The sequence below is a fragment of the Anarhichas minor genome, unplaced genomic scaffold, assembly GCF_050575085.1.
Source record: "Anarhichas minor isolate MPS153535 unplaced genomic scaffold, ASM5057508v1 ptg000030l, whole genome shotgun sequence".
Taxonomy (NCBI): domain Eukaryota; kingdom Metazoa; phylum Chordata; class Actinopteri; order Perciformes; family Anarhichadidae; genus Anarhichas; species Anarhichas minor.
Window position 1 is genome coordinate 1,413,735 of NW_027466476.1, and position 133,953 is coordinate 1,547,687.

Below are 133,953 nucleotides of genomic sequence, written 5' to 3' on the forward strand. Positions count from 1 at the left end.
CATTCCTCAGTGCATTGTATTTCTCAATGAGTCCTCTGCTGATGTTTTGCATCAACAACACCTCATGCCTTAATGTACAGTGCAGTGTATGGAATCGAATGTTTAGTAGTTTTGCTGTGGTCACTGGTCTGTTTGCTCTACGTTTAGTTACCATGGTGCTCTCTGGCTGTGTGTGTATCTGTAAATGTACATACTCTTTACATAATTGGGATGTGAAGCAATTGATGTGTGATCGATGTGATAAGTGTGCTTTAGTTTGAACGCTGCGGAGGGTTTATGCCCTTTTCAAGCTGTAAACACAAAACTAATTAAAGACTCAGACCACCAAGGCCACACAAGACTAACATAATGACAAACCATAGATTTCTGACATTTATCATGAAATGAATGCAGGGATTTCAAATTCTTTTGTTTTAAAGTCACTTTATGCTCATGATCTCCAATTTTGGAGTCTGTATATTACAAAATGCTGAGGCAGGGTGGCAATTGAAAGTTAGATTCTAACTCAAACATGTAAATATGAATTATGGGATGACTTGCAATTCAAACTTCGCATAGCTACAAGCTATTGCATAGTTTAACATATAAAATGTTTTTGTACTATGCATATTGAAATGTCTGACTTTGAAATTACAAACTTGCACTGCTTTGTAGCACCAGGTTCTATTCAAATGACATTAGATTATATAGAAACATCATTATTAGATATGTACACAACATCAGGTAAAAAAAAAAAGAATTTGATCACAAATTACAAAGAAGTTGTCACTGGAGCCCTTTTACATATGTTTGGGTGCTAATTTCATGCTGCAGAGAAGCACAAACCAAAGGGAGCTTTAGCAGCACCAGGAATATATTATATGCTGCACAATCACTACTGCATAGTTTAAGAGGCCTTGTTCAGAAATGGTTGAAAATTAAATAATTAAAAAACAAAACAATAATGAAAAGAAGAAAAGAAAATTGAATGTTTTCTCAGTGTTCAAAACCTGGATGGCGTTTTCCTTAGTCATCAGGTGTTTTTGTTCTGAAGAGCTGTTTTTATTGTTTAGGAGCTGTCAATCTGAAATTCTGTAGCATGTGTTCTTGAAAATGTGTAAATACTATTTACTAAATAAAAAAGGAGCAATGTGTGCAGTCTTTTTTTTTTAAAACCCTTTTTAGTTATGTCATATGAAACGTTTGCAACCTCACCAGGCTCGTGCACTGCGTAAAGGCGCGCAGCTGCAACAACTGCGCGTGAACCAGAAGTAGAAGCCTGCAGCTAAACACAAGTGGACTTCTGGAAGATGGTAATGTTTATCACACATTATTAATGTAGCTAACGTAACCCTACGAAGACTGCAGTGTGCATGCAGGGATATATTTAATGTCTGCTCTCTCTGTCTCGAGGGACACCTGATCATTTATAAACCACCTGTGTTGAAGTGTAACGTCTGCACTTCATAAATATAAACAAGCTAAAACACGAGCTAATATAAGTTTTGTGCAAGCGTTACTTCTGAACTTTTCTTTACAAGTCAAATGAGAGACTTGTAATATATGTAATATGACTCGCTCACGTGGCAGGATGTAACGTTAGCCAAATGTTGCTATTAAGTTCAACGTTAAATATAGAAACGCATCAGCAACACGTAACGTCTTTTGCAGTGTTCAGACAGCTGAGGTATGACTAAGCATACAAATTTAAATATGGTAATTTAACAGTGACTTTGTCACAATGTTAAGTATATTAGGATTCCCGTCATCACGTGCAGTGCTGCTGATGTGTCGTCTAGACAAACGGGTGTGGGCGGGGCCAAGTGTTTAAACAAGCTCTGACAGGCCAACACTACACAGCAGGTGAATAACCGTGTATATAATCCATGAAGACATGGAGATTATGCCTAATATGTTCTGGCTCCAGCATTTCAAATGTTGAGGTTCCCTGCTTTTCTTTGACTTGTATTATATTATATTCAATATCTTTAAATAACATAATTGTTATTAATTTGTTCGGAATTGTTGTACAGACTAAATAACATTTAAAATCTGGGAACTGGTATTTTAAACAATTTTGACATCTTGTAAACCAAACGATGACTCAATTAATCAACAAGGTAATTCAGCAGATAGTCAATAATGAAAATAATTGTTAGTTGCAGGCCTACGTTGAAGCAGTAAGAAGTACCTCGGTTTCAGTTACTCTCCACGACTTGCAAACACAATTTTTATATACTGTTCAAGAGATATACTGCTGGACACATGATAGACATCATTCATTAGACACGACAAGGTGAAATACGGTGACAGTCTTCCCAAGCTGTCGGTGTGGACAGGCCTCCTTTGAACTCGACTGTCAGGACGTAACGAGCTGTGTTTCAGTCAGACACTTTGAATCTAACACATTAAACATAAACAGGCAAAACTCATTTCCCTGTTGAAAATAATGACTCCTCGACTAACTGAACGCTGCTGTCCTGCAGGCTGTGCCGGCACCGTTTCTGGTGTTATGTGCCTGCGTTTTGGGTTTTTTCCATGTGGAGGCCACACCAGACACCATGAGCTCTCTGGATTCTTCTTTCTGTCAGTAAGTAGCCCATAATGCATCAGACGGCTGTGATCACAGTACAACTGCAATGGTGGGTAAACCATACATAAAATGAACACGACAAAGACAGAAGCATCTGAACTGAAGGCTCATTTTTACATAAGCTGGACATGTTTATCTCAGGGTGTGAGCCTGTTCACTTACAACACAGAACTGTTTAGGATGAGTTTAATCTTTCATCTCTTCAATACAGTGGCGGACTAGAGGTCATCTATCCACAGCTGGACGTTGACAAATGCCTCGTAATTCCAAAGGACCTGAAACTCAGAGAAATGGTCAGCACCGTTTGGAAAGCACCACAGATTTACTTCTCTGGAGCACACAAGGTAAGAGATGCTCGGGGGGGGCTGTCAGAGTAATCGACTAGTTCTAGTGGGCAGCTATTTACGTGTGCAGTGATTATAATTCCACTACTACGGTTTATTAAATAGTTGACTGAACTGGCACAGATCACAAATATTTTACATATTATAAACAGATCGCTATATCGGTGTGTCTGTGATACTAAAGCTACATGCTGCAGGTTTTATTTATTTATTTATTATAGTAGGATAATCCCAATCAAACAAAAGCAAATTCCTTAGACAAAGAGGTCTGAATTATTTTTGTTGCTGGTTGATTTCTTTTTCTTTGTGTCGGTCATGTTACGTGGCATACAGGCGAGTGCCTTCTTTTAACACTAGAGTGCAGTAATGGATAAAACCAGCTGCAACTTTACCTAAACAGATATATATATAAGAAACATCAAAGTTCACAGCATTTTGAAAAATGATAGGCATGAAATACAGTTTGAGTAATAATTCATATGAGGCTTCTCTCCTGTTTTGGGCTTCGATGCCACCTTGTATTATGTATGTATGTATAGTATGTACCTGTACTCATCACCGATACACTGCAGTAATCTTTGTCACCAGAGGGGGGTGCTAGCACTTCATACTTGTTCAATGAACAACGATAAACCAAGGTAATGTTCTATCGATAGTTTATACTATTCTCAATGTCAGATGATATCAATTGTGAAGTAGATACTTTTGTCATTGAGTAACTGATTTAGACTGATGGATCCTTTAATCTCTGTCTCATACTAGTGAAGCTGCAGACATTAAATCTCCATCTTTAACACGGTGTCATTGCAGTTATTAAATTGAATTGCTGCAGACAGCAGCACACACTGCTGTGCGTGCTTTCAAGTAGCAGTTCATGATTCAGTACTCTTTAGTAGAAACTCATGTTTACTAAAAAAAATACTTAAAACTCAAACCATGACCCTGAGACTAAAATAGATTGCTAATTGTAATTAATTTATTCAAAGGATTTGGTTGTAATTGAAATAAAACACAACAACTATAGTTTGAAGTTTGAGTGTTTTGTTACAATTTTAGATTTGGATTCAACATTCATACCATGCTTGTTTCTAAATATGAGGTAAAAAAAGATACACATTGCAATGTCAGAAATTAAAACAAAGGAATAGAATGGCGTTAACATTACGGGGCCTAAATTACTTTTATTCCCCATAAACTGAAAAGAAAAATGGGTCGACGGTACATGAAGTAGGCCTTTAATGACATGTGATATGTTTCTCTGAACAAACTATTAAATTACCACAGAGATTCATTCAGACGTCTAATATTCTTTTATTTCTTTTTCTTTTTTTTTTCAGTGGATCATGTTTTTTTTTTTTGTGGTTGAGCGACAAATTGAGAGAGACACAGTTCCCAGCACACAGAACCGCTGCTGAAGTTGACAATGAAATTGCATCAAGCGGACACAAAAATCCTATATCTGTAAATTGAAAACTTAAACTGAAAGCCACCTCGATTTAGGAGGTAGTTTATGAATTCCAGAGCTAAGCAGTCTAGCTTGAACATGATCTATTGCCCTTCTCTTGCCCAAACTCCATTTGATCTATGGTCGTATTATCTACAATGCTGTCTTACATGATTCTCTTTTATGGCCAGAATCAGTGTCAGACAGCAAAACAGATTACATGTTGGATTAAATCAATACAAACTTTATTTACTGGGCTTTTGAAATGTAATTCTCCATTTCTCCTGACACTTAAGTAAGCACGCACTATTGACGGATGATCAGATTGTCGCCTGTGGTTCTGCGGTTGGTCTGCTGGTCCACCACGCTTTCTGTCACCGCGCCACGCTGCCAGAGCTGCTGCTATTCTCTGCCACTCATCCCTTGTTACCCGGTAGCAGGAATACAGAATAGTGGCCGCTCAGTTTCAAATCCACCCACTGCAACACCCACTTCATTACTGGGATGGGATGCATGCCTGCTGAGTAATTGGAATGGAGCGCAGCGGGCAGTAGTCCCATAAACCCGCCTCTAAATAGGTGCTCATAACCAAAAACAAAAGCAAAGGGCCACAGAGACGGCAGATTTCTGTGTTCAAACTTCAGAGCAGCGACTTGACACTCAAACTTATGTGTTAGCAAAACCTGGCATGGGTTAGTGAAGCATTTTTGGAAATCCTAATTATACGCAAATGCCTCAAAAGAAAATGGGACATATACGGGCTAATGGGACTAAACTGTCACATGACTTGGTTCGGCTCGTAAATAACGTTAATGAGGATTGGAAATCAAACAGACCTGGCCGTATTATATCATGGGAACATGTTTAGCTTTAAAAGATGTGGACTTTCCTTCACTTCGTTTTATGAATGACATAACGTCTGACCTCTACAGTAGAAAATATATTTCCTGTTGTCTTCATTTCCTGTTGAAGCTTTTTAAGTACTGTACCATGATTGAACAATATAAGGCTGAGTGTCCATTTTGCGCTTTTCAGTGTTTTTTTTTTTTTTTTTGGTCAATTGTTATCAACGAAGAGAGAGCACCTGCCTCCAGAAGAACGGCTGCACCCAGCGTCTTCTTTCAGAGCGTGTGTGTGGCCGCTTCGAGCGCTTCTAGTTGAAAAGCTCTGAACTTTTCAGAAAGGCGCCATCGGCGCTTTTCTCCCTCAGAGAAATGCAAAATACACACCGAGTCTAAGAAAAGTTTTGCACTTAAGGATAAATTCAGTGTTTCAAGGGGAAAGCAACATATAAGTCTGATTAGAATTTAGTTAAAAACCAGCAAATTCTCTGATTCACCAATTTAAAGAGTTACACCCAACACATTGACCATCATATGTTAAATTGAGACCTAAAGCTTTTCTTGACTTTAGTCCTAGTTTTAATGTCCAAAATTTACAGCGACCACATGATTAGTGTCTTTGTCTCACAACCTGATGCATTTTCTCAGCAGCAACCAGAAGGATCTGTTAACGTCAGTCTGTGAAGACACTTGTAGAGATAAAGAGCCAAAAGCTGCAAATGGACCAACAAGATAAATATCGTCAGTGAGGAAGGGACAACTGTTAGAACCACTCTGCTGTTAGACTGTACATGAGGTCTCAGAGGTCAGTAAGTCAGCTCACCTTTGAATCACAGAAACAAAGCAATGCTTGGCACTGACCATCGTCAAATTTCACTTTTGGTCAAATCCTGATACCTGTGCAGACGGATCTTTTTGTGCGTTTAAACTTTTGTGAAAGTGGTTTCTAAATCTCAAAAGGATGTATTAATCCACTCTTTGTCCTGTTTAGGATCTTGACTCTTAGTGTCTCAGTTCAACGTTAATATCTACTGTAAGTGTCAAAATGCTTCTTTCACAGAAAGGAAAAGCTACATGAGTTTTTTAAATGTTGGTGGAAGCTCTTCGGAAAACCAAACAAACTTGGCTACAGGACAGAAAACCTGTCGGATGAAGCTTCGCCTGAAGAGAAGAATAAAAGAACAGTGGAAATTAAGACGATTCCAAAAATACCCAAAGAACTCTGAACTAGAAAGGATTAAAAAGCTGAGTTTATATTTGGCTGCATGGCAGCTGATCCAGGTGTGCTTTTGGCAAAACCAGAGAACGTTTGAGTGAGTTTCCACCTTCTTAAACCATTGTGATTAGTTAAGCTTTTAATGTCCTTTGTGAACAGCCTGATTACAGTTCTTTTAGTTTGAACATGTTTCACTTTCAATTCAATTTTCTCACTAATACGGTAAAAATCCACTTTATTGTCCCGGTGTGAAATTTGCTTTGGACATCACAGCGTCTGCGGTAAAAAAAATCACAGCGAAGCAACAGTTAAAAAAACAACCTTCATCCATCACAATCCAGTCCTTCATAAAGTCTGGCCTCCTCCTGGAAGTCAGTGCAGCATTTAGTTATTGTAGAGTCTCCTGTGCATCCATGAGAACATTCTTATGTCTGCTTCCTCAGCTCACTGACATTAACCTAGGCTACATATAGTCTTTATTTTGATAACGTCATGCTCATCATTCCTCCGCGTAGTCGGTGTAAACAACACAGAAGCTATCTTTACCTCCTATAGTTACCAAAAGTGGAGACGGTTTAGGAGTTTTTAGTGAGGACCATAGCCATGGGGCACCTTCTTAGACATGGGGGATTTCAAAGCCTTGTTTTTAGGTAGACATTTCTTGCATCTGGTGGATGGAATGAGGGTTTAAACCATTACTGCGATTAGAGCTGCCTCACTATGATCTCTTGAGCTTGCTTACTGCTGCTAATAGCTGTTTCCTCTCTATTTCCCTCTATCTTTTTCTTTCTGGCTTTCTCTCTCTCTGTGAATGATTTTTATGCTTTGCTAAAACATGTGGGGGCGTTGAGAGAGGATTTAAATGCAACGATCCCCCTCCTCTTTTTTCTTTTTTTTCTTTTTTTTTTCGGTGAATCTCAGCGTTCTTTTCTGCAAGCCTCTGATGACGACAGGGCAGCTTTAAGCCTGGCAGTGCCCACGGCAGGCTGCCGTCTCAGCGCTGCCCACTCTCCTCTGTGTTGGCATGCCGGAGAAAGCGAGGGTGGGGTTCCTCTGTAACAGACCCTGTCATTCCTAGGAAAGCCTACATGTCCACCCATGCAGGATTCCTGATAGGTCTTCATGTTGGGGATGCAGAGAGTGCAAAGATAGGGATTTTATTTTCAGCAGGCGACGGTCTTCACTCAGCGGAAGAGTCAAGGGTGTATATTTAGATCAACGGACGAGGCGCTTCCTTGAGCCTTTACGTGACAGCGAGGGTCAACAAGTGAAACATGTTTTGTAATATCCATCTAATTGCATATTCAGTGTCATCAGGTGGGTGTATTTTTGGCTCTGCTGGATTAAATAAGCGTGTTTGGCCAAGATTCAGGGAGTTTATTTCCTTAGCTAATGTTCCCCTTTGTCATTATAACACCCTGTTAAGCTGACCCGTGTCCCGCTCTATTCAGTCATTACCCATTACTACACAGCATATATGATTCACGCGAGCCTCCTGAAGAGGAAAGAATTACAACCTCCTGCTACCAGGAAAACTGGATTGATTATGCATATTCAGTGGAATCAAGAGAGGCGATAAACCTCCTAAGCCACCTTTCCACACAGTCAAATAATCATTTTCACCTGATGAAGCATGGCTGTGGCACGCTGACCACCACAGGTGCAAGAAGAAGTACTCGAATGGATAAATGTGCAGATGTCTCTCATGCTTAAGTGAGATTGCACACGACCAATATTTTTCTTATTTCTCTCACCTCCTTTTCCTGCTTTCTTGTTTCCTCCACTCACCTTTGCGTCCACCTGTAAACGACAGTCTGTTGTATTGTTTTTGAACCGTTGTTGCAGTAGCACAGTATTCCTTCACCTTCCATTTGGTTGAAGAGCGTAGGCTGCGATACTTTTTGTACTCTGTGGCTGTGAGTAAAATATGATTTCAATTACCATGAAAACGTATTGTGTTATCAATGGGAGGATAAGGACAGATTAAGGAGGCTCTGGGATGCTCTTACAGATGACAATGGTCAGGTTTCTATGCGAGCAGCGGTGTTGGACTTGACAAAAGCTCCGAGGAAAGGAGGAGGTTCAACACGTAAAGCCGATTCAACAGACCCTGATACGTGTAAGATGTTTTAAGTTATTTGCTTCCATACATGGGAACTTTTTTAGTGTCGATAGATGGGTCAACCTCACTCACAAAGCAAACTAACAAAGAAAATATGCAAAAGTTAATGTCCACATGTTGAAATGGGGTACAAATTTACCGTACATGACAATTATGAAAATTAATGAAATAGATAAAAAAAAACAACTTCAAAGAAGGTTCAGCACAGAGGCAATAACAAAGAAAGACTTTAATAAAAAATACCGCTTGAACCTGCAGCCTCCTGATTATTATTCAGTATTCACATTCTATCTCGTCAGTTCATATACATTGACGGCAAGATTGTTCAAACAGAGACTCATAATCTGCATCTGCTGCGGTGGATACTTAGACAAACATACAAGATTAAATTTTCTATTTATATGAGCCACAGAAACCTAACATTTGGGAATCGTTGTAAGATCTGGAGAAGACTCGGTCGCACTTTGGCTCAGTAAAAAACTACAATTTATGAATGTGATCTGTCCAGTGGGGAGATGTCTGCAGCCTCACGATCCCAAACATATAACCTTTAACAAATATTAAGCTGCTGCGTGCCCTTTTTTTTGTCTTCTTGCCTTGAACAATGTAAGAAGTTAAAGTTCTTTTTCTCTTTTCTTTTCTTTTTTTTTTTTTGCAAGCTTCTCCCTCTGTGAGGAAGCTTCAGGACAGAAATCAAAATGTAAATGTTCTTATAGATTCTATAATTTATCCTCAATAAAAAGAGCTTACTACAGAGCCTCTTCAGGACTTTACGGACAGGATTACTACGGTGATTATGTTTGAAACTAAGGTAATTTACTTTTCTCTTAGAGCGAAGTAATCTCAAAGTTAAAAGTGATGATTTGAAGTTTACTTAAGACCCAGATGCTTGGCTTAGTGGCATTTTGCCCAAAATGTTTTTGTGCTTTTACTCATTTGTGGTCCGGCGGAGGGTTTAGTTACAGTTGTGTCCCAATCCTCTGATTCACCTTCTTTAGGAACAGCTCCAGGGCTGCTCATAATGCTTAACTCTCCATAATGCCATCCCCTTCATCTCCCCAGTGGTCTTATTGTCTTAACTCTGGATGGAGAGAAAAACAGGTTAATACACGTTTGGCAGAGTGAAAGTAAAAGTATCTTTTCAAACACTATTCAAGTTTTCTCCCAAACTTGTTTAGTTACCTCGTGGGTCTGTTTTCACTGTTTTTTAAAAGATATATTACCGGTGATTCATTTTGCTTTTGACATTAAAAGCTCGTCGCTCGTTAATGGTTGCAGCAATCGGGTCCATTGACGCTTGATTGATCTGAGAACAGGGGATAATAAAACTGCCTTCCTTGTCATTTTCCTGATCCTGTAGTTTGGAAGCAGAGAGAATCAAGAGAAAATGTTATGCAAATGATTTGTTAATCCCTTTACATTATTTGTTCCATTTCTCCCGTTCGCTTTCACACTCAATTTCTAGCACAGCAAGCTGACAGGCGGACACCCTCAGATTGCTAATTCTCAAGATAGAAGAAAAAAAAAAAAAAAGTCAGCCATCCATTTTGTATTTAGAATATACTTATTCTATTAATTCATTTGAATTGTATGATTTTTACCTGCAAAATGCACAAAGAGATCCTGAAAACCCTTCAAGTACTTCACTTTAGAGACCTTCAACTCTAACCTCTCTCTCCTCTTCTTTGTGTTTGAGTCTTAACGAATAAGCCGAGAGAGCAGTGGCACATGAAACTGTGACCAGTGTTTTTTCTTCTTCTATAGTTTTGTTGTCCCAAAGGTTGGTGTTAAAAATAATAAGAAAGAGGTGGGATGGTCTTAGATTCAAGAAGCTTAAAAATGCAAAATCTCAAATAAGCCCAATTTCCACCAGCCAATCGCGTTGCATTTCGGTGGGCTTGTGTTGATCGTCTCAACTGACTCACACACCGCCCCTCCCCAAATAAAAACACTACAGATTTACGTGGCTTTTCAAAAAATAAAATGTATCTAGACATTTATCCAGCTTAATCTTCTTAACATATTAAAGTGATTTGCTTTGCCCTGAAGTGGCTGAAGCTGCGCGCTCACCGCCCTTCATGGCACTAAGACCCGAGAGGCATTGTGGACATCTTTCGCTCTTGAATAAGAGAGAGGTGGGCAGGAGTCAACCTGCTTCTCAGCTGTGGAGCCCTGGCTGTCCCCGCTGTGCGTCCATTTTATTTTTTTATTTATTTTTTGTTCTGTTATTAGTCCAACTGTTGCACTCAGTCAGTGTTCTTAGGCACGCGGCTCTGCCAGAACTGCCCACACTGTGGTGTGGAGGTTTGGAGCTCTCAGCTTCTGAGCTGAACTGAAAGAGCTCGCTCACAGAGTAGGTGTTGGCAGGATGCTTTGTTTCTTTCTGTGAATGTCATGAGAGGTATGGATGATGAGAGAACTGAAGCACATGTGATGGCATGATGTATCCGGGTGCCAACTTTCGTGCCTGACTGCAGATTTGGGCATTTTCAGATGGATGATGTGCTTAACCTTTTCTTCAGACGGGACACAAATCTGAGAATCAGTAGTGACGGTTACAATGTGTTCTTCGCAGGCTGGGCAGCTAAAAGGTCTTGTTCAAACTCAAGCCCTGCTAATGTCTTTATTTGGCATAATGCTCTATGGATGAGCTTCAGGGCGTTGGTTTTGCCAGATCGCATCAGTAGAGCTGAAAGTGTAGACTTGGAGACATTCATTGTAGCTGAAGCCTGAGTCCATTTATTGTCTTCGTGGTATTTAGCTTAATGTCCGTCAAACTTAAATCTCACATGATGGGGTCAAAGTGTTGATGTGCTACAAGTATAATTCATTTTATCTGGATTAGAGTTTAAAGAGTTGCTTTAAAGGATCTTAACACTTGCTCTGTAAATTAGTTTTCATTTGTTCTATTTGATGGATAAATCTGTCTGGTTTAATTTTAGATTGTTGGTGACCTGGTGAACAAATTAAGACCAATCATTCTGTCAAGCCAAATATTCACGTTTATCTACAATGTTCTTTGTGTTCAGAAGCTCACTCACCAACTACTGCAGCTGTTAGCAGATGTTCTCACTTCTTCACAATGTTTTCGATACTGAGATATTAGTCCACTATGGCTATACTTTAAAAAGCTGCAGGGTCATACCAGAAGAAGATCAAAAATAACATTATAGAGCAAAAGATTTCAATAATACAGCTGTGTATTCACATATTTAATACATTGTGTATGTTTGTTTCTTTTCATATTCAAGTTACCTGACAATTGATTTCTTGATTAATTGTTTTGTTTACAAAATACTTCTATCAATCCAGCAAATCCTCACAACTGAGACGCTTGAATGTTAAAATAACTTAAAAGTATACGTTGTGATTGCTGTCTTAATTTTGTCGTATCAGCTCTAATTTATTACGCTGACTCTTCACTTCATTAATAAATGAAACACAACACATACTTATAATAAAAACAATAGTTATTGAAATGTTTTTCCACTGGACACAGAAGGAAATGTATTTTCTGCAAACTAGATAATAACAACCTGCTTACTCGTAAACATCCATCCCTGTCCTCTATGTGTTGTATTATAATGATTTAAAGGTGCAAGATACGATGGGAGCATTTTGATGGCTCTCAACGGCTCTCAACATGGAGGACGGTGAGCCGGTGGCTAACAGCGCTAACAGTGCAAACTACGGCGAAAGTGCTAACAGAGCTAACGGTGTTTACCTGCTATGTTGGGACGGCGTTAACAGCTGTAACCGCTGTATGAGAGCAGTGCAGAGCTCACCGGCGGGTGTCAACAAAGCAATGAGAAGCTTTGACAAATCTCACACACAGAGGGAGAGCGCCTTCATTCTCTGTTCAGGTTGACATTACCCCACTTTATCTTTAGTCAATAGTTGTTTGCTGCTATATTATTGTTCAGAATGTTATTTCCTTTCCTCACTATGCTGTGTTTCTGTGTCCACTTATTAGAATACCTCATGCAATTAAATGTAGTGTTTTGTCTCTTTTGAAACTGGCAGGTGCTTGACCTCTTGTACTTGGACTGAATGTCTGACGGGTGTTAGAATCATACACTGCGGCCGTCCAAACAAAATATTGTTGAACGCAGCGCAGCTCCACACAGACGAGCACTTCAAACAAACTACGAGTGGTTGCTTCTTTTCATATCGCAGAGAATAGGAGAAATTGATTGGAACTGGGAGGCTTAGGACAGGATTTTCCTCAACCATAATATTTTTTCTTTAACAACTGCAGCTTAAATTTAGATTTTTTTTTTTTTTCTGGCTTTGTTTTTTATTTCTTTGTCCAAATCCTATCGAGTGGTGCTTCAGGTTTTTCCTTGAGTAAAAAGTTGATATTGTTGTGGGGAGGGAGAAAGGACTTTTTTTTTTTTTTTTTTCATGTGTGCAGGAATGTAGATTTCTTCCCCCCGTGAAATCCTAATTGTGCCTTGGAGGGCTGGTAGGGTATCTCTGCTCGGCTCAGCTCTACAGGATTTGTGTCTGTGTATGTTAGAGTATGTCTCTTAGCTTGAATGCGGATATAACCCTTTCATTGCACAAGCTGCTGATTTCTCAAATTTGCCGATAGGCTGATCCTGTGCATCCGTAGCTTTTTTTGTCGAAAACATTGAAAGTTTTTTGTTTAGAAAGCTTCCATATTTAATTTTCTTTCCCTGAAATATTTGATATTTGTTGAGCGTCAATGTAGATAACAAGTGGACCTCGTTCTGTGGATCAACCTTGTATGAAAAGTAAGCTCCTGAGAGCAGGTCTTGTCAATAGCGTGTGGTCAGATTGAGAATATATCTTGGGTCAAACCACGTCTGTCCCGTGTGCTTCTTGAGTTATTGCTGTGCATTTATCTATGCAAATCCAGGATAAGATCCTATCTGCCTGCAGCGACATATCCCCCTGGATTTGGTCTATGTGAGTTAGGCAGGTTATGGTTGACAGTCAAAGAAGGAATTGCAACAACATATATGCGAAGATTATTGCTTGTAGTCATTAATTGTTGCTTGAAAAGGGGATTAGGATTAGCGGTCCTATAGAGCACTCTAACACCTGTCCTTCCCCATAGCTAACAATGTGACTTCGTTTTTCCTTATTTCAGTATCAGTTCAAGTTGGCAAAAATAAAAAAAGGCTGATTTATTCAAATGAATCATCAACGCTGGAAATGATTCAATATGTGCCACATTCAGATGGGTGATATATTATTCCCTTGGGGAGAGGCAAAGATGGAGCCGTGGAGCTGTTTTATTTGTGCCGTCTTTATCAGTGTGTCAGGCAGAGAGGCTGAGCTTGTTCTCTATGAATGGACGAGCCCTTGAACCATAAACCTGTACCTCCTCTGATAACAGTTTTTGCATTGTGATATAAGTGCCATTCTCTGTGATGTCCTCTCTGACAGCGCTAAATATATCAACATACACAAAATGATCTGTCAGACGAATTATTTTGTTCCAACCAGTTCTCCAAAACTAAGGAGTGTGTGTGTGTGTGTGTGTGTGTGTGTGTGTGTGTGTGTGTGTGTGTGTGTGTGTGTGTGTGTGTGTGTGTGTGTGTGTGTGTGTGTGTGTGTGTGTGTGTGTGTGTGTGTGTGTGTGTGTGTGTGTGTGTGTGTGTGTGTGTGTGTGTTTTTGAGGACATATTGTGGATTTTTGTTAAGGATTCAAATCAAAGCTCAGCATTGTGGTTGCGTTTCTCCAAGCTTTGCTATTCATGCTCTTGATGTTTTGCCTGTAGGTGAACATCTTAACTGGTTGTTGTGTTTGTTTGTTTTTTGTCCTCCATACCTTGTGCTGTGTATCGTTTAATGCTATTTTCTGCTGCTGGGACCTCAGACTGCTCTGACGTCTGAGAATGCCACATCTTGTAAGGTGATAAAAGAGTGCTCCCTGAATTACTCAGTGCCCGTGTGATGACATGGCCCTGATTGTCAGACGGGTGGGCTGGTGACACTGGAACACAGACGGTGCTTGTCTGTTTGAAATATTCTGTTTCAAGCTTCCAAGCCCTGGGCAGTCCTCTCTCTCCCAGTCTTCCAACACCCAGCTTCGCCCACTGAAACAAGACTCTTCCATACTGGAAAATCTGGCCCCGTCAACTGGCAGTCTTGACTAGGTTCAGCCCACACGCCAAGCACCCCCCCCCCCCCCCCACCACCACCACCACCACCACAAAATCCACCCCTTAATAGGCACTAGAGTTTGCCACCCCATGTAGATGCCTTTTGGTCGCCATCCATGAATGGCGTCAATAGCATCTTCCTACACAACAGTGACTGAACGGAGGGCACCAGGAAAATGTGGGAATAATTTACACTTTCTCACTGTACTACCATCAGAAACCATAATTAATCATGATAGAAAAAATGTGGAAGCCATGTTGGCTGGTGAGACACACAGTGCCTGTGAACAGGCCTGACACCTTTAACAGCTCTGATGGCCAGATAGGAATGAGTGTCAGAGTGCTTACAACCAAGCTCCCGTCATGGCACCACGTATCCCGTCGTCTTCAGAACTGTGTTCGCTGCATGACGGTTCTTCATGGAGTGTTACTGTTGTGAGCCTTTCGGATCATATATTATATTATAGGCGGTCGTTAAAAATGTGGCACTGAGTGTGAAAATAGATCCAACAATAGCAATTATTCTCCTATTATATTAAATATGTCTTTCACTTTTATCACTCCAAGTTAAAACAAAAATGGAACAAGAATCAAAATTAGTACTTTTAGAATAAAAATAGTTGATTTAGATTCCCAAATGCTGGTGAAGTAATTATAATTAATTAGTAATTATGTGCTCACCATTCCCTTTTATAGGCTGCACTTGGTGGTAAAATAGCAGATCTATGACTCTGTCTCTGACATGCGTGACAGACTAATTATGGATATGAGTCCAGTGCTGCAATTTGCCCTGTTTGCCTCGTGTTGTGTTCTGAGCAGCCAAACTACACGACAAAAAAACATTTCCCTCTTGCCTCATTTAGCCTGGCTGCGTGCTACTTCAGAGCACCTGTTAGTGGTAGTTACTGTGTTTTGAGCATGTGCATTTTGCAGAAATGCTTTCATGGCAGTGAGTAGGTGTATGTGTGTAGAGCCACCACTAGAAAGTGTTGAAAGCCTCAGCTAGCAAGATCGCATCCAGGGTGACTAATAAGCTTAACATGAGCACGGCTGTGTTCGCGAGCACTGTGCGGTGAAAGAGGTCTTCAATGTTGAGAGAAATGCAGAAATGCTTCCCTAGGCTGCTGCTAATTCCTTCACCCCCCTCAAGCTTCAATCAGACTGTGAACCGTCTTACTGTTAGCTATGGCTCCAGAGCAGCTCCCGAACCGCACCGCCAAAGAACAAACAGTGTTCAGGACAGACTGCATTCAAACAAGTTCATCAGAGAGATGTTTATTTGTGCTTCTGCTGGCCGTCTGTTTCAAGAATGTGCAAGTGTCACACAGATTCATATTCAATGTGCAGAAAATAGGGTGTGAGAAAATATTGCCTTGCCTCATTTTAGCATTATGTGTTAATTTCATTAATATGCAGCATTGTATTCCACGTTTTCAAACCGAAAAAGTGTTTAAGTGATTATGTAATTATGTAAACTTGTGTTTCATATTCCGCTGTGGCTCCACTTCCACCGCTGCGTCCTCACGTCGTAAAGCTCACTCGTGTGTTTGTCGACCTAGCGGGGAGCTAGGAGCTGTGTTGTCTTTGGGCCGAGAACATGCGTCTGTATCCACATGTGACTTTCCTTTGACCAAGAGGCTCCTGGAAGTGTGGATTCATAAGCCACTTCACACTCCACTCCTGTGTGGGAGGCAGGCTGAGTTAAAAATAGGCAGGTTTGGAGGTAGCGAGCAGCCCGCACTGTGTGAGGCGCTTAAGAACACACTGAAGAGTATTGGCATTCTCTTTGCATATCATTTATACGTGTCAATAATCAATCGCAGTGTTAAACCAGTAACTGTGGTTGTTACTGGCTCTTGTGAAATATCCCAAATCATCTTGTGTAATGGTCTCAGAAGCTGAGATTATGTATTGTGGAGTTTTTATAAAACATGGTGCAGCGTTCTCTGCTGATATACACCGAAAATAAAAACACCATCTTTGGCTTGTTGACCTTATGTGCATGTGTTTGTGTGTCAATGTACAGTATGTGTCCATATATCCACATTTCTTTCATATACAATCTTAAAGGGGCCTTCCAGCCATTTAGTATTGGGCTTTTCATTAAGTTGAGGGAGAGTCTGCTTTTTTTTGTGCGTGTCAAAATCAAATCGGAGGAGGCTGAGATATCCTGACCTTTAGTCCCTAGTCAACCCTGCATACACTACTAACTTGTTTTGCCAAATATGTTTTCAGGAAAATGTAACTGCTGCCTGGATAATGTTCAGTGTTGTCATTTTTACCAGTAAAGGAAGTGCTGCGACTCTGGAGACTGCGGTTAGTATCCTGAGCACCTTGTGTGGCTAGGATTACGCAACAAAAACACTTTGACTAAAAGGTAGCTCAGTGAAAGCTTCAGGTAAATGTTGAGGAAGTAAACAAGCCACTGGATTCTGAAAATATTTAACCAAGACCTTGAAATTTCCCTGAACTTACCAAGTGCCCTAAACGTAAGCGTAAAGGTACCTGTTGGATTTCATAACCACTAGTAGCGGTGGGGAGCAATGTTTTTACGAGTGGATCCCTGTTTTTGTTTGTAGCGTGCACGCCCACACAGACGCTGCCTGTTATTGGTTTCACGCTCATCCGATGATTGACAGTTTCTGGTGATAGTGGTACAATAGCAAAGGCACTTTTCAAGAACTGCTACCACGGAACCTTGGATGTCAACGGTGCACAGTCTGAAATATAAAAACATCGGCTTTGCAAATGTTTTCAGAAGAAGGAATGCATTCAAAGTGTTGTTTAGACCTTAATGATGCACAAAGTGTGTTGGTGGGACAAAAAAAAATACACAGTGCAGTTTTATAAAACATGAACTATGCTTTAGTTGGTACGAGCAGATGTTGTATCGCAAGAGCAGACAATCTAGGGTACATAAATGAAACAAGTTTTCTGTATATAAAAACATTACCCATCATGCAACTCAACCTCTTTCCTTGAGCTGGGCAGTAAAAAGCCACGTCTTCAAACCCCCCAGTTTGTTAAAAACTATTGCTACGTGAGAACTGCAGGCATAAAAGGCCTTCCTGCTGTCTACATTTATAAACCTGCAGATCATTCAACAGCTGTAGGTATCTAAGCTGACATTTGTATTTATGTCTCTGTAGTCATAACGAGACCCTTTTATTTCAGTTTTTCCTCTGTGGCAGATTACCGACCAGCCCTTTTATGACTGCCCATGAAGAAGGTTTTTTGCAGTGAGGAACAATGAGGATTCAAAGCTTCTGCAGATGAGGTGTGTGTGTGTGTGTGTGTGTGTGTGTGTGTGTGTGTGTGTGTGTGTGTGTGTGTGTGTGTGTGTGTGTGTGTGTGTGTGTGTGTGTGTGTGTGTGTGTGTGTGTGTGTGTGTGTGTGTGTGTGTGTGTGTGTGTGTGTGTGTGTGTACTATTCTTAATGGCCAACGAAGGCCTCCTCACCTGTAAGGATGGTGACCTCTAGGTGAGTGCCACAGCCCCCCTTCTATCTCCATCTCATTTTTGGGTCCACGGCCCCCCGCTCTCTGGTCAGGATTCAATTACTGGTGTCAGGCTGACCTTTGACCTCCCCTCCAACAGGATGAACCTCCTCTTTTTTACCCTAAAAGTGGTGCCACTGTAACGCTTCACATCACTCGCTCTTCTGCCCCTCTCTCTGCTATCGGCCTCCGAAATGAGACCGTATTACTTTGTCCTTAGGATAAAAGTCCACGCGTCTTGCCTGTATGAATTCACTTGATACAAGATTATATATTAACTTTCATTTGTAATCTTTTTTTAAATAAACTGACATTTTTTTCGTTGAGATTTATCATTTGAAAGATGTACTTCTACAGTTGTGTTTTAGAGTTTCTATCTTTCTGTATTTACAGATCGATCTTTCAACCTCGTTCTAAGCCGCAGTCGATGGTTGTTAAGCCATCGCCGTGTCTTAATCACAACACAGATACCTGTTAATTACCAAGCGAGTTCAAGTATTTTTGCTACTTAAACAGGGATTTAAGATCGATGCGTTGCTCTGCCCCGGGTCGAGCGTTGAGCACAGTTGACCATTTAATGAAACGTTGTGGGTTCTTTGCGCAGAGGCTGAAGGAGAGGAAGAACAGGGAGGATAAAGCAACGGGTATATTAATAGGCAGCCGTACGGATGACACTGTTTGGTATTGGGTCAGGGATAAAGCATGAACTTGTAAACTCACAGAGGGGCCTCTCCTCCCCTCCCTCTCGCTAACTCACTCTCGCCCTTCGTGGTGTCATCAGTTAGCAGAGCTGGGCTCGATAGCCTAGGCAGCTCTACGAGAGCAGCGATTAGATGTCTCTCTGATTCTCATCCCCAGCAGAGTTCACTCAAAGGTAAGCCAGTAGTTTACATCCTCAGAGACGCTGGTATTCCTCTGCCTTTGTTCTTTGCCGTCTTCTGTTTTGCAAACAGCGTATCTACTCGATGCTATTGGCATGATGTGGGAGTTTCATGTCATCTCTTAAAAATACACAATATAAAAAGTTTTTTTTTTTTTTTTTTTTTTTTGCATGTCTATCGTATATAATCAGGAAGAAGTTTTGAGTGACTTCCCCCGTCAAACTCTATAGGTGTCACTGAAGAGAGCACCTGACCAGTAACCAAGACGGAGACAGGCAGCAGGGTTTATTCCAGCCGCCTGGCGTCTGAGGTACGGTCCCATCGGGCCGTTTTGCTGTGATCACAGCAGGCTGTGGGAGGTTAATCCCAAGAGAATGCAGGCTCAATCTCCCCCCACCTCCAGCCTACACCCAGGTACCTCCTGTATAATGGCCCTGTGGAGCTCGGTGGTCTGTGGCCAACACCTACCCACAATTCACTTCTGCTCTGATTCTTCTGACATTTTTAAAGTCCTTTAGATACCGTTACAGAGCGAAACAGACCTCTCGTCTCTTTTACAATAATGTAAATCAACTCAATTAATTGAAACAATTTCTCACTATTAGCTTTGTGTGTCTTCCAAAATATAAAAAAATAAACTCTCACCGGTGAGAGATTTGATTAGCTGCAGTGTTGAAGCAAATCTAAATTTGAAATGATCATCAAGGCTCAAAATGTTACGTTTCCTCATTCCTATTAGTAGTAATACTGATAACATATTTTTGAAAAACCTGTTCCTTCCACTATCCAGCCATGAGAATTAGCCACGGTAAAACATGTTTTGATATACATTTAGTTTGTTCGAGCCACAATAAATTATTTCAGATGGCACAATATGCATCTGTTTTTCCCTGGAGTCTTTCACACATATCTGTGCGTAATGAATGTGGATTTTGACAGATGGAGAAAAAAGTGTTCTTGTAAGAGGGAAGGGTACATGCCACAACGTGTGAAGTGCAAGCATGGAGGGAGCCTCTTGTATTATTTACTGCCCGTGCCAGCTGGACCAGCCAGATTCTTACAGGTAGAAATTCAAGCACAAATTATGTGCAGAAATCATTGAAATTCGGGGCCCACCACAAATGGGCCATGTGTTTGTTGTTACAGTTAGAAATGAATGTGAAATGCTCTTAATGTTGTGCTAAATTTAGGCTTTAGGAAAAGTAAGCCTGTCCTATACAGTGTATCTCCGTCCATGGTAACTTTCGTGAAATAATCTTTCTGAAATTTCTTTCAATGATAATTGTGACTGGAGGTAATTTTTAATTTAATTGCCTTTTAGTATGCGTGTGTGTGTGCGCTTGTGCTGTTATTTGAAACCGTGCTATTTTTTAATGCATCAGGGTCTGACTTAAATATTAGTGTAACTACATTATCACAGTGTTTTTGCCTGGTAGCAAACATGTACAAATGAGGATTACAACTCTTGAGAAGGCAACAGGTCATGGTTGGTAAGCTGCCCGGGGGGGTCACTGATATAGAGTCATTTTTGACAGGCTGTGGAGGAGGCTCTATTGTTCCTGGTGTGTCTGGATGTTACCTGCAGGCACTATCGCTGAGACTACAGTATTATCCTATTATTAGGCTTAGTTGTTTACGCTTATTACTGCTTGTCAGGTAGGCAGAGAATCCTTCTGAAAACGAGCATCTGCAGAAAAATACATGACTACTTCTTTATCTCATTCAAGTACATCGGCTTACGATAATTTTCAGAGGCCTTTAAGAATGTCTTGATAGGACACAACAAACAGAAATGTAAGGTTTATGTTTACATGCGAGCGTTTGATTCTATGAAACGTTTCACTGCGCCACAGACATGGTTGTTTGGCAGACAGTGTAAGAATGTAAGAAACGCTGCATCTGTTTTATGTGTATTAAAGCTGATATCATTATGGTCTTGCTTCAGTTGAAGGTACATACACAGTAAGAGGACATCGTGGATTGAAACAGCCTCGGTTAAAATGTCTCTGTTTGTAGAGGAAGTGAACAAAATAAAAAAAAGCCCATCATATGGTCTGGCAGATTTTGGGCACAGGACCAGGGATGACAAATGTGCTCTTGCAATAATTCAATCTGCTCTCATAATTCTCTAACTTTTAGGGACAGACAGAATGAAAAAATGCCCGGCAGTTTAGCCGCCAAGTCAACGTCCAATAACTGTGATCAAGTGCTAGTTAAGATGCTTTTCCTCTCACTTTATCTATTGACAGATTGAGGGGTACAAAGATACTGGGTAAGTGGCACAAACTTACTGTGAATATGTTAACGAGAGGATTTGGAACCAGATCCAAAATCTTGTCATTTTATTGATGTCACAGTAATGATATTAAGTTTAAGGAACAACAGAGCTGTACTTTTGCTGTCAGAGTGTTACTGCAGTAGGTGTTAGCATGGCTACAGGACATATTCTCATGTAAATTGCTGCCTTTGTATAACAGTTTTAATTCATGCCTTTTACAACAATATTGTCTTATGACATTTTATTTTCATTTTAGCCTTGACAGCTGAAGTCAGACTGTGTTAAGTTTATATGTCAAGCCAACAAAAGGCAAACCCAACCTTCTGGTATGAACCGTGTTTTTCCAGCTTTGTGTACGCAGTCAAGAAAATAAGTAACGTAAAAAATAAACAGCAATTTTTATGAATAGAATCAAATTCGCTCTTTTTAGGTACAGTTAGTTAAGTAAGAAAGTAAAATGAATCATCTGTTTTGAAGTATTTAAACAAAGTGTTGTTCGCTGCAGAGATGTCTGTCGAGCCTTGGGCCATGTGAAGCACAAACAGCACACGGCCGCATTTAGAAAGCGAACGAGATCAGGTATACCGCCGCTACATGGAGCTGCCTCTGGGCCAATCTCCATGTGTGTGGTACTGTAGTAAAGCACGTTATCTGTATTAAAAAATAGTAATATATGAATACCCCTTTTTGTTTGCAGAATAAGATGTATGTTCTGGCGATGGTTGATCCTGATGCTCCGAGCCGCGCCAAGCCGACATCTGCTCACTGGAGGCACTGGCTGGTCGTGGACATACAGGTAGAGTCTGCAGTAACCTCTGCTCCCTCTTGGAAACAGCTTCCTGTGTTTTAGTGATGGGGACACGGACAGCATTTGTTATTGGATTAGGCGCTCATATGGTACAAATTTATGAAGGAGCGTTTGGATTTTTTTTTTTTTTAAATTTGAAAATTGTGCATTTTCATAATCTCGGGGTCTCTCTTGGCATGTCTCGTGTTTACATCTGCACTGGGGCCGATCGCAAGGCTGAAAAATTATGAATGGTTTTTAAAGCCTAACTTGGTGGAAAAGGGATGCCAAGTTCAAAAAATGTTAATTTTTCATATCATGTATCTTGTGCAATAAATGCCTGTGACAAAAGTGTGGGAGTAAGTCTTTCTAAATGGCTGTGAAAGTTTGCAAGGCCCTGTCAGCAGCAATTTCCCTCTGCTGCAGAGAGCCTGGGACGTGTCAATGCAGGCGTGTGAGACTGAGATTGAGGAGAGCAGCATGCGAGGCGCACACTCTTTCTCCCATAGAGCTCCAGTCCCTCAGCTCCCCCTCCAGTGGAGAGATCTTGGCAGAGTGTCCTCCCTTCATCTGTTCCCCCAGGCAGAGCAGCTCCCCCAATGATCCACACTTCTCCATATTTTACACCCCCGAAATGGGCACCGCTCCGATCCCCTTATTTCTCTTCATATTTCACTCCTTTTTTTATCCATTCGTTTGTGTGTTTTCACATTCTTGCATTCTAACGCCAAATGCGTGTTGAGTTGTTGATTGCCTCAAATATTTGGAGGTTTGCAGACATTTTATAATCCCGCGGGAACCGGAAGATCAACCCAGTAGATTAAGACTAGTGGTCTGAAAAACAACCACACAAAGACGCTTCGGCGATGTATCACTGCTCCCGTTTCCTTTTATAAGGCGTAGTTGTGCACTAAACTAAATGCCACATTGATTCGAAGATCCAAATGTGATGTATCTGGGATATATATATTTTAGCAAACCTTTCAACGGCTATGAATTCAGAATTTTGTGATGCTGCGCTTTAGAAATGATTTATGCAACCGCATTCCTGCTTGCCTGTAAGGATGTTTACCTCATAGCACTCGCTTACATAAATGATAAACAAAAGAAACAAGTAATTTCCACTTTCTAAAATGGCATTAGGCATCACCTTTGCTTCTTATTTTTAAGCCCATAAAGTCTGTCTGGCCATGAGACCAGCTGTGAATAAACAAATGTCTTTCAAGTGCTCAGACGGACCACATTCTCTCGAGCAATTCAATTTCCTGTCACTCGTGTGGGTGTTGACCTGCGTTGTCCATGTAGGGATTGGCCAATGTGATGGGATGTTTTTCTGATTGTGACTGGTGGTTGGTCAGAAGGGTTAATGAGCCTTTTGAGTGATGCCAACCTGTAGTGGGAGGTGTTTAATTGACCAGGGTGACCAGGTCACATCACACAACCTCAGTTTTGTTTTTTCAAGTGTCGATGTGAATGTGTTTGATTTTGTTTCAGCGCAGTTGTGATTTTGACAGCAATGTAGTTGAATTTATAAATGAATGTGTGTCTCTGTGTGTGTGTGTGTGTGTGTGTGTGCGTGTGCGTGTGTGTGTATAGAGAGAGTGAGAGTCTTTTGTATGTGAGGAGAGTAAAGCGCCTTTCAATAACAGTTAAACTGCTTTGTGTTAGATGGTAGATTATTTGTTAAGCAAAGTAGTTTATTTCACTAACGTCAGGGGTCATGCCTTCAAATGTCAAGTGGATCAGTGTTTTTCCTCCTCACTCGTCAAGCAGCAGCCATATTCTTGTTATAGATATATGTTCATTAGTCCACGGTCTTGCAGTCTTGCCCTAGTTTGTGGATGATTCAATAATTAGTGTGTATTCTTTATCCGTAGCCACAGCTAAGAAGGTAGAAGATTTCCTTAATTCAGCTGAGAGTGAAGCGAGGTCAGGCTGGACTGAGCAACGCGGCACCACAGATTTCTTCAGCCCAGGTCTCATTAGAGCAGCGCTTGCAACAGAACAAAGGGCACACTGCGGCTACCTTGTTTATTGTAGACTCGTCACTCACCTCGCTTTGAGCTGCATTATTTAGCTAGCTCTTCACTCATGTGCTGAGGATCTCCTCACAATGAGTCAGCCATGCCAAAACCCTCTTTAACCACAGAGAGAGCTGTTTGAGAGCCTGATATTTGTTGCCACACACTGTACACTGCCACACACTTCTAGTATTCATCCACAACTAGTGTGGAGCCTCATGCGAAGCCGGATTTAGCATTAACTATAGAAACAGGCAGGTTTATTGGTCTTCCTGAAGAAAAAAAAAGGCTTTATTTGTTGTAAGATATCCTTACCTTCTGACGTTTTTTTCTGTATTGATGATTATGAAAACATAAATTGTGTTTTAGGAAGAGAACATGTTCATGTTATATGCACAAATGTAAGGATCCACTGATACTACTTTTTGCAGACCAATTACAAGTACTTACATTTGAGTACTTGCCGATACCGAGGGCCGATATGAGTACTTAATAATACCATTACTGTTCTTACAATGACTTTAAAAACTACATTTATTTTCATCAGATGTCCCTCACTTTTTAACCGTAACAAATGAAATATACAACATGATGCTATTGCTGACATTTTCACGTTCAACTTTGTGTTTTTCTGATACAAACAGAGCATAGTGCGCCTAGCTGTTGCTAACTTCGTGGCTAACCCAAGCCTCCAGGAAGAGTGCCGGGCTTTGAAGACAATTTTAAATAGTGGCCAAAACTGAATGGAATTACAGTTTATGGGTCCGTCACGTGATGCCATGCTTATTTAAATCATTAATTTCTCAAAGTTGTAAAACACGCTTAAGCTGAATCCAGAGTTATTCGTTGATGTGAATGAGCCCGGGAACGTGGCTGGACCGAGGGCTGGGAGGCCTGGTTGAAGGAAGTGCCAATGCGCTTGCTCTCTGGGCCCCATTTTTGCTTCATGTGCCACTTAGCACCTTTAATAGAAATGAATGGGGCGCGGCCTCCAACGCTGTATTCAGTTCTTTTTACATCCATTGGCTAACCCACTTCACTTTCATCATTATTCACAGTCAAACAAGCTCGACACAGACTGCAGTGCTACACTCACATCTATAAGACAACTGATAACTTCATACTCACCGTTACACACACGCTCTCTGTCGCGAGCAGTCACTCGAGTTACGTTACGCCGGGCTTTCAATACACTGGAGGAAACTCTGTCCGAGTAACTGAACAGAGGATTTTAAATATGCACAATAGCCACCCAACTAGATAAGTTATTGTCCAGTGTCAAATCTTTGATTTATAGCGCTATATCATTTATCGCGCCAAAAACCATTTACTCCAGCAGTTAAGTGTAAACTGTGTGTCTCCTCTTCTTCCACCAGCTGTCCACTTTTTGTTAGAACTCACATTAATAGATGATCTATGTGCATTTTTATTGCAACTGCCTCCTTGAGCTACAGAAACAGTCATTTAGAAGCTTCTCCAACACACTCTGTGTTTTTTTTATTTTTTATATCAATTATGGACAATTACCAAAATAACCATCAACAGATTGTTGTCTAGCTCTCAAAGTCGAATTCCAGATTGTGAGCCTCTCCCTCCCTCTGTCTGCTCTCCCAGAGTCTAAACCAATGCAGATGTTCCGGTGTGGTCTCGCAGCGATAATTACTGTAACAAGCAAATCATTAGTATCTGAATAGAGGCAGCTTATATAAATACAGCACTGGGGCTTACTTTTACTTTGCTCATTATAATTGTGGTGGTTTGTGAGTCGACATGATGCAATATGAACTTACAACAGAGTGCCCCAGCTACAGCTCTTTCCTGCCCTGGTGTTCACGATCTCTATAATACCCCCTTTTAAATAGCGACGTGTAGCCTTAGCTTTTCATGGATTTTTTTCTTATTTTTTTATGATGATGTATGAGTTTTGTCTTCCGAGGGTTTGTCTCCAGGAAATTTTCTGTGCCTCAAATTATTTTATTTCTAAAATGATTTTATGAAAAAGTACAGCATGTATATATCCACCAGATGCAAACGCATTCAGCTTTGTTGTTGTTGTTAGATTTGATTGCATTGCAGTTTTCTTATTTACAAGCAACATGAGGTTCATTCTCAATAAGGCCAGAGATTCATGATCCGTCGTGAGCTCTTCAGGCTGTAGTCACTCAGTGTCCTCTTCAGTCAGGGCTTCTTCATGTCCAGATTCATTTCAATAAGGTCTTTTGGATTGGAAGCCATCATGTGTTTGTTAACTCCCTCTGCCTGGCTAATTGAAGGCCAGTTGGACAGTTTAGCACACAGTGTGCTGTGCTCATTACTATGGTGCATGAGGGATATGCATGCTTTAACATCCATCTCTGTTGTAGCAGCTCCCAAAAGGGGAACAGAGCCTGTGTTCTGCTGCTGGTCAGGCAAATACAAACAGTGAAGTATTGTGACTGTGTCAGACCAGCTGGCTTTGTGTTTGTGAATTCTGCAGCCTGCAGAGATCGTCTGCTCCACACCTCAAGATGTCCTTTAACTGCAAACTAAAAGGCGTGTAACCCCTTATTGCATATTATACAATGATTTTTTACCTAAAAAGGGTAACTGGTGTTATTTTGTCATTGTTATTATTACCCCCCCCCCACACACACACACATATTCTTTTCTTCCTCCCAACAGTATCGTTTGTGTAGCTTTAATCATAATGAAGAAATACCATGTGCCAATCATTGTGATGACGTCGCTCATTTATTATCATTTCATATTTTTGGGAACAACAATGGTTCATGTCAGAGGAACAAGCTGTATCAAGGTTGATGTCAAGTTTTGCAAAAAATGTCACACAAGTCATTAGTGTCTGAGCTGCAGCAAATGATAGTGCTGAAAATATGTTTCTAACCTCTGCAAAAGCCAATATTCAATATTGCAAATAAACATACACAATTGCATTGTTCTTTATCCTGTAATTATCTCTCCTGTGGCATGTTATGATTTAAGCGTTTCTTTTTTTGACAGACAGCTGCCCCCATATGGAAGCCAAAAACAATTTCCCAAAAGGCCAGACAAACCATAGCTAGCTTCATTGTGAGAACAAAGATCCATTGGTATTATTCATAATTAAACTCTTATTGTGTACTCTGCTGAATATTTCCATTCTTCTGCCTCTCTCCTGCTCACTCTCGTTTCCCCTCTCCGTACTTTGCACCTCGTGCTGGGAACATCTGTCTGGCGTCAGAGTGGAGCCTGGCTGTGCAGATTGGAGCAGGTAGAGGAGCACATTGTAGCCCAGCTAATGATGAGAGTGTCTGCCCTCTCTCTTGGAGGAGACGCAAGCTGCTGCTTCACGCTCGCTCACTCCACTCATACGCCCAGGGAAACAGATTTCCAAACATATGCAGTATGTTTTTAATCCAGTTGAGCACTTCATTTCCCAGCAAACACAAATAACCTTACGGGACATCCATATCTTATGACAAGGGGGTGGGCGCAAAGGAATTGAAAATTTTTCCTTTTTAATGTGATTTTTCTTTTTTTTTTTTTTTTTTTTTTGCACTCAAAAGTTGCTAAACATGCTCATAACCCAGGTTAACGGTTTGCTTGTTTATGGTTTCACAAACTTTTACACAGACGTGCCTCCTGGCTCCAAGTCATATGAAGCGACTTTATCCAATCTAAACTCGACTTGGTGCACCTGTTGACATCCTTTGTACTTAAACTGACAGCATAAACACATGTTCTTTGTTACTAGTGCCTTAAAGATTTTGAACAGATTGTTGTCAAAGATATACATGTGAGAAGTCAGTAAACTAAGTATGCGATTAAGAGTTATGCCGGAACTTAAAGAAATGTGTTCGTAAATTACGAAGAAGTCAGAAAACAACTTTGTCCTAAACTATTTAGTATTACACATTTCATATTGCAGCTTGAATTAGTTTGACCCTGATAAAGTTTTCCATGCGGGTCATTTATCTTTTTTTCCTAAATATCCAAATCCTCCCTCAGTACAAGTCAACAATAGCTCTTAACATGGAGGCTCAGCTGGAGGTGCTTAACATTTAGAGCGGCGCTCATCCTGCTGTCAGCCACAGCCAGACAAATGTCAGAGGTGGTACTACATGGAGTTCAGCTTGTGGAAGTCATTCCCTCACTGAACCTCATCAGACTCCCCTCTCAACCTCTCAGACACATTATGATGCTAGTGTTTGTTAGTTTGGCTTTTTTAAAATTAGCTTGGCATCTTCTTTTTTTTTTTAAGCTTTTTGACCTTTTCTAAGGTTTTTCCAATTTCATGTGGTTTTGCGTGTGTGTGTGTGTGTGTGTGTGTGTGTGTGTGTGTGCGCGTGTGTGTGTGCTGTCTGCATGCACGGATTTGTGTGCATGTGTGAAAGAGTTTTAAAAGGTACCGCTGATTAGTGGGGGCCGCACTTAATACCTGAACTTGCTGTCACCGTGGCTCTGCTACATCTGGACCCCCCTGGTCTTGTGTGTGCAAACATCCCATAATAATACGATAGATCTCGTCTTACTTTCAGCTTATTAACAAACACGCTCTTCTTCTTCAGTGTGGGCTGCTGCTCTCACTGTTCTCCGCCACCTAAAGGGAGAATTACATAAGAATCCTCCGCTCAATTGTCAGCTCCATCCCCCGTCCACATATAACAAACACAAACACACACACACACACACACACACGATACTGTAGCTGATAACCTACCAAGCCTCGCCATCTCTATAACAGCTGACCTCCCTGCTGTGGTTGCCTTGGTGAGATGATTGAGGAGGTTTCACTGCATGAAGAACGTGAGCTGCTATGGTTTTCTATCAGAAGCAGTGAATGCTGTTTTGGGCAGCGAGGGAATGATCATCCATAAATTATAGTTTTCACATGTTTCTTAATAGTTTTTCTAAGAAAACTAAATTCCTATTGATTTTACCACGTGAATCTAGTCTCCTTCTTGGGGAGAAAGAAATGCATTCACTTCCACATTTATTTTAGGAAGTAGGCCTACTTTGTGTCAGTGTGCTGCATTAGTGTGTACCCTGCACACCATCCTGGGTAAATCATGATTAGTCTCCAAGAAAACAAGGACAACCTGGAAAGCCCCATTTGATCCAGTCTGTCACACTATAGCCTAGCAGGGGAAAAAAAAGAACAGATTGGACCTTCTCCATGCAAATGCAGTTTAAAACCAGTAGCTCTGCACACATAAAGGCGCTTCTTTTAATATGTGCCCCCTTTCTTCACACCCACGACCATTGTGTATAAAATCCTGTTTTTCCTGAAAAGATTTCTAGTCGCAGCCGCAGACAATGTTCCCCCACACAAGCTGTCGTCTTTGTCATACCCCCCTCCCCCCCACCCACCCCACACACACACACACACACACACACACACACACACACACCCTCCACTTCAGTCAGTAAAGCAGGATCTCTGGCAGTCGGCCCCGCGTGCAAATTCATGTGTTTCAGGGTACAGGTGGGGGGCTCGCCGGAGTCTGCCTACCTGTTCCCCTGTAAACTGGTCAATTTTGACAGACATGGATCTGGGGGGGGGGGGAGCAGACATGGAAACCAGAAGGGGGGAGAGAGGGGCGGGTAAATGAACAAATGTCAGGGTTAGTGGGGGGTTGCCGGGGCCGCGGCTGTGAAAAACGCTTCCTCTTTGGGGTGTCTCCTGATAGGGTGCAGTGAAGGGGAGTGAGGCATGCTGATAAAAACAACTCACTAACAATTATGCTCACCTAAAATAGCCCTTACTTAAGTATATAGCATGCTTGCCAGTTAATTGTACACAAAAACAAAGACTTCACAAAAGACCTCCTGCAGCAAATGTATTTTCTTTTATTTTGGCATGATAATTAAGTGTGACAGCTATGAATGCAAAGTTGGCAGATATTATAGTGGCCTGTCTAACTCTGCGTGCTGATTAGGATTGTTTGTGTTCCAAAAGTTATACCAAACTACAAAATTAGAAAACTGAAGTTTAGGTCAAAGAACTATATTGTGTTATGAACAAATAATTAGAACTGGTGTGGCATCTCAGATTCTGCATAATAAAATAAAGTGCACTGACATACGAGAATCCACCATGATTTTATAAAAAATACTCAAAAGTCTGGCCATCATTGTTATCAAAGCTTAGTGATGGAGGTTTGGCAATTACATGTAGATGTGTGCTCAGTTTTATGAATATTAAATCATTTTTTCCATGTGTTTTTCAGTACTTGACAATTACAAAAATTGCACAAGAGATGAGTCCATTCTCTGCAGATTACGGCCCCTATCTATTCCTAACCAAGCAGCTGACTGCATGGGATTTAATGACAGCGTTCCTAATATTTCCATGAGATAATGCTTTTGTTAATGACAAGCGAAAAGCCACCATCAATACAATGCTTTCAGTAGAAGCCAACATTCTATCCGCGTTCCACTTGAATAATTTGTGTACCATTACTGCATTTCCTCTGAATTGTTCTCTGGATTTGTTCAACTTGTTCTTATTGATATGCTGTAGGACTAACAACCATAAAATCTACCAAGACCTCTGATCTGTACTATTGACCATTATCATAGCCAAGAGGTTTGTTACATTGTGGTATTTTTATGCTACACTTGGTGAGAAACCTGTTTACATTCCAGGGTGCTGTATAGTTCACTTCTCTCCGCAGCTCAGTCTGATTCCAAAGCACTGTATAGATTTCTTTCAGCTGATGAAATTAAAAAGACAGCAGTGTGTGTGTGGTGTGCCTTCCAGCAACGCGATTTGCCTGTGAGTTCACGATACGGGTTGAGAGGGGAGTTCCTTTGGGGGGGATTAAATAGCTCCCTCTCTTCCTTCCCTCCTCCCCTGCCCTCCATACTTGCAGAACACAAACAGCTTGCAGGGCTGTACTGTACTTGTACAACATGTTTGCCACAGTGCTGCTCACAGGTAACAATAAGCCAAGGTCAAAGGTTAAGAGGGATTGTGGAGCTCAGATTCTTGTGTGTTCCTCTGGCAAACATTGTGCGCACAGGAACAGGAAACAGTGCCCATAGTATCGCTGGGAGAAAGAAAGAGTGAGAGACGGAGAGAGCGAGCTGTCTCAGAAGAGAGGGGGTATCAAAAAGAAGAAGACCAAGGCCGGTTTCAGACTGTCCTAATAAGATTAGGACAGTCTTAGGACGGTTATAGTTTTGCTCGTTGACTAGTCGAATACCAGTTAAACCGCTGCCTGAGATTAAAGACTTCTATTAGAGAGCTGTCTTTCCATTGTAACAATCGCGAGAGCGTTAGTATAGCAGCAAACCACTATCAGCTATGTGAAGATAAAGTTGAGTAATGTCTACCGGAGCAGAGACTGAAGTTACTCTTTTTCTGTGTGTGTGTTGTTATGCGAGCTTCTCTTAGCTTTGCTTTTAGTGCATGTTTGTGAATGTGAGCGTGCCCCACTGGTTAGCTCACGGCCGCCGCTCTGCACTAGTCTCATTCTGACAACGCCGTCCCGACCGACAGCGTTGTTGCAGAAGTGTGGCACCAACCATCTGGTTAGCTCACACACTGTTGGCTCTGTCAGCACGTTGGCTGTAGTTTGTACTTTTAGCGCTGTTAGCGCCGTTAGCACCGTTAGCTACGGGCCGCCAGATCAGGCGGCGCCATGTTGAGAGCTGCCGAGAGGCAATAGAATTTCTCCCAATCGCATATGATGCACCTTTAAGTAATCCATCTCCTAACCATGTAGGGCAGTAGTTCAGAAAACTGGTCATCAATTACAAATTTGAGTTTGTCAAAAAAAGATTTTGTAAAGAAAGATTTCCATCTTTGTAATTGAGAAGAGTCATAGTGTAACGAGTTTCATCGATATTTGTGTCACCTATAAGATCGTTAAAAAAACGACAAAGCTCTAAGCGGCTGATGAACTTCGACGTTTATCTGAACTGTTGGTGAGATTTAAGCCATGGTGAAAGTCTATCTCTGTGAAACCAGATCCCTGCCTCCGTCAGGCTTTTGAATGTGAAGGAGATTATCCGTTTAATCTCTTAATCATGCATACTGTAGACAGAGTTGGTCCTGTGCCTAAAACCTCTGTCCTGATGTATCACAGCCACCTTTTGCATTGAATCCCTCGAACCCACAGACCCAATCAGGTTAGCGCCGACACTGTTGCGCATGTTCCTCTCCAGCTTTCAGTATATTATACCCTTGATGCCCTGTTAAAATGCTATCCAGACCAACGGTGCATAAAATGGATTTTGAAAATATGTAGATTTTAAAATACAGCTTTTTTTTTTTTTTAAATCCCTCATTGCCACAAATGTATTCAGAATAAAGGCAGATGTTTCATAACATGAATTAGGTTACTGTACATTTTGCACAGTATATGTTCCCCAAAAGTAGGAATTAATAATGAAGATGCTTTTTGGCCTGAAATTGCTATTCAAACAATTATGTACTTAGTTTCTTCCAACAAATGCATTCCACATTATTGTTTTGCCTCATAGCAAAGCACCCAAAAGACTAAAACCTTTCATTTCAGCAAAGGCCGCTATTGGTCACCGTCAATAAAAGCATAAAAGCATTTATTTCCCACGTTTGTCAAATTAACAGCATACTCCATCTCCCATAGGACTTGTAAGGTTCATTAACCTTTCTGTGAAGTGGGACAGGTTTCCAGCAGTTACCATAACCTCTGTCTCGTTCCTACCTCAATTATAATAGAAGAATTAAACATCCAGCGATTCAAAACAGTAATGCTGCCTCTTAAATCCCTTTGTACCAGCTCTCAGTTGTTAATGACTAAAGACACTGAATGAACTATCGAGTTATCAACACACAGAACGGCGGACAGAAGCAAATGAAATGGCTGCTCTTAACAGCGAGGATTACTGGCTACGTGTTCAGTTTTTGTTTGATGGTCAGATTTTACTGCTTCTAGAATTATTATTCAGTTTTTAAATGGGATGTTGCCTTTGTTTTCTATGAATAACGCAACATTGCATTAATGCCACATAAAACAGTTATTATACATTTGGAAAACTATGCCTCGTCTGTGTGGAAACACTTGTGGCTGTTTAAACAAATAATAAATCCCCTTCCGTGATTAATAAAGTAAGTATCTATATCTATCTAATCATTGCAATTTAAGGACATTTCAGCCAAATTTCGCTGTTTTGTTGCGCCATGGCCCACAGTCCTTGCAAAGTCAAAAGAATAGACTGACCTTGAACTAATTAAGTTGTCAATTACACGCCTGTTGATCTCTTTTAATTTCTTAATAATTAGATTAATTGTGTGGGCAAAGAGTTCGTTCTCTTGTCCACCTACTCCTCCTTCATCCTCCAGCTCTTCCTCTCACTTCTCTTTCTCCTCCTGCATGCCACGGGCCCACTAGGTTTCAATACTCATTTATTTTGTGTCAACGTTCACACTTACAAAAAAAAAAAAAAAAATGTTTTAATTCTATGCCATTGACAATTTTAATAAGCTTAATCTTCCTCTTACTCTCCCCACCCCCTTACATCTCCCCCGTCCTCTCATGTATTAATCAAAATTCAGAACGTGCCTGGGTGTATTTGTCTATTATAATCTATTAATTTACTATCTCCACGGATTTCTCTTCTTACCACCGAACACCGCTGTAGCCGTGGAGCAGCAAGGCCTCGTGTTTCTGTGTGCCTGTCTTCTGATGCTACTTGTAGGCTGGGATTTTCCAGTGCCACCCCCGTCAGTGGGAAGCCCGACATGGGGACATGTCAGAGCCTTGTTTGCTTGTTGTGCTGATGAAGCTGGGGGTGGGGCGAGTGGGCAGCCGTGTTCAGGTTCCAGGATTCCCTTCAAATGAGTCAGCCAGCCCCCACTCAAACCGACTGTTACCTTGGGAACTCACGCTTGGGCTTCCCTCAACAGTACTAAAGTACAGACTCATCAGCACCCATACTTACTAACACACACACACACACACACACACACACACACACAAGCTTGTAAGGGCTCGGAAGCAGCATCCAGGTTGGAGGAAATTATCTTATTAAAACGCTCTCGTTGTGGCCTCCACTCTGCCCTGTTAGGCCCAATCTGCTCCATGAGAATGAGATGACCAGCCCAGCACGGCCACTTTGTTGAGGCAGATTTGTAATTTATGCAAATTAGACCGAATAGATGAGTGTGATAATGAGTTTGGGTGGCTAGTTTCTTAAGTCAGTGGTTTGAGTAATAGTACGCTTCCCTACTAATGAGCCCGACCGGCGTATAGTGTCGGTTTGGTGCATCACAGTGTGTCGGGTGATGTCAGTGATGGCTGGAGTTCACTTAATAACTGGACTGTTTATGTTTCCAACTCAGTTCATTACCAAAAGCCAAATGAGTTTCTTTACTAAAGCCATTAGTCCAGCAGGCTATTGTTAAGTGGGTTAATTTGTTGAAGCGCTGAAGCAGATCATGGGTGACTCCCCCACTGGCTTTCACCCTGTCCTGCCGAGGCCAATCCATCCCGCTCAGCTGATCTCCATTAGGGTGCTCTACTAACCAATCTACTCAGACTCAAGCCCATTAGGCTTTTTCACAACTCGGGCTCATTCACCGTAGCTGGAGACTCCAGGAAAAAAAAGATTTTTAGGGTTATGTTCAGTTTTAATAGGGGTTTGTTTTTTCAGGAAATGTAGCTGTTTATTTTTATGATTAACAAATCTGTGTTAAAAATTAGAATTGAACCAATACAGTATCACTTATTTTATGTGTTAACTGTCGAAATTAATTAAGTTTGATTAATTGATATTATTATATTTTCCCTATTTTGATGGGACGTGGGAGTGGGGGAGCAATACAGTACTTGTACTTTCCAAAACATGAAAAAAACATACCTTGTACACGCTATAACTGCCGTACACATCGACCAGCTGCTCTACCAAGAAGTAAAGTTTGCGTGCTGTAAAATAAAGGCTGACATTACTCCCAGTTCATGCAGCACTGGGCTTTGCCAAGGTCTGTTTGTGTGCCATCTTTGAGAAGATGGCAGGTCCCAGCTAATCATGACCTGCATGGGCTACAGATCGGCTTTTGAAGAGCACCAGGAGAGGAATATGATGTAGCTTAAGCTTGCAGTGCAGTTGAAAGGGTGAAGCCATCTGTTAGCTGAGCTCTGATGCCATTCATCAGCACCGGGTTTAGTCTCTGTGTTTCGCCTCAGATACAGGAGCTATATATGTATATATATGAGTGAAAGTCATAGACTACCAATTGGCATGCTACACCATAGCCCTATGGATCCTATGGATCCCCGTAGATGTGGCTGGTAAGGAGGTGGTTTCTCCTGTCTATCATATGTTGAGCAATGCATCAACTTCCAGCCTCTTTGTCCTGTAGTTTTAGAAAGTGTGGCACAGGCGTGGTGCATCGGTTTGATGACCATATACCTGTAGAATTCGAGGAGGAATGTTTGAGGGGCAGCCCAGACCATTACACAGAATGGCCCGCTGTTGCTGCCATAGTCAGGGAGGACCGATAGACCATAATCCAGAAGCATTAACTCCAGGTTGCAGAATATTAGACACTAGTAAGGTGGATGAAGACATCATGCACTGCAAATTTCCCACTACTCCAGTTTAGGGTTGCTGTAGACATATGGGACTATAGTGTCGGCAGTAAGCATCTGACAGTGGACACTTATTCTACCTATAACAAGTGCTTTACAGCTACATTTTTTTTGTCAGTAAACTGTTGCATACGATGTTTTTGTCGCATACTACATGAACTCAAAAGTCAGGTGATCTCAGGTGGTCTCTTTTCACCCGTTATACCAGAGAATCTTTTGACCCACTCATTTTAAATTCACAAGTGGCAGATTTACACTGAAATCCTAAAAGAAATTAGGTTGTTACGAACATGTTCAATGTCTTTTCTTCCTCAAAAAAAACCTCACTGTGTTTAACCTGTAAACGGTGAGGCTCCTCGTGAGACGCAGACTTTTAATTCACAATAACCCTGCAAATGAATGGGCTGATTACTGAGGCGAAGATAAGGAGGCAGTCATAAGCACTTGGCTTGAGTGGAATAGGCGAGGGGGGGGGGGGGGTGGAGGGGGGTGCTGTGGCAGTACAAGTCCAGCCTCAGAAATAGAGCTGTGAACACCATCTGTCATGCTCTCTCTCCCCGTCTGTTAGCCTGACTGCAAGTAAAAGGGAGAATGATGCTCTCAGAACTGCATTAGAAGGACGTGGGTGCTGATTGTCGTAGGTGTGGGTTTACAGGGTGTGCAAGGGAGGAGGAGGGAAGTGGTGTGTGTGTATATACAAGGAGGTGCATGAGTAACTGACAAAGGGAAGCACTCTCCCACACACGGAGAAGGAGAAGGTTGTTGGACAAGTGGGTATTCCTGTTGAAACCGCACCCCTGCACCTTCTCACCACCTCCTCGCGGACTCCTACCTCTTGTCAGAGGATTCCCAGCGGAAGTTACGAAGACACGTTATACAAACACACAGCTCATCTTCTCCTCTGAGGCCGAGAGGGGTTAACAATTCATGTATAATGTTAGTCATTTCAAATGTTGAGCAAGTTCTTGCTGATACCGTGGCCACTCTCAGACCCAAAAGAGGTGCATCGTTGTCCCATCCCAAGACTTTCAGGATGGTAATAGTGCTGCTATGAACTCTGAACATATTCCTTCATGGGGTGGATCGTGATGTATCGGTTGGTCTGGATAAGCCTCGCTCGTGTTTCAGTTGGAACAGAGAGCGAGAGTTGTTTGCGCTGAATATTGGTGGTTGGAGTGTCGGGCTATTACGTGACCCGCAGAAAAAGCCCTGGTGCATTGCCTTTTTTCCAGATTCTCAGAATTATTCATTGCTCATCAACGTGTAGGCTGTTTCGGTATCCTTTCTGCTTTTGTCTGAGTCAGAGTGTGAAATAGAGTCAGTAAAACATGAAGGCAAGCTGGGCCACGATGAACAACAGGGAGAGGCGCGATGAAATGTCCGTAACACCGCAGCTGGACTTACATCAGTTAGCTCTGGCGTCTAACGCGGCGGATGGCTCCTGCATTTGAACAGAGCAGAGACAAATGAAGAAATATGTGAATATAGTTTTGTTAACATTTAGGAACAAATGGAACAAAGCAAATATTTAGCCGATGGTATTGTCTGGATTTACATTTACTTTTGATATATATGGGTGAATTAACAACTCCAGTCCTCATTGGTTCCGTTAGCTCTCCTCTTTAAATAATGTTCTTTTCTGTTAAGTGTGTAAAATACTTAACATCCATTTTGATGCTTTTAGTGTATTTCGCTGTCAGTTTCTGCCTCTCCCACACAGCTCAGTGTGTGATTCATTATCACAGCCACAAGAATGGGTATTCCCCTCGTATGAGATGTAAAAGAGTCTCATTTTGTTTTGACTTAATAACTCTCACATGAACTCAACCTAACTACTTTGTGTTTGTTTGATTAACAGTCGAATAAAACATCTTTGGTTTGTCCACTACATGAGTAAATAATACTTTATGGTAACAGTAGATTAATGATGCTTTATTGGCCATGTATGCGTAAGCATGACTCCGGGTTTCATGTTGCTCTCAACGTACATACATAGAATTTACAAATAAACAAGACAAATGTAAAAAAAGGACATTAAAGACAGCAAAGTAGAACAGAGGTAAGCAGAAACATTGAAACATTTAACTACTATGTACAATATAAATATAATATATATCCAAAAGTATATATATCAACATAAAGAACAATAACAATGGATTTGAGATATTTCAGGTGACCCTGGTATATGGTACACTGTTTGTGTTTGTATGTAACTTTTATTCCTATCAAACAATAAGAGTTTAAAGAGCAAACATTCCACTTTAAATATAGACCACAACATAAGGTGGTGTTGTATATATTCAGCTCTATGATTGGACCTAGAAGACATTATGTAACTCATGAACATGTGAATTTAAAATGCAGCGCCTACATGAGAGAATATCTGGAAACACTGATAGTGGGTTCCTTGGTAACTGCATAGATAATGAATCAGTTCCTCGTGTTCTTCAACTTTCAGCTGTTGAAATGACATAACTTCAATAGTTGAAACACTGACACAGACGCCGTGAGGACTTTATTGGGATCTCGTGGTAAAGAATCACTTTTTAATATTCTGCTGCTTTTCAGTCGACTGCTTCAGATTAAACACGTTACTTACAGAGACTATCGGTGACCAGTGGATCTCTGTAATATGCTATGCTTTGCATTTCTATCATGAGCAAACAATACAATTACAATCGTCCAAGCTACTGTTTTCTCTGACATCTGCCTTATGTAATGTAACTTTGATCCTCAGCTTGAGGCCAGCCTGATCCAAAAATACAACGGTTGACGGCTGGTCAGTGCACCTGTGTGCTGTACTGCACAAGTCATACTATTTAGTGTATGTGAGATATGTTGTGAAACAGATGCATAATATACCTATAGTATGATATACTGGAGAATATTCTCTTTATATTCTCTAGTAATCTTGTTACTTTATAAGAAGTAACAAGAAGCCAACACGCTTCTTTTGCATCAAATTTCCACCGATGCTTTATTACATATTTATTAAATATATTTATTGAACCGTGATTTAATTCATCTTCTTATGCTTTTGCAATGACATCCATCAGGTTTCATTTTTTTGGAATGTCTATTGTCACTAGACATGGTATCCATATTAAGATCCTTAGTGTATAAAGTGTTAATATAGTTTTTTTCATCTCCATGCAGCAATAACTTAAATGAGAGCCCAAACGAAGTGCTTGTTTTCCAGCACATTGGTGGGGACAACAGACAATGTGTGAGCCTTGTAATCATGTTATAGCACTAATCTATGACATCATCATTCCCAGATTTTGCACGGGTGGGGTTAACAAGAAAATCGTTCACCATGATTGGTTGGAATTAGATTAATTTAATTAAGTCAAACTACGATGAATTTGAAGCACTCAAACAACGCTAGGATCATCGATATCATCGTTTCAGTACTTCTACGTGCTGTTGTTGTATTTTATTGTGGTCCCCGGATGTTTTTGTGAAACTTAACATTTCAACTTTGCACTTGTATTTCTACCTGTAAAAACATACCGCAAGAATAGAACTATACCCATATTAAAACCCACACTTAAAGCTGAACCTTTCTTAATACAAAAAAAAAAAAACACAATTAACACAGCGAGCGGCTGTCAATCATTTAGTGGTCAAAAGTTTTCCGGCTCCGCGTCCCGCCCCCACAGCAGGGTCCCTGAGGGAGGCCGCCCACCATGTGAGAATGTCCTTTAGATTAGTGTGAGCAAGTCCGTCACTCCCCAGTGAACACCAAGAGTCAGCGACCTCACACTGCCCTGCCCTGTCACAACTACTGTGACACCAGCTCTGCTCGGGAGCAGTTAAAACCACCACAACCACACAACTGATTACTTTAAAGACGTGCATATCTGAGTATCAATGCATGTGATTCTATGTGAGTTATGCACATGATTCATTTGTCTTTTAATGTTTGGCTGCATTTATATTTTTGCATTATGTTGCCGTTGCTTTTACTCTCTGTATTGTGATGAAATTAAAAACGCAGAGGGTGCCATGGAGAGCGAGCGAGAGTCGAACATTAAGATGTGGGGAAATGTTGACTACCTGTTGCTATGGCAATGGGTTTGGATCCTGCAGGCTGCAGGACTCTTGCTATTTCTAAATAAAGCATTTTTTCTCACTGATCAGTGGATGAAGAAGATACTCGCAGTTGAAACTAATCTTCTGAATTCTACCAGGCTGTGTAAACACTGGTGCTCTGCACTCTCGTACTTAAACCTGCTAAACAGCAGTTACAGACTTACAGATAAGATGATGTATAAGAGAGGACACGTGCTTTAATGCTGCTGTGTTTCTTTACTGAAAGAGTCAAATATACATGAAGCAGTTGGGTTAAAAAAAAAAAGTCAATCTGGTGTGGATTTAAGGACATACTATGTACTTATGACAATAGAGTTGTAACAATTTAATTGGCACCATGTGTCATGATCAACTCCAAACCGCATTTGTGATCCGTCTAATCTCCTAAATCTCCACATATGACCAGAAAGCAAAATCTTCCCGTTTCCTTGACAAGAATATATCTTTCCAACAGTGTAATATTTTCATTCCCTATTTAACAAAAGATTGTAATTGCTAAGTGAAAAATGTGTTTGCACTATTCCCAAGATGGTAATCTGCAACATACCATCGTAGGCTCTGAGTTGGTTAAGTCCATATCCCCAAAGAGAACGTGGTTTAAGGTTTCTACATCACTATCAGCTGTATTTTATCTGAGGATCAAAAGAGATGAGAGAAAAAACAAACTATCCTGCTTGTCTTTTGTCCTTGCATGCTGTCTAGTAACACAGTACCTTTGTCACCCTGTGGGGGGAGCCTATGTGTGGACAAAAAGAGGACAGAAATAGGTGCCGCGACCAGATATTTGATGCTTTCGATGGGGACTTCCATGCTTACCTCAAGTGGGTTTTAGGGCCACTTCACAGACAACACATTTAGTCCTTTTCCTCCCACTCGAGAATGCAGCCGTCTTGCAATAAGCAGCCAAGTCTATTAAACAAACATTCCTGTGTGCAATTTGCAGTGCGAGGTGCTTAACTGTGTGCTTCCTGGGGATGAGGGAGTTTAACCTGACAAATATACAGTAGAAAATGCTTATGAATAATATCTGCGCTTCACATCGGGTGACACGATATCTGTTTCTAGGCAACAGGAAGTTGATGTACAATTAATAATATGGGGAATTGCTACCTAGAAATCCACTCAGTGGTTTAATTTGCTCTTTTTTATTTTTAGATACTAGCGACAAATTATTGTCTCTTTCCAATCATCACCTAAGTCTCAATGTTTTATGGATCTATGGATCTAATAAACTGTGGATCTAGTAAACTGTGACAAAATTGGCTCCAAATAAAAACTGCCTTTGGGAATTAAAGGGCCACTCCCGCCTTTCTGAAGTTGGTAGTGGGTGCTAATTCAAGGACTGACCAGTGAGCTAAGGGAGTGTGTAACAGTTGGCTGTGGCAGTACAAAGGGAAAGTGGCATCATGTTGTGTTGTAGGAAGCTGTGTAATGTCCCACTGTATGTTCTTCTTTCTTGTCTAATTTGATTTGATTTTTAGTTCGTATTTGTTTACCGATCATTGACCCGACGTTACTATCCGTCATAAATGTCCCTCTGTGTCTGAATTATCAGGGCAATGCGCTCAAGAACGGACAGATACGTGGGAAGACCCTCACTGGTAAGTATGGTTTTCAATTCATTATATCTTGGTTTACTTTCATGACATAAGCTTGTCTTCGGCATTTGTGTTGTTTAAGATTTATTTTTATGTTTAGTTAACATTTAGTTTTTATTTCATTGTCACTTTCAGCAATTTAACTGAAAGTTACTGTGAGGAACTTTAAACTGGTTATATAACCGTCTCAATTTAATCCTGATGCCTCTTTATGACCTACATAAGTGAGGAAGACTAGCAGCGAGAAGATTTTTTATTTCCATACAGTTATTCTTAATTAATGCCTCATTGGTGCCACCGGGCTTCGAACAAAATCAGATGAAATCAAGCAGGTTCATTAGAAACTCCTTCAGCTCAGGCTCCAGGGGGGCCTGAGAACCAGAGCCATCACAGACCCCACGCTGCTCGAGGCCCAGGCCGTATAGCTGGACCTACTGGAGGGAAGGGAGGCTCTGAAGAACCAGAACCAGGAGTGAGCAGGGCAGACTGACCAAAAAAAAAGGAATAAATCTGGTGTCTGTGGTTGTTACAGGACTGTAATAAACCCGTCCAATCACGTCGTTCTGCCCGAATTAGCATTTGTGAGCGAGTGTAACGGGTGTAACGGCAACAATAGAGTTGAGAGTCAGATGTGAAGCCTGAGAGTGATTTTGGGTGTTTACTGTCCTTCAGTGTCAGTGTTGATTTAAGAGGATTTATCCAAAGGAAAACCAGCCCGCTTATATCCCACAACCCAGAGTGACTGAAGAACGCTAGGAATTTTTATGGATCTACAGCTACCATTGTTTATTGTAATCTAGAAAAATAATCCAGATTCATAAAGAGGATGAAGAATTAGGATTTCAAAGATTAAGCCCACTGTTAGATTTTAGTTGCATCATTGTGAAAATCGTATATATTGCTCTGTAATATCACTGATCTCAGCTCTCCTCATTCTGATTCTTTGTTTTTCCACGCAGACTACCATCCTCCAACCCCGCCACAGAAATCTGGTTTTCACCGCTACCAGTTCATGTTGTTTGAGCAGCTTCCACACGCACCAGTGTCACTGACTGAGCAGGAGAAGTCCTCCCGCGGTAATGACTCCGCTCACCAGCACCTTGAGTTCACAGCCATGTTGGCTCCTGCAGCATCATCCATCATACAACACTGATCAACACAACTGCCAACAGTTAGTTGTTGAATCAGCAATAGAAAGATTGCACCAAGGAATTAAAACTCAAGGCCCAAACACTATCTTTTTTTTGTGTTTTAGTAACCTATATAGGCTACTGCAGGGATTGTTTTTGGAGCTTAAGCAAGTAGATGATTCTATTTCCTGTCATACAGTAGGAAGTTGTGTCATTTTACAACATTAGATTGATGTAGGTGTTGCATCATTTGTTTGAGTGGGCTTAATCCTTTATTTAGGGTGTAATGTTTCCATATTAGGAGACTGAAGCTGCTAGTATTAGTAATTCGATTTATTATATAATGTCCCGAGACACTCCAGCCAGACACCATCTAACCACCTTTAAGATCAGGTTTTGGTCCGTGGCTGTTTTCTGAGGACACATCATGATGCATAATTCAAAAAACAATTATGAGCATTTCATCAACGTATTTGGAGTTACTTTAGAAAGATCATTTTCTCCAAGTGCTTGAACTTAACAAGGGAAATGTTTATGAGGTTAGTGAGTAAGTCTGCTACAGTTCTAATGCCTGAGGGGTCAAGGAGACAAGTAACTGTCCCACGCAGACCTGCACGAGTCTGCCTGACCACGTCAGTACACATGAGCTGTGTACATCAACTTACAACCTTGATTACTGTTGATATTATTACCAGATCATTTTCTTAGTTCGTCTTTCAAAAGACTACAGTGTTTGTCTGGCAGAAAGCAGAACTATTGTTTTGTTTATACGTCAGGTTCTCTGAGATTTCCTCCCCCTGAAGAAAAGTCTCTTGGAGGTGGGCAATTGCACTTGGATGTACAGTGCGGTACCCCGCAGGAGGCGTGCTCATCTGTCTGTTCTACTCGGGTCACAGCCAGTGATTTGAGGGGAGATCAGGGCGGTGTGGCCGTGAATGAGTGGAGCTGCCAGTCTCTGCTGTTTGAAGTTTTGACAGCTATGTCAGCAAACAATCAAGGCATATTAGGCTGAGGTCTGTTTGATGTTGAAACCTCTGGAAAAAGAAATGTCAAAGTTGTACTTTGGAGTATTTTACATATCCAAACTCCGAATTTGGGAAGGTATTGTTATAATATTCACTGTGTCAGAACTAGTTAGGGTGAAGAAATGGTAGCATGAATAATAGCCGGCTATTTAGAATATTTTAATATATCTTTTTGTGCAAAATAAACTGGAGCATACTCATTTTCTGCATCCAGCTCCAACACAGAAGTTGCCCCCTCATCATGAAGCGATTGAACTGAGTGGATCCACCCATCCTTAATCTACTGGATGAGTTTAACTCCCGCTGTTGCACATCCTCTCTCTTGCAAACTGTTCTATCTATAATGTAATTAAGGAATTCACTCTTGGATAATCAAATGTCTCATTTGATGGGTCAATTCTGGAGAGGATAACTGCCCTTGTAAAAAGGGATATAATGGAAATAGACGCTGAATGACACGTGAAAGCCTAGCCAGGGTTTATGAACAGAAAAATATTCAATTTTACAGTTATTATTGGTTTGCTTGAATTCAACGGTGTACCTGCTGTATTATGGATGGCCTTCACTTGGCCATGAGCGCGGTATTCCCGCACAGACAAGAGGAACGGAGGGAATCCCATGTCTCCCCACCTCCTCCGTTAAGTATGTTCACTTATTAGCGTCTGTCCTCCCTCCATGTGGTATGACACAGAGAGCATTTTTCATAGCCCATGACATTAATTGATGTGATTTGCAAAGGGAGAGCATTTAGACGTGGGTGGGAGACTCCTAATGATCATTTTCCACTTCCAGTAGCGCAGTCGTTGACTCAATTTCATTGCAAATTTGTCGTCTTTTTTCTTTTCATCTCTGACCATCGCTTAAATAGTAAAAGGGTTAAACAATGGGAGGTGGAGCAGGGCTGTTGTGCCTCCTGTGATAAGGTTATGCATGTGGGTCAGTGAACTTATGGAGACAGCTGGTTTGTTACACAAGGAACTACAGGGGGGCTGTGCTCTTGGCACCAGGCACAGGGGCGTGATCGTGGGGAATCCCCTTCACTCTGGCTCAGGAAGGCTGTCCCTGACTGGAGGCTGCCCCTGTGCCAGGGTGGGGGGCAGGCGTGGGCACACAGGCCCTTGTGATACTTGTCAGCCACTTGGCAAGCCCTCAATATGTCCTGCTACTGTTCAGTGCCACCGAGTCAGTTTGTCAAGGGAAACAGTGTTAGCGTTTCCCGGGCAGGGAAACGGAGGCCTTGAGAGAGGCCATGTTGTTTCAGCCCACACGGTAGTTTGCACATGCACTGTTCACGCATCCCGGCCCCTGCCTCCTGAATGGGACCTCAACTGTTTTGATCAGAAACAAGAAAAGGGGGGACGGTCACAAAAAAAACTGCATCAGAATTGTTGGCTAAAAATTGACGAGTTCCCTTCTTTCTTTTCGTAGTAAATTACGAAGCAGAGGATGTACACGACGATCATGTTGTGTGAATGAACGGAGTTCGCTGCTGGATGGTGTACGTTGCTCATCTTGCCTCCTAGAGCCCCTACTGCCAGCTCAGCACACTCCACAGTAATTGAAGCCATTTGCAATGTTGCAGTGTGGTAATGGGCAGATCCATGTCTACCACCCACCCACAGCCTCTACCATTAATCAGAGCTGCGTGGAGTCAAGAGAGCCAGGATTTGGTTGCTACAGCAGGCCTGAGTTTCAGCCAGGAGTCGGCTGCCTTAAAGGAACACTTTGACGTTTCGGATTTTGGCTAGTTGTGTTTTTTTGTTTTTTGTTTTTTTTTAACAGATGCTTGTTGGTTCGAGGTAAAAGTTTCTTAATTTTTCCTCAACTCCTATCACCCATGAATAGCTTAATATTATTATTCACTGTTGAAATGAATAATCAAAGAGCTGAAACAGCTAATCAATTAGTAGATCAACAGGAAAATATCAGATTAATCTATTGCAAAAGTGCCCAATAATTTGTGGTTACAGGTAGTCACTTGATTTGCTGCTTTTCTTTGTCATAAGTGAAGGTAAACACAATAAATTTTTTGTTTTGGACTGTTGGACGGATAAAACATGGAATTTGATGATCTCGGACTGTAAAAAATTGTGATGGGCCGAAATGACCAAATGACTATCAGTAATGAAAATAACCATTAGCAGCAGCAAGAAACAGTTAGTTAATTATTCAATTAGTTGATCAACAGAAAAAAATAAGCAGCAAATATTCCAATAATGTATTAATTGCTTGGGTCGTTTAATAAATTCTTGATTCATTCCCTGCGATTTGTGACAGGTGATGAATACTAACTAAATCAATCAACATGTGACATATCTCTTTAAATATGCAGTCCCCGGTTGGGTGTAATTGGTAACGATGTCGGCTGCGATATTGACAGCTGGCTGTGAGCTGAGAGCAGCAGCCAAACAGTGTGACACCGTTCCTCGACCCAGGTCCCTCCTCAGCAGTCGTCGGCCCCGCTGAAGCATCTCTGAGCGAAAGATGCACTGCTCTGTGGCTGACCCCTGACCTCCGATGCCCACAAAGAATGTCCCCCTCATGACATTAGGATGGCGTTATTATGAATATGAATGTTCAGTAAAGCTCTTACCCTGATATGGCTCCTCTTACTCTACTGCGATGAACAGGATCACTTGGTTTTGAGTATTTTCGAGACACTATAAGAGGTTTAACAGGGACACCGCCCACACCACTAAATGTAGCAGTTCTGTGTCACCTCACAGCAGTCCTGATCTCCCTGCCATACCCAGACGGAGAAGCAAGGTGGAAACAAAAGGGGAGGCAGGAAGACTTTAACATCGCCCTCAGGTCCGACACTATCTGTCCTTTCCATGAGCAGGCAGATGGGAGAGGCTGAAACGCGTCTCTGCACTACAAACAGACAGACACCAGCCTATTTTAAGGTCACTTGTTAGTCTAGGCATCTGCAGGGTACCAGCCAGTGTGATAGCACCAGATATTGTGAATTTGCCTCACTTTGGATTGCGCCCAATGATTGCACAGCTTTAGACAGGATTATGTGTGGAAAGCCTTACAAGCAGCGCCTGGTTTTGACTCTCCGTCTGATCGTCACTCCACAATAAAGTGATCTTCAGTGTGACATTCTCGGTTGGAGGAAATGTTGCCTAAAACCACTGTACGGTTGGTTCTTCCCCTGAAAAGGGAAAGAGAAAGTTTGACTAATAATGCATGACTGTCATGCAAGTCAAATCTGCCGCATGACTCGTAGACTATACCTCTATATCCAGTGTAAAGTTTGTTGCCTCACCCCTCAGTTTCCCTTAAAGGTGCTTCCTCAATTAGGTGAGGGACCTTGTTCTGGACATGGAGGGGAGTTTGGGGATCTGCAGAGGCGGTGCATTATCTCCCACTGAGGCACAGGCCAGAGGGGCCACTGGGGCCATGCCCTATCATACAGGCAGGTCACTTGACTCCATTGCCCTCACTTGATTATTGGAGCCCGTTCTGCAGGCAATCCTCGTTCACAGAGGGGACTTGGCAGGATTCAGGTACTCATCTGCTCACCTCCCAGTTATTATTCATCATCTTCCCCAGCTGAGCTCAGAGCCTGACCCGACCTTATGGCAAACCCGGACACACCGAGGTGCCAGCCTCATAAGCTACACATGTAGTGAGGATCAGGAAGGGTGCATGAGCCCTAAAATAGTTGAGTAATAATTTGGTAATTGTCATTTTATTTTTAAAACACTCAAATATTTTGATGCGCAAATAGAAACTAGTGTACGATTTGATAGGAGTTGAATACAGTAATGTGTTCTGAAAATAGCCGAAGAAATGATGGTCTTGAATAAGACCTTTTGTCTGAAATGTGAATGAATCCTTCTGAATTGTTTCTACATTGATGCGAGGTGAGTGCATTTGATGCGAGTGGCGGCGGCAAAGTGTATTTCTTCTCCCAGATCTCCTCCGCGATACTGCAGGATACGAAATGTGGCTCTCTAATGGCAAAAACAGCAACAGCGAAGGCCTGTAAAGCAGCCGCGACGAGAGGTGAAAAGCAGTAACGTTTCTATCCAGGCAGAGAGTCAGACTCAACGCATAACTGTGAGACCATTCTCTCTGCAGATTTGGACCATTCCAATAGTTGGCTTTCTTTTCAAAAGATTAACTTTCCTACGCTATTCTTGAGCAGCTGTTAATGTAATTACTCCACATACGGAAATACCATAATGTCAGCGATTCCCTGGATTGTGGAGCACAGCATTGTCGTATGTACACTCAAACATGTGAAGACACAGAGAGACAGACAGACACTTGCTCTCTCTAGAATCTGTTGAAGTTTGCAAGTTTTAAGCACACAGGTTGCCTTGGAATCATAATTGTGAATTTGTCTTTTTTTTTTTTTGTAAAGGGAGGAGAAGCTGCAGGGAATCAGCGGTTGTCAAAATCTTAGAAGTGATATTGTCATACCAGCCGGATGGCCGTCTGGTGTTTGTTTAAAAGGGGAGGGAAGAAAAAAAACAGTCCAGGCGATTGAATCATATCTTCTTGCCAATACGTCCTTGCGTTCCCACCTCCATCATTACAGCAACATGTTTTATTTTCAGCAGTGCTGTTCTCAGTGACTCACATCCCAGAGCCATGTGCTGCTCAGTTAGGCCTCAGATCCCTTAAACATGGGCCGAGCGGTCATGAGAAACACTCTTGTGATGCACCAGAGATTGCGATCAGACTGTACTAAATTTATGTACGACAAAAAAAAACCATGTCTAATAAACTTTTGAGGTTTAACTGCTTACTTGTTTTGATTTATCTGCAAAACAATTTTGTATGAGACTGAAAACTAACCTTGGTTTTAAGTATATTTTCCCCCCAAATATCTGTAAATACTAATACATTTCTTTGTGGATGTGTCATGCTGCTCCCACAGGTAGATGGGATCTTCAGGCCTTCATCACAAGGTTTGGTCTGGGAGAGCCTGTGTCCACTCTGCAGTTCCTCACCCAAAACTACAAAGACTGAAGGATGCTCAGATGCCTGAATGAAGAATCTGTCAGTGCAATAACATAAAATAAGATGTTTACCCACTTTCCCTGAATTGAACAGCATCATTTCTTCAAAGCTTGCAACAGGTCAGCCCCGCTTTGCCGCTATCTTATCGTTGAGTTGGAAAGAGATTTCCTCTTTGTGTTACACCAGCTGTTAGGTTTTGATGTTGCCCTGTATCTCTGTCACGTGGTCTGGCGTAAAGGATTTGGGGGATAGATTTTAACCTCACTGGGGATTTCTTATTAGTTTCCAAACACTGTCGGCAAGAAAAGGAAGACGGCCTGATATCACAACTCGTTGTGGAAAGAGTTTATTCTAATTCAGGCGCGGAAACACGTCAGGGCCAAAAAAAGGAAGTGGGAGGTGAAACCGAGACCGCAACACAGCCGGATGCTGCAGTGGAACTTGAACCAAAATACTCCGCAGTGACAGGGCAGGGGGGAGGGGCTTGTGGGGCATGTGGTGTGTTGGGTGTAGGGAACTTGCTGTTTGTGTCATTGTTTATCATATTTCCATTGACCACTCTCTCCCCAATTGGAAACATTGAGGTGCTTTCAAGTCCTTGATTGATTTTTGTTTTTCAAAGTAAAAGCTGCTCGAACACAGGTTGAAGCGTCCTTGAATGTAACTTTGGGACAATGAACCCGTTTTGAACTTTGTACAGTTGCATAAGAGGCCTACCGGGCCGGTCTGTAGAGGATGGTGTGGATAAACTTTTCAACCCGTTCACGAGGAGATACTTAGATACTTTTCAGACTTCACGAGTCTTTGTAGAGGGTGGTTCAGAGAACCCCCCCATGAGGAATATTGGTTTCTAACCAGCAACCCTCCTCTGGGAGGGGTTTGTATCAATACCCCAGATGTCTGGAAAAGACTGGATTTACATGAGGGACTTTGATGTTCTGATGATCAATCTTTAGTTGGTGGTTTCATTGACCCTAATTTGGTGTCTCATCAGTGGGCTAGGCAGGAGTAGGTAATGGAGGTTTTTGTTCCTTTGGTGGTTAAGCCAGCCTTGGTAAACCCCTATGTGCCCTCCCAATGAACTCTGGGAGATCATTGATCAAATTGTCCTGCATCTGCTTTGTTTGCGTCCCCGACTTAGCAGTCAAAGCAGCCGCATCCACAAGCAGAACAACCAAAACAATGCACATAGGCCCACAGTTAGTCAGACAGTCCATTGCTTTTGAAAAAATGTTAAGTATCCGTCAGCTGGAATATCGCTCTTGACCTTGATTTACTCATCTTATTTGACTTATGAAATCACATTTTGAACAATTGGCAAGTGTAGTATAATTCCACACTCATTGTGAGGCATGCCAAGTGGGAGAGCATTCTTCCAAAAACCACCTACTTGAATCCATCAGTACACCATTGAAATGCCAAGATTTGTACTTCCAAATACACTGTGCATTTCTTTTTTCTTCTTTATATCTCAGAGATATCCTGCCAAAACAGCTGGGTTTGCCACTCAGCTTCCTTGAATGTGTTTATTTTTACTCCCAAATGTCAGGAGAGTTGAAATATTCTGATTAAGAAAAACTGACAGCTGTAGTTCAACGGTGCACGGTATATTAGCTTCTCTGGAAAAAGCAACTGTTCACATCCCCTGATAATATGGGAAAGGCATTTAATATTTTTTTAATTTATTCAAACTTATATTAATTAAAAGGAATTAGTATAATCAATTCAATTGCCTAACCGGCACTACATGATCTAAAATGCATGGAGTCTCCATTCTTCTTTTCTCGCTGCTGCTGAAGAAGAATATGTATTTCACTGGAGACTTCCTGTCGTTTATCACTTGTTGAGAGCAGTGGCAAAATGTGCTCGAGTGCGACATCTGTCCAATGCATGTCAGCAGTGTGCTCTGCTGACCACTTTGCATATGTGTTTCTATTGGCAGAAATGGAATATCAAATGAATATGTATGTTTTACTGTAGTGTACAATCCCCTGAAAATGAGAATAGTGTTTTGTTACCTTAGAATGAGCCGTTTCTTTCTACCTACAGAGCGGGTCCTCTTCACGGAGTCCACCGTGTTTCTACAGTAGCTCCGAACGGACAAACCAAACACTTGCTCAAGATCGGGCCAATTGCGTTTTTGTGTCAGCCACCGTAGTTTCATTTGGTTGCAATCTGTAACGTCGCTGCTAATATGTCACAAACTGAACCTTTAAACGCTTGTCTCCGCCAACATTGACACCAACAAGGAACGCAACATTTTAAAGTGCAGCTTTTTGCTAAAGTATGTCTGCGTTGGCCTTGTGTCAAAGCAGATACCTTAGCAAAAAGATGCACTTTCTCCTTTTAGCTGTGAAAAATAAAACTCTGCACATAACCAGACAGATAGCAATGACTGGGTAGAAGCTGAATGATGTTCCATTTAAGCTATTGCAAAATACCGGACTTGATAGGAAACTGAGGAAATGTACCATTAGCGATGATGTGATGATGAAATGCAACAGAAAGCGTCTGCACATTTTCATTAGGTGCTCCTCAGAAATGTATAACCATTACACTTTTTTAGTCAAGCATGTTACTTTAACTTTATTTAGATCAGAGATTCTCAACATTCTGACATCAAACTTTGATGCAGGTCACCTGAAATGAAAAAAGCTGTTGAAGATATAAAGACTTTTGGGGATTATTTACTTCATCATCATTGCCAGCTGATTAAACCTAATAAATAGAAGATATTTCTCAAGTCGCGCTGTCAATATTACATTAAACTCGATCATAAAAAGATTAAAGGTATTTGCTTTAAACAGTAATGCTAAATATAGTATTTTCAGTTACTGTTGGTATAACTGGGAACATTGTCTCTTTCCAGATCTCTAACCGATAGCAAGGAACAGCCGTTGTAGTCTTCTCCATGAAGCCTGGAAAAAACAAAACTAATTTGACTATATATCCACAGTGCCAGGGCAGTTTTCCACTGTGCTTTAAAATGATGCGCTGCTTTCCATGGAATCGCCGTATGCAAAGGAGCCTGGACGCTGCAGTCAAAGAGATCTAACGCGGCAAGCCGTCGACAAACATTGCAGGCCTGCCCCGTGTGACCCGGCTCACGGTGGAGGAAATAAACCTGCAACAGGTAGGTGTTCCAGCTGGGCTGGCCAACTTTCAAACCGCAGAGCCACACTAACGCTCCCCTGAGGAGACACAATAGTACACACAGTAAATCCCCACACTGACCTTTGGAGATTCTCTCATTTGTTTGCATTCATACACACGACAGTCGACGCAGCTCTTTCCATGGTTCTTCCACTACATTGATCAATCTGTGCTACTTCATGGGCTGGACAAAATAACAGGAACAGACAAAATAACTCAATAAGATGCAATAACCCTGCTAGAAATACGGCCTTTTATACGCTTATAATAATCGTTATGTTTTAAACTGTGTCATTCATGAGGCCATAGGTCATGGCATTGTTCTGCATTACATTATACTGTTATTTAGTCCAAACCAAGTATATGTAATACATTGTTTAATTATGCAGTGGTATACAAATATGGACTGAATTCACATGTTGATACATTCACTCTCCAGAGATGTGGTTTTTGTTAAAGTCAATTCAGAAGGTATCTCACTATTTAACATTTTAATATTCCTTCTTTAACTATGCGAAGAGCTCAAACGCAAAACAAATCGATATATATTAATTGATGGTGCCTTTGACCTGGACTTATGTGCAAAAATTGAAGCAGAGAGGTCTGAGTGAGGCAGTATGAGGCAGATGATTAAGTCAACATAGAAAATGTATCTTTGGACGGACACAATAGTGTTAAAGTTTGAATTAAGTCCACCAGGATCATTGTTGTCTATTTTGTTGATTCAAGGCACAAGACGGTGAACAAGGCACCCTGAGAGGAGCCTGTGCTGCCCCCTGGTATGACTGCTACTCAGAAAACACACACAGACATACACATGGATGGAGGACTCGCCTGTGGTAATGAGACGCACAAGATCTGCTCTGTTTGTGTAAGCCCCCTAAACACAGAGCATGATTCAGACTAATTCTCCCACACACTCTGTTTACACTTCTGGTTCATTGAGGTACTATTAATTTCTCAGGTCTGAATATTCTGGCACTGACGTTTCATTCAATATTTTCTGTGAATTTTTGCAAAGGCCTGTGTGTTTTATATTGTTCCAGCTTCAGCAGAAAACTAAGTAAATCCTCACTGCACTATTAAAAAGAAGTGTAACTGTAAGTAATGACTGAATGACCCCAAAGGCTTTCAGTTATTCTTAGCTTATTGTGTAACCAACCAAATCACAAAGGGAATGTTTTAAAAATACCATAAAGTAACCACTTTGTTTTTTTGTTTTTTCACAAGTTGCCATATTGGTGAAAAGCGAGCCATGACGCGTTGTCCACTGACATCTCTATGAACGTCTGTGGCTTCCGATCACTTTTCCACTTCTACTTCACCCGGAACTCACATGTCCAAATACAGACATGAAGGGGCGGGGCCGGACACTGCCTTTTTTGGAGTTTCCACTTAGGCGGTCACTTGGGCTCCAAGTCAAAGCAAGTCTGGATTTACAATGCGCCTGCAATATTTACAAGCGATTAACTCCGTCAATTACCGTCTTTGTGAGCGTTGCTGCATGAAAAAGCGGTTTGAACCAGTGTTCAGCAATGCAGGACGGCACTAAGCGTTTGCACGTTCACCAGGAGCAAAATGAAAGCAGAGTCGGGCTTCTTCTGTCTTGAGTTTATTTGGACGAAAAGTAATCGAAAAGAAAAATCGAATCAACAATTCAAGAAATAAACATAGTCCAGTATTTCGTCAGTATTGGTAGAATATGAATAAACGGCACTCAGGCCTAACTCATGACATAAAGTAGTGTGTTTTACGAGTGGCAGCCCCTACAGCCACAACACACTCTTTCTCTCTCACTCACACACAGCTGCGTAAAAAGCTCCCAGTGTGCCTGATGGTCCACAATGGACATCATAATGCCTGATAATAATAATAAAGATAACACGCTGTTGAATCACTGTAATGTTTTCCACGAGGACAGGAACAGAGGAGAACCGGCTCATCCTGAAGAAGGACGCAGCTGGAGGTGCCATGTAGTAAACTTTGTATCTATCTATCTATCGGAGCCTTGTGCCTCCACTGTAGTTTCCACCGACTGACGCGCGGAGAGCCTGGGCGCTTGGCGCTCTGTCCATATATGGTCACCTACGTCACGCAAATGTTCCATCCCCCTATTTAATACAAGCAGACTGGAGTCCCCTATCCAGCTCCAATAGAGCGAGTAGAGCTGCTCTTGTGCAACCAACACCACCACCTCCTCCATTGATTCACAGACTTCAAATTCCCCCACAAGCAGCCCATCAGCTTCCACAGTGATCAGATTAATAACAACAGTAGCCTGTGATCACACAGGAGGAGATCACCGGCGCTGCTCGTCCTCCGCGGGATACTTGGATAAGCTACAGCAACAGGATCCATCCCTGCTCCTCTCTCCTCTTTTTTTTTTTTGGTCACTCCTGGTCCACACCTGTGTTTTCCACTTTGAGAACACACGCTGTTTTTTGTGTAACTACTTGGATACCTGCACGTTGTCCTTTTTATAAATGTCGGACTGAATATAACTGCTATGACAGGGAAACTAGCGGAGAAGCTCCCTCTTACGATGAGCAGTTTAATAAACACGATCCCTGACAGTCTCTACCCAGAAGAGGACATCCCGGCATCTATGAATATCTTCACCAGTACGGAATCTATTAACCACTATTCACAGATGAATACAGGTAAGATTTTCATCTACTTTAGTTTTTTTTTGTATGTGTGTTTCGATTAAAGTGGTGCAAACTGCGTTGTGCGCGAAAGGCAACAGTTGTCTTGGCTCGGAGCACCTGTTTGCGCTCTGGCTGTAGCGCACAAAGGCACACTGTCGTAGCCTACAGAATACTTTTTTTCGGGGTCAGGTGTAGGCTAACACTGGCCACTATGAATTACATACACCTTCAAAATGACTGACTTTCAGGTCGGCCATGTGATTTATTGTATTTGTTTATTTATTCCTTGTCCGTAGCCGACATGTCAGGATTTCAAACGCAACGTGAAAAAGGCAACTGTACTCGTATAAAAAACTTTTTTTAAACCATCGGCTAAGACATTATATATATATATACAAATCTACCGTATTTTGTAGTGACTTCATATTCCCCAGAGCTGAGGTGTGTTTGAGGAAATGTCTTGTGAACGGCTGAGGGAAGAAATGCTGTTTTACGCGAAGTCCACTTAAAACGCAATCGGCTCCTGATTGAAACTGAAATCTGTAGGTTATGAGAAAATGTGTCCAATTAATGTGGTCAAACTACAAATGCCAGTGATTTAGTAATATAACATAAACCCGCAAAGATGGGTCAACTTCTTTAGACAATGACTGTCATTCACAACTCTATACACATATCACGGATTGGATATTAGTAGGCGTGCGTGGCTGCTTTTCTCTATATGACACATGCTGAGACGAACCATTTTATACTCAGTAAATTGCGAGGCTGGAGATATTGATCGATTTATTGCTTGGTCCAGATTAACGTATATTTCTGATTAATTCAGACGCCTACATAAAGATGACTTGTTGGTTCTGCTCAGTGTTGGCAATAAATCAACCACTAATTGCACAGACTCACCTTCTGAGGTGATGGGTCAATGCTGCACGAAAATATACTACATCTTTACCTGGCGTCCATATGACCGCAATTTACTTTTTCCTTGTCAAACTTTGTTCATTAATCAGGTTTTTATGTTCAAGTTTTTTTTCACAAACTAAAACTATATCTCAGTTTGAATTTTACCCGAAATATGTTCCCCTTATTTACCCAAGAAGTGCGCGTTATTTTATTATCCCAACGCCAGGTCTTATAAATAGTATACTTAATTGAGTAAATACGTGAATTAAATACAAGCAACATATATGTGACAAAAGACATTTCTCTATAAACGCAGCAACAAAATGCATTTTATGTGACCTGTGAGACAAGATATTTAAACAAATGAAATGAAGCTGAATAGAAAAAAGGTGTTGCAGTACAGGTGTGCGTTGCTGTTTTAATTATGTCTGATCTTGATGAAATTCAAATTATAAACTCTAAAAATGTTATATTTGTAATTTTTGCATGTATGCTAATTTTGGGCAAATAACAATAATACATTTTAGAGTACCATGCTGTAATTTTACAGGTGGAGCAGGTGTGTCCTTTGCTCTTCAACACTGACCTATACAAAAAGAGTGATGACTTTATGTGATGCCCCTCATTCAGTTTAATGTCCCACTGATCAATTTACCTGCAGGAAACTGTAGATTTAGAGTAAAATGCATTAATATCAACTCAGGCTTGCTTTCTAAATGTCATTCTTTGCCAATAAAAAACGTGCCACAAGTGTCATTGTTCCTATACCTTGTGTGTCACAATGCTATTGTGCAATATACATAATTTAGCTTTTGTTGTTTCATTATGATTTGCCCTTAGCCAAATTCCAGCATGCTGTAATTACTGTAATATTTAAGTACCTCTGGTATGATTTCCTGCAAATGAAAAGAGAGGTCTATTTTAACTTCTGTTTAAGAAAGAATTCTGTTCAAATGTCTCACATTAAGCCCTCGGAGCGCGATCAGCACACAAATGTATCCCCATTAAGCACATCTGCATGTGATGTTTTTTTATGGCATCTTTTAAATGTGTGTGAGTGTGAAGTGCACGGGTCTGTACAATTAAAATATCAAGGAAATTTGTGAAAATGTTGTTAAGCTCACTAATGCAGAGATTGGATTGGAAACACTTAAGATTTTTACCCCCGTTATGTGCAGATGTTCTATGCTGCAAATGTGTTTTGAATCCTTGAGCGTGATAGATGTGGCGTCTGCCTTATAATCCTCCCTGCTGTAAAGAAATCAGATCTAGCCATTCAGTTTGGCTGTCCTCCTGAGGGACACAATGACTGGATCAAAGGGGGTGTTTAGGTCTTGATTTATGAGAGCTTGTGGGATCTGAGAGAGAGAGAGACACCACTGTCTCACATGCAGCAGTCACTCACTTAACTTGCAGGTCTGACAGCGCTCACATTTCTTCATGAACTGTAGTGGACTTATTTTTGTTTTTTATCTTTTTTTGGCACACCATTACAAAGATATGCAGAAAAGCTGAATTATCGGACAAACCGAGGACTGCCACTTCAAGTTCATATAGCTTGACAAAGTGAATTTTCCAGACTTTGTTTTCCACAACTTGTGCCACATTATGACTTTTGCAGGCTTTTCTTCCCAACTGATTGCATTTCATATTTGTGTTTGTGCAACCATGTGGATGATTTGTTCATGATATCTGTTTTTTATTTGCGTTTATCCAGATAATATCATGGATCTGGGCATGGGAAGCGAGAAAACATCCGCTGAGATTCAGTATGGATCCAGCTTCCAGTCCAACCGCAGCGGGCAGACTGTCACTTATCTGGGGAAGTTTGCCTTTGACACTCCTCCGTCAGGTGGCATTGGTGGCTCTGGCTGGTGCTCTGACAACAACATCATCAGTCTTGTCAGCGCGGGGATCCTGGGCGTTTCTCCATCACCCGGCACGGTAACAACGCAGACATCCTCCTCTGCAGCCGGCATGGGACAGACGTCAGATATGGAGCAGGTTTATGGTCCGCCACTGCCTGCCTACTCCACCTGCAGTGACCTGTACCAGGACCAGGTCTCCTTCCACCACAGCCCTGCCACCAGCACGGCTCTAGCCTACCCTGGCAATGACTATCACTCCACATCCAAAGCCTCCATGGATGGCAGCCTTTTCTCCATGATCCCCGACTACAACCTTTTCCACCATCAGGGGGAGGTTGGAGTGATGGAGCACAAGCCCTTCCAGACCATGGACCCCATTAGAGTCAACCCTCCACCCATCACACCCCTGGAGACCATCAGGGCTTTCAAAGACAAACAGCAGATGCACCCAGGTTTCATCGGCGGGCAGCAGCACCCTCCTCAGCACCACCCACCGCCACAGACTCTCACCCTCAAACCCATCCGGCCACGGAAGTACCCCAACCGTCCCAGCAAAACCCCCGTCCACGAACGGCCGCACGCCTGTCCGGCGGAGAACTGTGACAGACGCTTCTCACGCTCAGACGAGCTCACGCGTCACCTTCGCATCCACACAGGTCACAAACCCTTCCAGTGCAGGATATGCATGCGCTCCTTTAGTCGGAGTGACCACCTGACCACACACATCCGCACACACACAGGCGAGAAACCCTTCTCCTGTGAGTTCTGTGGACGCAAGTTTGCCAGAAGCGACGAGCGAAAGAGACACTCAAAGGTTCACCTGAAACAGAAGGACAAGAAGCCAGCTGACAAGAGCAGCGGGGCGGCTGGGAGCCACAGCTCGCCACCCAGCTCCTGTGGGGGGCCAACAGTGGGAACGTCATGACCGTCACTACGTGCGCTTGGACTGGACCCTCTCCATGCCTCATAAAGAGACTAAGGAAGAAGGGATCACGTCCACTATGAGATAAATAGGTGACTCTTTTCCTCTCTTTTACATCCCCTGCTCTTTTCAGTTGCCTTTAGTTTAAGTAAGAGGGGGAAGGCTGCTACGCCCTTCTCTTTCAAGTAACTCAGAGCCTCAGCTACTGTAACACAGTGCCAGCACAAAGAAGGGCACCTTGGCATATTCTGTCCACAAGGTCATCCTATAGGTTTTCGGGGTGGATACACTTTTGTAAATTTTACTGAGAATTTCTAAATTGGAAGGAAGCCAGAATCCATCATAGGAGTCAAAAAAAGACACAATTACAATGGAGTTTAGTTAAAGGGTAAGTCATCTGGGATGTATGCATTAATTTTATTAGGCTGTTTAAAGTGCAATTGGTTATATTTGTGTACTGTCATGGATACCTTATTAGTGGCACTTGGATGTCTTTTTGTTGTTTTTGTTGAGGTGTCGTGTTTTTTTATTTTCTATTTGAATGTTGTTTTCTCAAAAGAATGTGCCAAATGTGTTGTGGTGATACAGCCAACCTTGTTCTTATTATTGTGCCTGACATTTGCCAAACATAGCAGTGATATCAGCTTAGCACACATGTTGAGTTAAAGGAAAGATCAGATTCAAGCAGCGTATCTCAGATCTAGATTCATTTGGTCTAGAAAATGGTTGAAAGGGTTACACAAAGCAAACCGATGTCTTGTCCTGTTACCTGTACTTATAAAACAAACATGCCTGCAGCAATCAATGCCTTTGCCAATACTTATTTATTTAATAGTCACTGAGAGACACTGTGTATTTTTGTTGCCTTTTTATATGGTGGCTTTACGTGATGTTACCAGATATAATTTCTGATTCTTTTTTTTTTAAAAGCTCACCAATACTGTTCATTTTTCATTTTTCTTGAGTTCTGCAATTATATGCAATATATTCGTGACATATGCCACCAACCCGTAAATAAAATTAACTAAGAGCACAGTTACACATACTGAACTACTTACAGTAAATACATGACACTCGGTTGCAAACCAGCAGTATATGAAAGCAAAGATGAAAGACGGATCCACAGTGTAAAAGGACTAAACTATTTGGTTTAAATTACCAAACGATGAACGGCATATGGTAAGGGGAAAATTTAAATGTCCAAATCCATGTTTACATCTTTTCTAATACAGAGTGACTGAGACTGAGTTGTAAACTAAGGACTTGTTGTTTTTGTACATTATACAAACATGTATGCAGGTAGCTACAGTAGAAGTTACACTTTTGTACTCAAATGTCAAATGCACCATAATTCAGTATTAAATTGTGCATATATGTGCATGCCTTCATGCACACTATGTAAATACAAATGTCTGCATAAACAAGAACTTTCAATTGACTGGATGCTTGTGCGGAATGTGTCTTAAAGCTTTTAGTAATGTAGTTATAATACAGAATATTTTGTTGTCCTAGGTCATTGCAAACATTTTTGGAGCACTGTAATGGTGCCCAATATGGTGTATTATCTTCCATAAAAGAAAAAAGAATAATAGCATTTGCACCATTTGTACATTTTAAAGTGGTAACTGGTTTAAGGAAGCACTAATGTGTTCTCTGAATAAACAGCAAGATTTCTTACATTTTGTTTATCTCCATTATAGTCGCAATCAGTTACTTCAATTAACACATCTTCCCCGTTGCAGAGAAAACACCGGTTGTCGGATAGACAGGAGACTAAATGATTGGACGCTTTCTTCTACAAAACCCTTACAGAGCTAAGCCAATATGTTTTCACATTCCTTAATGGCCTTTGTCTTGATAGAAGGAAATTACTCTTATTTCATTCAATGAAATATTTTGTGCAGGCTCATCTCCCCATTAGCTTCAATGGGAACTTAAAAGTGTCACAACAAAGATCACATTTGATTAATCCTATATTCCCATTTTCTTTCTAAATATATTTGTTTTAACAAATCTCTGTGAAGCAGGAAGGGTTTTTATCACTAAGACTGCACAATGGCCCCATTTTGAGGTGTAACAACCTTGTTTAAGTGTGAAGATAGTTTCTGATTTTATCACTCAAATACAAGATAGATTTCATCTTCTACTTTGACCGACGGTTTTTCTGGTAATTGGCTGTGCTCTCTGAATATTAAGGAGTGTGTGCTGTGTGCGAGGCAGAGAATTTATACAAACACATTGTACATATTGTGTCAGTAGACACGGCAATCAGACTTAAAGAGAATATCGTCTGACAAAAGCAAAGGCCAAAAGAAAGGTTCAGGAAAGCAGTGCCACAGAGAACACAGTGCACACAGAAACAAGCTTCCAAGGCCACGCTTTGCCTTTCCTCTAACAACCAGTTTTCACTGCTGAGCTTCCTGGCAAGTGTCCACTTATTTTCCAATTAATTTGGCCTCAGAGATTCTTTTCTCAACTCGTCCATGTGGTTAAATGAACAGACCTCTTTGCACTGTTTCAGATAGTTAAAAAATCCACACACCCTGTAACATCAAACTGTAAATCAATAGTTTTGTGTCATTAAAAAAAAAATGGTTTATTGCATGGATGGTCCATCAACAAATAAAACTTTTCTGAGCTTATCCCACTAAAAGGCATGTGACTACACAACTGAACAAACTGAAAATGTAACTTCTTACACATTACATTACACAGCATTCCTCAAGCCCGATCCCAGATGATTAGCTCGATAATAACCAATATTCAAACATGATATTTCAGTTTCCCAGGTTAAATATTGCTATGAGTAATGGCAAACATCATGTAGCAGACAGCCTCATTGAGTCAGCACAAAATAATATATATAGTATATGACGTGGTAGGAAATACAAAATGTTTATGTAGAATAATTTGATGTTAGACACAGTCCATTATAGACTCTGACTTATTTTTAATGTATTTGACCAAAAGTGATGCTCTTGATTTGACACGTTGCTGGTTAGAATGGACGGTTTTAATTATAATATATAGAATGTGGCCTCCTCTGAGAGAAAACTGTGTTTATGTTTGCTTCCTGTTGAGGGACGGTGCAGAGTGAGGCGGAGAATACGCCAAACTATTTCCATGTCTAAATGAAGCCATGTAATTAGAACTCAATATTTCATCAGTCATATCCTCTCACTGTGCTGGTCACTTTTGTTTTGTGACACTTTTGTAATGGACAGATACATTTTGTAAAATGTATATGATCCCCTGCATCCCACTCCTTCAATATAGTTTGGTGGTTGAACAACAATACAGGCTGCACCATGTTCTGCTGAACAATAATCCTTCTGTGTAATGTGTGAATGCTATAGATATATGTCAATGACTTTTTATACAAACTCGGAAACAATCCCCCTCTTATAAATGCTTCTCCAAGAATAATTTATTTAATGTTTTTTTTGTTTTTTTTTATGTTTTATTGTCCAAAAGTGGGCAGCTGAACGCTCTGAAATTGGAATTTGCCTCATCCTCGTTCTCTGCTCCACATTGGATCTGAGCCAACATCAGCAGCCATCTTTGTGCCAAACTGGGTTGCAGGGTTGGATGATCAAAAACAATATGAGATGAGAACTCCACAGGAGAAACGAATCATAAATGTGACCTCAGTCGGCTTGCAGTTGAAGGCAGCCCTGTGCTGATGTTTGTGTTAAACTGTTTGATTTAGTCTCTGTGACGTTGGCCTTGGGCAGGGCAATAGGCTTGGGCTCTTTTGTGACAATACATTTTTTTTTAAACCCTCATGTTTGAAGAGATTTCAATAATGTGTAGATATTATAGGCTACTCATGTCATCTTATGGACTACAGGGTGGCTTCAGGGATTTTGTAGTCTTCAACGGTGACACTATGGTGTTCAGATGGAGTCGATACTCACTGTTTTCTGTTGTGTTGTGTTTTCTTTTCATTACAGTATATCCTCATGTTTGCATGTGCACGGAAATGCTACCCTCAGATGCTGTGGGTGGTGCTCATTTCTTTATTATGCATGAAAATAAGTCACATTGGGTGAAATGGGATAAACCCAACAACAATTCAAGATAGACAATTGAAAACACACACTGGGATAACTGTTCTGTTTTTTTTTTTTGTTTTTTTTAAAGAAAACAAGGGGTCTTGTTTAAAATGTTGTGGATGTCTTTAGCCTATTTCATGTTTTTATTACCTTATAATAAGGTAATTTTATGATGAGCTGAATATTGAAATGAATTTTACTATATCCTTGTGATGGGGAGATGTGCTCCCCTGTTTACTTGGCACTTCAGTTTGTTGTAATGCAATTGTTTTGTTATTTCTATGTAAGTACTTGAATAAAGACAAATATCACTTGCCTTCAGTTTACTTGGATCTGTACGTGCACACGAGCACACGCACGCCGACGCGAATTCCCAAAACACACACACACACACACGAATATTTTAAACACATTTTACAATAGCACGGGAACAATAGACGTCTGTTATTATTATATGAACACATCATAACGTTTGTTGTATTTTTATTTCGCTTTCTGACAAAAACCTCCTTAGAGGAAACACAAGCGGCTAATCTCCGGACTTCCTGTTTAAAGACTGTTGACTGGTAGAAGGGGATGAGGTCCTTGGAAGATAATAAAACCGGAATAGAAGTTCAGTCACAATGAGCTGGTACGTATTACCTACATAATTAATTTGGCGTGTTGTATTGAAAGTATAACCTAAGAGGACATAGTCTATTAATGAACAAGGACAGTTGGTTTGTCAACGGGCTCCGGCTATTTCCTGGTAGCGCTAACGTTATACATCATTATCGTTACAGTTGAACAGGAGTTAGCTTGTTAAACTCACTGAATATAACCTCACCGAGAGACAGTGAGACGGGTCATGGACAGATATCAGTGTCTTGTTAAACAGTTGCTAGCAAAGTGGGAACGTAAGTTGTTGCAAAGAGTTAACGTAACGTTGTTCAGCTAACTTGTACAGTACGTTAAGGCTCGTTTGTTTGCTAAAACATTAGTTAAGTTAACTTACACAAGTAGAGTAGACTAACACTCCTATCTAGAGGTTTAGCTAGCTGCTTGTTTATTTAGCATTACTTGTAAACTAAATGTAGCTAGCTAGCATCGATTGTTAGGTCGACAGGGTCAACACTGAAGCCATTTAAAGGGATCTGGTCAGTGTTGACAGTCTGCTACAAGCTAACGTTAGCATGTGTGACCTGATGACAAACAGTCAACAGAGTTTTGTTGTTTGTTTTTGTACTTTTGTGTAGACAGAATACAGTCTTAAGTTTCGGCTACTAATCTACAAGTCTGAAGTTATCTACTGGAAGCAGTTTATTGTCTTATGTGATTGTGAGATTAATATATTTTGGTTTTGGGACTGTGTGTGCCAAAGTAATCAATTTTGAGAAAAATGGCAGATTCATCAATAATGAAGAAGAAAGTGATTACAATTTCATTTTTTATAGTATTATATAAACAAATGTATACTTTTAGACGGAATTGCGTCCCTTTTTGAAAATGTGGATGTTTTTAGTCCTTGTAGTGCTTTGTAGTTTTGTATGGAGCCACAGACGACTGTGAAGGGAGGTGGTGTGAACAGTTGGTTTTATGACGTAGTCTGAATGGATCTTCTGCACAGATAATAGCTGAATCTGAAAGTCTTGTCATCAGAGCTCTTCCGTCCAGCTGGTGACGTCCACCAGAAAGTAAACAACAGCAAACAAGGCTGTGCTTTCATCATATGTTATGTGCATTTCTGATTCTTGACTCAAATATGTTTAAGTATGAGATAATCTTTTTCAATAATATCTCTATATGATACACCATTTTTAATTGGCCTTACAGGCCCTCATCAGCACTAGTTCCTGACCCAACCCAAGTTCTCTCCGGAGACGAGGATAAAATCTCCCCAAACGAGTACAAGTTCACTCCAGGGTGTCTTAGAGTTTATTTATCACGTGCTCCATGTTCTTTGTAGAAATAGCTATAGTCTGAATCTGTAGGGTTACTCTGTTCACGTTTTGTTCACAGGAAAGTATAGGAGGGTCAACCATATACAGTATAAATTGTATAACAGTATATATTTATTTTATTTTGTTTAAATTGATCAGATGTGTTTCTCAACATTGACAAACATTTTGTCAGTTTTTATAAGTCTGACCGTTTTGGTTGTTTGACATTAACCTGAGACAAAAACAAAGATAACACATTTGACCATCGTCTTTACATTTTAGGCTTTTAGACTATGAAAGCATTGAAGCTGGACTGTTTCTCTTCTACAGTTTCTAGGAAGTTTGCAACCCAATAACATCCATAATGGTTGAATTCTCTCTTGTTCTTTTGAAAACATGTTTTGAATTTTATTGCATTCCTCACTATTCAGCTAAATCTATAATTGATTTTTATGGGAATATAAGTATGGGAAGCTTTGTCGTACAAGTCCTCGGTTGTGTGTTGCCGTTTACGAGTTTAAAAAGAGGTCTGAATAGTTACAGAGCTTGTTCTTCACTATTCATGACGTGCAGTTCAAGATGAAATGCGGAGAACCGAACGCGTATTAGGCCACCAACCAACTCTTTCAGTACTGTTATGTGTATGTACACTAACTCCCTTCATAATATGTTACATATTCTTAGTGCCATTTTCAGGGAAGACGGTAATCAAGGAAGCAGAATGTCGTCACACATTTCAGTCGGACAGTGGCGAGCGACACTTCCACCAGCACGCACCGCCAAACACAAGGTCAAGAGCGGGGTGTTGGACCAGTGAAAAGAGTCCTTTATGGGCTCTGCTGACTGATGCATTCCAGTAGGGCCTGCAAACTTGCCTCTATGACGTGAGAGGTTTGACTTTGGGGTCATCGTCGGAACAATTCCACTTCCCAACATCTTCAACTAGCCCTCTGTGCTCCGTGGAATACCCAAGCTTGAATGATGCATTGCCCCTCTAATGGCGTACACACTTGCAGTTCGAGTGAAAAGCCATTGGTTCTTCCAGTCGATGCATAATGCGTCCCGGATAGAGAAGACTGTCGCGTCTTTGTTCTTGCCTACGTGCTTGCTTGATGGCAGTGATGTGTAGCCTATTACAGCAAAGATCAGATAGCTCCTTCAATGCAAGTTGACCATCTCGCTGATGATGACGGCAAGTGTGCAACGGAGCACTTTTTTTTTTTTACTGCGTCTTGGCCTGAAAATGGACAATGACCAAATATGACCAATGCTCCACAATCCTAGTTCCTAAAACTATCCCATTTATGTGTCCCTTAAGTTAAGTTATTATGAGTTTTATCGATTTTGTACTGTATATGTAGAAATACTAATTAATACTTTAGAATTTTTTATATTAAAAAAAAAATCAAATTGTAAGTATTTAACACTAAATATCAAAGCAATATTCAGCTGCCCACGCCTGCCGTCACTAGGCTTAGCTTTCTTTCAGAATAGTTTGGACTTCAGCTGGTGTAACACATACGTTTTCTGTCTTCAGCTGTCTTGCGGTCAGGCCTCTGCCATGTCAGACGCTAAAGTTCTGGGTTCACAGGACCGAACTTACCAGCGTTTCTAGATGTGACAGGCCCTACAGAACGATTGCTGTGTGAAGAAACATTAGAAATTATTCTCACAGTGACTGCCATCCTCCCTCATTTTCTCCCTCTGGTCGCCCGCTACATGTTCCCTCTCCCTCCCGAAGCACACTTCACTCTGTGTGTTTGCCAGTTCTCATGAGCAGTTGAAGAGAGTGACCACTTTCCTTTGGCTCTTTGTAGAAGTGGATACACTCTGAATCTGTAACATTAAGGACTCTCCAGTTTTTCTTTCACCCCAAATATAGCTAATCTATCCTTTTTGGTACGTTAAAGGGAAAATCCATCCTCATACAGTTACACTTGGACTCTTGATGTCATCGAGAAATTAATCCCGTCATGGTCCGCGCTGCCAAAACATGGCAAAAGAGAACATTGAAAGCTAACATTTAAATTTATGTTTCATTGAGCATTGATGGCTGGTTTAAACACTGTAATGTTTATACTTAACTCTTCCATTGGGATTTTTTTTTTTGTTGCTGTTGATGTCATGATTTTGTCCCAGACACACCCACCAAATGCAAGCAAACATCGGAAGCTGTTGCCAAACGTTGTGCAACGTCTGTAGAAAACCGACTGTGCAACCTGAAAAAAAATAAACGAATGCAAAATTGCGAAATCTCTTTGAATACAAGCACATTGGCTGTGTCCTCTTCTTACGTATGAGTCGTGTGATGTTCCCTGAAGTTTCAGTTATAAATAGTTTGTTTTCAAAACGGACACTGCAAGTTCACGTATTGGTTAATTAAGCTTTTATTTATTCAGGAAGTGTCATTGAGGTCAACTTCTCTTTTACAAAATAGACCTGAGACAAATTATACATACGTCATAATAAGACAATTCAGTCACACAAAGCAATCATCACACACAGACGCACTAATTAATACAATCACAAATATTATTAGTAAGATGCCTTTCATTTCCCTCAGAGGAATACGTGTTTGGCAGTTTGTTACAGTAGCGAGATGCATACAGTACCGATTAGTATAAAACTTATTGACTTATACGTGAGTCACTTGTGTAACTGTGTGCAGTTGTAGTTTGTGGTATCACACACCATGAGGGACCAACAAAGGCATGCTGCATTAGCAACAGTTGTGACCAAAAGTAGGTGCTTACAACACTGGATATGAGGTTCATGGAATATGTACATATCACAATAAACTAGTGTTTGGTACGTGTCTGACCAGGCTGAATTTATTCTAAAGTGCTGTTTGTTTTTTCAGAGTCAATTTGAAAATGGATCTCGCAAGAGAGCAGTAGTCTGTGTGAGGCTGGTTCTCCTCACTGTAGCTGTGACAGAGCACTGATCTCCACATTACATGTAGTTAGTTAAATTCATTATGCTGCTGTTTGTATTTTGGAAAATCAAACGGTTTCAAAGACGCTTACTTGCGTACATTCTTAACGTGACGTTAATAGTGTAGTGATCAGGTAATCGAAAGGTGAGTCACCTAAAGATGGTGGTGAGTAATTGATGTGGTTATTTTCCGTGTCGGCTCACCCGAATGATGACACAGTGGGTGAAACTTCTCTCCCGAGCCAAAAGCAACAAAATGTTTTCAGGCATTAGTAATCGGTAAAGATTGGAATAGATGCAGGATTTGTTGAAACCCCGATAAGGTCAGGACAGTTACAAACTGAAGCACAGCAGCAGCACGGAGCCAGCTAATCAAAAGACATCTCGATACCTCTGCCACTCGTGAAACCTGTTCTTCTTTACTCGATTAATCCTTGTGTTATTTGACCATGTTGAGTTTTGTGATTGAGCTGTCATCAAAGGGATCTTCCCCACACATCAGTAGCATTCCCTGGTTGCACAACGAGGCCCGACATCACACCCTCTCTTTTCCATCTCATTAGTCTACACACCTTTCTTTTGACGCAGCTGCTGCCTCACCCTGCCTGTCAGCGGCGCCTGTCCATCATATAGCTTAGATTTCAGGCTATTAGTGCCACATCAAGGACAACCTACAGCCCAGCACATTGGCAAGGCACTTTTTTCAGCAGTCTGATGCTCGGCAACAACTTATTATGGCAACGGCAGGGGTTTGAAACGTGGATAAAAGATTGTGTTTTAACTAAGGAGGAACAGGTTTCTTTGTCTGTTACCAAAACTATTGTCAGGATGTCGGTGTGTTTTGTCTTTCAAAAGTGAAGAAAAGTTTGTGTTTCACTCTCAAAATCAGGTGCAACCGCTGCAGTTACACTAAACCCCCGAGACATGGATTCATTTGTAGCGATGGTCTCAAAAGCCACTGTCCTGGCTGCACTCTGTGAGTCCCAATACATCGGGCTTCCTCGGCGTGTGCATCTGGGTTTGATTGCCAGCCGGGGTCATGCAGTAAAGAGGGACAAACCACTTCTGTTTACTGATATCCGCCTGCAATGGGAGCCAGATGTGTTCGTTGATGACATGTGGGTAATATACATGGCTTTTGAGAAGCAGGAGTTAACAGCTTCAGATTGTTGGTGTCGGGGATCTGATGGATGCGCCCGTTCACCTTCTGACCCGTGCCAGCCTCCTGTCAGCCGTCATGCAACGGATGACAACCTTAAGCATTCAGTAATTCCACCTTTTTTAGAGAGTTGTTTTCCAGTTGCTTATGTCTGTCACCTGTCATTTGCTTTTGTGTTATTTCAGGATTCCCTTCAAGATTGGGCAACCAAAGAAGCAGATTGTCTCTAAAACCGTAAGTCAGAACAAAAGTTGACTCAATTCACTCAATCAAAAATGTTTAGTGCATGCAATTCAACCAAGTCTATTTAGATTAATAAATATAAACTTCCTTTTCAGGCATTATTTCTAAAACAACAACAACAAACAAGCCATGTTTTTGTGACGGTTTGGCTGTAGTTGTTTCACAAATGGTGTATACAACATGAATAGTAGTTTATAGAATGTCATCAGAGCGCCGCACCCGAAACAGTGATTACTGACCCATGCAAAGGGAGCAGAGGTGGTTACCTTGAAGTGACAGTCAGTGGGTGATCTCTGGACATAACCACTTCCACTGTAATGGGCCTGTGGCCCGGCAGTCCCTGTCAGACTGGGTTTCCAGCTTCCTGTTCCATCCCAGGCAAACACCCAGGGAGTGGGTTAGAGGCGGCCCAGTCAGACGACCCGCTGGTGACAAAGTGACAGCTGCCCTCCTCGTTGTTTGAGCCACTGTGTTTACATCCAGGAGCCCACAGAACCACCAGACAGGAAGCTGCCTCTGTAACCTGCTCGGCATGTTTTAGAGACATGGTTGGACAAACTGTCTCGGCCCTTGTTGACCCTGGGAACTGCACTCAGTATGTTTCCTCCACTTCAACCCCCTGGAACCCCCTTCTTGTACATGGCCTAGGAACTATTGAGCCATGGTTGAGTGCTAACGCAAGCCTTGAGACTCCAACAACTCATGTACATTATCTAGACTAAGAACAACGGTTTGAGATGTGTTACATCTCAAACCGTGTTGTCACTTCTTAATTGGTTATCAGTCTAATTTACCTAAACTTCTTTATCCTTGTTGTATGATGTACATATACAAGTACCGTGTGCTCATGCCATGGGATAATCCAATTGACACACATTTTAAATCATTGACTCTTTACTTGAATTGTGTTCTTCTTTAGGTTGAAAGAGACTTCGAGCGAGAATATGACAAGCTCCAAAAGTAAGTCTGCATTTTGAACTGAAGTCTATATTAAGGTAGATGATTCAAAGATGTGTGTGATTATAGGATTATAATGAACTCAAACCCTACTTTGTGTGTTGTGTGCTAGAGGTCCAGTGCGTGCAAGTGGGTAAAATCATCATCTTTTAGTGCTTTCAGTTTGCTGAAAGGTCGTTTCTCCTGCACTATATCTGTGAACACGTTTAGTTTTTCTGGAAGTAAAGTTCTAAAACCAAGTTATCGTTCAGAGGTCTCCTTGTGCCAACATGAAAAATGATTATTTTTAGTAAGCATGTTAACACAAGTTTAAAAAAATCAGTTATTTACAAATAAAATGAAACAAAAGTAATAACTTAACATGTGAAAAGGTGTTATTATTCATCATAAAGTATGTGTTCATTATCGTTCATTCCCTAGTCAGAGAAATATGAAGTAAGAAATACGTACCAGACACACTGTAAAACAAATCTTTGCAGAAAGGCTTGCACGCTGTATCCAGAATTAGATAGTTGTTGCGTTATTACACAATTATTTTTATAATTTGACATGTAAGTATTTTGGCTTTACATGTTTACAAAGCACTCAGTTTGTCACACACAGTTTGCCAATCCCTGCTGCGTTTGGGCACTTCTTTCTTTTCTCAACATTGAACTGTGAAGGGACCCACATTTGAGCTACAATAGTGTCTGAAAGATTAGATGTTTCCCTCAACCACTGATGCATTTAGATTAAAGCTAGAGTTAAGGTTATAATCTCATGAAATTACCTGTAAATGCACCATCAGTGTTCAGAAATAGGCTCAAAAGTCCAAGTGTTTGATTAATTTATGGATGTTCGAAAGGCATTTGACAAGTGACTAAAAAGCCTAAACTAAAAGTGTAACCTCTAAATATATTACTCGATCAGCCTAATTTGAATTGAGTGACGTGATGTCAGTGTTTCTATGAAACACTGGAGAGAGGGGTTCAGAGAACTTAAGCACCCAAGACCTGAGAGCTCAGCACATCGGGGCCTTCCCTTACATAGAAACTCCCCGAGGGCCCTGCAGAATGAGTGGGAGCACCTCTCTTGTTTTGTCGAGTAGGAGGGCCCATTATCAGGAAGGTGTGGTGCCAATAGACCTTATAGATGAGTCAGAGCAGCAGGCCTGTACAGACTTTATGGTTCTCCACCCTAGAGATCCATATCAACACACTGCGGTGCATCTGTGGCCTAAATATACTTGGTAGACTAAACCACGGTTCCTGCTTTTGAATTCCTTCTGGCTGACAAAAGATTTTGGTGTAATTTGACTTGGGATCTTGTTTGATTAATGATATTGAATCTAAAATAAGTCTACTTGTGCACAGCAGCGTGCTTCTCTGAGCTTGACTTTAGCCTCACCGCTACAGGGTTTCTGAGGCCAATTCTGATATTAATATCTGAGAGTTATAGAAGTCTGATAACAATATGTCAGGTATTTTTAGTTTTTTTTACTCAAAGGTACATTATACATAAACACATTTGATGGGAAAACCCTTCAATTTCTTATAAATAATTTGAACCCAATGTTAAGTGAGCCAGACACATGATATACTTATATCATGTGTATATATTATACAGACACACTGATATAATATATCTGCGATTAGCGAATATCCTCTGATCTATCGGATATTGAATTGGCTCAACTGCATCGCCTGACCTGGGGTCTCACTTTATACCGCTGCGTATGCACAAACGTGGGGGCCTGAAAACGGCGTACGCCACTTCCCACCTAAAAGTTGTGATCTATAACAACAAACTAGACGGGAGAATGTATGCACCTGCACGGAAACGCAAGCATGCGCACATTATGAAATTAGCGGTGGTGAGAGAGAGAGAGAGAGAGATTAAATATGACATTTAATTTCACTTCATATCAAACGTTACTTATACATCCGCTTTATCATAAATATTCAAACCAGCAACGTTATTTGTGCTTTTTGCTAGAGAGACGTAACAATCTCATCGGCACCTTTCATTTGTAAAAGATATAAACAAACTCAAATCAAGTCCCTCTCAATATTTCATCAGCGCTGTCTGCAACCGGAGCACATTTGCGTACAGGTGCGCACATTCTCCCGTCTAGTTGTGTCTAGATGATTGTGGCCGCACAGGGCCCGGCGTTGGGGTGCCGGAGCGAGGAGCAGCAGCTGTTCCACTCGGCCGCTCTATTAGCACCTTTTTAAAAAGAGACTCCGGGCTCACCTGGCACTCGTCCAGGATGGCTCTCCTGCTGTCAGCGCTGACAGAGGAGGGGAGACATTTTAAAGTAGGAGGTACTAACTGGAACAAGAGTTTCCCAAACGAGCACGACAAGAACACACCGTGAGTGTGCAGGCATTGGACTCTGTGCATGCTAGTTTTGTTTACATAGCGAGATGCTTTTCACCCACCATCCTGCAACCCCATCTCCGTGATTGGCAGGGTCACACTGTTATTTTCCTCTTTCCATATTTTCCTCCTTTCATTACTCTCAAGTGTTAACTGTGTCAGCCAATTTACAAGACTATTTATTTTAGTTTTAGTTTGTTTCGCACAATGCCCTCAATTGACTCCACTGGCATTCATAGTTGCATTCAACATTTCTCAAACAATTCTACTTTCTGGCATCGCAAAGACGGAAATTGTTGAACACTGACCGTATGTCAGCATTTCCAGATGTTAAAGGTGCATTTACATGGACATGAAGAGTGTAATAATGTAACAATAATGATCATTATTGGCTCTCTTGTTGCCAGTTTGTTTTTGTAAACATCACAGCATCAGTCAGCGCAAACAGCATGCAGAAATGAGTAATCAGATTACTAGTAGCCTATTTAACATGGATGTACAGGTAAACACATTATAATATAATAGCTGCATTGAAATATTGCCTCTTAAGTGACATTTTAAATTCTCTTTAGATGTTTGATTGTATGATCAGCACATTCATTGTCCAGGCCGACGTGGACTCATTTGAGCATTTGCTGCATTTAGAAGTGTCTATTTCTTAATATCTGTAATGTATTAATATATTGTGATTGCTTCAGAGGAGGGCTGATATGGCTCATGAGACCCAGTTACATCTAATTGGCGAGAGAAATACAAGAAGTTACTGTGGAGATTGTTCTGACACAGTGCTTTTTTCTCCATGTTGTGTGAACAATAAGCGATGGAGTTACATCATTTACTGCAAATGACGTTTTTGGAACAACCTCCATCTGGTCTGTGGCGATTCAGTGCAGAATCCTGAAACGCGTCAAGACAGACAAAAGCATGCAGAGGACAAGTCATGATGGGGAACGATCACTGATTCTTAGTTACCCTTAGACCCGACACCCTCGCAGTTTACTGGCCCTTTGTTAGTACAAACACATGAATAAATTACATTGCAGTTACAGATGAGTCTGAAAATCAAAGCTATTACAAATGCAATCTGACACGGCTAATACCATTAAATGTTTCTACTGCTGTTGTTGACAGTTGCCGAGAACCCCGCATGCTATTTGGTGACTAAAATAATTAACTAAGAAGTTACATGGCTTCAAATCTCTTTGGAACATGTTGCACAAGCTGTTTGGTTTAATTTGATAATAAAACAGTATGTTGCTCTATTTGGAGTTGAATGTTTCCTTACCTGTCCTGTCACTTGTTATGAAATGGAGCCGTGTCGTTGTGTGTTCTATGAACATATTAAAAGCGTCATTGATAAATTAATAATACTTTATGGTGCATTATTCCTTTGAAGCCCGACTCCTTAGGTTTAACAGTCAGTGTTGAGGCAGCAGAGAACCTTCATGCACATGTGCTAACACTGCAATAACCCACTATTTGTTTATTTCCCAGCTGTTGAACAATTTAAAAAAACAGCCCAATCCCTGTATTTGGAGACAGCAGACTGCCAGCTGTGGGTTACCAGTGTCCTAAATCTTATGGCCAGTGGCCATAGTGCCCCCACCAGAAATCCTTTGGGATTACACAGCTATTGTCCTCCCTGTTAGTATAATACCTCAAAGAAAAGACGGAAATGAAACCACCACATTCCCTTTTTCATCAAACAGGAGAAGTGATATGACAGCAGTCTCGGGGGAGATTCTAAACCCCTCGTTTGCCTTAATTGATGTAATGAATGGCGTGTGTTTTCAGCCTCCATAGTCTGGTAATTGCCATTTTTAACACCCATCAATGGAATATGAGCGGTGGAATGATTGAAGACATTAATGCTTTTCAGAGGAAACGTAGTTGACAGTAACAAGAAGGATTCCCTGAATTATTAATTAGCGTACGGATGTTATAATAGCATTTTATGTGGAATCAATGAAATGTGTAATTCCTTCTTGAACCATGTTTTATTTTTTAATATACTAATTTCCTTTTCTAGGATTTTGGTTTGGATATTTTCTTGTCAACACGTCTTGAATGGATGGAATCTATGTTGAAAAACATATAGATTTGATTATGATTCGTGATATGAAATGTGGACACAGTGTACCATGTTTGTCATGTTTGGTATTGTTTCCTCTTCTCTGTCTAATGCTATTGTTTGTCCATATTTCCCATTGTTGTCAGTGTTGCTTTACTGTGTTACCTGACCAGAAGCTGGCTGATCATCGTTCTCCTTCTTGTCTCTCAGGCTGGAGGATCAGACGAAAAAGCTTCACAAGGACATGAAGAAAAGCACTGAGGCTGATTTAGGTGTGTTCTACTACTAACGCGTGTGTGTGTGTGTGTTACCGCCTGGTGTGCCATTGATCTCCACTTGTTCACCAACACACTTGATGTTGCTTGGCAGGTTTTTCAGGGCTAGAAAGACTCTTTGGTTGTCTTGGTTTTTTTTCTTTTTGGTTGTGCAGCAGTTCTCTGAAGGACTCGACAAATGAGACGACACGGTGCGGGCCTGCGCCTTAATCTTTTATAGGTTTTAGGTGATCATAGTGTGTGTTTGGGATTTATATGAGTGTAGGGCTCGGTTCGTCTACCGTCTCTGCCCTCATTTATTCAAGCAATTGTCGGCCACAGAAACCATGTTTACTCGACTCTTTTATTTGCTTATTTGTTGGTTATGGAGTTGTGTACTTTCGGAAGCGGCAATAGACATGGCCTGTGGTAAGTAGGCAGTTGTGGGGGTGGAGGATCGGGGACGGATGGAGGAGTGAGAGACTTCTTCATTTCCTCTCCTTTGTGCTCTGGAATATGGATGTCGGCATCATCAAAGTGTCGTAGCTGTCAGGCCCTCATTACCGTTAATGGATTCCATCTGTTGCACAGGTCCCGTCTTCAACAACTGCTACCGAACAAAGAGCTGGACCTACTCTGCATGTCAGCGCTGCATTTAATATACACTGCTTTCTATATCAACCGGTATTCGTCAAGTCAAGGGTGGTGATTTGCAGAACTCTATTGAACTCGCTTCCAATTAGCCGGCGGCGGAGAATAATATCTTTTTTAAGGCTTGCTCCGGTTCACAATTAGACTTAAATAACAGCAGGCGCAGAAAGTGGCAGGGATGACTGTGCTCTGCATACTGAGGAAGTGTTCATGAGGTTTCAGTCCCAGGTGACTTGAGCTTTACTTATTTGCACCTCACTAACACAAATAATTAAATCACTACCCTCGGGTCACCTTTTGCTTTTCATGACCCCATAATAAACATGTCTCTCTGTCATATAAGACGAGGCCAAATCAAGCAATTTGTTACCTGTCAAATGGTAGAAAGATGCGGATGCGGCACACAACGATAATTGATTGGTTGTAAATTGGTCTTGAGAGAATCCTGAGGGAGTGTGAAAAGAGACCAATGACTGTTCCAGATCTCCACGAAGCCCATTTTCAGCACAGCCTTTCCCCTGTCAGCTTGCATCTCCTCAGTGAAGCTCATTTATTCTGACTGTGAAGCCATAATCTGATCTGCGCTCTGTGTCTAAACAACGTGGCATGTGTGTAGATTAACAGTAATCGCTGCTGTCAGTATAGAGACATTGCAAAGAGCACTGTACCACTTTGCTGCTTAGTTCCTTCCCATAAGCTCACTTTTAAAGACCCTGCCACAAACAAACACATACACGGATGAAACAGTCAGGGTAATCCACAAAAAATGTTTAAGAAAAATGCAAAAGATCTGGTGTTGAATTGGATTAGAATGTGTAGATTAGGACATCTTCAGTAACCATTGGTGTGTGTGAATGTGTATGTGTGTGTGTGTGTGTGTGTGTGTGTGTGTGTGTCTCTCAGCCATGTCCAAAGCAGCAGTGAAGATCTCCTCCGACCTGCTGAGTAACCCGCTGTGTGAGCAGGACCAGGCCTTCCTGGAGTCCATGACCTCTTTAGATACGGCCATGAGAAGGATGGACTCCTTCAACCAGGAGAAGGTCAGACCCGTTCCCACACACGTCTCTCACTCTTTTCATTTTTAGTGTGTTATCTCACTCTTTTTTGTTTTTTTTCTGTCTTTCTCTGCTTTGTTTCCTTGGCACTTGCCATTGGCACGGATACCATTAGAATAGCATCGGGGGAAATGTCTTTCCTCAGACATACAAAGTAGGAAACTAGACGGGGTTTTTGTTGAAAATGCATGTTTTCATATTTGTCAATATTGTGCAGCCTGTGGACTAAAAACTATCCGTATGCCTTTCCTTCTGCTGTTTTTTGAAAAGCATCTGTGGCATCATCCTCTATAAGCTCCAGCTACTGGTTATCAGCTGTGAAGATTGATGCACTTGTGACTCACTGGTGTCTAAAATAACTCGTACAATGGAAAGGCAGGAAAATACTGTATGTCCTACCACAAAATCTATAGAAGTAGAGGAGTACCTCTATGCAGGGCGTGCATAGTGAACAAGTATTACTTATAGAAACAAACCTTTGGCTTCAGTTCAACACTTTTCATATGACATACTATAACTTGCAAGGTTACAGCAAAAAGGTTTTTTTTCCTTCTTTATAAAGCTTACAACACTTTTTATATAAACCTTTCAAATCACGTTTCTGTTGGTAGAACTAGATGAGACTGCCAGTGTGGCCAGAATATAATAACAATAACTTCCTTCACTTGTGTTTTCCCTCTTATTGTACTTTATTTGTGTTCTGGTATTCAGAGTATTGTTTTAATTTGCAGTGTGTTTCCTGTAATCTTTGTTTGCTTTATTCTGTCCTAAGGGGCAACCGCTCACAAGCAGACATTTCTTTCCCAGAGCTCGCCGTCTCACAGCTGTACTTTGCGAAGATCTCTTCTTTGGCTATCAGGCCTCTTCAGATTATTTGCCAGGTGCACGTCAGGTTTTGTGATTAGAATCATCGCCACAGGTAGTTATGAAGTGAATCACAGTGGCACGGCATGTGTGCATCCTCGAGGCGCTACACTGTGAAGGGTAGACTGTTAAAGAGGAGAGAATACAGGAGATCACACTAAGGCGTATACAGAGTGACTTTTTTTTTCCATCTGTGTTTTTTTGACTCATTGACCTGCTGTTTGGTGTTTTGGGCTTTTTTTTTTTTACATTTGTTGCCTTAAAAAATATCCTCTTTAGTTTCACATTTAGTTGTGTATCAGAATGATTTCATAACTACACAACAATGATAATAACATGGTGGAGAAAATGAATACATGGGGAATTATTTTTATTCCACTGTAGTATCTCTGGAAAAGCACATCGAGAACTTTCACGAGTCTGAGATTGAACACGTATTTCAAAATGAATGTGATGAGTTAGTAAGTGGAATACTAGGTTTCTAATGTACCGTCTACTTTTATAAATGTGACAAAGAAAGTGAAAATGATTGTATTGAATATATAATATGCACAACGTGTTAAGTGGATTATAAGCAGCGATGCTGCAGCAGTGCTGTCACTTTCAGTGTCCTCCTTTCTTCTCCAGCTGTAACACAGCAGGCTTTCAGACATGGCTTTGCTCACAGCTCATCACGTTTTACACCAGCCATGTTGAGTGACTAGACAAAGTAGAATGTGTGTTGGATGGAGCGTGTGGGTTTGTGACCCGGGGTGCGTATGTTCCAGGACTTTGCTTGGTTGAGCGCCCAGGAGAGCAATCCTGCCAGTTTCACCGTTGTCAGTATAGAGCAACTTTTACATTCTTCAGATTTTCGTACTATATCAATATATATATATTGTTTTCCATTTTTTCCATTTTCGAATTAGGAACTGGAGAAAATGTTTCACCAGTGTTCCTACACACACTTGACTATCATTGGCTGAAGGATGCTGGGTACTCTAAATCCACCTCTTCCTCTCCACATCATTTGCAGACCAAAGTTTGAAGATAGTCTAAAACTGTAACCTTTATATCTGCCATCATCAAGTCTCTCAGTCAGCTCATGTGATTTTGTATTTTCACATTTTAAGCAGTCTCTGGTAGCACCAGGCATAACGTGTCTTTGTAGTGTACAGTTTTGGCTCCATGTTGTGTAGTTTTCTTGTTTGGCTGGGACGTGTTTGACATTGATTCCGCTCGGCACTTTGATTCCAGCACAGTTTTTCACTGGTGGAGGACAATACTCTCCAACGTTATTGACGTGCTTCTACGTTGTTGTTGTTGTTTTTTTTATCGCTCTTTAATCCGGAGTGGATTTTTGACAGCCAGGTCACACCTGAATTTCTCTGCACTTCTTTCAGTCTTACTAAATAAAAATCCTTAACACAATGTTCCGTTCCGGGTTTAGGGAAAGGGCTGTGTGGCTGAAAGTGAGCTGAAGGCTAAATAGTGATTGTGAGAACTTTATTTTTTTTTGGTCGGCCTGCTATGTGTGAATATCACCCCAGGTTTGCTAGGTGTTTAAAATCCAGCACGGCTCACCACTACTCCAGCTTCTCCCTTCAAGCCGACTGTTGATTCTGACGGCACCGGCAGCAAACCCTATTGCTCCTGCGAAACAGACACAAAAGCATCCACCCTTTGCTCTTCTCCGCGTCGAGTCGAGATGTTTCCGCCGCGGGGCCCGCAAGTGAGAGAGAGCCAGCAGATAAAACGTGCAGCGATAATGAAGGCAGCAGTGGCCCAGGTCTGTGTGTTTTATTTCTGGGGCTGAGGAGGGCGCACAGCCCCGCCGGCACACTGCTGTCGAAGCTGAGCCCCAGTGTAGATGGCAGCGGCGCAGCAGAGGATGCTCCGTTTGGAGGGATATTGATTTCCTCTGCGATCTGTGTGTATTTTTGGGAGGCCTGTGTGCCGGGATGGCCTCTGCCCCGTGACTCACTGATGGAGACTGCTGCTTGAGCGCCGGCCTCAGGCTCTGCAGGGGCCTCCAAGGAATAGCTCTGCCCCCCCCCCCCCCCCCCCCCCGCCCCCCTCACTGTGGGTAGGGGCAGAGGGTAGAGGGCACCAGCATGCTTAAGCAAATCTGCCGCTGTTGTTCTCCCTCCTCGCTGCATGCTCTCACCTTAGAAGCAGCGGCGCAGCTCGAGTCAGGGAAGGGGGGGGAGATGGTGTGAATATGTAAAACAAAGAAAATGTGAATTCCCATGTACTTATTTGTTATTGGTTCTCTGTTTTCCCCTCGAACCACAATCAACCATTTTGTGCTCGGGAAAATGTGCCCGTGTGAAGCAGTGAGCGTTGCTGCATGTTCTCAGCGATGGTCGGGGCATTTCTTCCAGTGCACAGCTGCGATCTTGCTTCCTTGCTGCAGTGTGATTGACTGTCCTTCCAATAGCGAGTGAACATATGATTAGTGGAGCGGCTCTCTGTTAGCACGCAGCTGTCACTTCACATCTCGCTGTTTTTTAAATTCTCCTTCACCGTTCGTAGCGTTCGCTTGACTCCATCGCCTGATTTAACTCCAGCAGTAACGGTCGTTTTTTTTATCTGTAAATGTAAATGACGCTTGGAAACTTTTATTAATTGTGCGGCAACTTCTGTCGATGAGACTTGGTGCCGGGGCTGGAGGCCTCATGATGAGATGTTCATTTACTTCCATTTAACACCTCCCCTCTTTCCCCTCCCTTGTCAGTTCTGGCAACCAGACGGAGAATGCAGAAAAATATATAAACTGTTATTGTTAAAATGTTTGTTTGCAAAGAACTTTCATCTTGTAAGGCAGCCCACCCTCCACAGGATTTGAAATCAGTTGGGCTTTGCTTTCATGTCCGTCCCCTGACAGTTCCATCCTTTTGTATCGCAAGCTCAATGAATATTCAGAGGGTTTCTCCTCGGGGCTTGTGTACAATAAAAGAGTCAACGTCACGAAAGTTTCTTTGCAAGCCCCCCCTCCCCTCCTTTCTTGAGTGCTCCGTTTGAAATATGCACAATTGTTGATGTTTGTGGCATTACTTTGCAGCTAATGCTATTTTGTTCCGACTTAAGTTTTGATGTAATTTAATTTGACAATGTGTAACGTCTCTATAGAGGTGCTCTGTACTTGTGTTAACAATTGTTCTTTTTTATTACAGGTCCTCCAGATCCAGAAGACGGTTATTGACCCTCTGAAAAAGTAAGCGTCCGTCTTCATTTCTTGTACTCTATATATTAAGGGTTGACGTTAAATGACTCAGACCAGGGGGGAAATAGTAGTTTAGCAAGTTTATCATTTGTTTGGAGTTTTTTTTTCACACAGTGAATTTAGATGCATTCTAAAATCACAGGAAAGTATTGTAAAGTTGTAATAGTTCAGTTTTTGTGGCTCAATGTTCCTGGTGTGGTAAATCCATATGACACGCTGGGCAGATTCAGTGCCTTGTAACATGTGTATTGCTGACGCAGCTCTTTACACTGGTAGTGCTGGACCACAGGAAGGCCTGGAGTCTAGTACGGATTGTAAAAACGAACGAGGGAGTGAGTAGTGCTGCTGTGATGGCCGTGCGTCTGGAAGAAGGTTTATTTGGTTCTCATTCCTAATATTCGCCCCCTTTTGAGAAGGCGGTGAACGCTATTCCATTCCTTAAGCCTCACTTTTTACACACACACACACACACACACACACACACTGTACACACACATGCAAAGCAGAGGTACTGAAGGGAGTGGTTGGACTATCCCACCCTTCTTCCGGAGCGCTTGTTAAGGTTTTGCTTCCTCCTCTTGGCTCCTCCCAGGAGATTGATTATACATATGCTGCTTATGAGAACACGTGCGTTATGTTTCTATTGCAGGTTTATGTTGAACCCAAGAAGCTTGTTAGTTCTTCTTTTTTTCAAATAACCAATGTCAAGAGATTCCCCTGTTAAACAAATAGGTTGGGTTAGTGTGTGTGTGTGTGTGTGTGCGTGCGTGTGTGCGTGTGTTAAGCCCCGTCCTCCTTGTGTGCTCTGGTGGCGGAGCAATGACAGGATGGAATGGTTCTAATTTCCTCTTCCTGGTGGGCGGAAGGCGGACGTGTGGGCAGGCTCAGAATATGGCTCTGGGCCCAGGAAGCTGGGCCCAGAGCCGTGGATTGGTTGAGGAGGGGAGCTGTCTCAGGACAGTGCACACACTCTCACACAAAGACACACGCATAAACACACACCAACCCAGAGTTTGGAGGGGGTGCTGTCTCACAAATATGGTATTTTAGACCGTAAAGTTAGGAATTTACATGATTCTGAAATAGAGCAGAGGAAGTAGGTTCATAAATGTGTTTTGAAGCCTCTACATTAACTTTTTTTTTTTCCCTCCTTAAAAACACTGCACTATTAATTATTAGTTTTATTACTAAGTGTCTTCTATTGAAAACAGAGACACAAAAGCTACTATACTTTAAAGCTTCCATTAAGATTCCATTAGTCCGTCACTAATGAATATTTTGTCGTTGTTTACTTAGTCTCAAAATACTCTATTGGTGATTCTGTGTCATCATGAAGAGAATTAGAGAAGAGTTGAAAAGGAGAACGTTAATGTTAATGGAAGATGAATGGGTTGTGTGTGTGTGTGTGTGTTAGATATGTGCTTGTGTCAGTGTGTTATTGCCATTTGAAATGTTGGCATTCTTAGTACTTGCTGTGATAAAATGTGCAGTAAACAAAATGAAAAAGAGGCCTCAACCTCTCCCTCTGTGTCTCTTCCTCTCTCTCAGGCTCAGATGTGAGTTTTGTCTACTCAGCGGGGTCACTCGATGACATCACTGTGTTTATGTAAGGGGGGGGGGGGAGGAGTGCGTGGGCATTGAGGCATTTGTGTTATCCAGGCCTCCTAACCTAGCCCTTTCTGCTCCGTTAGTCTTTTGGGTGCGACAGAAGTCAAGCCTGTTTGGAGACCTCTGCCCCGGGTCGAGCTGTGACTAGACGAGCCACATGATTCCTCCCCTGTGACTCAGAGGAAGGCCCCTGGTGCAGGTTATGAGGCCAATTGTCCTTTGCTGTGGGGCTGATGATATTTTTTTTGGGGGGGGGGGGGGGGTGCAGTGATTACATTTCCATTTGGTACCCATGGTGTTTGTTTGCTATGACGTTATATATCTGTTTCCCACATCTTATCTGGTGTCTCGTGTTTCCAGGCTGCCTGAGTTTTGATCAACAAAGCAGAAGGCAAGTTGCGGCAGATCAAACTCTCCTTCTGAGACAAAGGAGGTTCTGCTGGCATGTACGTCACTCACTCACAGGTTCCCATGGCCCGCTGCTCTTGCACCATTTACACGACAGGTGGTAGTTATTTTACATTCACAGCAAGCATATCTTAACATCCCGAGGATGTAACCTTGTCAGACATTCCTCAGTCTTCTTCTGAAGTTGTGACACTTTGGAAGTGGTAATTTGCACATAAACATTGTGTTTTCTGCAGTAGTGAGTTATGTGATGCTGGTCGTCGAAAGGGATCAGCCAGCCTCCTAGACTGAGGGTGTCTAGACCAGACTTGGGCTTGGCCGGTGGGTCGACTGGCCTGTCTGTGGATTGGCTAGCTGCTCATAAACAAACTCTCTGGTCCAGATGCTATTTCTGTCCAGCTTGTTTCACCACACCCTGACCTGTCACATGTACAGTGGTGAGGTCCCAAGACCTCGTCCAGACGAGGCCGACCGCAGATGCAGACCTAGCCGGCTGACTGCTAGTCGTCCAGCTACTCTCAGGACATCGAGGGAAATGTCCAGTAGCTATCATTACAAATACACAGTCACCTTCAACCAGGGCTGCTGCTGCGTATTCTCGTGTGGGAGCCTTTGACACAGCTGAGTCACTGTAACGTCTGGACACAAGAGAGCCCTGAATGTAAGTGAGACATCCGCATCCAGCATGGATAGGACAGGAGTGGGTTAACAAGCTGTTGGCTCTGTGTCTAGCTCTTCCTCCTCCTCCAGTGGCCCTTAAGTCTCTTAGTGTACTGAAACATAGTAGTTGCTGGCAGTGTTGCCATCATGATGTGTCATGAGGAAATTGCTCCGTGCCTGTCAGGTGAAGTGCGCCGGTGAGAATGCGATCAGCCCTTTTGTGTCATCTGAAAGCTGGTTTGCCGCTGCGTTGTCATCAGCCAATAGTGTTGGAGAGCAGTCATTGCCTCGAGGGCAGTTGCATAATCCCTTGGCACGTCAAGCACGTGTACACTGGAGCAGATAGTAGACTTGAGGATCGGCATCCACTCCTGCCATAAACTGGGCCAAAGTGGTATTTTATAAATAGCGGTTGAGCGTGGGTTGCAGGGCTGGGCTGAGCCGAGCTCCGTGATGTCACTCAAACGCTACGAGACCACTCCTTGCCTAACTTCCTGTAGGAAACAATCCTTGCTTGTCTGAGACTGAGCTTCACTTTCTACGTCTCGTACCCCCCCTCACCCTCTGGTAAGGTGCACATTCAGACACGACCACAATCTGTGCAGGATCTGTGCAGAGCAGGGCAAGGGTTGGCACGGAGAGGAACGTAAGTCATGAAGCCCACACATTGTGTTGCTAATAGCGCTATGGGCAGCCGAGGCTCGCATAACAAACTGTTGTAGTAGTGTGCCTACACAGTTGATGAAATGCTTTAAATGAGTCATTCAAAAGAGCTGCATCTCACTCTTCATTACGAGTGTTTTTATGACTGCCTCACATGTAGCAGACACCTGTTTGGCCTTCTTTCTAAAAACACTGTCACTGGTTTGTGTCTAGAAAGACTCCGAATTAGTTCATTAATGTTCGTCTTGCTGAGTTTGCTTTGGAAGTAATTTGTTAACGACACATTTGTTATATATTCTTTTATTTTATTTTATTTTTTTACTTATAAAATGAGGCATTATTAACTAACAAATAAAGCTGCGAAGAGATGATAATCTTGTAGTTTATATGTTGGCTATCCTCCAGCTATGTTAATTGTTTTCTATTTAATATTACATTATTACATTGACTCTATACAGTGTTCCTGCTTCCCATTAACAGCAGCCACACAACCAGTGCAACAAGTCCCAGGATGAAGCTCAGACTCCTGTTGCTAAGTTACAGATGAGTGTTTTCCTATTTTTAGTGCTGAAGACCAGGATTCTCGTTGGAAGAATATATTTTCATTTGGAATATGATAATTGTCACAAAATGAATTGTTTCATGCCATTTTGAACTACAGTAATTAGATAATAGATTAGAGCTCAATGCAGAGCTGTCCTCTGGGGTTTAAGAGCCCCGCCACAATAAGATGTTGAGGAGAGGGATTTATATTCATGATGACTTTTATTAAGATAGGATGCAGAATGCATGTCTACACATTTCATAGAGCAAGAAAAGCTGTTTTAATGATTTCAGCAACTTCAGAAAATTCTGGGATCGTTTCCTTTTTTTTCCGTTTGAGTACTCTGATGTGTGCGTGTCTGGGTATTTCTTTGCTTGCACACATGCACGCTTGTGTGTTTTGTTTCGTGCCCTATTGGTTGTGTCCCAGATGTCTAAGGTTGTCTGTGTGCTGGTTTTGTCACAGGTACAGCGGCGTCTTCCCCAGCCTCAACATGGCAGTGAAGCGCCGGGAGCAGGCTCTGCAGGACTACAAACGCTTGCAATCCAAAGCGGAGAAGTATGAAGAGAAGGAAAAAACCGGGCCGGTTATGGTCAAACTACATCAGGTACTGTTGAGTTTAAAGCATTGCATCGGTGCACGTGTCGGTCCACTCCAGTGCTCCCTCTATCTGCAGAGGGGCAGAGTTCACGTGCTCTTGCATGTTGCACGTATTGTGAATAGGGCGCAATAAGTGGGGGGGGGAAAAAAAGACACAAATGCTGACTGGATATGAACAAAAATAGTTGAGCACACATGCACACTGTACATGTGTGCTCCTTCACCCACGCAAGCTAGCAGGCTCTCAAGTAGTGCCTTTTCAAAAAGGCGCTGCTGCACATCTACAGGCACGTAATTGAGAATGGTAGACACACACACACCACACACACCATAAGGCCACTACAGAAGCGCACACATTCACAGATAGCGCTGCAGTGCTGCCTATGCTATTGCCTCTAACACATCCTCACATGGCGAGCCACCCACACACATTGAGAAAAGCACTGTCAGGGGAACAAAGCCTTGAAGAGGCCCCTACATCGCTGCCCTTTGAGTCCCTGTGCACTTAAAGAAATGATCCTGACAAAACACTTGTATGCCATTTCATCTGGCATGTGTAAAGACAACTAACTACTGTGAAGAGACCACACCATAGAGCAGGAGATAAACAATATGTTGTGGTTTTAATATAGCAACCCCCCCCCCCCCCCCCCCCCCCCCTCCCTCCCCTTAATAAACATTCTCACCCTCTCACACATATTCATTGTGCATTCCATAACTCCATGCCTACAGTAGACTACCCACTAATACATTCACACACACACACACAGATCAGTGGTGCTGGAGTCCACTCACAGCCAAGTCTGCCCACATAACCCACTCCTCCTCACTGTGGTCGTGATTACAGCCTTTTCTTCTTCTTTTTTTTTTGCACTGCTTCTTCGTGGGAATTAGGCAAAAATCTTTCTGAACAATAAGAAAGACACTAAAGATGGCTCCGTTGCTGAAATACTCAAAGCTAACTTGTATCTGTGTTGTGTAAAAATTAGAAGTGCCGATGATCAATGTTGAGCAGTTCTTTTGTTTCCTCTCTCCCCTCCACACCCCAGGCCAGAGAGGAGCTCCGGCCGGTCAGGGAGGACTTCGAGGCCAAGAACAAGCAGCTGCTGGACGAGATGCCCAAGTTCTACTACAGCCGCATCGACTACTTCCAGCCCAGCTTTGAGGCTCTCATCAGGGCGCAGGTTAGTGATCTCTCCCCTCTGGAGATGCACAAACAATAAGGCGCTTGTGCACACACACACACACACACACACACACACTCACTCCGCAGTGTCTGTTACGCCCTCCGAGCTTGTTGATTAAACAGTGGATAAAGTGTCTGATGGAAGGGAGTGTACGATCCTGGCAGTCTGTCTCCCTCCACGCCGTCGTAATGAGATTAACCCCCAGTGACGGCCCACACTGCTGTGTTTAGCCCAGCAAGGCCTCATCTGTCTGGCTCCACTGCAGCCCTGCATGTCGTCCTCTAACCTGAAGCTTCTCTTAAAGCAGCTGGACGTCTCAAGTTAGCGCCACCGTGTCCCCCTCCCCCACCCCAGACCTGCCTGGCCTTGTCATTTCCTCTTTGGGACGGTCACTGGCACACTCCTAATCAGTAAACTAGATTATCCTCGACCTAATGCCAATTATGGAATTCTGTGTTCTACTTTGAACTTAAAATTAGCAAACTGAACAATCGAATTTGTGGAAATATTTAATGTTCTATCTGAGCTCAGGTCTTTTTTAAGGTTAAATCACATTTTTACGTGGCTTTGCATTGTGCAAGGGTTGTTATTAATCAGTTATCCTTCTTTATTCAGTCTACATTATCTTTATTCATGTAGCTCAAGCACATGAATGAGCCTTTACACATGTTTACACACACACACACACAGAGCCACACGTGGGTGGCCAGTGGACCTCATCCCCAGCCTGCATGTACTTGGTTTCATCCTCCACTCCCTTCCCTCCCAGCCGCTGTTGCTGCTCAGCTCCCAGCGGCAGCAGGAAAAGGCACAAGGCTGCCTTTGTTGTGAGCCTTCAGCTTCACTATCACAAGTCCTGTCCTGAAACTGTCAGCGCTACATTGGGCTTGACCTGTCCACCTGTACAGATGTTGATGAATGAGACATTGTCTTGATTTTTTTGTGTTTTTTTCACCGTTTTGCATCCTCTGCTTCGTGTGTTCTTTAAAAAAAAACAAAGAAGATATTTTGAAAGATTGCTTTCTTTGTCCTTTTCCCAGTTGATTGTCTTTGTTTCCCTGAAACAGTGGCCACACAATGTTTCAGGACCTACTGGACAGAATGCAACATACATTATTCATTATTTTAGTGGGCTAAGAGGTCAAAGTGTAACCTCTCTGTATGCATGTTAAGCAGCGGAGACTGTGGTATATTAAAATGTCCAGACACAAGTCATTTCATTTCAAGCTCTGCTTTTACCCAAAGACTCCTTTTTGTACCGTAGGTGGTCACCAGGCTGTGTTTACTCCGCCTGGTGACTGGACTAATTGTAATAGCAGAGTGTCTCTGCTACAGAGGGCACTCAATGTACACCAGATCAGTGTTTATCATCGCTGGTCAAATAGACATTTCCGATGGCCCTTTCAACAAGACGTTTTAGGGGAAAGAATATCCGCTTTACCCCCACAAACAGCAGTAACCCAATACTTACGGCCCACTCGTGTGGTTTAGGTGGCAAATGTTGGTATAAACATACAAAGGTCTTTCAGGCTGAGCACTTAAAAATACTTGTACAAGGTGGTTCAGAAACTCTGACATTGTCTGACAGAGTGAGACTAATGTTATTTCTCCATAAGATGCATGACTCCTGGTTATTCCCAGCTTGACCGAACCCTTACTCTGTTGTGGGTTAGTAAATCAGTAAGCATTTCTCCTACTGCTGTCTCGGCCAACAATAGGACACGCGTGCAGTTTCAGAGAAGCCAATGTTGCTCTCTTAAGAGCATGGTATTGTATGCATCGCTGCATGAATAAATATTGAGATGTGTGTGTGTGGGTTTCAAGGGGTTGTATTTCCCAGTACTTTCATTCTCTGCCTACTCTTCTGGAGTCTTGTAATGTGATTAAAGTCTATTAATCATCAAAGCAACTCTCCAGGGAGCCTGACTCATGAACTAAGGGGAAGAAGCAGGGGTGGGAAGTGTCAAGAAAGCTTTCAGTGAACACTCTCTATCTCTTGTTCAGATTGGGAGAGAAAAGCAGGGTCACTACCCACTGAAGTGCTGGGGTTTTTGGGGCTTTGTCGGAGTTGTTTGATATCCGCGGGCTCCCTCTTCTCCTTTTCAAATCACTTCTCATTAGCAGAGTTGAAGAGGTATGAGACCAGCAGCGTCAGACTAGTGCGAGTAAGAACAGGGTTAGATTGTGCGAGTCTGGATATGAATTTGTTGGGAGTTTTTCCTGAGAGGCATCTAAGCAAAGGTCCGTGTACCCTCTCGAGCTTCTATCAGACGGGACTATTTTTTTTTTTCTTTCTGCTCCCCAGGTTGTCTATTTCACCGAAATGTACAAGATCTTCAGCGAGTTAACGGACCAGATCGACCAGGCCGGGCTGACTGACGAGCAGAGGGAGAGGGAGACCGAGGCCAAGCTCAGCGAGTTGCGTGCTCTGTCCATTGTCGCCGACGACTGAGGGGGGGAACGCCGAAAACCGGGGAAGGGCTCCTTTCATGCCTCTCTGAATGGACTGCAGTCTTTTCAGGCTCCTTCGTGCAGTTCAAACGGACAGCAATGACCTTAACCTGATTATCAGATTGTTTCCTTGCGGCCTCATAACCCCCCCTCCCCCCATTCCTTTCGCACTACACACCCATGTTTCATTGTTTCTACAGAGACTCTCTGCAACTCGAAGCAGCTGAAATGCCACATTAACTAAGCCATCAGCCAAGTGCAGCATTATAAGCCAATATGTTTTGTGTTTTTTTTGTAAAGGAATCAAACAGTTCTCATCAGAACTAATTAACAAGGTTACACTTTGTGGTTTTAGAGATGTCTTACAAGCATGAATGTTTTTATTGGTCACATCTGCATTGTTACTAACAATCTGTGAAACTGTTTTTAATCACAAACACTGCAGGCTGAATGTTCTGTAATATATTGCAGGTTACCGGCAAGAAAATGTCAGTCTGTATTTCGGCCTTTGCTGGTTCTCTCTTTAAGTTTAGCTTTGTGCCATGTTGTGTGAGGGGCTTGTTTTTGGGGGGTTTACAGGATGGTTTTGGCAACATCACCTGTGCATTAAGTGCCTACATTGTCCCGGCTGTGGATGTAACATGAAAACTATCTAAAGTGAGATTGTGCCTGTGCAGCGGTGTTGAAAGGTCGACCTCTCAAGACTGCAGAGACAAGTTGCTGTTGAAGTCTCATTAAAAACAAAGGCTGGTGCTCCCTCTTGTGGAAAATACTAATCATGACAATTTCCTTTTATTCACACCATCCATCCTTTGTTGTATTGTGGTTCAGTTCGTCTGGTAGCAGCAAGCCTCACACATTGTTGGCAAAGAAAGTCCTTTCTCTGTAACTTCTCAACCAGGGTTGAATATTTTTTGATTTTTGGACCAAATTCTACTGTCATTGCACTCCTTTGTTTCCACCTTTATCAGGTACTGCTTCAGTATGATCAACATACCACATGGTGACGCACACACTGTTTCAATATCATGTTCGGGGATTTTTTAAAAAGGTGTCCCACCAAGAAGTTGATTATTTGTTCTCCCACATTTTGAAATTATTGAAACAAATGCTTAGTTGATTGACTGTCTTTGAGTTCTGTTATGTTTTACTCACGTGTATTAATGAAGATTTTTCTAAATGAAGTTCTAATTGGTAGATTGTTCTTTACACACCTAATACTGTAACAATAGAGTGGGCTAATTTAGGTTTTTTGAATGTATTAACACCAAAATCTGTGAAATGACTTTTTCAGCCATCATCGTAATGTATCATGAAATAAATTAACTGACGATAGAAACCATGTATACAATCGTACTGTTGTATTGTTGCCTTGATGAGTTTAAGTTTGGATATCTACGGCATATTTCTCTCTCAAATGCAGGAGTTGTTATAGAATTTAAATCACACAAAAGACTGATCGGTTACTAATCTTTATTTCTGTTCAGTTTCACTTTACTGGAATTAGTAGTGTCCTGTCAGCGAATCTCATAAGCAGTATGTACAGTTCAGACACTTCATAGTTTTAACGGTTTAATTTCAGGTGATGGATTACATGCTCACACTGGTTTATGAAATCCTTCAGAACCAGAAAGAAAAGTACGCAACAGACGACACAGAATGTTCATGAACAGCTTACGTCATGGTGATACAAGGGCCCAACAACCGTGGAATACAAACCTACAGCTCACGCAAGTTCTATGAGCAACAGTGTCTCGAGGACAACAGTGTCCCGAGGACAAGTGTCCCTTTAAAAGTCAGGGCAGTGTGAATGAATGTCTAACTTAACGTCTCTGCAGGTTGCTTCTTAATAACCTGTGTGATGTTTAGCTCTACAACTATACAATAACCGATGTATCGGTAAAATCTCCTGGTGAATAACAACTCTGAATCAGTGACACAGACAACAGCGAGATTGGAATTTAAAAGAAATTAAGTGGTTTGGTCCCAATCTGTGTTATTTTTCATGTGAAGTTAAGACATAACACATGTGCAGGAGGTGGAAAATACCAATATTTCAAATTATATACAGTTGTATATGTTAAAATAAGGCACTGCTGGACGTATAGGTTTTGATTTTTTCCTCTCCTAGGTCCCGGTCCCATTTTTGTTTTTCCTTATTGAACACCTGCAACCTTTGTGTGTTGCGTGTGAGGCGTCCCTCAAAACGCCGTCTTGCTGTACATGCTTGATATTTGCTCCTGAAAGGTTTTGCGGATGTCAGCGCGTCTACTTTTCAGTGTGGGGGTGAGGAGGCCGTTGGCGATGCTGAACATCTCGGGATGCAAGTAAAGGTCCTTCACCTGAGAGAAAGGTAAGACACAAAAATCACACCTAAAGTAAGTCGCTTGCAAATTTTGACCAAGCCCAATGTCAGCAGAGACTCCTCACTTGTTCAAAGGACTTCAGCCCTGCTTCCTTCCCCACAGCTTTCATGTCCTCCAATACTGCGTTCTCTAAATCCTGTTGAAAGACCGATCACAATTTTCCAGGATGCATAAAACAAGGTAAAATGGTTATGTTATGAATTTGGGGTTTAGATGACATACAGGATTCTGGCACAGCTCTTCATAGGATCCCACAAACCCTCGGTCTTTAGCCCAGTCAACGAACACCTCAGGGTCAGGTACAACGATGCCTATGAGATAAGACTGGTGACACAAAACACAAGAGAAAATGTAAAACTTGAACCACAGCAAATGTTTTGAATACTGATAAACATGGATCGAAGTGTACCTGTAAACTATCTCCGTGCACGAACACCTGTAGCACAGGAACACAACGCATGTAGACGTTTTCTATCTTCTCTGGAGCGATGTACTCTCCCTGGGACAACTTGAAGATGTGCTTCTTCCTGTCAATGATGCGAAGCGTCCCGTTCTGGCAGAGAGGAAAAGCGGAGACACTCTCTCACTTACAGCAGTCTCAAAAGACGATATCCGTCAGCTTTAGGCTGATTATTGTGTCTAATCTTACTGGAAGCCACTGGCCCACGTCCCCACTGTGCAGCCAGCCGTCGCTGTCCAAGGCTTCAGCCGTCTTTTCTGGGTCCTTCAGGTAACCTTTGAACACACTGGGGCCACTTATACAGATCTAAACGGGACCAAGCCGTGATAAGGGTCAGTCGATCTGTTGCATGTATAATATGATGGCTTAATCAGGTCACCTCACCTCTCCATCTCCGTTCTTAGCATAGTAGTTCATATCAGGGATGTCTACCAGCTTCACCTTGGCACAGGGCAAAGGAGCGCCTACGTGACCTGACAAAGACACACCCACATACCTGCTGAGGACAGGATTAAAACAGCACCGGCACCAAAGCACAAGCAAATCAGATGGCGTCCTACCTGCGCTCCAGTCTCCCGGCATGGAGAAGGTGCAGCCTGCGGTGCACTCTGTCTGGCCGTAGCCCTCGAAGATCAGACAGCCCAGAGTGGCTCTGAGGAAGGACAGCACAGTGGGGGAGATGGGTGCTGAAGCGGTCAGGGCGAACCGCAGATTACCTCCTAAACTGGCCTGAAACACAGGTGATGCAGTGTTTATGTCAAACGGTTCAAATGCAAAACATACTGTGGGTACAAGCTAAATTCTATTTTTACACCGTATTTTCCCATCTGCATTGACCATACCAAGGCCAAAATCTGTCTGTGCGCATGCTTCTCCAATACACTCCCACAAGACCAATATGCTCTGGGTGAATTTGGCATCGATTAGTGGAATAGTTGTGCTCCTCTTGCAAAGTTTGGATACAAATTTGTTGACTATTTGCACAGCTGCTGGTCTACAAATACCACTGTGTTAAGTGCTGTAAAACATACAAACAGTGACAAATATAGAGTCCTGGATTAACAAACAATATGTCAGACTGAAAACCCATCTGTAGTTGAAGAAAAATGTAAAAATAGATTGTTTTCTTGTTTTGGGGGTTGGTCCCTGAAGAGGCCTGTATGTCTTCACTGGAGACCTACAGTAACTGAACACATGTGGAAATATGATCCAGCTGGGTACACCATGGAGCTTCCAGCTACTGACCTGAATCCTGTTGAACACCAGTTTGTCCCACAGACTGTTGTTGCGTACGACGCCACTGCTGAGCTCAGCCTGCTTTCTCCTCACGGCGTAGTGAAGCAAAGCCCGTCGTAACGGAGAGGTCACAGAACCCAGGATCTTCATAGGAATTAGTAAAAACAGAAACCAGGTTTAAAACATCACCGACTAAGAAGCACTAGATAATAGTCTGAATGTATTCACTTACCTTGTCATAGATGCGATTGAGTAAACGAGGCACAACAGGAAAGAAGGTAGGTTTGAGAGTTTTAATGTCATCCATGAGAAGAGAAATGTCGCCTTGGTAGAATCCTACTCTGGCCCCGTGGCAGAACATAGAGACCTGTGACAGAAATAGACTTAGCTTAGGGGTTAACACACTACAAAAGGAAAAAAAAAAAAGTCTGAAAAGAGCATCGGCTACCTGAATCATCCTCTCAAACATGTGGGCAAGCGGCAGGTAAGAGATCGACACATCCTCTTGTCGGATCACAAACGAACCCTGAGAGAAAAAAAAAAGTGAGCAAAGCACGGGGGAGAGATTACGTTCAGGCAGCAGTTATACGGCGGAGCCCCGCAGGCAATCAAACATGCCGAACGTCTTCCTCTACAGCAGTTAGATAGCACAATCTTTATATGGGGGCAATTAGTTTAAGTACCTTGCAGCGTCAGGGGCAATCAAACAGCCAATTAATCATACCATTAGACACAGCAGGGAGAGGGACAGTTTTGAGACACAGAGACAAGCAGGTGGGAAGTGATGGTAGCTGTGAGGCTGTTCTCAATTAGACAAGGAGGTGGAAGTGTAGACAGACCTCCAGGATCTTAATGACAGAGGAAGTGTTGGAGGCGATGTTGCCGTGGGTGATCATGGCTCCCTTGGGCTTCCCTGGATAAATAAACAAGACATCATTGCAGTGCCCTGCGCAGCAGAAGGAAACTACAGCGGTGCCATAAAGAAGGGTTGTTAGTGGGGCCCTGAAGGACACTTTGCGAATGATGCGAGTGAAGGATAATCACACTGAGACGTATGAAATCAGACGTTACCTGTGGTTCCACTGGTGAAGCAAACCACGGCCAGATCCTGAGGCTGGGGCGGCTACGGCAGGCAGAGAAATAATATATGAGAACATGGCAACAGGCTTCCCCCACTTGTAATTTAAGTGCTGTTTACAAGTGAGTGTTAATGATATCTTATGGGACAGGAGCAATGGGAAAACTGTCCTAGCAGTTAGAGGGGGATTAGCCATTTACTGGAACCAGTTTGATGCGGTGACGTAGCAGCTGCAAGACGATAAACTCACCACAGGATCTTTGAGGTTCTGCCTTCCCAGGTCCTAAGATGTGGACAAAGAGGAGTTGTTCATATCAATTTACATATCACCATTGATGACTAAATTAAAAAGGGGACACATTTAAATGAGTCAGCATTATAGGGATTTAGTACTCCTCCTCTCCTCTCCTCACCATGAGCTGATCCAGTTTCAAAACCTCCACCTCGCAGTTCTTTGCCCTCTCAACAAACGCGTCGCTGAAATCGTCGAAGAGAACCAAGCAGGAGAGCTTTGGAGTCACGCCCGTCTCCTTGTTCTCCAACAAAGCTGCAGCCTTCTCCTCCCGGTCGCAGATCACCAGAGAGATCTCCGCTAAGAACGCCGCCAACATGAATAGTAACGAAACGGTACAGTGTGTGAGAGAAATCTATAGTTTTTTGAAGCTGCATTGAAGCTCAACAGTCTTTTCTTTTTTTTCCCCCATGTTCTACTCCATTACACTTATACGACTTTGCATATAAACATTTTACATAAAATACATTGTCAAACTTTTTACAATGTCCAATATAAAAGATCCCGGTTATGAGATATCTAATAATTGTTTTTATCACTCACAACCCCATTTTTCTGCAGAACTGGTACTTTCCCTTTTTATACTTCAAGTACATTTAGCGTATAATACTTCTGTACTTTTACTTTAGTACAGTAGCAAGATTTTGAAAGCAGGACTTTTACTTAATGAAGTACTTTTACTTTTAGTAAAAGGGTCCAAGTACTTCTTCCACTGCCGTTTCCAACACAATGTTTACCTATTCATCTCTTAGATGTTATAATATGCACAGTTTGCGTGACGCTTAGTCTCAAACAATATTTTGGGAGAAGGATCACTGTGTATTGCTCACCACTATGGTTTGAATTGAATTGATATGGGAGGCTGGCGGACAAACCAACAATGACCCGATTAACAATGCTCTATTATTTCCTCACCCAGGTTGAGTATGTGGACCATGGCCTCCAGCCCCAGTGTGTCATACAGAGGCACCACCGCCATGGAGTACGTGTAGCAGGCCAGCTCCGAGATGATCCACTGTCGCCAGCAGAGGGAGACAAAGCAGCACCGTTAAGACTCATTTCCAGCCGTCACACACTGCTGAGTGAGTACTTGTTCAGTTCGATATATAAACATTAGGGAGTAATGTGTGGTTATGTAGATCATAATGCATTTCATACTTACTGAACAAACAAAAAACACATTTAAAGTAACGAAAAACAGCACTCTGTGTGAAGATAGGTCTGACGGGAGGTTAGAGGCTCTGATGGAGCAGAAAATTACATTTCACTCTCAGTCTACAAAGATGGCCTTGCCTGACGGATATATTACAAAATGAGATTGGGAGTAGACCTGCTCCAATATTAGCTGCCCTGGAGACCCACATCCACCACCAGCGCTCTGCTCTCAATATGAATTAAGGCAAACACACTTTCAGTACTGACAAAAACAAATCATATTTTAATTTTCAAAATTCATAGAGGAAATGTGATCCTGGTACGAGTGAAGGGTGGGAGCAAACCTCTGAGGAGAGGAGAACATCTATCCAGGTGAAATACTAATTTGAACTATTGGGCTGTTGAGAAGGATTTGATTCCAGAAAAGTTATCCAAGCGATACTAAAGCTCACGGGTGAAGGAACAAAACAAACAAACATCACACACACACCAGGTCATACCTCTGGTCTGTTTTGTGCAAATATCCCAACAAATTGCTGCGGGTTCGGCTGGCAGCCTTTGGCCAACAGCCCAGAGCCCAGCACATGCGCCTGCTCAGCCACCTGAAGAATTGGAGACCCTCAGTCAGCAAAGAGTAACATGACACCGTGAAATGCTATGACGACTGGAGTAATACTAAAACATGTCTGACCTCAGTGTAGGAGATCCACTGGTAGGGCTGCCCCGGCTTTCTGAAGCCCAGACACGGGCCGTTTCCTGGAGGACACGAGACATTTGCGTCACGTCATTTCAAACATATTTTAACAATCTTAAATGTGCTGTCTGGGATATGCTGCCGATTTACTTTTTTTCCCCCCCTTTCTTTGATACAATTACACAATCAAACATAGGATAAAGTCAAATGAAACATGTTGTGAAAGTGTCCCCTTGTCACCACCTGCGATCCTCAGTCCTCTCTGGAACATGTCAAAGGCCGTCCTGGTGTCATCGTAGTAAAACTCCAGCAGCGAGTCATCTTTAAGAAGAGCCGATCGCCTGCAGCTGGGATCTCCCTACAACAAACACCTGGCGTGAGCCATTTACACAAATTACGATGCCAACAGCGACCGTGTGAGCCACTCACATTCACAGCCACAGACTGGGCTTGCAGATCGCAGGGAGGACGCATGGGTCGAGGTCGCGTCACCAGCCAGTACGCGGTGAGAGAGGCCAGGGCTCCCAGACCCAGCAGAGAGGAGGGCGACAGACACAGGGAGGACAGGGAGAAGGAGGACAGGGGCAGAGACGGCAAAATACTCCAGAAGTTTTCCGATTCAGAACCTTTGACGCCAGCGCTGGAGCGAAGTGAACGTAACCACTCCTGGAAATGCATTACTGAGAGAAGAGGACAGAAACAAAGACAGACAACATACGGAGTGAAACAGGAGGACATTATTTGGTGCGTTTACATCAAACGGTTCAATTTGCTGTAGTTAAAAAAAAAAATGCAGCAGAGTAAACGTTTAGCAGACTAAATCAGGTTGACAGATTCACGAAGGTCTTTCAAGTCACTTTTAAAAACATGCAATTTTCCTTCTACAGCCAATGTTTTCTGATGAGTGTTTGTCACCAGCTGCAACAGTGTGCGGTTGGTTTTATTTCACCTTGTGAAATAATGTGATCCTGGAGACACCTACTGTAGCAGGAACTACCATCGTTTTGAGTACTTTGCCAGTTGTTTGCCACTTTATGCCCCAGGCCCGATTTGGCGTGACGGCTGGTGTGATTGTTTAGTTTGTAAAATGCCCATCACAGCTTCCCAGAGCCGAAGTTTACGTCTTCAAAATTGCTCGTCTTCTCCACCCAACAGTCAAACATTTAAGAAGCTGGAACCAGTGAATGTTGGAAAATGTTGCTTGATAAATGACTTAAATAATTTTTTTTTTTTAATTCAGTAAATTATACATTTACAAGTAGATTTCTCTAATACTAAGAAGTTCAATGCATTTTAAATAGAAGGAATGCAATGAAGGAATTAGATTTAATTAGAGATTATTTTATCATTATCTCAGAATTTTCTGAAAAATTAAATAAACTTGCTTCAACTGTATAGAAAATTTAAAAAAAAAAAAGAAATTCTCATTGGATCGGTCCTGGAAAATAAACAAGACTTGAGTTTTAGCACAACCATCATACAACATAGTCAACTCAACGATAGAGGGAACCAGAGATATTGTCTTTTTTTCTTCTTCCTTGTCACAACCTGGTGCCTACATTACCCACAATGCAACTCAATTACCAACAGTCTGGGTTCGAGATCAGATATATAGTGCTAGCAGCGGCTAATGTATCCTCAAGCCACTAGCGGACTACAGAGGTCTATAGACTCAATTCTGTCTTTATTTCACCTTAGGATTTTTCAAGTGACTCTGACTGAGTGACATCCCGTGGCTCCATTTATCAGGTTTTGTCGAGCTGTCTTTGGAGCTCCCCAGTACTCCCCAAACCTACTTTTTTTGTGTAAAATGGTTGGAGTTTCCCTTTAAACCTCTTCTTACTATCCACCACAGTGAACTCTGTTCATTCACTAAATCTAGCTTTAACAAAGACAATACAATTAAAAACGTGGGAGGGGGGGGGGGGGGAGTGGAGACACACCAGGAAGTAATAACGATTGGCAAAAGAGAAACAGGCACCGAGGTTACTCTCAGTCATGTTCTGCCACTCTTTCATTCATCAGGGAGGAGCGAGAGAGAATCGGGGTGCGTGCGGTAGTGAGGGGCTGGTGGGGAGATAGGGGGAGGGGGAGGGCCCGCTAAGTCCACCCCCACGATCCCATGCGAGAGACTTTATTGTTCATATCAAAACTGAACAAAAGAAGAGTGTTGTCCCAACACAAACTAGAAAACAGCACTAAAACGGCTCACTTCACCTCCTTTAACAAACCACTTCATTTTACACCAGGCAAGGAATTCACCTCACTGAATACATCTCTGCTTTCCCACATCCACTCCCTTCCCCGAACACCCCTCACCCAATTTCTCCCCCAGTGCCCAATAAGAGAGGGGGGGGGAAAAAAGTGATATACCCCTCCCTCCCTCTTCAACCAGGCTGCTCCTGCGCTGTTTCCCTTCCCTGCATGGGTAAAGTGATGCCACACTCGGCCTTGGGAGGATCCATAATTCACTTTAAGCATCAATTAATCTGAATTAAAAACTACTCGCTTGCTCCACTTCACACCTGCTGGAGCAACAGAGCAGCCTGTGATCTATAGAGTCCTTTCACTCGGTAAATAAATGAGAAACAAAAAAGGGCTTTATGAAATGTGACACATCAAAAAAAACAAATGACAGTCCACTGTGAAGAGAGATCCTGTAACCTCTTTCTGTCTCTTTCCATCGCTCCCTCCTCCCCCTCTCCCATTCATAAAGGCTATTGTCAAGGCCCAGACAGGGACCATTGTGCTCCCAGCTTTTACTCCCTGGAAGACGTGAGACAAAAGAAACTGCACACACACACACACACACACACACACGTGAAAATATACTGGAGGAATACAAATGCACCTCTACAACAACATCATGTGGACGAGCGTTAAAACAATAATGGTGGAATTGAAAGTATTTTTGGGGCAAATGATGTTTGACAGAACAAACTAAATTTGTTTAAAAATAAGTAAATTGACATCCTGCTATGGAGTGCACACAGAATGCAGTTTCTGTATGCACTGTGTGACAACTGATAGCCTGAGGCAGTGTACATGTCTGTGCACACTTCGTCCAGCTGACAGGCAGAGACAGAGCCGAGAGGTATTCTGAGCTGCTGCAGTATACTGCATGGCAGAATGTAGAACACGCGAAAACAGAAACCCAAAACTGGTTTTGGGAACAACCTGGCATGTAATCAATGATGACTATAACTTTAATGGATCAAACTGTCAAACATTGTTTGTACGCCACATTTTGGAGGGTGCCGTAGAACGCAATGAGCCTCACACAAAGGGAACTATACTTGGAAAGGTGACAAACTAGTAACATTAAAATGGGAGATTAAAGAAATTGTTGAGGTGTTTAAAAGTATTAATGGTAAAATACTCAAATCAAATCAGGGCTGGAATGTAGATTTTGAGAGAGTTTAAGTGTAGTTGTTGTAGAGAGATATTTGTCCAGGGTTTAGGTCAATAAATGCAAAAGGTAGCTTCATCATAAGCTTTGTAGAATGACAGTTAGAAATGGGAGGAGCTAGTGCAGGGACTTAAGCCATCTACATTTGTTGCTCAATTTAAAACTTTGACAGAAAGACTTTTAAATCATTATTTAGACTTTTTGGTCAAATTTGAGGGCAAAAAAAAAAAATAATGATTCATGGCTGCTTTTAAGAAAAGTGTTTACATGTTTTTATCACAAGCAGACAGAAGAGGACTGACCTTAATGATGTTCTTTCAGTTATAGAGTGTTTTAGTTATTTTCCTGTTGGATTAAACTTAAAATAAGGATTTGTTCTACAGAGCCAAAATTAAGTCTCCTCAAAAGCAAAATTGCTGCAGAGAAAAGGCCCATGAATAATAAGAAGAGTAGAGAAGAGGCTCTGCACAGTGGCCCGCAGAGCTTCTGTAGTGATGAGAGCAATGCTTCCCTCTGACCCAGAAAACTACAGGAGGTGACATGAGGAGGGGGGAGGTTAGGAGAGAGAGACGACAGCAGTTTATAACCAGCAGCAGCAGCAGCAATGAACTCCGCACACTTTCCATGTGCAATGGGAAGTGAGTGGTCTGATCGAGGAGAGGGGGGGAGGGGGGGGGGGGGACACGTGAGGCTGGCCGGCCGGCCGTGGGGGTGGAAAGCATCAAAAGAGAAATAAAGAAACGCTCGGATGTTCTCCGGCTGTGATTCCCAAATGAAGCGTGACGAACAGACACACACTTGGTCACAATGACGTTTTTCTCGTGGAAGTGAGAGGTGGTGAAGAATAAATGAGAAAAACCACGCATCCTGCACGTATACGACACCTTCCCTTTCCTTCTGACGCAGAGTCTCAAATTCACTTGAAACCAATCAGGATTCTCACACACACACAATGCTACATTTGTGCATTTTTTTTTTCCCTCCAGCCCAAAGTTTCATGTAACTAAGCAGCACCAGTTTCAAACATCACTATGCAGCGGTCATCTTCTACATTTAGCTTTCCTGGCACCACACCTCATGGGTGACTTTTGAATCAGAGTCATATAGAGGAGGCATCATTGCTCATCAAATGTGTGTTGAATGCAATACTGAGTACTGGGCCGATGTAAGGCCAGTATCTCATTAACGGATCATTTAAAAGGCACCTTTCTTTCAAACTGCATGCAACAGTTTGTTAACAGGTTGATCATCTTCGCAGAGCTCCAAACTCTCAGCTCGGTAGTCTGGACACTCAGCGGGCTGCAGACAAACTCTTTCTGAGCTTGTAGATCGGGATCTGAGCCTTCATAGTTTAGGTATGTTTCTGTATCTGAAGCGACCGGAAACGCGCTGATTGGCTCAACAAAGAAAGACCAAATGAAACTTACCTCGCTAAAACGCAGACCTGCAATTGCTCCTTCGCAATTGCTCCTTGCCACAAAGTTACTTCAGCAGCAGATCCATCGAAATGTGTCTACACGTCAAGCTCAAAACAATGTGCTTTTATTTCCGGTCAAAACCTTCAAAACCAAAGCCTCTACTGATGGAAGCTATGTGCACAGCCTTGTACGTTTGATATATAAACAGACAAGTTGACCCTCACAAATAATTTAAAAAGAGACTAATTGTGTAGTTTTTTTATAGCATATAACGTTATATCCTAAGGTCATGGCAAAAAAGGAAATCGGAGAAGGATAATGCGAAAATTACAAAGTTAACACATGTTAATGAGAATGCTAACAGAGGATTTTACAAGGAATGAAAAATGAAATTGCAAAATATCCTTTTTTGTTTTTCCTATTTTCCCTCCTTTTTCATTTTTCATTTACTATTAGATATTTTAGTTACACAATCCATCAACTACAGGTGACCTGTCAGTTAAGCATCTTTTGCTCCACTATATATTTCGGCCTAATCTAATCATGTCAGTATATCACTCTTGTCATTTTTCAACAATTCAACAATTTTTATAATTTAATTCAGTTACTTTATTTTGAAGTTTAAAATCACACAACTTCCTGTATTTATCTTTCTAGCTTTCTGGAGCGTTGACGCTTCTCTGCCGACTCTGACGTCACTTCTTAATTGTATTCAGGCCTTTCGGGGGAAGATCATATAATGACAGAGTTGTAGAAAAAAGGGAAAACTCATCGTGAGATTAAAGAGGAAAGAAAATACGGTTTGGTACAGCCTGTTTATTTATTAGGCCTACATTCAACAGCAGAGGCATCACTGAACTCACATGTTTATAACTCTAGAGGGGTTGTACATCAAAAACATTCTGAGCTCAACACAATAGGCAGCATGGTTCATTTATCAAACTATATGTGCACTTACGGATAGTGACTGAAAATATAATTCATTCTTGATTGGAGTAACACTGAGGGCAATGAATCATTGATGAGGACTGAACTTGAAAGTGATGAAGTATTAACAGGTTGTTGTTTTGTTTTGCTCCATCAGAAATCATCCCAGTTTGTACTCAGCTCCACTGAGCCCTCAGTGTAATGACCGCATGTACTGGTGTCCAGAGCATCCTTCACCTGAAAGACAGTGTAACAAGGTAAACAATGAGAAAATAGATCTGCTCACTGCAACAAGAGTTATCACAAAACAGATAACAATAAGCCAAACTGAAGGTGTCTTACTTTGGGAATAACTGGAGGGTTTAATGTTCCTTTACAGAGTCCGTTCCAGTTTAATCCTTCAAACCATCTGAATTAAAAAACGGAGCATCACAACCTATGAAACCATGTTTACGAGCACTGGCCTCTGTGATTTTCTCCAGTCTAATAAATCTGTAGTCTTACTTGTGCTTCTGAATGTCCTTGGCCCCATTTCTCTGACTGCTCAGTCTCTCCGAGGGATTGGTCCTTGGCGATGGAAAGCAAACAAGAACACACAAATAAATAAACCATGAATTAATACTCAGATTCTGTCCTTTGAGAGGGGATGTTACACCACAGGTCGTGTGGTGTAACATCCCCACGTTGTAACATCCCCACATCACCTGCGTTGTTTCTTAATTTGCTTCTATCTGTGTGTGTGTGCGGGGGCGCTGGAAGAGGGGATAATGGGCCTATAACATACACAATGGTGGGATGGAGGGAGGTTTTAGTATTTTTCTGAAAAGGCACTATAAAATAACTGTCATTAGCTTTCACATCATAACTCATGGTGTCTAGCGGGGCACATTTACAACACCTGCACAGTTTCTTTATGAGACTGGAGGCACTTTTGCTGATGGTTTTTGGAAAGTCGATCTGATCGATACCACGAATGGTTGCAGTGAGAATCTTTATCGGGTCAGTGTCGCTGAATGGGAGCCTGGAGAGGGAAACAAGAGCCTGTCACCATCACATCAATCTACAGCTGGAGAAATGAGCTTAACAAACAGGGCTGCATACAACTGTGAAACGTACCCACCACTCAGAAGTTCAAACACAAAAATGCCCAGTGACCAGAAGTCCGCAGATACACTGTGGCCTTTGTTCAAGATGATTTCAGGTGCCATGTAGCCCGATGTACCGCAGAATGTCCAGGTTTTCTTACCCATCTCCACCTTCTTTAGACACCTGGAACCAATCTATAAAAAGAGGATATGAGTTCACCTACAGTAAAACCCAGAATACTATGATGTCATACTGAAAATCTGCAATTGCAGTACCAGTTTGGCATAACCATGCTCATCCAGAACAACATTTTCCGGCTTGACATCTCTATAGATGACACCTCGACAGTGAAGAAAGCTCAAGGCCTCAACGACACAAGCCGTGTAGAATCTGGTGCTGCATTCGTCCAAACATCCCCTGAAACAGAGCAGTATGCAGAAGTGCTGGTTTAAGCATGCAGCGAACAAAACAAATGTGTGATGTAGACAGATGTAAGACATCAAATCCTGCTCAGTCTTAAAATTGCATTGTGATGAAAGCTTGGCTGAAAACACAGCGGTAGGACTATAAATATTTTATCAGTATGACAAAAAGTGCCTCGCATCCTCTTTAGTCATAAATACTTACTTATCTTTGAGTAGACTATATAAATCCCCACCAAGACACGCTTCTGTCAAAATGTACAGGCACTCTGCGTCTCTGAAGAGTTTATGCAGCCTGTGATCAGCACAAGAACAGAAGCATGTTAACGATCATTATGTAATCAAAACAATCATAAATAGATAACTGTTGAATAACAGGCACCTGGCTATGAATGGACAATGAGCCTCCATTAGGATGCGCCCTTCTCTCAGGATGTGCTCTTGTTGACCGTTGCTGAGGATCAGCTTTTTCTTAAGGACCCTCATGGCATAAAGACACTTGATGTCGCTCTTCAGTTGCACCTGACAGAGGTGGAAATCAATAGATTACATTATAGAAACATGGAATCTGGAGGAGGCAGCCGCACGGCGGATCTGTGTCATTGTGAGCTGCTATAAGATCACCCCTCACCAGGTCTACGTGACCGAACTCCCCAACTGCTAGAGTGCAGATAATCTGGAAATCACTTAAGGTGGAAGATGAGAAGAGATCAGCATCCTTGTCAGACCTGTTCACAAGCAAAACACAGGTGAGCCTATGCACTGTGTATTCTATAGATGTAAATGACATGTAATGTAGAAAATAACATTGTAGCCTAATGCTCCTCACTCGATTTTGGCTTCAGGGCTTCGCTGCACCTCATGACTGCAGTCAAATACCAACCCACCAATGCCGTCCGTGAAGGTCCTGAAATACAGAAGTACATGAACATTCTCAGAATCTCTGGCTAAGCACATCAATTTATGACAAATGTGGAGTAGCGTAGCAACTGATTCAGATACTATAGGGTTTGGCTACTGACGCATACATTTTTCTTGACTTTCTTCAGAAGTCGGAGAGATATCCTTTAAAATATTTTTACAGGTTTTATCCAACCGCTCTTTATTTTCAGAAACTCAAGAGAGGCATTGATGTACGTTGCACCTTTTGTGGAGAGCTCGGCGAAACGCTGGTACATTTATTTAGGTCTTGCCCCAAACTGCTGTCGAGTAAATTGTCACGATTTATTTCTGATCGTATCGACCCTCCCTTGATATTACTTTGGAAAAATGTATTGTTTCGATTAATCAAATATAACTGAGATCTCTGTCTGCAGTATTATTTGATTATTTTCTCTATATCTGAACAAGAAAAGTTGTCAAAACATATAACTGGAAGCTTTACAAGATATTTATTTAACTTTTGACCATTGCTTTTTTTTTATTACAACCTTTGGTCCCTCTGGCTGTAAGTTGTATACACAAGGTGCTGTAAACTGGTTGTATAATTGTCTCAATAAAGTCGGTAAAGAATATAAATAATAATAATCAGTTACTGCTGTCTATGCAGGGAATTTTATTAAGACAAAATATTGACTTACTCCCTGTCTATGACCAAGCATGAAACTTCACCAGCAGCTATAACATTCACAGTCCGAACATCCTCTCTAAAGACAGAGTGAAGAAGAAAATCATAATGTTACTAACGCAAAATAAATCATTGATATTATGTTGGCACAAATGTCAGTTTTCACTCCTGTCCCCTCTGCATAATGTCCTCTGAAAGTGCCTTCATCTCTCCTTACCCCCACAGAGCTTTCTCTCCAAACCACTGTCTCTCAGAGAGCTTAGAAAGAACAACCTGCTCTTCATGGTCTGGCTTATTCTCTGTCACTTTCACCTGGCAAGCACAAAAGAGAGGCAGAAAGCGCCAAATTCAATTATCACCATTATAATACAATTCCTAAAGCTGCGCTGACATTTTGTCCTCCACAGTCTAAATCTTTTTCTCTCCCAAAGCCTCATCTCATCTGCGCGGCAGGCAGAGAGCATGCAGCTTTACCTGGCCTTTGCTAATGATGTAAAAGGTGTCTCCTGTGGCCCCTTGTCGAACGATGTAGTCACCTTCAGTGTAGTGTGTCTGTGGAACATAAATGACAGAGGAAAAGAGAGCTAGGAAAAGAGGACACAGTATATTACAGAAATAAAGATGAGGGCCAGTAACAATGAAGGACTAATCATGATTCTACCCCAGCACCTTCCTGTTAACTGATGCAAAACAAAGACAGCCGAAAAAGAAAAAAAAAGAAAAACATTGGGGCCTCATCAGTAAAATATCATGTTTACACACGTTCCGTCTGTGTGCACACAAAATCTATCAGCTGGATTCTGTTTGAGCGACAAGTGACGGTTACACAAAGCTCCGTGCTTCAGATTTTAAGAACTTAATCTGTACCTCCTCCATGAGATCAGACATGTTCATGATGACATCCTCTGGCAAAGACTGGAGGAAGGGAACGCTGCAGACACAATGAAAGGGTTGAAAAGGGTTTCATCATTTTTTTCCCCCCCCAGAAACATTTCATAGGAATGTTGATATTTCGGTCATGTGTTAAAGGCTTAATTGCAGCATCGTGGCGACTGACAAACAACATGACCCTGGTGATGTTGTGCTGAAGATACCAGAATACAAAGCAGCTTTCCGGGCATGCTCTGTGTCAAATGAAGTGTATCGGTCCGATGTTCACCTGATAAGCAGCTCCATTGAATGAGAAAGGCTGTTGAGACCACTCTGCATAAGAATAGTCTGGTAGCTCTTGCGGTCAATAACCCACAGCTTGCTGTCCGTTTGAGCTGCAGTTCAAAAGACAGAGGAACTGATCAAGGTTGTGACGGTGGCACTGGAGCTCAGGTGGAAACACAATCAAGAAGCAAGTATTAAAACAGCTCTCAAAGACGTGTGTAGTTTGTGATGGATGTGGATTGAATGCAGGATCAGCTACAGCCTGAAGAGCAGACAGTAAGAAGGCCAGGACTCTATCAGAAACACTCATCATGTAGAGTAAAAAGAAATGGAAGTGCTTTCTTTTCGGGACTTTTAATATAAGTCTAATCTGATTTCCTTAACTTGTATCACTCTTTCTTTATATATATGAGCTTTAAAAATGTATAATGACCCATATTGATTGGTTCACTGAAGCTTCCTGCAAACAAAATAGACGTTCTCTCGACGGTGTAATTAGATCAACTATCTGATAATATGGTGAAGCCCTGAAATCTCAATCTCCCCCATTTGGATATGCCCCATCGGTTTTCACTTAAGTGCCATATGACACTTAATTCAGGGCTATTGCTTTATTTGGATCTGAATGCTGTGCAAGATGTTTTTAAGAAGCAAAACATTTCTCTCAATAGAGGATTTTTCTGACATTTTCTGCAATATATAATTTGCTGCCACTTCTTTGATCTAATGATGAAGCCCCCATTTTCACCTGGACCTTTATCACTGTCACAATGAAAGAGACCACATGAGCAAAACACTATTGATGGTCTCAGATGGCACCAATGAAAAAAAAAGAAGCAATTTCAGGTCAGAGATGAGATAAATACAGTGGGCCCTGAGTGGATCAGAGGTGACAGCTGACAGAAATGGACATGGTGAAACGACAACAGACCAGCTACGTGAGCTAAGCATTGTTACTGGAGAGCAGATATATAGTAACACCTGTTAATTGGAAAGGCTGACTGCTCGCAGGACAAAGAAAGCAGTACAAAAAGGGAATGAGATGCTTACGGACCAAACGAGGTAATTGTGAGTTTTTCTCAGGTCAGACAAAGTTTTCTCACAGACTCAGATGCTGGGAGGAAAAATGACTCTTCCTATTTTCTAAAAAAATATATATTTCTTACATCAATATATATATATTCTTACATCAGAAATGTATGTATGTGTGTGTGTGTGTGTATATATATATATACACACATATATACTGTATACATACTGTATATATGCTCCAACCATGAGACAAAAACTATTTGTCGTATTTGTAGCGGTTTGTGTGTGCATGTTGTATTGCAGGGAGGAGATGTGGGAGGGAGACTGCTGGGTTATGCAGTAAAGCAGAACATTTTCTAATTCCCCACATCTCTGAGAAAAAAAACCTTTGAAGCTGTGTTGTTGTCTAAGATCTCAAAATGTCTTTGATTTTAGATTGAAATGACGTCTGTCCTAGACCGTCTTAGACCACTGGCAGAAAAACGTCTGCTAGTGATATTCTCTCAAAGAAGAATTGTTTATATCCTTACCACCAGTGTTTTTTGTTGCGACAGATCCCCATCGACATATGAATGCAAATAAAAAAAACAAGAACACAATGCTTTGATACCTGAGACAGAGTAGGCGTGGGTGCAGTTGTAGAAGAGGGCCAGCTCCCCAAACATGTCTTCTGGCTCAATTGTGAGAAGCTTAAGTCCGTCTTTTGTCAATTCTAGCTGCCCTTCTGTTAATAAACACACACTCAGTGAAGAAACAAAGCATATACATAATACCTAGAACTGTTATATGCATGTGCCAGGATGTCTGTCAGGACGTCTGAGATATACTGTACAAACAACAGATATGCAATCATCCTTAAGTGGATCAAGGCCACCACCTCTCGCTGGTTAGGATAACAAGTGAAAAGCAGGGAGCAGCTCTCCATTAGCGTGACACATCACAAATGCAGCCTGAAGACAATCCAGCACTGTTAAACTCTGCAACCACCGCAGAGCAGAGTCCCCTTTCTCTTTGCCTTTTGTATCAAGTTGACATTTCAACACTAAAAAAAACATCAACACGGGTCACTCGTTATCCTAAGTGCCTCCTCTTTTCTTGCTCAAACAGGCAGTTCTCCCATCGCTGTCTTTGAGTGCAGTGTCAAATAACTATCGAATTGCATTGTGAGCCTAGCAGTAAGAAAATAGATATACAAAGACAAGAAAAAACGAATCATTTTATCAGACTGTTCTCAAGCACCTGTCATCTCAAGGAAATGTTATTAAAAGCCCTCGAGCATGATTAATGCTAGCAATTGTAAGAGGAAAATGATTTACCTTCTAAAACATAAGCCTGAGCACCGTTGGCCCCCTCCTGAATGACATAACAGCCTTGATTGATGGCGGTGGGATACATACAGGCTATGATGGTTCTGATTTCTCCTTCGTCAAGGTTCTTCAACAAGTCATTCTTCAGAAATGATGACTGGATCAACTTCTGAGACCTGAGGGAACAAAGGGATAAAGGGAAACAGTTTGGAAATGTTTATCAATGCTAAGTAATGCTGAAAGCAGAAACACTGAACACTGAACAGCCTTGAACATTTGAGAGACATGTTTTCAGTGATAGCTTACTGCTGGCTTTTGTCACAGCTTCTGTGTGAAACCATGGCGAGAGTCACCGGGTCCAGAGTGAAAGGCTCGGAAATTACTGTTTTTCTATTGACTTGCTGCGAGTCCTCACTTTGAGCTGAGCAAGCTGTAGGAGTAAACACACACACACGCACAACAGGACAGGTTTAAGGCTCGCGCTACCTGTTGAGGCTTTAAACTATGACATTTATAAGCACCATGTTCTGTATCTGCACTGGCTGCAGAGGATCCTGGGAGGGAGACAGTGGCTCTGTAGCGATCCAGTTCTTCCTGCAGTCTCCGGATGAGTTCATCCTTTGTATCCAACTCCAACTCTAACTCATCGATTAGTGTGTCCCTCTGACGGAGCTCCTCAATCTTTAATTGCAGGGCAAATTGGAGGTCCCGAAGTGTACCCATTACCTCCAAACACCAGCTGACAAAACACAGCAAAAACACATCTCTTTTTACACACAAACGGATACATTAAGTGGGTCCAACCACACACATTTCTGTCTGATCTTGAGTTGCAGTGATTCCCCCTTCGTAGCTAATTAACTCAAAGCTAGACAAACATCTGCATCTCTTCCTGTGATTAGATCAGTATTATTAATAATACAAACGAGGAATCAATAAGGTATAAAGGCTTTTACAGGAGAGTTTGATGTGCTTCTTAAACATATACCCATAAGTGCTTGACATAATAGATAGATAGATAGATAGATAGATAGATAAATAGATAGCTGCCTATATAAATATTTGATTCGATGAAACATGTTTGATAGCAATCATTTTCAATAGGCTGAATAGTAACAAAACATGCTTAAGTATATTCCAAAGACAGTTTCCAGTGCAATAAAAAAGAAGACTATAAATGTGTCTTTGCTCTATGAGCTTGCAGTACTTGATTCAAGGACACTTAACACAAATACGAGACAAGAAAGTCGCGCTGCTATAGTAGACTAAAAGAGATAAAACAACTAAGATTAATACACGGTCATTATAGACTCACTATTATGTCACACACACTTCGTGTCACTGCAAGATTAAAACGTGGATTGTTTTTTTCGTTTTGGGTCGCAAACGCGCTCAGAGCCATACGCCCTGATAAACAGCCTTTTAAATACACGAATGGGTTGGTAAAATGTGACAACAGCGATATATGTTTTCTGATAGATTAAACACACATGTATGATATGTCCTGACAAATATAATGCCGAACTGTCTTCCACATCTTACACACACAAAAATACCACTTACCACATGCAGGCTGTCGTACAATGTGGAAGTCTTTCTCACTTCGTCCTGAATATGTTTGTCCCTGTTTAGCAGCAGACAGCCCACTCGACAGGTGCACAGCGTCTCTGTACCCGCAAAGATGCTCCTCTCCTGCACGGGGCTGGCCAGGGCTGGGTACAGACAGCAGGCAATCACATGACCCCAGACAGTGGAGACCATTCGGGAGGCTGTAATGAGAAATGCATGGACTGGATCACAATTGGGTCAGAGGGTCTTTGGGGTATTTCCGAGCCCCGGGGGTAGGTAGGTCTCCGACAAACCGAGCGGTGAGCATCAATCATTTTATTCCCCAGATATTTTGCTTATGTGAAAGACTGTTAAAAGACTGGCTGTGTGCACTGATAAGTGGTTTTACTCTCACTCCATTGTAGGCTACCATCAAAGAGGCCTATTGAAAATATGTATTATGATGATATTTTGTAAATATGCTTAATTTGGAGAACAATTATCCGGCCCATAGCTTTGTACAACAAGACCCAAGCAAAGGCAGATGGCTTGTTTTTAATTAAAAACGGGTTACAACTTACATTCGTAATACCAAGTGATTAAGTGTTTCTGAAGGTTCTTCCCACTTTACATTCCTAACCCCATCTTTGTTTTCCTTCATCGTCATTCTTTTCATTAATATTGAATTATGGTCTAATTATCTCGAGCAGAGGAAAGAATAATAACGTGTCATTTTCTCTCCCCTTTTTGGTTGAATTATCTTCCGCATGGAGCAGCCATCAGCAGCCATTCAGCCCTCCAGCCAGCCAGTGGCAGTAGTGTCACGTGAGAGAAGCAGCAGCAGCACGCGTCAGCCGTAGAAGAAGAAGATGGGCCATTGATAAGAAAAGAAACGCTGTGGCTATCTTGAGCTAACAAAGTGACGTTAACTGAATACATCTAACGCTGGTGGCGTGATTGTTAAACGTGTTGTTGTGTTTTGTTCTGGGCATCATCGAAAATGATCCTTACCGTGAAACCACTTCAAGGGAAAGAATGCAGTGTTCAGGTAAGTTAAGCAGCGCTAGCTAAGCTAACTGCTAAGTGTTACCTCCCTACCGCTAGCTTAATGCGCAACATCAGCTGACGTTAGCCTTTATAGGTAAGCTAACGTTAGCCGACAGTGGCGATGGTCCTGTGTCATGCTCGCTTGAGTGAAGCAAGCCCAAACATGATGCTTCGGTTTCAACATTAGGTTGTCAAACTCCATCCAGTGTGAGGTTGATTTTAATGGATCTGCTGTACATTCGCACATCGCCCGGATATGAATCGATGTTACTCTAGATGGCTTGTTAGCGTTAACGTGTCTTTCTCAAGGATGTGGCTAACTGTAACGATTTTCTCTCCTCTGGTCCAACGTTCAGACCCAGTGGTTTAGTGGGAGCTCTATAAATCCTCATGTGGGGGTTCTTGTAGGAAAGGGAAGTCCCTAGGGAAATACTTTAATACGCAGTACTAACGTTAAGTTAACTTAGATTGTCTTCTCGACAGTCTGTGATGTAATTTGCTCACTGTAAAGCTGGGCCATAGGTCCTGCTTTATGTGACATAGGGACTACTATATGATGAGTATGCTACTGCAATACTCTGAGGTATTTTGTGTAGAACAATATCAATAACTAGTCAGGGTACTGTAAAGCATTTGCTGATGTGTCTATCAATGGGGAAATATTTCTCATACTGGTCTAAATGTTGTAATCAGCAGAAGAGAAGTGGATCTAGACAAGAGACAATGCAATGTTTTTGCTCTGAAAGTTCAAAAGTACCTGACCACTAACATGCCTGTTTTTGGCTCTGTCTAAAGGGATAAATAGCACCACTAAAGGCCAGTGACTGTTTGTTCATTTTCTTTGGAAAGAATGTGCTAAAGTGGCCATTTATCAAGGTAGATGTGTATTTGGTACTTGTAAAGGTGAATTCCTCATTAATTGTTAGTTATACCTGAAGTTGATGGCATTTGAGGTCTCCTCAGCCTAACAGGAGGGGAGAGGAGAATGCTTGCCAAATGTGTTTTAGCGCGACTACATCATCATGTTGTTGATCTTCTAGGTGACTGAAAATGAGAAGGTCTCCACAGTGAAGGAACTTGTGTCAGAACGCCTCAACATACCAGCAAACCAGCAGCGGTTGCTCTATAAAGGGAAAGCGCTTTCAGGTAGATTTGCCAACAGTCAAGTGTTTCATAATCTTTATGCAGAATTGTAATTGCTTGATTCAACAATCTCTCTTGTCCATCTTGTTTTCTTCAGATGAACACAGGCTGAGTGATTATTCCATTGGGCCTGAGGCTAAATTGAATCTGGTTATCCGTCCAGTGGGGGAGAGAACTGGAGCGTCAGGGACGGCTTCCAGCAGCAGCAGCAGCAGCAGCAGCAGCAGCAGTAGCAGCAGCAGCTCACAAGGAAAAGTGTGGCAGACTGTGTCCATTATCCTTGCTAGACACTTTAGTCCAGCAGATGCGGCGAAAGTCCATGAACAGCTTATTAAGGTATTTTAATAGTTGTGCTACAATGCTTTGTAGTCTCAGTGGGTAGAGTGGGTCGCCCTTAAACCGCAAGGTTGTCTGTTCGATCCCCGGCTCCTACTGTCCGTATGTTGACGTGTTCTAGAACAAGTCACTGAATCCCAAGTTGCTCCCTAAATATGTAGGATCGGAAATTTCATGTATGTATATGACTAATGTAAAAATGTTTTAATTCTAACATGGAACATATTAAAAAAAGCAGCATGAAATACCCACCCAAAGCTGCTCAACATTCGTTTAGTGAACATGTTGGATGATTTGACAGGTTTTTTTTCAACTGACATTTAATCTTTTGCCTTCGGTTAGTGTAAATGCTTTAAAATTTAGTGTTTCGTCCTCCAAAGTCTGAAAGACACCAGTTTATCCTGTGAAGCCCTCTAAATCCTACAATCCCTTGTATGGTGGTCAATTGTTTTCTAGAGCATTCACGCATGCCTGGTGAACTCATAACATTCTAAAATGATCATCAAGTACTCGTCTATCACAGGAATATTTTTCAAAAAAAAAAAAAATCAATCTAAAAGGCACTGCAAGGTCTCAATAATGAAAGCCAGGTAAAACTGCACTTTTTGTTCTTGTAAGCACAAATTGTATTGTTTTGGTTTTAATTTTGACATATATTTTTTCTCCTGTTTGTTAATGTCAAAAATTCCTAGTTACATACACTGCAAGTACATAAATGCCCCGTAAATGAAAGTCAGTATATGGATGTATTAAAACTTTACAAATTGTTATCAACTATGTACTTTGAAATTGTTTCATGGTAGCTCTCTGGGGATAGACTTGAAAATCTTGCATCTACCAAATTGGTTAAAGCCTCCCGTTAATACACCATTATGTCAGTCTGGCTTCAGGTCTGCATTACTCAAAATTAGACGATCCTTCCTATCTCATGCTTCATTAGAAATATTTCCCTACACACACCAACATGGTTAAAATAGATTGGAGAATATTTAAAACTTGCTCTTTCTCAATCTTTGTATTTTGTTTTTCTTCTAGGACTATGAACGTTCCCTTCGACAACTTAGTCTAGACGACATTGAGCGGTTGGCGGGAAGACTGCTTCACCCCGACGGCGACGGCATGGACACCTCCTACATGGACTAAGCCTCGCTGGAAGTTGCTTATTGTGATTGTCTTTTGAGAGGTGCTCAGTTCATGGAGGTGCATACAGTGTTTAATCATTGGCTGAGTGAAGACAGATACCAGTGACTGTTGATTATGTCAGCAATAGGGCTTTCTTATCCATGACCAAAAGACTTGGATAAGAAAACATGGCAACTTTGAATTGGTCTGGTCACTGTCATCGATGTTGCAGAAATGACACAAGACCTGATCACATAATATTTGAAAACAAAGGAATCCATTTATGCTGTTGGTTTCACATGATCTCTGGCTGCTACGACTCCCAGTGGACGGTAACATCTACTGGAGGTTTTTGTTAGTAATTTCTGTGTCGGGTGGTGTGTTGTGTTAACCATCCTTGAGAAGGTGATATATGTTTTATTCTGTAACTAACTGATGTTCATTGAATGCTTTGTAAATATTGTGTTTATATATACAGACATTAAACCACAGAAAAATTACAAGCGTTAATGTTTACTGTTTTGTTGAACATTTTATGTGAATGAGAAAAAAAGAAAAAAAAAAAAAATATATATATATATATATACATATATATACAATGTTGACTGGGAATGGTTTTTAAAGCCCTTTGTAGCATTGAAAAGTATAAGTGGTTGAATATATAAATGAAAAGAGACTTCTCTACAGGGACTATTTAAGGCGTGACCAAACAGTGAGTCTTGAACGTGCCGACCAATCAGGTAACAGCAATGAGGTATCAGTTATTTTATGACCAATCAGATTGAGGGAGCGTATTGCGAGTCCCGCTTACGTGGTGAACTGACGGTTTCTTTCCTGCTAAATTTAAATAACAGTTCGGATAAAATAAAATATATTTGACTCTCCACAAATGATGACGGACATAAACGTTGGATAAGGGCACATAGTATTTCTTGGACATCGGTAAGGTCGTAATGGAGCATCGGTTGGTCCCATAGACTGTATGTTTGTTCCAAGCTAGCGTTAGCACAAAACTAGGTCAACCGCTTCACTTCCTGCCTCTAACCTGTTAGCGCGAGCCAGCTAACGTTAACTGATAACATCGAGCCTGTGCTGCTGCATCATGTGTTGCCATGTAGGTTAGGTCAGTCCCGGTCTGGATGATTAATTGTCCGTTTTCTGTTCTTGTATAATCTGGGAGGACTCTGACCAGTGTTGGTCAACCTGATGCTAGGGCGTTAACGTTACACCCCTCTCATCAGGACCACTGTTCCCTTTGGCAAAGCAAGACATTCTTCCCAGGGAAATAATGTAGACAGCATGGAGTTGTTGCTTTCTTGCCCATATTATAATGCAGCCAACTGCATTCTCATTTGGGCTTTTTGGAATAGCATTTTCATAGCTGGCGTTAGTATTTCATTTTAGTTTCAGTATGATTTAATGTGAACTGAGCTACTTTGCTGTCCTTTCTTTTTATCCATGTTTGTTCTGTTTTTACCTTTTTTAGTAAGTGTGCCCGGTCTATTGGGAAGATGGAGACTCTAATCCCCACCATCAACCGGCTGCAGGAGGTCTTTCTCACAGTGGGTGCAGAGGTCATACAGCTGCCTCAAATAGTCGTCGTTGGATCTCAGGTCAGTCGGGGGGAAAAAACAATGAAAAGCTTAGTTGTAAACTTAAAGAGTCCTGTAACACTTTATCGTGTATGTTTTAGTTCTGGGGTTTTGATTTGATCAGAAATTGAAAATGTATTGTTGGTGTAAACACTGATATAGACTGACTGTATCAGTGCTGAATTGCTCTCATTATGTGCTGTAACAGAGCAGTGGAAAGAGCTCTGTGTTGGAGAGCCTGGTTGGACGGGATTTCTTGCCTCGAGGATCAGGAATAGTCACAAGACGACCCCTCGTGTTGCAACTTGTTAATGTGGCCCCTCTGCAGGAGAGACTGAAAACCGAAAATGGTACCTTCATATTTATTCATATTTTAAATAAGAAGGAAGTTGTCCTTGAAAAATATCAGCATGTATATCATGGTTTGTTATATCTGTCTAGGCATAGGATCTGCTAGCAGTAGTATGTGTGGTAAGCACTTTGGCATGTTCGCTTTCACTCACTGTCTGAACTGTAAGCTACTTCTTGCTGAGCCTCTCTTTGCTAACATTCAGTCTTTCTTCCTTTTCTTCTTCACTACTCTTTCAGGAAATGGGGTAAAACAAAATGCCCAATTCAGCTACCCAGGTCTCTGTATATTTGGTCTGCATGGACTTGTCTTTCTTGAGCCACTTCATTTCTTCTGTGAACTTTCTCAAACATTTAGTTTGTTCCGATCTTCATCTGTCAAGCGTGATATCTGTCCATTTGTAATCTTTTCAGTTTGCATTATTCCTCCCCAAAGCGTAATGTTATTTGCAAACATCTGTAAATGTACTTGCGCTCACTCTTATATTGTTTGTTCAGGTGTCAAAGCTGAAGAATGGGGAACGTTCCTGCACTGCAAGAACCAGGTACATTTAACTGCGCATTTCAAATGCCGTGCTTCCTGCCGTTGTCCTGTGTTATGTGCTGAGTTTAGCTGATGCATCGTTCTCACACTTTTGTTGACAGATCTTCGCAGATTTTCAGGAAATTCGTCGGGAAATTGAAGCAGAGACTGAACGCAATTCAGGTGACAACAAGGTGAGAGAAAGCATTGATAAGTCAGTGATGTCTTAAATTTAGCATTTTTTTACTCTGCATTCATAAATATCGCTTCTTTTTGTTCATATCCTCAAGGGTATCAGTCCTGAGCCCATATATTTGAAGATTTTCTCCCCCAAAGTCCTTAATCTCACCCTGGTGGATTTACCTGGAATCACTAAGGTAAAACGGATGTTGATTTTGTTTCATGTGTGCAAACATAATGGCACTAGATGATAGTTATCATCACATCTACAATCTTCTGTGCTTACACTAACGCTGGCTGCTCGTTGTTTTTGCCTCAGGTTCCGGTCGGGGACCAGCCAGAGGACATTGAGGCACAAGTAGAAGAGATGATCTCGTCCTTCATCTCCAATCCCAACTGCCTCATCCTCGTAGTGTCCCCTGCCAACTCTGACTTGGCCACCTCGGATGCTCTGAAATTGGCTCGTGAGGTTGATACAGATGGTAGGACATTTTATAAACGGACGCCTCTTCTCCTCAGATTTCATTTTGATTTTGCTTGCGGGAACGACTCCTAACATGCCTCAAGTAGAAATGCATTTTGAATTATTAAATGTGCAGGAAGAATGTATTGTGCTTACATCATTTCAGGCTATTGGACCTGTCAGTCTTTACTGTTGAAAGCATTCTAACAGTTACAGTTGCTGTCATGGTGCACTCTGAATAATAGATTGATGGATGATGTGAATCTGCTTGTAGTAATTGTCTGCTAGGTTGGCAATATGGCCTTTTAAGTGCCGGTTGTGCACTGATAATGTGCTGGCTAGGATATCTGTAGCTGGGCCCAAATGTTCCGCTGCCGGCCTCAATTCAATCCCATTAGAAACCTGTTTCCTTGTTTCCTTCCATTATGTCCTACTGTATAATCGTGTGTGTGTGTGTGTGTGTCTCAGGTCGTCGAACACTGCTGGTGGTCAGTAAGCTGGACCTGATGGATGCAGGGACTGATGCTCTGGAGGTCCTTCTGGGTCGAGTCATTCCAGTCAGACTTGGGATTATCGGGGTGGTTAACAGGTTTGCAGTGATCAATTGTTTATTTTTTCTTTTAGTTTAGCTGTGTATTGTTTTAAGCTTCACAATACAGCAATTTGGCAAGTTGTTGATGTCCTTATTACCCTGAACATCTGATTACTCTCCCACTCTCTCCCCAATTGGTTATCCTCCCAGGAGCCAGCATGACATCAATACCCAGAAGAGCCTTGAGGACTCGATGAGGGATGAGCAGACTTTCCTGCAGCGCCACTACCCCTCGCTCGCCTTGCGCGCCGGCACACGCTATCTGGCCAAAACTCTCAGCAGGCTGCTCATGCATCACATCCGGGATTGCCTGCCAGAGCTCAAGACCCGCGTGACAGTGCTAAGTTCCCAGTACCAGGCACGGCTCAATGGCTATGGCCAGCCAGTAGAAGACCACAGCTCCACCCTGCTGCAGATTGTCACCAAGTTCGCCAGCGATTACTGCCACACCATTGAGGGAACGGCCAGATACATCCAGACCACAGAGCTGTGAGTCTAATCGCTTTACAGCAGCAGTATCTTCATTGAATAGCAAATGCTTTTTTTTCTGATGATAGCAGCCTTTTGTTTCGTGTTTCTGTGAATTTCTTTAGGTTATCATCTAAATTCATACCTTGCGTTGCACTCCGCATTGGTTCATAATGTATATCCGGAGGGTTGTTTTCTTCTGGTAATTGTAAATTGAAGTGGTATCAGCATCTTCTGTTGGCACCCTCATCTCTACAGCTTGCTACGAGGTGATTCATTTATGTAAATATGTAGAGATCAAATATTGACCCTCTTTGGCTGACTGCATTTAATTTTTGCGCAATTAACATAGCTGACACAGAGCACTGAGAAACAGCATTGGTGTCACAGCTGAACTCATCTCTTCTACAGCTGTGGGGGTGCTCGGATCTGTTACATATTCCATGAGACCTTTGGGCGCACTTTGCAGTCCATTGACCCCCTGGGAGGATTGACTGAGCTCGATATCCTCACCGCCATCCGCAATGCTACGGTGAGCTCCTCCTGACTTCCCTTCTTGTAATTATTTTAATCCAGTCAAGTTCTCTCGTTTGGAGGAATAGCAGGTAAATTATAGTGTGTGTGTGTGTGTGTGTGTGTGTGTGTGTGTGTGTGTGTGTGTGTGTGTGTGTGTGTGTGTGTGTGTGTGTGTGTGTGTGTGTGTGTGTGTGTGTGTGTGTGTGTGTGTGTGTGTGTGTGTGTGTGTGTGTGTGTGCGCGTGTGTGTGTGTGATTTGCCCTCCAGGGTCCGCGGCCAGCACTTTTTGTGCCTGAGGTGTCCTTTGAGTTGTTGGTGAAGCGGCAAATTAAGCGACTGGAGGAGCCCAGTATGCGCTGTGTAGAGCTGGTTCATGAAGAGCTGCAGAGGATCATCCAGCACTGCTCCTCCTACAGCACACAGGTTAGCCAGGTTGACGCATTTTTCATTTGATCGACTTGCTAAAACAGAGAGGAGCATTAATTATGACAGCACCATGTTGAGAAACGTTGTCTTTGTCTTTGCAAGGAGCTTCTGCGATTCCCCAAACTGCACGATTCCATTGTGGAAGTGGTGACCGGATTACTGAGAAAGCGCTTGCCGATTACTAATGAAATGGTAATCCACGGCTTAGCTAAAATGATCTTTCGTACTAATTGTAATAACTAACAGCCAAGTCCTATTTACCGCCTGAGATTTATTCTGTGTTTTTTTCCCTTTAGGTGCACAATTTAGTATCAATAGAGCTCGCCTACATCAACACAAAACATCCAGACTTCACGGATGCAGCGCAGGTCTGTGCATCTGTCAACAGTCAGCAGGTAGTTATCTGTCCCTTACAACAGGTACTCTCATTGAAAATGTATTTTGCTAGGGTAAACTGTGGAAGTCGAGTTCTTTAAAGCCTTAACCATTACGTCTCACATCCAAACAGTGAAGCCCCTTTTAAAGTTTGCAGTGGAGTTCCAGCCTCAGCCAAAGCAGCCTTGACCCCCCCCTGACTTCCTCTGATTTCTTGCTGACAGGCGGAGGCCCTTGATGGAGGAATGCGCTGGAAGAACGAGAAGGCTGCGGAAGAGAGAGTCGCGGCTGCAGGCTTTGGCAGTCCCAGCAAAGGCCAGTCCATTAACTTGCTTGACACAGTGAGTGGTGGGATTAGCAATAGAACAAAACACTTAGCGGTGAAGACATTGCACACTGTCAACATTTTACTTTGCCTCTCTCTCTCTCTGCCAGGCGATGCCCGTATCACGCAAGCTGAGTGCGAAGGAGCAGAGGGACTGCGAGATTATCCAACGCCTCATCAAGTGCTACTTCCTTATTGTCCGCAAAAGCATCCAGGACAGGTTCGACTGCAACAAGTCCAGAGCATCTGAGGGGGCATTCCCCCTTTTTTCTTCTATTGTTGATCTCAGATGTTTTTAGTGATTTCCTAACTTAGGTTCTTGGGGCTGTGTGCCCGCAGTGTGCCCAAGACAGTGATGCACTTCCTGGTCAACTTTGTGAAAGAGCATCTGCAGAGTGAGCTGGTGGGTCAGCTTTACAAACAGCAACTGCTGCAGGAGCTGCTCATTGAGTCACAGGACACGGCACAGCAGCGGACCGAGGTTGCCCAAATGCTTGAGGTGAAATTGGCCGATGCTTTTGTTCTCTGAATAGGTTCTAAGCATGAAAAACACAAAGTCTTTTCTATTTCTCTTTGAGCTGCTATTTTAAAGCCAGTGATTTCACTGACCTCTCTGTTTTCTTTTTCTTTCTCAGGCGCTCCAAAAAGCCAATAACATCATCTCTGAGATCCGTGAGACACATCTGTGGTAGCCAGAGGAAAAGAACAATTCCCTTGTCATAGGACAGCTTTGAGAGGATGAGAGTGTATTTGAGTTTACACGGAGGGAGAGAGAGAGAGAGTATGTGTGTGTGTGTGTGTGTGTGTGTGTGTGTGTGTGTCTATGTGTGGCAGCACCATCATTTTCTCATGGACCAATGACGATAGCACATTGAGATCTACTGTTTCCCGTCAGCTGTCCTGACCAGTACACCGGGGCTGCTGCTTTTCACTATGAACGTTGTGTAGCGAAGCAAATTGATTAAACACTCAGGCCCAAAGTGTTACTGCAAAGTTTAATCATGAAACACACGGCCACAAGCTAAATCTTTTTGCATAATTTGTGACAAAATGTTTTGTTGGATCGTAAAATTGTTGCTGTAAAATTAAGATTTTAAGTGAAGTTGTCAGGTTGTTGCCTAGGGTGTCTTTACTTTTCTTTTCTTTTTTTAGATCAAAATGTGTTCACACTGTACAATTCCACAAACAATGCTGGCCTTCCTCTGAGCCCCTTTAGCAGGTGTTAAAATGATGCTATACTAGATGTTTTCCAACTTTAATCCCCTTTATTGGAGCTCTCACTAGAGATGGAATCTAAGTGGAAAACTCAATTCATGCTGACTGCAGTGCAACACTGAAGACAGACCATGGTCATTTGCAGAAATTACTGGATGGATGCAGATAGATTTTCCAGCTCGGTATTGCTAATCAATATCAGGTTTATTTTCCAGAGCCAGATTTTCATATCAGCCCATTTATTCTGTTGCACTGACTTTTGTGTGTAGTCATAAAGGAGGAGACATACATACATTTTCCTCTGTTTGCAGGAGATGAGTTGGGCTGCTGTAATATGTAGTGTGTATATATTCTATAGTATCTAGAAAAAAGAATATATAAGAATAGTCAGGAGATTATGTAATACTCCATTTGATTTAAGATCCAGATGGTGAGGCGGTAATCTCTTTATTTCCCCAAGCCATTTGTTCGCTGGGTTCCACTGTTAATGATACAGAGAGATAAGTTAGTTCCCTATTATTGTCCCTGTCCACTAGTGAGGACATTACCCAAGTAAAAGACTCAGCGTGCAGATGCCTCCTGCATGCAGAGCCATTTGCTTCTGTGCCAATTGTTAAATGAATTGTGTAATATTGCTAGATGTGTAAAACTATTCACCTTTTTCCATTTCTTCCCAGTTTAGGTTGTTGTGCAGGCAGATTCCTCCACCAAGTGATGTAGCCATTAATGTGAATCTCCTTTCATAGCCAAAACAAATAGTTGAGTTATTTCAGAAAGACCTGCCCTAACATGGACCATCAAACAGAAACTCTTCTGACTTTTTCTTCTGTGTGATCAGGGAGCGAACACATATCAGTCTGTCTCTCTGAAAGCCCTGTGTATGTAAGCTTGCATGTGTGTGTTCAGTATGCATGTGTGGGCGTATGAATGGCTGATTTAAGTATATTTTGTATTATTTAAATGTATTTTATTATCACGTGTCAGCTGCCTATATGAGTTCTTGCCTGCCAATATTTGTGATACATGTTTACGGAAGTCTGTTGAGATTGGAGGGACTCATTAAACCCTAAAACAGGACACTGTATGAAGTCTGTTTGGGTGTTATTGACAACATTCAGTACTAGAAATTGATGTGTTTTCATACAATCTGTTCACAGTGAGATGTGATTAGACTCACTGCTTCACTTTATTGATCTCAGGTGACTGAAGGGTGCCAACACACACACACACAGTGTGTGTGTGTGTTGGCACCCTTAAACCTGTTTTCTTAGTTGGTTGACTCACACACTGCACCACCTGCTATGGAAAGAGCTGCATCGGGTGAAACTACAGATTTAACCGTTCCCATTTTAAATAATGGGAGTATTTCTTATTGCCAATGCAATCCAAGTTCAGCCTGAGCAAAGGTTGAGACGTGAGGTGATGGATGAGTTAAATGTGTCTGTCAGAGTGGAGCGCTGGTCATTAATGTTGGATGAGAGTGAGCGAGGGCACTACGGTCCAGGAGAAACCAGTTTTTGCACAAGACAAACACAAGTCAAACTCAGAGTTGATTTTATGAACCCCACAAAATATGTGTGTGCTTGTACACACACAGAAGTCAGAATGCATCTATACCAGCGAGGCAGATTAAACGGTTTGAAAGTGAGAGCGCCGTGCTCGCAAAGGGAAATGAACCACAAGCTTATAAACTCTTATTTCATATTGCCTGCACTTTTTTGTACCACTGTAGCAAGTTATTGTGATCACACTCTTATAACACACCCCACCTCCCCACCAACAAGACTAGACTAGACCATACCAACTCTGACAGCATGGGAGGGTGCTCGGCTGCGGTATCGTGACAACTGCATTATTTTAGTCCCCTAAATCCTGCTGAATTAATTTGGAACCAGCCCGGGGCATGTTTTGATTCATTCATCAAATGTCTCCAGGCTCTCCTGCCGTCCTCCGGTGATTTACAGGAGATTTCCCGGCTGCACTCCCCTCCTCGCCTGTCCTCAACCGGTGAGCCACTCAGCAGAGCAAGCTGAACAAAGCCATGGGAGAGAGAGAGGGGAGAGAGAGAGGGGAGCTTCTGGGAAGAAATGTCTCTCACTGACTCTGTCGCCTGGACAACCGGGTAAGAGAGGAGGGGAGGGCGCACGAGAAAGAGAGAGAGAAAGGACAGAGGAGCATAAAAGGAGAGGAAAACAACCCATTATTAACTGCTGAGATTAGAAGATTCCTGTAGAGTGAAGGGGGGGAGTCGGGGGGGAGTAGATTTGTGTCTCTCATTCTCTTGTGGGGGTTCCCTTGGTGTCTCTCTCTTGATGAGTTATTAACTATGACAATAAAGCAGTGAATTTTCTTTTTCTTCCACACAAGAGCATGGAGGAGATGAAATTGCAGAGCACAAGTTCAGCACAATACAAGTGGACCCAGTAGGCCTGAACGCTCCACCTGTAATCCTCGTCTCATCAGCCTCAGGTAAGACTCCTCAGTGTTGCAGGCGTTTGCTTTGATAGGGATGCTTTCGTTTTTGCCTGATGTATTAATACAGATATTAATTCCTGAAGGTAGCAAACTGTGTAGTTATCTTGGAAATGCCAGATAAAGTCCAAAAATGAATTAACAAATGAATAAAAGCTTATCTTACCTGCTTGGAGTACAAGCATTGTTTATCAGAGTAACTCTGGGGCAGTTTTTCATTATGTATATAAATGTGTTTATAAACTGCATTAAAAGGAAACAACCCTCACTGTAATATGGGGATTATTTACAACACTTCATGTAGAAGAGTGGGAGAAATTGCATGGTACAGCACCACGATGCTTCACACACACCGTACACCTAGCTCTGCACTCTCTTCAGTGCGAGCATGAATTCATCGAGAACACAATGAGAAAATGAACACCGTTGAATGAATCTGGAGAGTTTGACTTGAACCACGGACTCCAGATTCACAGTGCGCAAAGGATAGAAGGCACGGCCGCTATAAGCATACTGCTGAGCGCTCATGCATAAGGAATGTATTCATAGAGCACTCGTGGTGAAATCGATGCCTCTTTAAATGAGGTGGTATGCTTGCTGAGTTTACACCAGGCTGAGTTTGTGTGGGGCAGCATGTGATATCCATATTGGATGAGATGGAGAGGAGATAAAACTGAGGAGGGTGGGGTTATTTTTAGCTGCTGTCAATAATGAAGGTTACTAATCTCTCACCTTTTGTGCACGAGATGGAGAAAAGGCAGAAAGATTGAAGGAGGAAAAGGGCAAGAGAGTGAGGGATGGCGAGCAAAAGGGGGGATGAGAGAGACGTTGAGACAGATGATTGTGGGTGAAAGGTTCAGGCTGGCAGCATGCTGGGATCGCTCAGAGCTCCCACCTCAACTACCTGACACAATCCAGAGATGGAGTGGAGGGTAAAAACACTTACACTCAGCTTATTCACGTTTTTATGGGAGAAAAAATACATAAGAAAAACTGGTCGAGTGGAATTTATGGTTCACCTTCCTTTTTGCTCACAACTGGCTGAACAGGAGACAAATACAGCTCTGTGCTGCACAAGACGGTGCTTCAAATACTGCTGTACAAGCAAGCAGGTGCTGCATGACTACCTGGGAAACACTTGTTTAAAGATTTTCAAGAACAGAAACTACACAGAGAGTTCAGAATTGAGTCTTATGCGAGGGAAGGTAAGTGATTTTCAAGCGATTAATACCAGATCTCATACCTCAAAAGCTGCAAATAGATTTTCACTTCAGGGCCCTCGCTGCATTTATCTCCGTTTTGAGTCTAAAACTACATTATAGACAAAGAAACATAGCCCCTAATATAAACCGAGCCATAAGGGAGACAGCATTTATTCCTCTAAATACAGGAAGCACGATGCCAAATTACACACTATTTTTAATCCACACCTGCGCAGGGTGCAAATCGACTGTGTGCTTCTTAATCTTTACGGGAAAATAGTGGTTTTGAACATGTGGGAGCTTGTAAAAACATTAGTCATACCAACCTCTGCACTGCTCACAGTGCTTTACAGCTGCACACCACTCATAATCATTGTACATGAGGTGCAATGCTCTTGGACACAAAGAAGCATCAGACTCATCAAGAGGAGAGAAAGGGATGTCTCCCTGTGGCTGTGCATCACTGTAGTCATCTTTCCTCCACTGTACCTGGATGCTGTCTGTTGCAAGGCGCAGAGTAGGCGACAGAGGGTTAGCACACAGCACAGAGCTCTGCCTTGATGTCCAATAGGCACAAAGTCTGCATGTCCGTCACTGATGACTTCTTCAGACTGTGACATCAGCCCCCTAATCGGCCTGTTTTGACGTTAAATCGGACACAGAAATGTAGCTGTGGAAATCTGCCTGTTCGATTTTTTGCCATGAATCTAGCAGAAAAGCACAATTTCTTTTCACAGATTTCTGAGGTGCTGGTCGTTTGTTTGAAGGGTGACGGCTGTGGTGTGTGTGTGTGTGTGTGTGTGTGTGTGTGTGTGTGTGTGCGTGTGTGTGTGTGTGTGTGTCTTCAGTCATTCCCCAGGCTTTTCTTTCCCCATCTCTTCCATTCCACTTCTCTCATCATATTTCTGTGCTCGTCTGAGTGTCTCCTCTCATCTTCTGTTGATGAGAGCACCATCATCAAAACAAGCTGGAGAGGCAGACGTGATGAACTGTAACAGGATTACAATAATCTATTTACCAAAACTCCATTTCGTTTACTCTAAATGCGCAATTATATTTTACATATTTCTTAAGATTTTGTCACAAAATTGGTCATATTACGGACAGAAACACGGCTGGAGAGGAAAAGTGGCTTTCATTATGGTATTACAGAAAACAACATATTGGGCTCATTCTGTAAATAACAGCCCATGATGGGTGCAGATAAGCAGTAATGATGCCTCCAAATTACAGGCTTTAAATTGGAACAAATAATTTTCTTTGTTCTTTGAGATCCAAAAGTAATTGAAAATAATAATAAGATTTTGTTGAGATGGCATATTTCATTCTTTGTTTTTACAATTTAAAACCAAACTTTCCAAGACCTTTAATGCATTTGTCTTCTAACAGAGCAGCTTTACAGATGTTACTCTCCCATCAGAAGGTGCACTGGTGTCCTTGTCTGTGCAGTTAGATGACTTGGTGATTAATAAGAGGAAGTGTTGTGCGGATTTAAAAATTACCCAAAATAGGCCTTTTTCCTCTTGGTTTCAACTCTTTCTTTTCTCTTTCATGAAAGGAAAAATCTAGCATAAAATGCACTTTAAACACTCTCAGAAAGTGAAGAAGGTGTAGAGCTCAGGCTGTTAAAGATGTGGCTATGAAACGCATCCATGAGCTGCTCCATTATCAGTGAACCGGAGACTTTGTGGACACAGTGCCTGCAAAGCACACAAGGGCATTTTCTCCAGCAGACATCAACACTTTATTTTCTTTAGCCCGACCATAAAATATAGTTTATTCAGGTGTAAGACCACAAACACAAACCCCATAAATCAACAAGCCTCTAGTTTATTTGCAGCTCCAGGGTTTGTCTCTCAAGTCTTTCTTCTCTGTTTTTTTTGACTCGAGGAGTCTTAATCATTTTTACAAATATCGATTACACGGCGTCATTTGTAAATTCTTATTTTTTTTTACGATGGATTTTTCACTTAGGCTACAGAGCTGAGAGCAGCTATCTTTTACACATAATCAAGATGCACTGTCTCACCTGGCTGACCTTAAAGCGCTGCTCTAAAGAGAATAGATAAATTGCTGCAGTTAGTGGGCTCACTGCCACTTGGATACAAACTGCAGTACCTTGTGTGTCGAGGTGTGGCGAAAAAGTGGCACCTATTGGCACTATTATTCAAAGGCTGCCCATCACAGGAGGTAAACCTTTTCTTATTCCTCAACTCTGCCTAATATCACACTCGCTCTTCTTGTCAGGAATTAGACAAGTGAAATGAATTAATTTGCTGCAGAGCAGACACCGCTACTGGGGATTCGAAGACGGCCACCAGCAGACCCTCTCTGGGTGATAATGGGCTTGCACACGCTGACAGAGAGAAGAATTAAATCACAGCTTTTAACCTGTCTCACCCCCGAGCTCTTGTGATCAGCATCTTAAAGCAGAACACAGCCAACCATTTTCTCTTATAAGGAAAAGAGGTCTCCCTTCCTCAATGTTCTCCATGTGAGCTGCTTGACGACAGCTGAGGACACACTTAATTCTCATGTCCTTGCTTGCTGAGTGCAACTTTTATTTTTATTTTTTTCACTTTGTCCTTCACTTTTGTCTTGTGCTCATGTCAGCTGCTGGCAGTTCAAACATCTTTTTTTTGTGCTCCTGCCCCGAGAGAGAAAGGGGTGTTACTTTAAATGAGCGATGATCAAGTGGTGTTATGTGTCCCTGACAGGTGCCAGCATGGATGTGGAGGATGAGCCACTGCTGTTTCAGACCAACTGGGGAGGGGAGGAGGAGGAGGAGGAGGAAGAAGAGGAGGATGGAGTAAGGCACGCAACAGGACAGAGGTGTTTTTCTGGGGAGGCTGGGGTGTGTGGACTTTGGAGGGCAGTAGGATGGGTGTACACACAGCCCTGGGCCAGTGGAGTGGTTTTAGGGGTAGTTGTCTCGCTACCGTGCGCCCTGTTTGCCTACATGCTCCTCTACTGCCCTCCTCTGGACATAGACCTCTCCTACAGTGCCTTTGAGGTTCACAGTCACTTCTCTGCCGAGCGCTTCGATGCCCTCACCATTGCTGTAAAGACTCAGCTAGGGTCCTGGGACAGACGTAGGCGAGACTTAGATAACAGCGAGTCTGAGGCCCTGAGGGAGCTTCTGCTGGAGATGCTGAGCAGACAGGGAGCATTCAACAGGACAGATAATGAGGGCGTGAGGTCTTCCACTCCTCCTAACGATCCTTTACATGCAGCAGATGATCAGAAGAGTGGAGCCACAGAGAGCAGAGATAAAAGGACAGTGCTGGAATTGGGGAAGCAGAATAACTCAAATCACAGAGCAGCGGAGGAAGCGGAGAGATCATGGGATGAGAATTTGACTCTTCCGCTCATTAGGAGGCGCAGATCTGCTCCCAATTACTACCTGCAGAGCCAGGCTCTGTGGAGGATCGAGCTGGTGTTTGTGGCTCAAGGGGAAGGCGATCGCAACATCTTCACTCCTGAACGTCTGCAGACGATTCACCACGTGGAGCGCCTGCTCATGCAGCACCCGCAGTTTCATCAGTTCTGCTGGAAGCCTCTGGAGATGCTAAGGGATCTGCCACTAGGACCGTCCTACTGCTCCCCACCCAGCTCACTCCTGACTTATCTGTACCCCAGTGAGAGGGGAGGGAAGATATACTATGATGGCATGGGCCCAGATCTAGCTGATATTCAAGGTGAGCCCACAGTGACAAAAGAGGGGGGAAATAACAGCCTTCAAACCTGTAATACCTGTAAGAATCCTCCTAACACTGCTGATTTGCCATGTATGTATTCCCAGGTTCTCTGAGTCTGGCCATCACCCACCCACAGTTCTACTGGTACGTGGATGAGAGTCTGTCCCCTGAGCATCTCTCCTCCTCCCTCTTACGCAGTGAGATCCACTTCGGAGCTCCTCTTCCTTCCTACTACTCCATGCAGGACCGAGCTCACGAGCAAAGATCACGTTTCAAAGACTTTGTCGTTCAGTATGCAGACATCCTGGCAAAGCAATCCACCAGGTCAGGGCAACATCACTGCAACATTGCCCATTTGTTACAGTACATAATCATTCCATTCAGTGCTTTTGCCGCATTATAGTCACAGCGTTCACATGTGCGACACATTGTTGCAAACAGTTGAACTTTGATGTGATTTTTGTGTGTGCTCAGCCAGGTGAAGGTGCTGTATGGTGGAACAGAGCTGTTTGACGATGAGGTGAGACACACCTTCTACAATGACATGATGCTGGCTGTCATCAGTGGAGCGTGCATTACTGTGCTCGTCTATGTCCTTACCTCCTTTTCTGGTACAGTATGACCTGCTTTGAATTCCTCTTGCATTAAGATAAGATACAATAATCCTTTATTAGTACCCCAGTGGGGACATTTACAGGATTACAGCAGCATAGTGGATAGTGCAAACAAGAGACATAGTAAAAAAACAACAAATTGATGCAGTCAATTCTCTCAGTCCGTTGTTTGGTACCATATGAATGTTAACGAGCTCTTCGATGCGTTGTCGTCTCTCTGCAGTGTTTCTGACTTTCTTCGGACTTACTAGCATTGGACTGAGCTGCCTAATGGCTCTTTTTCTGTACCATGTTGTCTTTGGCGTGAGGTACCTGGGCATTCTCAACGGAGTTGCAGCCTTTGTAATTATCGGGATTGGTAAGGGAAAATAAATACCTTTTTTTTTTTTTTTTCATTAAAGGAATAGTTTGATTGTTTTTTGGGGGAAATGCACTGAGAAGACGATGAGCAGATGTGATGTCTGAGAGTGGTATCGATCTTCTCATCTAACTTTCAGCAAGAAAGTTGCGTGTATTTTTCCAAAATGTTAAACTTGTCCTTCAGTAGTTGAAAAAAAAAAGCTGGTATGTTTGCCATAATATGTAATAAGGAAGCTCTTTTGTTCTCTCACTGCTGCTCAGGGGTGGATGATGTATTTGTGTTCATCAGCACCTTCAGACAGGCTTCTCATCTGCGTCAACCGCAGCAGCGGATGATCTACACAATTAAAACAGCCGGCCGAGCTACTTTTCTCACCTCCTTCACTACTGCAGCTGCCTATGCTGCGAACACCTTCTCTCAGGTGAGCATGGAAGAGAAATTCAACTGTTAACAGGATCTGTACACGGAGTATAAATGCCTCCCCTGCTATGGGTGAATAGAAGTGCCTCTCTCAGCAGACAGTTTTTTGCACGCGATAAGCACAAATTCAATGTTTCAAGTTCCTTTACATTGTGCTTCGTTTAACTGACACTTAGATTCCAGCCGTGCATGACTTCGGCCTATTCATGGCCCTCATTGTCAGCTGCTGCTGGCTTTGGGTATCCGCCCTGATGCCCGCCGCTCTTTGTATCTGGACTGAGTGTGTGGAGCCTCAGGAACACGCCTGGTTGAATTGGTGAGGCACTGTTTCCATACCTTTGTGTGAGATTTTACTTGCGCATGCTGTGCGACACCACAGGCGCGTTGTAATCCCTTCAGCTGTCTCTCTCCCTAAACTGCCTCCTCCCGCTGAAGCTGGAAGCTGTTTTCGGGCCTGTCGGCGAGCCACGGCCCTTTGTCAGATGAGGATGATGATGTGGCACTTCTGTCAGTGGAGATGGAGCCAGGTGAGATTATTATCTCCCTCGCATTGAGTGAATCATGAGGGAGGGGGGGAATGGGAAAGGGAATGAGTCTAGGTTGTAAAATGCTGCTGTCCAGGTGTCACTAAGCCCCCTGTCTTCGTCTTGACCCAGGCTCCTGTGACACAGACGGCGACGCGGCCATTCTTTCCCTGTCAGTGGAGACACCTCTCTCCCCTCCAGGGCAGCAGCATGTGGGCGTGGTGAGCACAAATCTCCGGTGGGCTCTAAAGCACTTAGTGGCAGAGCCGGCCGTGGTGCGGCGAAAGGCCGTTCTAGGTGAGATTTGATATAAATCGCTGAGAAATTTATACTCTGTAAAATGTCAGGGAGAAATGTCTGTAGTTTGGTTTTCAAAGATATTGTCAGCCAAGATCTTGATCTATGATTTAGTCGTGAGAGTAACCTTCAGCTCATCTTTGTCCAGCCGGAGGGGATTTAGTCTGTCAGAGGAAGAGCAAGTGCCTATCAGGAAGTATTTATCCTCCCTCTTTCAAGGAGTTACTGTAATTGATTCTTGCTCCTGATCTGAGCTGCTCCATCTACTCCATCAGCGCCTCGTCTCTGCCATCATTGATCATTGTCTTCCTGTCGGCCCAGGTGTCTTCCTCCTGGTGCTGCTCTTGTCTGCCGGGTTCTGCTGTCTCCTGAGGCCCGCCACTCACGCCCCCCTTCTTTTCCGCCGGGACACAAACCTCCAGACTCTGCTGGCTCTGAGGAGCAACCTCAGCGGCCAAGGCATCTCCTGCCCCATGTGCTCGGGTGAGACTGTGGCAGTGATTGAAACACACACACTCACCAGTTAACCTCACAGATCCAAAACAAATACCGGGATTTCATCTTATGATCTGCAGGTGTGTTCATGGAAAAGCCCCATCCTTTGTACACCCACGCTTCCTCATCAGCATTTAAGTTCTCTACACATCAGCAGAGCCAGAGCACAACAGCCTTCTCTTCTCCTCGGAGCTCAGTGAAACCAAATTCAAGCACCAACCAAACAGGTGAAATTCAGCACATAAGAATCCTCTTCCTCTGTATTCAAAACCTCTCCCACTACTTTTTAAAATATTGGACTTTGTGTTTGTTTTCCAGGCTCTTTACTTACAGTGTTCATATCAAAATTGGACCTTGGAGCCTCTACAACTCTTTACCGCTTCTCCCTCAACACCAGCACTCCCTCCCCATGGAAACTGTGCCGCACAGAGCATGAAGACGTGTCATCATTTCAGGTTAGAGAGCAAAAAAAGTAATGACAATAGTATAATTAGTTGTACCGTTATGTGTCCCAACTGCAATATGTGCCACTAAAGCGGCTTATAACTAATCTTGTTTTATCTGAATAGGCTTATAATCAGCCCCGTGGCAATTACACCACCAGAATGACAGTGTGTGTTTCCCATGTGTACCACCCGTACCCCAGCTGGATGATCACATCCACCTCGTGTGAACCCCGTCATGGCTGGACGCCAGAGTTTTCCTTTTATGTAGCGTCGTCTCTGCAGCAGAACAGCAGGTGAAAAAAAGCCAAAAGTGTGAGTTAGATGGACTGTCATGTCGTTTTAGTGGACAATCTGTCATTTCGGCTCTGCTCTTTCTGCTCTTAGGAGACTGTGCTTTGCCCAGCGCCGCCTGAGACCTCATCCCAGCCGCGTGTGCGTCAACCCGCCTGGCTGTGGCATCAGTTCTGGGCCTGATGGACCCACACAGGGAACCTTTTATATTCCCAGTGGTGAGTGAGCTAGTGTCACAGTTTGTTAGCCCACAGTGAAAACTATTTTCTCGCTGCATGTGTCACACTGTGACATGTCTTTTTTTCATTCTCACGTTGAGCCTTTAAAATAGAGAAACTGTGATTACAACAGTCTTTCAAATGTTTCTTTTTTTTAAAGTGGCATCTTCTGAACCCACAGGAGGATTTTCCCACAGTACTCTACTTATACAGATATTTTTGCAACGTATAAATAAATGCCTGTTGACAGATTTTCCTCTGGTTCTATTTTCAAAGATGCCTCTTCTGCTGCCAAAACAAAATCATCCAAAACGTTTGGCTTCAACCCATGCAGCGGCGGCGCATGTGGCCATCCAGCGGTTCGTCCTCTGGTCGACACCGGGGCGATGGTTTTCGTTGTGTTTGGCATCTTGGGAGTCAATCGAACCGAAATCAGGGACAACCACGTTATTGGCGATATGGTGAGGGCCACAGCTGTGTCAGTGTATCTTAATAATCAACAGAAATAAAGCAGAGACAGATTTCTAGATTATATTATCGTGTGGTTGACATGGTGTTTAATTCTCTCCAAAGGGCAGCATTATATTGGACCCAGACTTTGATATTTTCCAGGAAATGGGGCTTCTTTGCAAGATCTGTAAAGCTATCAGTGCAAACACACAACTTGTAAAGCCAGGAGGAGCGCAGTGTTTGCCTTCAGGTAACACCCAATCACCATTCAGAGGGAAGTCTTTTATTTCACCAAACAATATCATAGAACAATTATTAAAACCGTATAGAGATAAAATGGTTTGTTGGTTAATTGATAAGTTAATTTATCAACAAAAACTAAAATCGATCGATTCAATTATTAATGCTATTTTATTACGAAATAAATCAATCAATGGCGGATTGATAATGATAAGATGATAATTAAAATAATCAGTGATTGCATCATTAAAAACTTAATTATTATAAAGTGAGTAAAGAAAACACAAATCCTGAACAAAGACAAAGTCAACCATGTCATAAAATAACCATGTGTTGAGAATGAGAAGTGTGTGAAAGGAAATGTCCTGTCCTCCCTTCAGGTAATAAACTGTCGTCCATTCTGCCTCTGCTCCATCCTGAATGTCACTCTCTCCCTGAGCCCAACCTGCTCCCCGGGCAGCTCTCTCACGGAGCGGTGGGAATGCGTGGAGGGAAGGTCCGCTGGCTGTCCATGGCCTTTGAGTCTGTAAGTCCCTCCGTCTTTCAGCTTGTTCCTGCATCACAGAGCAGCACTGTTCCAGTTGGTGCCAATGCGTAATCTTCTATCTCTCTCTTCTCTCAAGACCACATACAAGGGGAAATCCTCCTTTCAGACCTATTCTGACTTCCTTCAGTGGGAGAACTTCATCCAGGAGCAGCTCGCCTCACTCCCGCAGTCCTCCGCTCTGCAGCGGGGTTTCCAGACCTGCGAGCACTGGAAGCAGATCTTCATGGAAATTATAGGCGAGTGAGCGGTGGCACTGCGTGTCAAATAGATGCGTTTATTCCTGAAAACTAACAAAGGATTAATCGGGAGGAGGAAGTGAAGCCGGCAGCTGGTAAAAATCTGATATTATACTGCTCTCTGGTTTTGTAGGTGTGGAGAGTGCCCTCTGGAGTCTGCTGCTGTCTCTGGCCATCTGTGTGGCAGCTGTGTCTGTGTTTACTGCACATCCTCTGCTGCTGCTCCCAGTACTCATAACCATTCTAGGTAGGAGATGAAAATCTGTACTTTCGGGTTTGGAAGTGACTCACATTTAGACACTCAGAAAGGAATTTTAAAACTGATCCTGGGTGGGGATCATGTGTGTCATTTTGAGTTTTTTTTGCCTTCAACAGGAGTGATCTGTCTGGTAGTGGCGCTCATGTATTGGCTGGGCTGGGAGATGGGAGGAGTGGAGGCAATTTCTCTATCCATACTTGTGGGATCTTCAGTGGATTACTGTCTGCACCTGGTGGAGGGATACCTGCTGGCTGGGGAGGCCCTTTCCTCTTCGCCTGGTCATAACTCAGTATGAGAGTGTACATTCTTTCAGCAATTAGAAAAACTGTCACTGCACGTCTTCTGTTTACACACAGCTAATGACTACGATTTTGGATTTAATAAGGCAAAGAGTCGCCCTGAAGGCTCATGAATAAAGAGGAGCCGCTCCTCCTATTAATCTCTGCTTTGTTTGCAGGAGCCGGGGCCCGAGAGGCAGAGACGGACCTTGGAGGCAGTGAACCATGTGGGCGTTGCCATAGTGTCCAGTGCCGTCACCACAGTGATCTCCACCGTCCCTCTCTTCTTCTGTGTCATTGTGCCTTTCGCCAAGTTTGGCCAGATAGTGGCCATTAACACCGCCGTCTCCATTTTTTTCACCCTGACCGTGACAGTGGCCATGTTGGCGTGCATGGCCCCGGCTCGCTTCAACAGACCCCCCGGCGCCGTGCTGAAGGCCGGCCTGGCCGTGATGGCCGCGGCAGCCTTGGGAGCGGCTCTGTGCTGGGTGGGAAGACGGCTGGGAGCGTTGGCCTGGCAATCAATCAGCACGTAAACACAACTGTCCGCCTACTCGCACTGATGTCAGGCAGGGGAGTTCCTCTGTACGCAAAACTATGAGAAATGTAAGCACTCTATTGTCCTCCATGTTTGGGAGGAATATCAGATCAGTAAATGGTCTTGTTCTTTACAGCACAAAGATGTCAGAATCTATTCCACAGTTAGAAGCTGTTTGTTATCACAAAGTACATATTTTTCACTTGTATTGATCAGTGGATTTTAAGAAACTCAAAGTACTATAGTGTATATGACTATAGTACTTTGAGTTTCTGATGTGAGTATATGATCGTCTTCAGCCTATGGTGGAGATAATTGAGTACTTGTTGGGAAACACTGGCCGAGTCACAGCTTTCGTCATTGCCACTGACTGTTCTGTGACCTTCTGTTGCAAACACCGAGAGGGTGCCGCGCTCTGACGTCCGTGAACATTAGTGTTACTGTTGTTTTTATGATTCATGGCCATCTTGTGAAACATTGTTTGATTTCTTTTTTTTTTTTGGTGTGTTTTCTTAGTTGTGCAATGATTGTGTTACCAGCCACATTAGTAACAAAGGTTATGATGTCCGGATGTGGCTGGATTAAAAGTTGTACTAGTCAAGTTTATACTGTGCAGTTTTGTTAAAAGTAATGGTAAGTAATGGGTGTAAATGTTTCCGTATGCTGCTCTCACACATTCTGAACTGA

General features: G+C 42.3%; 8 protein-coding genes across 17 annotated transcripts; 6 read left to right on the forward strand and 2 right to left on the reverse strand.

Annotated features, from left to right (window-relative positions):
• The first annotated feature begins 1,167 nt into the window (after positions 1 to 1,167).
• Positions 1,168 to 49,159, forward strand: pebp4 (phosphatidylethanolamine binding protein 4). Of its 4 annotated transcripts, XM_076104570.1 has the most exons (8): positions 1,169 to 1,292; positions 2,466 to 2,569; positions 2,784 to 2,916; positions 22,027 to 22,125; positions 41,343 to 41,388; positions 42,345 to 42,461; positions 47,464 to 47,554; positions 48,435 to 48,596. In XM_076104570.1, the coding sequence occupies exons 1-7, from the start codon at positions 1,290 to 1,292 to the stop codon at positions 47,535 to 47,537; spliced, it is 576 nt and encodes a 191-aa protein (XP_075960685.1). In that variant the 5' UTR covers positions 1,169 to 1,289; the 3' UTR covers positions 47,538 to 47,554; positions 48,435 to 48,596. The 4 variants fall into 4 exon arrangements, with proteins under 4 accessions (XP_075960686.1, XP_075960685.1, XP_075960684.1 ...); XM_076104569.1 differs by lacking the exon at positions 47,464 to 47,554 and having other exon boundaries at positions 48,435 to 49,159; XM_076104568.1 differs by lacking the exon at positions 47,464 to 47,554 and having other exon boundaries at positions 48,439 to 49,159.
• Positions 49,160 to 51,474: 2,315 nt separating this feature from the next.
• On the forward strand, positions 51,475 to 66,253 carry egr3 (early growth response 3). Of its 3 annotated transcripts, none has more exons than XM_076104565.1 (5): positions 51,475 to 51,650; positions 52,400 to 52,541; positions 52,901 to 54,330; positions 56,939 to 62,697; positions 64,670 to 66,253. In XM_076104565.1, the coding sequence occupies exons 3-4, from the start codon at positions 54,177 to 54,179 to the stop codon at positions 58,012 to 58,014; spliced, it is 1,230 nt and encodes a 409-aa protein (XP_075960680.1). In that variant the 5' UTR covers positions 51,475 to 51,650; positions 52,400 to 52,541; positions 52,901 to 54,176; the 3' UTR covers positions 58,015 to 62,697; positions 64,670 to 66,253. The 3 variants fall into 3 exon arrangements, with proteins under 3 accessions (XP_075960680.1, XP_075960678.1, XP_075960681.1); XM_076104563.1 differs by having other exon boundaries at positions 52,400 to 52,509; XM_076104566.1 differs by having other exon boundaries at positions 52,400 to 52,449.
• Positions 62,614 to 89,208, forward strand: bin3 (bridging integrator 3). Its single transcript, XM_076104567.1, has 9 exons — positions 62,614 to 62,697; positions 68,264 to 68,312; positions 69,241 to 69,281; positions 73,918 to 73,979; positions 75,516 to 75,652; positions 79,687 to 79,727; positions 84,085 to 84,226; positions 85,269 to 85,403; positions 87,712 to 89,208. The coding sequence occupies exons 1-9, from the start codon at positions 62,690 to 62,692 to the stop codon at positions 87,856 to 87,858; spliced, it is 762 nt and encodes a 253-aa protein (XP_075960682.1). The 5' UTR covers positions 62,614 to 62,689; the 3' UTR covers positions 87,859 to 89,208.
• Positions 89,209 to 90,058: 850 nt separating this feature from the next.
• Positions 90,059 to 95,816, reverse strand: acsl2 (acyl-CoA synthetase long chain family member 2). Its single transcript, XM_076104429.1, has 19 exons — positions 95,568 to 95,816; positions 95,382 to 95,496; positions 95,136 to 95,200; positions 94,945 to 95,046; positions 94,205 to 94,304; positions 93,411 to 93,589; positions 93,248 to 93,280; positions 92,991 to 93,042; positions 92,759 to 92,832; positions 92,368 to 92,445; positions 92,152 to 92,286; positions 91,929 to 92,063; positions 91,244 to 91,412; positions 91,068 to 91,156; positions 90,873 to 90,989; positions 90,633 to 90,776; positions 90,446 to 90,547; positions 90,288 to 90,359; positions 90,059 to 90,199 (listed from the first exon to the last, which is right to left on the reverse strand). The coding sequence occupies exons 1-19, from the start codon at positions 95,814 to 95,816 to the stop codon at positions 90,059 to 90,061; spliced, it is 2,151 nt and encodes a 716-aa protein (XP_075960544.1).
• Positions 95,817 to 100,882: 5,066 nt separating this feature from the next.
• Positions 100,883 to 109,226, reverse strand: prkg1l (protein kinase cGMP-dependent 1, like). 3 transcript variants are annotated; one of them, XM_076104855.1, is made up of 20 exons: positions 109,025 to 109,226; positions 107,983 to 108,200; positions 107,768 to 107,891; positions 107,471 to 107,637; positions 106,765 to 106,878; positions 105,127 to 105,232; positions 104,835 to 104,898; positions 104,442 to 104,519; positions 104,185 to 104,279; positions 103,981 to 104,046; positions 103,230 to 103,307; positions 103,032 to 103,128; positions 102,783 to 102,922; positions 102,606 to 102,695; positions 102,254 to 102,395; positions 102,009 to 102,172; positions 101,791 to 101,913; positions 101,397 to 101,459; positions 101,235 to 101,301; positions 100,883 to 101,129 (listed from the first exon to the last, which is right to left on the reverse strand). In XM_076104855.1, exons 1-20 carry the CDS (start codon positions 109,027 to 109,029, stop codon positions 101,046 to 101,048), a joined length of 2,085 nt encoding a protein of 694 aa, XP_075960970.1. In that variant the 5' UTR covers positions 109,030 to 109,226; the 3' UTR covers positions 100,883 to 101,045. The 3 variants fall into 3 exon arrangements, 2 of the variants coding, with proteins under 2 accessions (XP_075960970.1, XP_075960971.1); XM_076104856.1 differs by lacking the exon at positions 101,235 to 101,301; XR_012957530.1 differs by lacking the exons at positions 100,883 to 101,129; positions 101,235 to 101,301 and having other exon boundaries at positions 102,013 to 102,172.
• A 628-nt stretch (positions 109,227 to 109,854) lies between these two features.
• Positions 109,855 to 113,160, forward strand: ubl4a (ubiquitin like 4A). Its single transcript, XM_076104407.1, has 4 exons — positions 109,855 to 110,057; positions 111,097 to 111,202; positions 111,297 to 111,535; positions 112,571 to 113,160. The coding sequence occupies exons 1-4, from the start codon at positions 110,010 to 110,012 to the stop codon at positions 112,676 to 112,678; spliced, it is 501 nt and encodes a 166-aa protein (XP_075960522.1). The 5' UTR covers positions 109,855 to 110,009; the 3' UTR covers positions 112,679 to 113,160.
• Positions 113,161 to 113,304: 144 nt separating this feature from the next.
• Positions 113,305 to 120,762, forward strand: LOC142964192 (dynamin-1-like protein). Of its 3 annotated transcripts, none has more exons than XR_012957513.1 (18): positions 113,305 to 113,599; positions 114,144 to 114,270; positions 114,458 to 114,599; positions 114,838 to 114,876; positions 115,096 to 115,142; positions 115,243 to 115,314; positions 115,411 to 115,497; positions 115,620 to 115,782; positions 116,232 to 116,352; positions 116,506 to 116,844; positions 117,235 to 117,355; positions 117,607 to 117,762; positions 117,868 to 117,957; positions 118,062 to 118,160; positions 118,365 to 118,455; positions 118,576 to 118,685; positions 118,805 to 118,964; positions 119,101 to 120,762. XR_012957513.1 is itself a non-coding variant. In XM_076104405.1 (18 exons), the coding sequence occupies exons 2-18, from the start codon at positions 114,169 to 114,171 to the stop codon at positions 119,155 to 119,157; spliced, it is 2,022 nt and encodes a 673-aa protein (XP_075960520.1). In that variant the 5' UTR covers positions 113,305 to 113,599; positions 114,144 to 114,168; the 3' UTR covers positions 119,158 to 120,762. The 3 variants fall into 3 exon arrangements, 2 of the variants coding, with proteins under 2 accessions (XP_075960520.1, XP_075960521.1); XM_076104405.1 differs by having other exon boundaries at positions 118,365 to 118,481; XM_076104406.1 differs by lacking the exon at positions 114,838 to 114,876 and having other exon boundaries at positions 118,365 to 118,481.
• Positions 120,763 to 124,846: 4,084 nt separating this feature from the next.
• disp3 (dispatched RND transporter family member 3) lies at positions 124,847 to 133,264 on the forward strand. Its single transcript, XM_076104726.1, has 20 exons — positions 124,847 to 127,052; positions 127,157 to 127,376; positions 127,527 to 127,663; positions 127,890 to 128,024; positions 128,288 to 128,448; positions 128,624 to 128,763; positions 128,883 to 128,974; positions 129,104 to 129,268; positions 129,590 to 129,751; positions 129,844 to 129,990; positions 130,082 to 130,218; positions 130,333 to 130,502; positions 130,594 to 130,718; positions 130,995 to 131,179; positions 131,292 to 131,418; positions 131,789 to 131,934; positions 132,032 to 132,191; positions 132,325 to 132,438; positions 132,567 to 132,739; positions 132,908 to 133,264. The coding sequence occupies exons 1-20, from the start codon at positions 126,041 to 126,043 to the stop codon at positions 133,262 to 133,264; spliced, it is 4,065 nt and encodes a 1,354-aa protein (XP_075960841.1). The 5' UTR covers positions 124,847 to 126,040.
• Positions 133,265 to 133,953: the final 689 nt, after the last annotated feature.

What these genes read in the sequence shown, in the direction of transcription:
- pebp4 (XM_076104568.1), top strand. An exon ending in CTGGATTCTTCTTTCTGTCA is followed by an intron (nt 2,570 to 2,783) that starts GTAAGTAGCCCA and finishes TCTTCAATACAG; the next exon opens with TGGCGGACTAGAGGTCATCT. An exon ending in ACGTGGGAAGACCCTCACTG is followed by an intron (nt 41,389 to 42,344) that starts GTAAGTATGGTT and finishes TTTTCCACGCAG; the next exon opens with ACTACCATCCTCCAACCCCG.
- egr3 (XM_076104565.1), top strand. Translation starts at nt 54,177, where the DNA reads ATGACAGGGAAACTAGCGGAGAAGCTCCCTCTTACGATGAGCAGTTTA. An exon ending in CTATTCACAGATGAATACAG is followed by an intron (nt 54,331 to 56,938) that starts GTAAGATTTTCA and finishes GCGTTTATCCAG; the next exon opens with ATAATATCATGGATCTGGGC.
- bin3 (XM_076104567.1), top strand. An exon ending in AAGCACTGAGGCTGATTTAG is followed by an intron (nt 73,980 to 75,515) that starts GTGTGTTCTACT and finishes TGTGTCTCTCAG; the next exon opens with CCATGTCCAAAGCAGCAGTG. An exon ending in TTATGGTCAAACTACATCAG is followed by an intron (nt 84,227 to 85,268) that starts GTACTGTTGAGT and finishes TCCACACCCCAG; the next exon opens with GCCAGAGAGGAGCTCCGGCC.
- acsl2 (XM_076104429.1), bottom strand. Translation starts at nt 95,816, where the DNA reads ATGCATTTCCAGGAGTGGTTACGTTCACTTCGCTCCAGCGCTGGCGTC. An exon ending in TGGTGTTCAACAGGATTCAG is followed by an intron (nt 91,413 to 91,928) that starts GTCAGTAGCTGG and finishes CCTGTGTTTCAG; the next exon opens with GCCAGTTTAGGAGGTAATCT. An exon ending in CTAAGAACGGAGATGGAGAG is followed by an intron (nt 90,990 to 91,067) that starts GTGAGGTGACCT and finishes GGTCCCGTTTAG; the next exon opens with ATCTGTATAAGTGGCCCCAG.
- prkg1l (XM_076104855.1), bottom strand. An exon ending in TCAGGCTTATGTTTTAGAAG is followed by an intron (nt 106,879 to 107,470) that starts GTAAATCATTTT and finishes GTTTATTAACAG; the next exon opens with AAGGGCAGCTAGAATTGACA. An exon ending in CTCATAAAGAAACTGTGCAG is followed by an intron (nt 101,460 to 101,790) that starts GTGTTGTAAATG and finishes TCCATCGCCAAG; the next exon opens with GACCAATCCCTCGGAGAGAC.
- ubl4a (XM_076104407.1), top strand. Translation starts at nt 110,010, where the DNA reads ATGATCCTTACCGTGAAACCACTTCAAGGGAAAGAATGCAGTGTTCAG. An exon ending in TAAAGGGAAAGCGCTTTCAG is followed by an intron (nt 111,203 to 111,296) that starts GTAGATTTGCCA and finishes TGTTTTCTTCAG; the next exon opens with ATGAACACAGGCTGAGTGAT. An exon ending in TCCATGAACAGCTTATTAAG is followed by an intron (nt 111,536 to 112,570) that starts GTATTTTAATAG and finishes TTTTTCTTCTAG; the next exon opens with GACTATGAACGTTCCCTTCG.
- LOC142964192 (XM_076104405.1), top strand. Translation starts at nt 114,169, where the DNA reads ATGGAGACTCTAATCCCCACCATCAACCGGCTGCAGGAGGTCTTTCTC. An exon ending in TCCTGCACTGCAAGAACCAG is followed by an intron (nt 115,143 to 115,242) that starts GTACATTTAACT and finishes TTTTGTTGACAG; the next exon opens with ATCTTCGCAGATTTTCAGGA. An exon ending in TGCCGATTACTAATGAAATG is followed by an intron (nt 117,958 to 118,061) that starts GTAATCCACGGC and finishes TTTTCCCTTTAG; the next exon opens with GTGCACAATTTAGTATCAAT.
- disp3 (XM_076104726.1), top strand. Translation starts at nt 126,041, where the DNA reads ATGATCAAGTGGTGTTATGTGTCCCTGACAGGTGCCAGCATGGATGTG. An exon ending in AAGACGTGTCATCATTTCAG is followed by an intron (nt 130,219 to 130,332) that starts GTTAGAGAGCAA and finishes TTATCTGAATAG; the next exon opens with GCTTATAATCAGCCCCGTGG. An exon ending in AGCGCAGTGTTTGCCTTCAG is followed by an intron (nt 131,419 to 131,788) that starts GTAACACCCAAT and finishes TCCTCCCTTCAG; the next exon opens with GTAATAAACTGTCGTCCATT.